Here is a 144,179-nt window from a genome sequence, read left to right on the forward strand (position 1 = left end):
TTTTACAGAGATGTTGCAGCCAAGAAGGGTAATACTATGAAGGAAATACAGACTGGGATTACTATGGATTAGGTGAAATTAATTGTGAAGGATTTGAGCAGCAATCGTTGCATTAGAAACATGTCATTTCACTTGCAGCCAAAATGAGGTCATGTACGTTTTAAATCATGGACAACAACTCACTTGCAACCTCTGCACTTGTTTTTATTCAAGCATCCTCTGCTACACTCAGCTGTAAATAATTAATGTGACATCAGAGCACTAATTGTTAATGGCATCAAGTCTCTCAATGGAAAAGACCAAGGAGGGGGAAAGATGTACTTTTTTTCTTCAATTTAAATTCAATTTTGCACACTTTCCTACTGCTCCCTGAGGGATCACATTTAACCCATTTATCAGTTAACTGTCACAATTATGCTGTGCATTCCCCACCCACATTTTTTACTGCCTGATATAGCACATTAAACCTCCGACCCTTTCATGTTTTGGGAATTTCAGCATAAAATTTTATTTTACAAATGAGACCGTGGAATTAAACCAAGATTTTGTTGGTCACGTGGAAACCTGGCAAGATTACCATGCTGGTCAAAGCCTGTTGGATTGACGTGCCTTCTTCTCAACAGCTATTTTGGCAAGTCAAATTATGTCATCCGGAATAGGATATGATGATATTCCTCACCACAATTAGTTTCTTAAAACACACTTCATTATCCGTGACTGGTGAATTTACACCTCCCATAGTACAACGCTGTATTAGACAAACAAGTAAAACCACATGTCTTAACTCACACACTGAGTGAAACTGTGAACACAAGGGAATTCATAGAAAAATTTTCCCTTAAATAGTTATATTCAATTAAGAAAATCTTTAAAGAGCTTTAAAGGCTTTATGGAAAAAAATAATTCAACTTGGACACAATTGTTTAATCCAGAAGAACTGACTGATTCTAACTGTGCAAATGTAGTTTGACGCTATTGTTTTCCGTGATATTATTAGTTCATTCATTTGAAGAGACCATAAATTACTTCACAATGACTGACTTCATCTTTCCCCCTTTAAACATAAATTGATCGCTTCATTTTTCATTCCAAATAATGTGCAGTTTTGCTACATGTTTTCAAATGTTGCAGTCCTTCATGAAGCACTTCGTAAATGAGCACCTCTGTCACAACCAAATGAATGCATGCTTAATAACGCATTTATGCTTACTAGCATAAGAGTCATAAATGAAATTTATCTGTTGTTTTTGTTCTTTTATTCACAATGTCCAGTGCCTTTCCAAGATGACATTTAAAGATGCTTACTAAAGAAACATTTCTAGTGCAGGACCCTTACTTACAACTTCTACCACATGAATTAAGAGTTATATATCTGCAGGACAGGTGGATCCAACAGGAGCCCAAATGAAATGCATTCAAAGCTTAAACCAACTTCAACGTTCAATGAACGATTCTGTTTTCTCCCTGTTGTATAATTCTCAGCGCTAGGCGGCGCTCTAGGTATACCGGCTCACCAACTCTGTTATGTGAACTCTGACCTCCGTGCCTGTTTCCCTGGTCGGATTTGATTCACCGAGGAAAGCGACGAAAGTAGTCCATTAGATCAATGGATTGTCATGGCATTTCCTATGACTTGATAGCTGATTCTCTCCTTCCTAAAGAATATTTGCTAGTGCCGTAGCTACTGCTTGATAACGTCGCCATTGGTTCAGTTGTTGCACTGCGTCGGGATGTTTTGCTCTATAGCTTGTTAGCTGGATAGTCAGTCTTCTCTGCCACCGCTAGCTTATATACTGCTGTCAAGTCAAAATAACATCCGACATTGCAACACAGCATGCGATAAATAATTAAATTGCAAAAACTACTTTCTTTGTACTCATGAACGTACCTTTAACGATGTATGGATGTTTCGTTTGTGCTAAAAGCGGAAGAAGTCACGCTAGTAAATGACAACTGTAGACTTGCTAGTCTTAGTTAGCCAAGTTACAGCTTCCCGAATCTCCTGTCATTGTGACCGCCATCTGCTACCCGTTGTATCAAGGAAAACGTGACCAAGTATTAACAGTTCAGGACGGATAACGTTTCCGAACATAATGGCTAACGTCACAGACCTGCAGACAAAATATAGCAAGTTGGCACAGGAGTACTCCAAGGTAAACAATCTGCTGTGATTGCAATTAAATGCTATTGAATTTAACTGTCTACAAGATGGCATTCGCCATCTTCCTATTTTCATTTCATGGACTGTTAATGTTAAGTTCTTAATAATCTAAACGATCAACGTCATTGTGTTCACAAATAAGAAGATTCCAAAGTAATTTTTATTTAAATATTTTCCAGTCTCACAATTTTTCATCAGCATCAAGTTTGTTCAATGAGATCACATCTGTATCGCCAGGTTAAACAAACTGTATCATTTACCCTCACTCATCCAATCTTTACCTTTTAAGAAAAACCGTCAAGTATCATTCCTGTCTATGTGCCTATGTGTTTCTAGTCTGATGCATGTTGAATTTTTTTGTTTTTAGTTGCCAAATATTGTAATCGAGTGTTGGTTATATATCTGTTAAAGCAAAATTAATTTGCTGCAGTGACGCCGTCTTGCCTGACTTTCTCTTTTAGGCTGTATGTACCCATTGTTACAGTCAGCTGACAACATGGTGACTGTGTACCATTTCCTGTTTATCTATGATTTCCCAGTTAGTGAAGCACCATATCCAACCGAGGAAGTGCTGACTTTGTAACTGTCAAACACACTGCCATAGTGGTTAGTGGAACTATGTGCTGAAACAGGACAGCTTCTTTCTCTTCATACTCTGGAGCCCTCTTTGAACATTCTGTTCAGATTTATACAGAACAGCAGCAACGTAAAACAAATCATATGATAGGTTCTTCTCTTTGGGTGTCATATAGTTATATACTACAATGTTGCACATGGATCCTTAAGTATGAAAATCTCCTCTTTATTTGAACTTGCTTACTAATGGCAGTGTTTGCAGTTTAAATCTGACACTTGATAATTCTGTATGGTTTAATTTTAATCATTTTTGTATGGTTTCACAGCTCCGTGCTCAGAATCAGGTGCTGAAGAAAGCAGTCGTGGATGAACAGGGGAACTCTATCTCCCTAAAAGTAAATAGATTTATGAAATATATATATTATGCATAGATCTCTGCTTTGTCCTACTTGATTGTGCCTGCTACTGAGATGATGCCTGACTTGTATTACCATTTTTTACCAGATATACAATGACATCAACCACATCAGTTATCATACCATGCAACTTTGCCTTCTGACTCACATAGATTAGAGACTTAAGGCAGTAATATTTGCCAGGGACTAGATTACCTCATGTCTTGTACACAACAACTTTGGTTATACTGTATGATATGGTACAACTTACAGTCCGTTATTTGCTTAATAGACAAAGACATGGCCAACTGTGTACATCTGTTGTTTATTTCACTTTTTTTTTCTCATCAGGAGCAGCTGAAGCAGAGGGACCAAAGCCTGAGGAAGCAGGAGCAGGAGATGGACAGCATCAGCTTCAGAAATCAACAGTTGGCAAAGAGGGTGGAGCTACTTCAAGAGGAGTTGGCTGCAAGTGAAGCAAAGGGCAAAAAGGGGAAGGTGATTGTGTGTGTGTTTGTGGGTTGCAAGAGGGTTTACGGTACTGCTTTGAGATCAAAATGGAAGATGAATTTTCTGTATTTAATGAGCAAAAATATTACGATTAAGATTATTTTTGCTGTTAATGGTCAAATGTAAGATGTTATTACAAGCCATACTCAAACTCTAAATATTTTATGATTACCACACCCCTTTTTGTCCTTCAGTCCAAAGGAGACTCTCCCTCTCAGCACTGCATACAGACCCAGAGTGTTTTTGATGAGGATTTACAGAAAAAGATAGAAGAAAATGAGAGACTTCATATCCAAGTAAGGAACATAATCTTATGAGTGTTTCTTATCTTGAAAAAACTCAGCATACTGAGAAGTACATGTGTGTTGACTATCCTCTTGGTGTATGGTTTAGTTTTATGAAGCAGATGAACAACACAAAAGACAGGAAGCTCAAATGAGGGCACGACTTGAGGAACTGGAGAGAGACTCCACGCAGCATCAGGCAGTTGTGGACAGACTCACTGCTAAGTACATGGAAACGATTGAAAGGTTGCAGAGTGACAAAGCACGCTTAGAGGTTTGGGAGAGCTGGGAAAAATGCATAGAAAAGAAAATGATGTACAGGATAGTAATCCACAGTTTTATTGATGTCAACTGTGGGTTGCATGCTTGTCTATGTCTTTGGCAGATAAAAGCACACACTCTGGAGAGGGAAGAGAAAGAGTGCAGACTGCGAACAGAAGAGTGGTACATTTGCTTTTTCATGTGGTTTAATGTCTTTATGGTTCAAACTTAAGTCCAAGTTGACAAATGTATCTTATGTTATTTTTCATTTTCTGTTTGCAGTGAGGAGCAATTGAAACGATGCCAATCTGAACTCAAAAGACAGGTGAAACAAAGCAGCAGTGTTATCTTGGAGAAAGTGCCCTTCAATGACACCAGTGAGTATTTGTCACTCATGTGAATAGATGATATTCATTTAGAGCTTTGCCACTGATTTTATAAACTACCTGGGAGTGAGTTATGGATCAAATGCAAGTAAATATTTAATCTGTTAGGAGCACTCTTGTCATTCATTTTTTTTCTCTCCTCTAGAAATAGGTGACTACAACAGCCTAAATGTGCCAACACACAATCGAAGGCATCAGGTATGTGAGAAAAAATGTATTGCTTTATTTCAAACCTATTCCGTTTTCAATTAGCTATTTTGTAGACAATTGTCAAAAGTATGTACAGAACTGTCACCAGATTATATATATGGACAAGAATGTGACTGTATGGCACTACTTTGAGAGGGGATGGGAACAGGTTGTGTGTTCCAAACTATTTGTTTTATTTCTTCAACCCAAGTATACTTTTGTATTTTGTAATTTGCACTATGAACTCTGAAAGCACTCTTTCACTCTACCAAGTGTAACAGACATTTGGTGAAACTGTAATAAATTGGATCTGTATTGATTTTCCTCTATGTTTTTCAAGTTAAAATACAAACCTAAAGTTTCACTCGTTTTGTCATTTTTAATTATTTTCATAATTTGATGTATGTTTAAAAAAAACAAATATATATGAAACACATTAAGAAAAAAAAATCAGCTTGGTGATACTGTATGTACTGTGTGTCTGTGGTTTGTCTGTTTGTTTTTCAAAATCAGTTAAAAGCTCGGGATGTGGCAGGGCAGGCATTGAACTTTATTCAGGACTTGGTGGCTGCCCTGCTTAACTTCCACTCGTACACAGAGCAGAGAGTACACATCTATCCTTTGGATTCCTCTATTGAGCCCATCTCTCCACTGAACCAGAGGGTTTGGAATCCTTCTGTTCTACATTATATATATCATAATGTGAACTCCTCAAAATTCTCTATGCATAAAATGGAACTTATGAAGCAAACTTTCTTTTGACCCAGTTTTCTCAGTATCTTCATGAGAATGCAGGCTACGTGCGCCCCCTGGAGGATAGCTTTTTGCAGTTACACCAAAGTATTACTGAAGACACTGTCACAGTGCTGGTAAGAGAATTTCATATAAAAGGGTTGTATAATCTCATTTACAATACTCTTGTTATAATCTGTCTTTTGTGTTTTTGTGTTTGACTTTTAGGAGACTGTGGTCAAGCTGAAGTGCTTCACAGATAGTTTCTCATCATATACCAATTTCCTTCAAAAGCTTCTTCCATACCAGTTAAAAAGGTCAGGTGTGTGTGTGTGTGTGTGTGTGTGTGTGTGTGTGTGTGTGTGTGTGTGTGTGTGTGTGTGTGTGTGTGTGTGTGTGTGTGTGTGTGTGTGTGTGTGTGTGTGTGTGTGTGTGTGTGTGCGAGAGAAAGAGAGAGAATACTAAAGAAGTAGAGTGGAGAAGGCTGTACTAATGGCTTTCTTTCCAATCCAGCCTAGAAGAAGAATGTGAGTCAACTCTTTGTACTGCAGCTCTCACTGTGAAAAACCATGAGCTTCAGAGTGACATGAAGAAAGTTACATCATTGTTTGACAAACTGCAGAGCTACCTTACCCTTTTGGCCTTGCCTAGTAGGTTGAAATCCTTTTGCCTGTTTTTTTGCTCCATTATCATTTTTGGTGGCATAAGCAAAATAACATTTGGAAATGGTTCATTGTTACAAAAACAAAGGTTTTGAGTCATGTGATATGCATAGTTTCCAATTTGGTCCATGTTGTGCAATTTGTAACAGGTATTAGGCAGGATGCTATGCCACAGAGCAGTACCTCCTCTGTCTTCACCCAGCTGGCTGCCTGCCTGCACAGTCTTCATGATGCTGTTAAAGGTGAGCTGCGCCGCGTGGTATTTTTGACACAAAGACATTCACCACAAGTGTGACACAGTATAACCATTAACTCCAGGAACTGCCAAACTAATGCCTCTATTCATAAAAGTAATAGTCATTTTCTATTTTCCGAACAATATCCAAAAGTCCATTTAGTCAATTTATGTAAATATTTAGAGGGTTCTTTGGGTAGTTCTTTTCACTGAGACTCCAAATGGAAGTGCTGTTGTGTATAGAGAGGAGTATTTATGCAGGTGGAACGGAATATTTTTAATGTCAAGTCTGCTGTTTTGTTGTTTGCCCGTGTTGCGTAATTAGAAGGTATATATACCACAATTTTCCACTGCAAACCAGGGTTGTATTGATCAAATACTGATACCCATCTGATAAATGTCTAATCAGTTTTTCTTTCTAATAATTGATTGAATGTTTATGGTTTGTTCTTGTTCCAATTTTTAATCAAATTTTATTTAAGAAGGAGTAATATATCACAAACTGCAGTTAAACGCATAGCTCACAAATTATACATTTCTTTAAAACATGTACCCTGCACAACTTGGCTGTGACAGACAGGGCTAAGAACTTTTATCTGTAAAAGTAATTCCTATAGCAGACCAGGAGTTGGGAGAAAAATAATTCCATTAAGGCAATGTGATGCCCTCATTAACGGATTCTATTTTGATCACAAAATATAAAAAAACATATCAATCAACCAATCAATCAATCAATCTAAAACCATAAAGCCATCTTTCCACTTGAAGGAGAGTAGAGCAGGATGTGGGCCTGTGCTTTCTTTCTGTCATCATAAAAGGATGAAAGACAGTGGCTGATTATTCATGCTTGTTGATCCAATGTAAACACAAAGTCCAGTGATTACCAGCATTTTAGAAGTAAATTGGTACTGGCTTTGTAGAGTACAAAATTAAGTTGATTGTTTTTTTTTTTAGCAGCCCCACGTTTTTCCAAAGCACATAACCTATATCACCCATGAGCAACCTTTTAGAATAGAGCCATAAAGTTGTATTAAATTCTTTATATTGATATTTCAATAATAGAAAACATTAATTGACTCATTAGTATACATTAGTATGTATGTGTGTGTGTGTGTGAGTGAATATAGTGTATTAGGAGTCAATTTTACGAACAGCACGGTACATGTTTTGGAGAGGTCAGAGATGGTTTGGTGAGATGGTTTGGTCATGTACAGAGGAGAGATGGTGAATATATTGGTAAACGGACGCTGGAATTGGAACTGCCAGGCAGGAGGTCTCGAGGAAGAAGAGAAAATTTATAGGTGTAGTGAGCGAGGATATGAGGGCAGAGAGGAGGATACAGAAGATAGGGTTTGATAGAGAAGGTTGATTCGCTGTGGCAACCCCTAAAGGGAAAAGCCGAAAGGAGAAGGAGTCATTTTTAATCACAAATATATCTGTTTTCGAAGTAACCACAGGAAATTAGAATTGTAACAGTGAACAAAAAGAAAAGGGAAAAAGAGTTTGTGGTCCACTGAGAAGACCAGACTTTGGTTTTTAGAGGTCTTCAGACTTCAGAAAAGTAGCACTATTTAAACATCTTTAATATAAAAAAAGCAAACAAAAAAAAAAATCTGTAACCCCAATCCACGTCTTTTGGTGTATGTTTAGCGATGTCAAAACACTACAACCAGAAGGCCGGCTTAGAGAAGGAGCTTCCCATCATCACCCAGAAACTCAGCACCACCACAGAGTGTTTGCTGGGATCCCTGGGCTCACTGACCAACAGCACTGGCAAGGTATGGCCAACAGGGGGCAAACAGAAACCAGATTGATTTTTGCTAATTCTCGCTGAAGCTGTGTAAGCTTCTTTTTGTCAGGTACCACATATGAGACCATAACTGCAGCAGTAAATTTTCACTGCAACTGTGGGTAAATTGCCGCTAATGTAGAAGCGCAGAGTGATAGGACTCAAGTGCAGAGCAATTACATGATCAAAAATACTGCTGAAATCATAGTTTGTACATCTGCTCCCTGTCCCAAAGAAGCAATAGATGATTTCTCTCTGTGATTGGGGTGAAGTGTTGTCTGAAATATGTCTTCTGACAGGGGCCACAGTACAGTGGGTTGCAGCATTAAATAACATACTTGTGCATGATGTATGGGGTGAGCGCATTATGAGAGTGATCTCTACAGGACAGAGTTTAGTCGTTCACACATCTGTCAAACTGGATATTCAGTAGTAGAATCACCTCTCTGTCAACACCCTGGTTAATGTGAGATTGAATTCTGAGCAACTGCACAGAAAGATACAGACATTCATTTATCAGTTTTGTTCAGCTTAAGGATTTGCTAAGATTTGTCAGTTATTTGTTGGGGGAAATGAGGTGTAAAATGCTCAGTTTTCTTGCAGATCGCCACTTTCTTTAGCAACAACTTGGACTTCTTCACATCATCAGACTACGGTCCAAGGGGGAACCCAGTAGCCCTTAACCCACTTCAAACAGAGACGATGCTCTCCAACAAAAAGAAAGCTGCTGCTTATATTAACACTGTCAGAAAGGTAAGTCTTTTAAGGTAACGCAAGCTGCATCTTGGGGGAAATACTCTCTATAAAGAAATCTTTATTGTTGTCGATATTGTATATTTTTCATCCAGTAATTTTTCTCCAGTTAATTTTTTTCTCAAGAATTGTGGTTTTGTGCATTGTGTCTTTTACACTTATTTCTCTTTTTGTAAAGTTAATATGACCAATATTTTTTCAATTTTTGTTTACAATACTTTTCTAACATTTGAACTTCACTTGCTGTTATTCAGCCCAGGCCACAGTCTATTCCTTATAGAGATGCCCTGTCGAACCATCGTATACTTACCAGCTCCACCGAGAGTAGAGAAGGGCTCATGCAGCAGGTATGACACTAATGACAAAATCCTATAGCCTCATTGAACTCAAGATTTAAAAATAGATTTATAATGTGAAGGGTTATGAGCTTCATGTGTAATTAGTCAAAATCATAAGGATGTCAGAAATGTATTCCCAGTGATGCAGTGAAAACTATTAGGATAGGGCTGAAATATTCCTTTGTTGGAATTTACTTGATTCCTTTGGAATATTTTATATATCATATTTAAATATAGTAGATCTGTTGCAACATGTAGCTTTATAATACAGTTAATGATTATTACAATTTTGGATTCTTGTTCCTTTGGTCACTTTTAAGATTAAAGAAGAGCCCATAATAGCAGAACAATACTATCACAAGCTATAGAGGAAAAGCTGTTTTTTATGGTAGGTTTCAAGTCAGGATATCTGACTTGATTCTCTGCTTGAGAATAATATTACTGTACTCAAGTCATTTCCTGTATAAGACCAAATTCTTAAGAGTTTCTCTTTAGGGACTGGGTGTTAGCTAGATTTTTTTTTTTCCAGTGATGCATGTACATTGGGTTCTCAGTAAGCAGAGCGCACCTGTAGAGTTAGAGAAGAATTATCCATTACATAATTTTGCTTATGTTTTAATTTCATATGACTTTTAGTATCTGATCCTCCATATTCTGCAAAGAACTAAGTAAAGAATTTATAATATGACGGTGCAATTCTTTTGTGTACATTTTGCTTTAATTAAATTCAATTTCTCCCAAAATTGTTGAGTCAGTTCACCCCCTTTTCTTTTCTCCATATTGATCTCCTACAGGTGCAGCAGAGCCAGGAGAAAATTACTCGTCTGGAGCAGGAGAAGGAGCACTGGCTGCTGGAAGCTCAGCTTGGGAAAGTTAGGCTGGAAAAAGAGAGTCAGCGTATTATGGACCTGGAAGCACAGCTCTCTGCTGCTCATGGGGGAAGTTCTGTCTTACAAACTGATGGAGGCAGCACAGTTGCAGAGAGCCAGGAGAAAGAAGAGGCAGCGCTGAAAACTGCAGAAAAAGAGACTATGCTGTGCACAAGCCTGGTAAGGTCACAAAAGTGGCTGCTGTATTCTACATTTTTTGCTTACAGAGGAGATTTTCTGCCTGTGGTAGGAGTGTCTGATTTGCTTCAACAAAGGGAATATTATTGTTCACTCTTGTAGCTCCCACGCTGTGCAAGTTTTTGCTTAATAAAACTCAGACTTCCAACGTGCTGATGTGGCAGAATAAAAGAATACTGTTGTTTATGTAAGTAAGAATAGAGTTCACGCGGTGCTAAAAATTCAGTGTTGCTGTCACACCAGTCACGCTGTATACAGCTTGTATTGTTATCTCTAGGACAACAAGCTTGCTTACACTTTTACAGGTCTGCTTCTGCTCAATTTGAGTTTTTTGTGCTCCTTGACTAAATCTAACATGTTTCTGTACCATCTTTTCACTAGGTTGGGATGTTGTGCACCATGCCAGCAGTTCATCATGTGCGTTTCAACACATAACATTGTCTTTTGACATTCAGGCTTAAAAGCCTTTTTCAGTTTACATTTTATCAGAACTTCCATGAAGGAAAACACTGTTCTAGTTTTAGCCAGATGTTGTCTGTATTTGCAGGTGGGAGACGAGGAGTCCAGGGAGCAGCTGATAAAGACTCACTACATGGCAAGAGTTGGGGAGCTTACCACCCAGCTCCAAATTTCAGACAGCAAAGCTGTTCACTTCTACTCTGAGGTAAAGCCTCTGATTGACAATTCATTTTAAATCCTGCACTTTTTTGTTTTCCAATAACTTCTTCATAGCACTTTATAAGTCATTTAAGAGAAACTAAATCATATGACCTGGATAACAATAAAAACAGCGACATTACAAATACATCACTTGCTTTCTTGTGTGCCTTCAGATGATAATATCACATTGTTGTCTACATCTTTTAATACTGTATGATGACTAGGAAATGATGAAACACTGTTTGTAGTTGTATTTTTATTTCTGGAGTGAAGCTGAAATATTGATAATGCTCCTTAAGAAATTTGAAGCATTTGTAAGAGAAGACAGATATATTAAAAAGTCTGCTGCAAATCTTCACTTTGAAAATCTACTTTTATTGCTATGTATATGAAAAGCTGAGAGATACTCTTGATTTAGGCTTGCAAAATATTGGAAACCAAAATATTTTTTATCCTCTTGCAGCAAATATTCTGAGACACATTAACTACTCCTTGGATTAAATGTAATATTTCTGCCCAAACTCAGCTTTTATTGTGCAGTGGAATCCCTCTGCACATTTTAACTTGAATTAAGATCCATAGCCTTTTTCACATAGGCAAATTGGACCTTTATTATGGGTGCATTCAGCTGCAGCAGGCTTCTGGTGTTGCTCATGCTTACAGGAATCATTAATGATATCGACATTGTTAATGACAGTGTTTAGACAATTGCTTTTGAAACATATCAGAATATCTGCTACTAGGGCGGCCTATTTGAGAGCACCTCGACAATGTCAGAGAGATGGTGGCATGTTTGCTAGAACAATCACTCATAGTTTTCTTTTTTGTTGGTTAATTGAAAGTCAAACTAACCAAGCAGCAAAATTTTATTGGTGTCATGCAGTCATCAACCCTGGCAAGAAATTTGTTGGTTGAACCTTTTGTAAATGACCTGGAGATTTTTTCTGAAATGGCAATTTATGAATTTCCAACTCCCTCCAATCTTGATATTCTGTGTTGTTTTGACCATCTTTGCTTTTCCTCTTTTGATCCCCAACTACATTGGCACCGTAGTTTCAAATGCACACTTAAGTATGGTATTTTGCTCAACCCATGATGACTCAACCCAAAATATAATTAATTAACTGCAGACTTACACAGAATTTGTTTGTCCAATGTGACATGTGGTCAACTATTTGAATCTGAGCACCCAGTTAATGGACAATTTGCTAGCAGGGCAACCATTAAAAATTGAATTTTTAATTATCACTGCGCTCTGTATGGTTTTACATTTAGACTGTCAAAATCAAATTGTCCTTCAACAGAGAGTTGCAGACTCAAAGATATTGGAAGAAACATTGATTGCGCTAATTTGTAATGTTACTCCAGGTTTTTCATAGACACAATATTTAAAGTTCATGATCTTTTCCTCATAAATTTTACAATCCTTTAAATGTTCGATACAAACACATTATTATAAAAGAGCTTCACTGCATAGGAAGAGAGATTTCATTCTGCTAATTATATATTTCAGGGATGACTTTGCACTTGAGACCTTTTTGAAAAAAAAAATCATCTTATTATACTGATTATGAAGTATTATTGCTATTATTATTGCTGGGTTATGAATGTAGGCATTAGTCTGAATTACATGCTGTTGAATTTTGACATACCAAAATCCTTTTTTTTTTTTCATCAGCCGTAGGACTCAAGTGATCTTGAGTGAATGCCAACAGACTTTAACCGTTAGTTGTTTAAACAACATCATGTAGTATTTGACAATCTTGAATTGTACCCATTTCCTCAAGAATAGGTCTGCAGTTTTTGAAAATGTTCTAAATGTCCTGCTTTCCTGACATTATCAGAGAACAAAAGGTTTAATGCTTCATCTGTCCCTGTTTAGTGTCGGGCATTGGCAAAAAGACTAGCCATTGCAGAGAAATCACGGGAGACTCTGAGTGAGGATGTCAAAAAGGCTAATCTCAACATCACACGCTTGCAGGTAAAGTGTATTCTCTCATCTAAAAAATAAAACAAACCCATCCTAATATCAACATTAGTTTCCAATAGCTGAGGACTCCCATTTCACTGAAACTGCCTTACAGGATGAGCTGACTACAACCAAGAGGAGCTATGAAGATCAGCTCAGCATGATGAGTGACCATCTGTGTAGTATGAATGAGACTCTGAGCAAACAGAGAGAGGAAATAGACACACTGAAGTTGGGCAGCAAGGTAAAAATTGTCCATTGTTAATCATTAATTCTCCATCATTAATTTTCTTGTATTTAATTCAAACTCAATTCTTACACCATTTGAACATGGTCTTTTCTGCTGTTTCAAGCACTAAAACTGAAAGACAAATGCACTCTAGAGAAGTGAAATAAGTCTAGAGTAAGAGGTTATTCTAGAGTTTTAACAGGAAATTGACATTAAGATTCTGTCAGCTACAAGGTGAACTGGAAGGTCATTGATTTGGTACAGCTGCTGCTGATATTCTTTTTTAAATCAGACCCAGCTAGAATCAGGTGAGAAAGACATTAAGCCAGTACAAATGTAGCCTGTGTAAAGAGTGCATGTTGTGGCATGTGTGCAAAATGAGTGCATGTTGCTAAATTGCAGGATGGAACATGTTTGTGATTTTAAGGTAGTGATTTTCTCTCAAATGTCAAAGACCAGTCTCATCATGTTTCTACATTTTGAAATTGGATGCATATGGAATGCAAGTTAGTATAGTTGAGTTTTATATTTTACCTACTCAGATATACATTAATGCTAACCATGTTTGTCTTTTCTTTAGGGAAATTCAAAGAAAAACAAAAATCGCTAGAGCTGTCCCAAAAACATTGATTCCATTTTGGTTCAAAAGAAGATATTTAGGGACATACTGGACTGTGGGATACCTCAGCAGCATCCTGGTACTGGTTCCACGAATTCACCAAAACAGCAGGGAAGCCCCTCGAACTTCGGTTTTAGCCACTATTGGAGTGAGACAATATAAACCATCGGGAGTTAAAACTTATCTTGTAGACAAAGCTTCCTTTTCCTTCTTTCACAAATCATAGCAACAGCTATAACCGTTCTGAATACTGCTGCCTGACCGTTTGTACAAGACAGGATGGAAGAGTAAACCGCATTCCATTTAAAGTAGACTGAGGATGTCAACACAGAAGTCATGACTTCAAGACCAAACTCTGTTGACGAGTCTGTTCTTTTCCTGCTTTGTGGGTGTAAGAGAACATGTAGCTACATATTTTTAACTGCTGATCTGTGAAAGGAGGCAAAGAGCAAATGTTCTGTGTGTTTGTGTCTTTAGCACCAGAATTCTCAACATGAGTATTGTTTTACACTTTTGGATAAAACACTTGGAATTATCAGGAGAAGTGGTAGGGTACAGTATATCTACTTACTGGAAATTAGACATCCTAACATGGATCTCTCAGAACTGTCTGCATAGGATGGCTTTAAAATTGTGACTTGTCATCTTGCAAAAACACCTGAATCAGTTCCTCATTCTGGAAAAATGTGCTGCTCCCTGAAGTTGAATGACAAACATGATGTTTACCCTCAAACAATTAAGTATGTTTTACATGGAAAAAAAAAGTTCAGTTAGACAAGTTGGAGTCTGTATTCTGTCTTTCTCTGTGAAGTTTGGAGCAATAGTCATTTTTATCACCAAAGTAGAGTGTGAGTATGCACTCAAAGGCCCAGTAGGCTTGAACTTCATCTGTACTCTCATGTACTCTATGGATTAAAGGGTTTACGTTAATACACACTCCTTTTGTATCCTTTTCTTGTGTAATTTCTAAAAAATATATATTATGTATACATAAAGATATTTATTCTTCCACAAAATGTTGAAAACTGATTCAACACCCAATTTTTCTTGGAAGTTGCAGACAAAAGTTAGATTATCAGAGGATTCGGCCAGTTCTTTATTAACTGCTGGTTGCTGATTCATGACTCATGCCAGAGTGCAGGTAAAATTGACAATGGACTGCAGTGTCTCTGGCCTGTTGCTGCGTGAGTTAAAAGTCCCCTCCACCCCCCTTGTTCTCCAGTCAACACCTGCTAGGAAACTTATTCACAAAAATTTGCTGCAAACTAATTGAAAATAATTGTATCATCACAGTGTAACCTTTTCAAAAGCACATCAAAACATGTAAAATAAAGAGCTTGCACCATAAACTTTGGTTTCATTCCTTCAAGAATCTAATCACCCTTAAGTTTGGCTGGGAAAACACATCCTGCTGCATAATAGATATTTGGAGTAGAAGAATTAAGAAAGTCAGTGACATACCCAAGGTACTGGGAAAGAAGACATTTAACTGGAACATTACTATTTGATGTCATTTTTATTTACAATGGACTGAGCTCATGTAGCGTTCATGTACTTTAAGTAAACTAATTCACAGATTTGAAGTACTGTCAAAATGTTTGCTTTTTGCTCTCAGGCACTTTTGCTTTGTGATGTCAACAAAACTGAACTTGTTATCCTTTGAGGTCAAAGCCGCTCAAATGCTGTATCCTAAAGGAAAGGGACTCTTGGGTACATTCTAGTACATAACTGGATACTTTAGCAATTTTTCTTATAGATCTGAAAAAACTGTCCTCCAAAATTAATGTTTAAGGGGATGACATTGAGCAGAAATCAAAGGGGGAAATCAGAGGGTTTTGTCAAATACAGCTGAAATTAACTGAAATATGACGATAACTTAAAAGGTCACTTTGTTTTTGGACAAGCAAATGGACATTATTTTCTAAGTTTACAAAATGGAAATTGACCCTTTAATATTTGTCCGAAATTTGTAATATTGGAAATTATCCTGGAAATTGTGAGATGTGACCCTCCCTGATTTGACTTATGTCCAAAATGTCACACAGAGACTACATTTCAATGAGATGTGGGCCAAGTCAACACCCTGAAATCATTGCTGTCTTCCTCAAAACCTGATCTAGTTCATCTCACCTGCCAAGACGCAGTAGCCAGCTAATTTTGGCCACAACGTTCAGACATGGAGGAAATCACTTGGACTGGAACAATGCTGTCTTACATGGTCTGTGTCAAAGTAACATCTACATGAGTGGCGGGATCAAAAGATTTTCAAGACAACTTTCAAATCCTCACTCTGGCTTGCCTTTTTCAGCAGTGTATCTTGCTGGCATATCTTTCCCTGCCAGACACATATGGCCTACCCTGTATGATGTTGAAGGAGGGTACTTTCCATAATTACTCAGTCGTCAGGTTCTGATGCTCATCTGCCCAGTGAAGGTAGGTGCTGGTAATCTATGGTATTCTGCCTGTAACTACACAGCGCCACACACAGCTATCTGATGCACTCTTCTCTTGCTTCTCCATCAGGACGAGTCTTAACTTTTTTCATTTTTTTTTTTCCAATTTGGCTACTATAGCTCTGCAGACCACCATGACAGGATTTGCCCCCCACATGCATAGTGTATGCTACCTGTTTTCCCAGAATCAGCAGTTTTCCTTTTTGGAGCACTTTTGGCGGGGAGTGACCACAGCAGACCAGGGACAGTCTTCTTTCTACCAGTTCATTTCTGCCATGCATCACACCAACTGACAGTTGGCAGTGTTCATAGCTATTTAAATTGCATGCTGGTGCTGGTAATGTCAGAACACATCACCATTGACATGCGGTGAGGTTCATGGCCGGTGAGGCACTGACGTTTACTGTGACATACTATTGCTAACTCTATTATTCTGTAGCCGAGTAGTAAGAAGGATCTCTGGGATCACCAGTACTCTCTACCATGAGGCACCGTTACTGCGTGCCTCACTTAATGTCTCTTTGCAGTTGTTTTACGATTACAAGAAACACGTTACAGTTGCTATCGAAAAACATTATACACATCAGCCAAACTATGGAAATTTAGTTCATATATTATTATTTTTTTTAATAGTGACATACACAGAGACAGCAATGCGGTCTCAATGCATGGCATGCCAGCACAGTTAGCATAATCATTGTGCAATCCATAGCGGACTCAGCTGGTTGCTGTGTCACTGCACGACTCTTCTTACTATTTGAACGATAAATGTGATTTTATTTTTCAGCGATTTTGTAAAAAAAAAAAAAAATTGTGCCGCTAAGTGGAAAATCACTTTGTAGTACAAATCACTGAATAAATATAGCAATTTAATTCATTTTTTCATTTTACATTTTTTGTCTTTCCATGATGACAGGTGAGGCCTGGACTCCCCTGCCTCTACTGACTGCACCGTCACCGCACATCACTGTCTATCAATTTGGTAGATCGATACAGTATATGCCTTTAGCAGAAATTAGGAATTCAGCTCAGCATACCATTTATATGTAGCGGGATTTGTCTTTCAAAACTCAAGTGGTAGGAACAGAATCAACTGGTAACACATTTGGGTTAAACGGGACGTTTGGGTGAAAAAAAATCCTACGGTTTTGAACGCAGCACCGCCCAGTTCATTCCTGCAGTGTCCCGTTGGGGGACAGCCGTGGGAAGCGCCGCTCTGCTGAACTCCCGGGATATATACTGCCATTTTGAGTGGAACCGGTCGACATCAGCCACCGTCAAGCCCAGGTCATGACCCGACGCAGTCAACACCACTGTTCACACGTGAGTATATTTAACAAGTCTTTTAATTGTGGTTCAGTGACTCGCGACAGTTAAAGAAACAGGCAAAAACAAAAAAAACTGTTTAGTATACTTTTCCTACATGTTGACTGACTTGTCAGTCGTGGCTCCGTCCCGAAGGAACGACGCGTTTCGTCCGACGTGTACATAGTGGAAAGCGTCAAACGCGGACTGGAAACTTTCCTCGGACTTTGCATCAAAACAACTTCGCAGCGGCGACCCCAGAAGTGGGCCTTGCGGTCCGGGACGGGAGCCCGACCGACTGTTGTCGATGACAGCATGCTGGCGCTGTGTGTCTCCTCCTCCATGAGTTGCTCGCAGCGGAAAAGAAGCCGATGTTGATCCTAGTAAGCGAACTGGTGTTTGTGTCTGCCGTTTACTATAGAGCCCAAACCGAGCACCGCCACTTTGCACCAAGAAACTACAGCTGAGCAGAGTTTTTTAGAAAACAAACATTAAATGAACGCCAAAAGTCTGCCTTCACGCCACAGTGATTATTCCGAATGGCTCCACAACCCGTGAAAACCTTTTTTTGTTTCCCAATAACCTAGGCTTCAGCACACAGTTGGGTTCAACTGAGTGCGGGAATGTCGTGGTAGTGTATTTTGATTACTTCGCATTCATTCACATGGTGCGTCCTTCTAGATGTTGGTTATTAGCAAGACTGTGGACGACCAGAGCAATATTCGTCCCTACTCAATACTTATGCTGAATTATGATATATTTGTTAATGCTGTTATTGTCGCCTCATTGTTGCAGATAATATACTTTTCTATTTTTTTTTCTAGTTTTCTCATCATTTATTTTTATTGTTTTGAGATTGTTGTCAATATTTTCCCCCTTTCCTAATTTTTAGGTCTTTTTTTTCCTGAGTGCAGGTTTTTGTGGTCATTTTGAGAATTAGAATAGTTCTAAATCTAACCTAATTTTAGTGCTCTTTCAGGTTATTCAAATCCTGTGTTGCCAGTCAAGCATATTGTACCCCTTTTAATCTCCTTAAATGGGATCACACTGAAAATCTTGTTAAGCCTGAAAGTATGATGTGTTGATAATATTTTTATTTTTAGAAAATAATACAGAATAGCACATTAATATACCTAATTCCATGTGCCAAGTCTTCTTCGTCTCAATTCGGCTTTTTCCTTTGGGGCCGCCACAGCGAATCAACCTTCTTTATCTAACCCATGTGTCAAGTCATGATTTCAAATGCACAGATAAATACATATGCACATGTTTCCTCAATTCATCCATCCATTATGTACTGCTTATCTTACGCTTATGGTCACGAGGGATGCTGGGGCTTAACCCATCTGTCATTGGGCAAGAGGCAGGGTGTACCCTGGATTGATCGCCAGTCAATTGCAGGCCCATGTTTAAAGACAAAAAAACATTCACTCTTTTATTAGGGGAATGAACCTTCCGCATGTTTTTGGACTATGGAAGGAAATTGGAGAACCTGGAGGAAAACTATTCAGACAACATGCAAACTCCACACAGAAAGGTCCCCTGTTAGAATCAAACCAGGGTCCCTCGTAGTGTAAGGCAGATGCGTTAACCACTGCCCCGCCAATATTTTCTCAATTCTCAAATGTGATTACTAAATATGAGATGCTTCTTTCTTCATCTTTAATTGTTGAAGCTTAAAGAAGTATCTTAAAAACTATTTGTGATGTCACAAATCGTGTATATCAGTATGTGCCTTCTAATCTGAATTCAAAGACAAGAGAGTGGTGCAGAATTGTGGTAACTATAGAGGAATCAAGTTCATGAGCCATACAATGAATGTATGGGATAGAGTAGTAGAATCCAGACCGAAGGCAGAGGTAAGCATTTGTGAGCAGTCGTATGATTTCTTGCCAAGACAGAGTACCACAGATGCAGTATTTGCTTTGAGAATGTTGATATAGAAATACAGAGAAGGTCAGACGGAGCTCCATTTTGGCTTTCTAGTTCTCGAAAAATGATATGACATGATACTGAAAGAGGAACTGAGGTACTGTAGGAAGTCTGGAATGGCAGAGAAGTGTGATAATGTTGCTGGACATGTATGAGAACTGTAAAACAGTGGTGAGCTGTACTGTAGGTATGACATAGGAGTTCAAGCTAGAGCTGGAGTGCATCATCTTTTGTTTTGCTATGGTGATTGATATGCAGTCTGATGAGGTTAGACAGGAATTACTATGGACTATGTTTGTTTGATGTTTGCAGGTTATGTGATATGATCTGTAATGAGAGCAAAGAGCAGGTGGAGTCAATTCTAGAGAGCTGGATGTATGCTCTGGGAAGGACAGGAATGTAGGTTAGTCCCAGCAAGACAGAATATACAAGAATGAATGAGAGGGACCCAAGTAAACTGTGAGGGTACAGGGAATGAGTCCATCAGACGATAGGACAGAACAGATTAGATCTTTTGGAAATAAAATGAGAGGCCAAACTAAGATGGCTCAACATGTACAGATGAGTAAAATATTGGAAGAAGAATGCTGAGTTTGGAACTGTCAGGCAGGAGTTCTAGAGGAAGACTAAAGAGGAGATTTCTGAGTGAGGTTAGTTTGGTGAGAGACAAGGAATTAGCTGAGAATTAGGGTTAAATGGAGGCAGTTGATTCATTGTGGCGACTCCTGGAAAACAGACAAAAGGAAAGTACAAATAAGTTAAAGATACTCTTCTTAGACATATGATTTTAGAGAGTAAATTTATCAGTACCATAACTGTTTTTAAAGAGAGGGCTGAGAGGACCTACCATACATTACATTTGTATATTTGGAACTTCAGTTATGTTATTTTTGTTTGAATAACACAAAGTACTAGCTTCAATATGACGATATTCCTCTCTTAGTCTGTGGTTACAGTTCCTCTTTTTGAATTGCAACATGTCAGTTGACAAGTTCTCATGATATTCTAGACTGTTCCACTTGACATGCAATAATTTTCCTGACCAGTAAAGAGATGATCTGGTTTCTTTGGTGTACTTTTACTATTTTGGTTAAAATGGCCTGGTCTCACTGAAGTCTTTGTTATAATTGAAAACAAACATGTGGCATAGATTATATCACCTTTGGTTTGCAACACCACACACGATATCCAGAATTTGCTGGACTTTGCCAGTAAGGCCAAGCAGATCAGGTTAGACCCAGATGAAACCATGTTGTCGTACATTGAAACTTCACTGTTCACATGTATCCCCACATCGGATGTGATCACAGCAGTGAGGGAGCGTCTTATTCAGGAAAACACCTTAATAAACACAACAAAACCCTCCATAGATCACATTTGCACCCTACTGGACTTGTGTCTGCAGACCACCTATTTTCAGTTCAACAGCGGTTTCTACTGGCAAAAACATGGATGCCCCATGGGCTTGCCTATATCCCCCATAGTGGCGAACCTATACATGGAGGAGGTTGAGAGCAAAGCCCTCGCTTTGTCCAGGGGAACGCAAAGCCCTCGCTTTGTCCAGGGGAACACCAACCCACTGCTTTCGGTATGTAGATGACACATGGTTCAAGGTCAAGAAGAATGGGGTAGGAGCGTTCACCACTCACCTCATATGATCGACAGCCACCTCAATTTCACAAGGGAAGGTGTCACTGCTGACCAAATCCCCTCCTTGGACTGTTGTGTTCACATCCAACAGGACAGAAGCCTGGACATTAAGATTTAGAGGAAACCAACACACACCGACCAGTATCTACTTTTCGACTCACACCACCCCCTTTAGCATAAACAGGGGGTAATCAGAACTGTACACCACTGGGCCAAGAACATCCTATCAACCGCTAAAGGAAGCAAGACAGAGATACAACATGTTAGGAAAGCCTTCAGATCCGGTGGCTACCCTAATTGGGCCTTCCCCAAGGCAGAAACCACCAGGCGCAGGAACGTAGAACAGGAAGAAGGCAACAACAAATGAAAGAACATCGTCATACCGTATGTTACTGGTGTTTTAGAGAAACTCTGAAGGGTTTTCAACAAACACCATATAATAATAGTTTATCCTTTATTAATCCCTCATGGGGAAATTCGTTCTCTACAGTTAACCCATCATGGAAGAACCATGAGGCTGCTGTCCACCAGCACCATGGGAGCAGTGTCTTGCTCAACAACACTTCAGCACACTAGAAGGAGCCGGGAATTAAACCAGTAATGTTCAGTTCCAAAGATAATTGCTCTACCTCCTGTGCCACGCTGTCCCATATTATACCAGTACATTTCTAACCCAAATGACACCCTGAAAACACCCAGGCACAAGGTACAGAATGTGGTGTATGCTGTAACTTGCACTGAGGATTTTGATGAGACCAAATAACCTCTGCACAAACGAATGGCCCAACACTGGAGAACCACCACTTCAGGACAGGACGTTGTTGTCCACCTACACCTGAAGGACAAGCGCCATTTGTTTGAATACAGCAATGTCTGTATTATGGCCAGAGAAGACAGATGGTTTGAGAACGGAGTCAAAGAAGCGGTCTTTGTCAAAACAGAAAAACCATCTTTGAACAGAAGAGGGGGCCTCAGACACAACCCTGTACAACGCCCTGTACAATGTACAACGGCGTTCTGAAATCAATACCGAGATGAATTTGCACACCCGGACCAGGCCATTTGCACCTTCCAAACAACTAGGAAAGACCCACCACCAGAACCAGCCCCCGGCATTGTCCACATGATTTTCAGTTCATGTGATCCAACAGGGTTCACTCCTTTGTTTAGCTTTACCTTTTTACATTCCAACCCAGGTAATCCCACTAAGTTGCTCTTTTTTTTCCCAATGAACGACAGACCATTAGAATAGCAACCCGCCCTTACACCTAGTTTCTGCAGATCAACTCTTCCACTTACATAACAAGCCTAAACCCACCCAAAAACTTGGCAGTTGTATTTGGAAACTCCCCATTGGTCATTGGAACTGAAGAAGCCTCTCGGATGACGGATGAAATGTTGTCAAGCGAAGAAATCACGCCCAGTTGCCAAGACAAGCAGATTTCGACAAGAATTCACCATGACCTGGATGAGTGAGAACCTCCACAGGCATAGTGTGGCATGGTTTAATCAACAGTGACTCTTTTAGTATGATCTCAATAGCTCATTAATAGCAGCCAGGTACAGTCGAACAGTTTCTGTAAGAAATCCGAGCTAGAATCTTTAATCTCATTGTTGCATCAAATTCAAGGTGTGTGCTTTTTTACCTCCAGTCTTGATGTTGCACATTTGTAAAATGACTTCTCCTGTTGTTTTGATTGTTCATGAGATAATCCCCATAAAGTGCCAATTAACAAAGATGATGAGATGATATGTACTGAGTCATGACCTGAAAAAGCCTTGTTGCATATTTTTGAGTTTGACATAATTACAATAAGATTATATTTATTGTAAATTCTCAAAATTAGAGCTTGGTGGCATTTCCTGTGTGCTTTGCTGCATTATCCCAGAGGAATGTCTGGAATGTATTCTTTTGTTCTGTCAGATTATAGTGTCATTTCTACTCTGCGTTCTAGAGTGTACATGGAGAGAAAGCAGCCTGGAAGTGAATGTGAGTTCTGTCAATACCCCCATGGAGAATTGTACTTTTCTGTTCATTTTTTTAAGGCAAAGAGAGATTCCATGAGGTGGAGATGAGCTGCTGAAAATGTATCTTTGCTTTTGTAAAGGTCTAATCATTCAAAGGTTTTTCTCATTTGCTTGACTGATGTCTTAACCATTGCTGGAATATGGAGCCCTTCTTTTTAGTTTATGCTATAATCTGATGGGCTCCCGACTGAATCTCCTCTTCATAATAGTCATGTCTGTGACCTTGAAGGAAGATATAAGGATTTCTTTGATATTAAGATAAACCTTCTCCTTTTGGCTTTTCCCGTCCGGGTTCGCCACAGTGAATCAACCTTTTCCATCTAACCTTATTCTCTGCATCCTCTTCTCTTACACCAACCAACTTCATATTCTCTCTCACTACGTCCATAAATCCTCTCTTTGGTCTTCCTCTAGGCCTCCTGCTTGACAGCTCCAATTCCAGCATCCGTCTATCACTATATTTTCTATCCCCTCTCTGTACATGACCGGACCATCTCAGTCTGGCTTCTCTGACCATCTATCCAAATCATCTAACATGTGCTGTTCCTCTGATTGACTCATTCCTGATCCTATCCATCCTGGTCACTCTCAAAGAGAACCTTAGCATTGTCATCTCTGCGACTTCCAGCTCTGCCTGCTGTCTTATCGTCATCGTCACTGTTTCTGGGCTTCACAGCATCGCTGGTCTCACCACTGTCTTCAACACCTTTCCTTTCATTCTGGCTCATAGTCTTCTTTCACATAGCATCCCCAACATTTTTCTCCACCCTTTCCAACCTGCTCGTACCCGTCTCGTCACCTATTTTCCACACCCTCCGTTGCTCTGGACTGTTGACCCCAAGTACCGGTACTTGAAATCCTTCAGCTTCTTGATCTCCACTTCTTTTAGCCTCACTGTTCCACCAGGGTTCCTCTCATTCACACACACACATATTCTTTCTTGCTGCGACGAACCTTCATTCCTCTCCTTTCCAGAGCATACCTCCACCTCTCAAGATTTTCTTCAACCTGTTCTCTGCTCTCACTGCAGATCACAATGTCATCTGCAAACATCATGGTCCATGGAGATTCCTGTCTAACCTCATCTGTTAGCCTGATGAAGTTCCACCTTGAACTTCTCTGTTACACATACAGCCCACTTCTTCACTGTCTCACAGCTAGCATACATGTCCTGTACCAGTCTAACATACTTTTCTGCCACTCCTGACTTCCTCATACAATACCAGAGCTCCTCTCTCGGCACCCAGTCATATGCTTTTTCTAGGTCTACAAAAGCGTAATGCAGCTCCCTCTGACCTTTGTACTTCTCTATTAGCATTCTCAAAGCAAATACTGCATCTGTGGTACTCTTTCTAGGCATGAAGCCATACTGCTACTCACAACTGTTGACTTTTGCTCTAAGTCTAGTTTCACCTACCTACTCTTCCCCATAATTTCTTTGGTTGGCTCATCAACTTTATCCGTCTACAGCTACCTCAATTCTGCACATTGCCCTTATTCTTAAAGATGGACATCATAAAACTTCTTCTCCATTCCTCTGGCATCTGCTCACGTCTAAGATCCTGTTGAAAAACCTAGCCAGAAAGTCTACTGCTGCCTCTCCTAGACACTGCTATACCTCCGCAGGTATATCATCAGGACCAAGTGCCTTTCCACTCTTCATCCTCTTCAATTCCTTCCTCACTTTCACTTTTACTAATCTGTGCAACTTTGTGGTCCACAATAGTCACCTCTTCTATCCTTGCCTCTCTTTCATTTTCCACATTCATCAGCTCTTTAAAGTACTCTTTCCATCCCCCCATCACTCTTCTAGATCTGACAATACGTTTCCCTCTATCCTTAATCAACCGGACCTATTGTACATCCTCTCCATCTTTATCTCTCAGTTACGCCTACCTGTATAGGTCATTCTCTCCCGCTATTGTACAAGTGTACAGTAGGGCTGCGATGAAATCTGCTGCTTTATGTCCAATTCAAATTGCACTTTGACCAAGAACAACATAATTCCATTTAATTTTATGACTTGAAGGTCCAAAAACGTTGATAAAACAGTGCTCTGATTAAGATGTAGCATTTTTAACAAACTGTTTTCACTGAAACCATTTTTTTTATCTTTCCTAAATACTTCTTTGCTCGATAAGAGTTTATTCTGGTTTCAAAGAAATGAAGAAATTACCGCGCTAATGCAAATATAACAGCATGGTCATATTGGTGTTGCTAGAGGTAACTAGTTTTACTGTTGATAACACTAATCCGTGCAAAGTGATGTGTTTGTCTAACCGATGGATATTGAGGTAAATCTGTTTTAAAGAATAATTCTTTGCCATGTCCAGAAAATAACAGTGAAAGATACAGTCAGTTTTCCAGGCTCCAAGATTTCATGCCTAAATGTTTTATTCTGTCATGCTTAACGGTCCATAATGTAACTCAAACATCCATACTACCGTCATAAAGGATGAAAGGCACTATTGAAATCTACATTTAAGAAGCTGTCATAGGAGACTTCTGTTAGTACAATAAAAGAATAAAACAAAAAAAAACAAGCAAGCAAATAAAACTTTTTTTCATGTTGTAGTTCTGGTCTTTTCAGTATCAATTCCATGTGATGCATTTTAATCAACATGAAACTAAGCAGTATCTGCTGTTTTTGGTGTCTGTCACAAAGACAAAATGTGCTTTTCTTTTGCAAACAAGTCCTCGACTCAAGTATCTGCAGAGACAAATTCTGATACACATTTTAAGAGTTCTACGTCATCCGGTTAAACAAAGTTTTCACTCAGACAAAACATCTTTGTTTTCAGAATTGTATTGAGTTGGGTTTACAGATGATTGTAAAAATTAGGTAAATCTATTGTTTAAAGTTGAACAAACTCTTGTTCTTTGCCTGACAGCTACTTATACAATACAATTCTTCCATCAGCCATTTACTTTGGCTGTTAATGTGTGAAATGTGTTCCAAGAAGTCAAGGTTGCCTTCCATGAAGCCTTGTTTTATTCATGACCATTCACTCTATAGTGGACTATTTTCACATCAGAACCAATCTGATCACTAACCCATTTTGTGGGGATTAAAACAAGATTATATATTAATTTGCTATTTTAGGAAATATTTAGTCAAGTCTTCGCTAATCTTTCCAATTTTTTATTTTCATTTTTTGCAGCATTAAAGGCCTCTGACGCAAGGAAATTCAACGGAACAAAGGAGGACCTATTATTTTGAATTGCTCCCAACAATGTGTTCTACCAATCATTCAAACTGGGTCACATTTGAGGATGACAACACCCCACTGTCATCCCCTCAGAAGCCTGTACAGTCACCAGGATTTATGAAAGCCTCAGTACCGCGTCCCAGTGGTCTGAAACTAGTTCTCCCTCCAATCAGAGACACTTCCTGGAGCTTCAACAGTTATCTGGAATGCCCTCAAAGTCACTCAAGTCTATCTCATGATAGCTCCTGTGTTCCATGCACCACACCCTTTTGCACTCCCGTCAGTGGCCTTCCCAGCAGTGCCTCCTCTTATCACTCAAACGATTTGGAAAGAAATGAGTTCTTTCAGCATCTCTCAAGCACATCTCCCACCTTTGCTGCATCTCCTGCACCGGAGACCTTAAATCAAACCTCAGATGGACCAAACCCCTTCATTTCTGTCCAGCGTAACTCAGGACACTATAACCCTTTCTGGGCTGTCTCCAAACAAAGTGGGGACGCAGAAAGCTCCTCTTCAGACTCAGAAACTGACAATAGTCTGCCCCGCTTCTTTATTCGGACCAAAGATGGCAGTGAGCCTCCACGTGACCACCTGCAGAGCACCTTCTCTTATGTTTGTAACAAACTGGAAGGGCTTCAAACAGAAACATGCAATCACAAGGATGCAAGAAATGTTGAGAGGGAACTAAGCTGCAAAAGCGAGGTATTTAGTGACGATTCAAATAATTTTGTCCCCCGGGGATTGTTTCGTAGCCAGAAAAGACACGGCTGGTCCGTTATGCTCAGGATTCCAGAAAAAAAGAACCGCATGTCCTCTCGACAATGGGGTCCCATCTACCTGCGCCTTCTGCCTGGAGGTGTGCTGCAGATGTACTATGAGAAAGGGTTGGAGAAGCCATTCAAAGAGTTCCAGCTTCTCCCTCAATGTAGGCTGTCAGACCTCAAGTTGGAGAGTTATGGTGAGCCTCGCAAGGTACTTACAGTAAAGGTTGAACAATTCTCATATATAGAAAAAAAACGTTATCACCCCAAGCTAGAGGTGAATCATGAGGCCGAGGTAGAGCAGCTGCTCAAGTTTGGTTCTACTGTGCATGATGATATGGAGGACCTGGTTGTTTCAATGGAAGAGGAAATTTTCAAATTGTGTTTGCCTCACCAACCACGGCGGCATTATGAGGAGCAGGAGCTTTCATTGCAAATTACCGATCACATATGGGTTCAGCTGGATAAATTTGGTGGAGTCATGGAACGGACAGCCTTCACTCAGATTCATTGTCTTGCCTTTCTTAATGGACTTGGGGATTGCTTTCTTGCCCTGAATGACCTTGAGCTGGTGCGTAACAATTCAAGCTATGGATCAGAAGGCGATGATGAACTCTGGATGGAGGTTGTAGACTGCCATTTCCATAAATGCGTGAATGAAATGGAGTTTCAAACGTCCCGACTGATAAAGTTCTCTCCTCCTGATGCATGTAGGGTAGAGCTGATGAGGTACAAGACAATGCTTTTGGGTTGCACTGAAATTCCCTTCTCTATTAAGGCTGTGGTAACAGTTCAAGGTGCCTATGTGGAGCTGCAGACCTTTCTTAACATGTCAGGAACCTTCCTCTCCTCGGTGGGTGTATGTGACTCATACCCACTGTGTGAGAATGTAGTCATTCGCGTGCCAGTACCGGGGGATTGGATCAAAGTTACACAAACTGTAGCTTTGCTACGACAGAGGTCTCTTAAGGCTCGGATGAACAGAAATGCCTGTCTGGGCTCTATCAGCACTTCAGATTCACAACCTGTAATGCAGGTGTCAGTTGGTACTGTCAAATATGAAAATGTATATTCAGCAGTCGTCTGGAGGATCGACAGACTACCTGCAAAGAATACAGGTAATGCATTAAATCTATTTTTGTACTCCAGTTGGGCAGTATGGGGGGGAAAAAGTTCTAGCATAGATTATTATAGATTATGCAGATTTTTTTCATCATGCATTGGAAAAATCATGTTAGATTCAACACGAAAAAAAATTGGCTCATCTTCATAATTAATTAATGACATATTTTGGCACAGATTCTCTTGATAATTTTTTTAGCTATAATTGCTAAAAGATTAAGTAATTTTGAAGTAACTCAACGTAAAAAGAAGTTACTTAAAATACTGACTATGTAAGCACTTGACTTTAGATACTTTGGATAATGTTTTCTTTCTCAAATTTTACTTTTTTCAATTGGGCTCCAATTTTTTTTCATGATGTTGAAATAAAAAAGATAAATTAATTTGCTGAAAAAATAATTAAACAGTAGTCTATTAAAACTAAACAATAGTTTTAATAGTTATGACAAAAGAATTTCCCATCACTAAAGCTTATCTTAATGTGTTCTTAATGTGCATGTGTTTGCCTCAGTGGTGTAATGCTGCTAGTGATGGTGACCTTTGTTTGTCTCTTTGCAGCCGTGGATCACCCACATTCTTTTTCCTGCAAGCTAGAGCTGGGATCCGATCAGGAAATCCCAAATGACTGGTACCCGTTTGTAACCATGGAATGTGAAATTATGGGTGCGGTTGTGTCACAGACCAGAGTAAAGTCACTGGGCACTGAAAATGACATCCAGCCTCAGAAACATGTGACCAGCTGGACACGGTACCATTGTCAAGTAAGATCTTTTTGTGGCAAACCCTGCATGAAATGGAGAAGAGCTAGTCCTCGCTTAATCATGAAACTAACCTTATTGTGTTTCTTTTTTTCCAGGTGGAAGTCGAGAAGAAATTGATTGAAACTGAATCACAGAGGCAATCTGGCTGTATGACACAATGATGATCAAAGGAAAATTAAGAAGAATGGGAATCTTTGGTTTAAGATATTTGCCAAATCTAGAAATGGTTTGAATGCCTAAAGAAGATGATGAGGGACTCTGCATGCATCTGCTGTCAAGTTCAACTAATTTAACATATACATACACTAGTACCTTTTAATGCAGGCTAAATGATTTTGGATCCTTTAACTAAATCCATTCATCTAGATTCAGTGAACAATATAACGTAACATAGTCCCTTTGCCTAGCACTTTACATTTAATAGTTTTATTGTAAAATTGATCACAATTTATAAATGTACTGTAAGTAAGCTTGCATTAGCATCATCTGCACTGCCCTCTACAATGATTTACACCTGTAATAAAAGCTTTTCAAACAGATTGTATGCAAATACTGAGAGGATTTAGGTTGGTTTTTGAACAGCTCCTTTAATAGTTAGCATTTAGAAATGTACTGCTCACTTCAGATACATATGGTTAATATCAATGATTAAATTTAATGCTGCATTTAAAGATTTCACTCAAGCTTCAGATGCTTCCACATTTGGAGCAAATAGGATTATAGTGACATTGTGATGATAGTGTTTTATTCTCAGTACACTAGTTTTTCAGTCCAAATAATTTGCTGCATTTCACAATAATTAAAACAAGTGAAACGACATGGTACATAACACCATCAGACAAATGACAAAATAATGTAAACACCTCATGGAAAAGTGATCTAATCACTGTAATACAAAACTATTGTTTTGTTTCGCATCATAATTACGTCAACAGACTCATGTTGAATTTCATTTGGCAGAATTTATCTGCACTGAAAGAGATTTGACAAACACATTCCTAATTTGTGTTGACGCGGTATGAGAGAGCCAACAGACCATTAAATAATTTTTACCCAAAGTGCATCCATGTGTAAAAGCTGCAATTTTATCACATAATGAAAGGGTAACTGTGTTGCTTTTGTCATTAACAAAGTATATTTACAAAAACACAGCTGATAGGGCTGTTAATTGGTTTGTACCCCGACATGACTCGGACTTTTTATAGTCATGCTGGGAAATGTCTATAAATGCTGCTGCTTCTGCAAAACAAATACATGGTCCTAGATAAATTGTATAACGTGTTACTTAATTCCATTTTTTGTTGGTGAAAGTTGTATTTTGAATGGAATTGCTTTCTCCGTGAAAAAAGAACTCTTGTATCTTACCAATGATCTCTTCTTGAGAACTGGTTTTATTTAAGCAAATGTGTCATACCCTTTTTACCCGTGTTTTATATAAATACTATAAGAGAAGAATTGCAATACATTATGACCAAACTAGGCCACGATTAAGATGTTTATGTGTGCAGTACCTGGCTTGAGCTGGACTTTATTTACATCATAAGTAAATGCTTGATTAAACTCAAGGTTGACATTACTTTTCCCTTCCTAAGTCACAAGTTTTTGTCTTAACATGCAATACACTTATGTGCGACTTTATTGCTGAATTCTCATCTCCCATCCAAGTGTTGGACCAGAAACAGAGATTCATCAGACCAAGAAATGGTTTCCCAATGCTCCATTGTCCATTTTTTGTGAGCCTAAACCAACTGTAGCTTCAGTATCAAGCTCTTTGCTGCCAGGCAACAATAGTTTTCTCTGTCCCATCTAGTTTATGCTCAGAAAAAATGGACCAATAGAAATAATGACTCGACTTACCACCCAATTTTTTGTGATTCCAAATATATTGCCATAAGCTATTCATAGTTTTTCCATCTTTTTTGTTGTTGTGGAACTCTGGCTTTGGTGAGCTCTAAAACGGATGTACACAATATTATCGCAATCTGATTGTTTTCCTCATCATACGCGTAAAATGGGCTGTATAGGGTTATAGTCTTGACATCTGCTTTGGGAGGCCTATATTTCATCACCAAAATATATTTTTTTAATGAAGCTACTGTTGGTGTCATCAGTTGTGGTGTGCAAAGGAATGTCTCATATCTTTCGTTGCTGTTTTTCAGCTTCATCACACAATAAAGTACTTGGGCAGCAATGTTGATAGGGAGCCAACATCACCAAACAAGGGTCACGGCTCCTGCTGCTTCTACAAATCGATTGAATGCTCACTTCAAAATATAGTGTTTGGTATAAGGTGAAGTCTTTTAAACTCCTTGTACTGTGTGCTCATGGGATAAGTAGCTGAGCCCCCAGTGAAGCCTATTCTGCTCAAAGAAAAAGCAGATCAAAGATTTCTCAAGTAGATTTTCTTTGAGGGAATTTTAGGGCTAAACAAAGAACAGAACCATGACCTATACTGGTGATGCAGTGATGTAAGAAAAAATACATATGTAATTATTGGACTGGCTTTTGGAGGCGCTATCACTGCTGTATCTGAGGATGTAGGTGTCAGCTCTAGCCACACCTGTCTGCGGCCTGATTACACTCACCTGTGTGCACATTTTCAGTTGGGGTTCCCCGGCAAAAATGACTTTGCAACCATTACGTGCCTATGGAAGTTTGCTATTTCTGTACTGAGTCATGCTGACCAACACAGGCCACGTGGTAAGACAAGTTCTTGTTGTTTGGCTCATTCCTGCAAGAAGGCCACATGAAAACACACATTGGAAAACAGTTTAAAATGAATTATTGGTTGGAAATGGTGCTGTCAGGCAGGATAGTATTTTGGCTATTTATGTGCCATAGTTTCATTCATCATGTTGGAGAGCAAAAGTATCAGTGAGTACCATAAATAGTATGTGGTTTAGTTATGTGATAGGAAAATGGAAACATATGTAGTTCAACTTCAAGTTGAAGTAAATGCTAACTATCACAAGGATTCAGTCAAATGTTTCATGCGCTGACATGAAAAACTAAATTTTAGGCCCAAGTACTGGTTTGATAAACAATCATACATATGACTCATGTGATGACTCACATGATACACAAGTTGTCATGCACATTTGGATATCTTATATTTTATCAATGATTGCAGGCCAAACTCTACTTGTCAATAATTGATGACGTGATTGAGAACATGAGGGAGCTCTTCCTGGATGAAGGACTGGAAGACCGCATTTTGGATGATTTAAAGCATGTGAGCTCTATTTCCCCTCATCCCTCTTCATAAACTGCAGTTTAATTCTAGCTCTCATTTAGAGCACTGTTAAATTACCCGGAGTGGAAATCATCGCCTCATGCTCACAGACTGGTGTTTCCTTCGCTGTACAGCTTTGGGAGTCAAAGATGATGCAGTCCAAAGCTCTGGAAGATCTCAGGAGGACCAACATTAACCCATCCAACTTTGTGCTGCAGCTCCAAGCAGACTACAACCGGAATGATCAAGATGTACAAGGTACCAGAATGTCCACAAAATAAACCGCTTCATTAGAAAGCCCAAGCATGCTTAAAGACAGTTTGTCAAAAATAATATTGACTTCCCTTTAAATTTCCTTTTCCAGTAAACTGAGAACTGGCGAAAGGTTAACAGTTTTTAAAACTCAGATTTTTTTTCTCTTTTTTTTCCTCTTTTCTGGTTATAGCTTCAGTTGTGATTCCTGGAAATCAGAACATCCAAAGTTTTCCAATCAAGGCAAGTGGTAACAAAATTTTACTTGATTCTTATTCACCATATTTGTATTCAAGTATATGAATGAAACCTTGTTTGATAAAACTGTTTTGGTACTTAAGTACATTTTCCACCGGTCTGCTGGTCACGTCTTTCCCTCGACTTGATTGGCTTGGAAGCACGATTAGTAAATCAGTACAAATGTCCTTTATTTGAGTGAGGATTTCAAAATGCCGTGATGTAAAGTTTTCTTATCTTAGAAAGACAATGCCATGAGTTGTTTTTAGCAGATACATTAACTAATGAAAAAGCTAAACATTAAAAAATACAAGTCTTGGAAATCTGATGCTGTTGTACATTTTGGTGTTGGTTTGTTTGCACAAAATGTTTGCAGAACACTTCTGAGACACTCGCGACTTTCTCTTTGCCCGCTGGGCTAACCTACCCTGTGCAAATACCAGCGGGAGTCACTCTACAAACAGCCTCTGGTATGCAAAGACTCCACCCACTAAACATACAATATAGACTTTAACCTCAACTTTTTTTGAGGAAATGTGTGGACACCCCATCTCTTTGGGTTCTGTCTCTCAAAGGTCATCTGTACAAGGTCAATGTACCTGTTGTGGTTGCTCAGGCCCCATCAGGTCAACTGCCATTATCCCAACGTCACAAAATCTCTGACTGGAGAGAAGCTCCTGCTCCTCTGTCAGCTGCCGTCCCGGCAAATAGCACTTGCCCTCTGGATGTGATGTCATTGCCTGTGCCAGCTGATCCTGTGACTCAGTCATCAGAGCAAAATTGTAGTTTACCTTCTACTCAGGAGATAATCCCCCCCTTGCATCCACCATTCCCTGCTGCTGAGACTTCACTGCTTCAATTGGCCCAATGTTCTCCGAAACCCGTGGCAATATTTGAAGAAAGTGAACCCAATCCACAATCTACGAACCTCTATAGCCAGTTTATGGACTTCCAGACTGGTAGCAGGGATGCTTTGGCACAGACAACCCAGTTAAAGACCAGGGACATTGACGACATCCTCAAAGAAGTGATTGCTGTGGAGAGAGAAAAAGCTGCACGGGTGAGATACTTTGGTTTAGCAAAAACAGCCTGAAGTTGTTTCAAAAATATGCTTTTACTCCTTATTTAATGATTTTTTTTTTCTCAAATCTATTTCAGAAGCCAAAGGCTTGGGGATGAGGTTTTTATAACAGCCTGCATTGCATAGGCAGTAGAATACATATCAATTTTTACACATATATCATTTTATGTATACATATCATTTTTATCAATATTGAATGTGGTATCATGTAAATATTGTCTGACATCAGACATTTACTGTTACCTCTGGGCTCTGGTATTGAACATTCTTGACCTCTTCACTGGATATAACGGCAGCCCTGCCAATCAATATTTCCTAATTAGTGTTGTGGTGGCCTGGATTTTTTCTGATATCTCACAGAGAAACCCTAAAATTAAAAACCCATTCACATCCAAACCGACCTGTTGTTTCACTGATTAAACTTTAATTTGTGAGGATACCTCTGTTTTCTGCTGGGATCAAATTGTTTACCTAACCCAAAATGTTGTTTGATATTTATGGCTAATCTAATAAAATTTTTTTGTTCCAGCTCAAATGCAATGCTGCTCTCTCAACATTTAAATACATTTTTTTGTAACCTGGAAATTTAAATTATGCTTTGAAGCTGGACCTGGACTACCACTACAGTGAACTTTCAGACATCGTTCAGCTGGATGGGGCTGCAGACAACTCTGACCTTGAGGATGACCTTGAGGGAGCTCCTCTGGAAGAGAACGACTTCCTAGGTATAATCAATGCTGAGGCCATAAAGGCTCTAGGGGAAGAAGGAGGAAGCAGCGACGGTAACAGTGTCTCCTCCAGCAGTGACAGTGAAGCAGTCGATGCACTTGAAAACATAGAGGAGGAGGTAGGAGAGTGAGGGGTGATAAATTTTCATGAGTCACAGTTCATTTTTGTCAAAAAGTCTCCTTAGAAAAACCTGTTGCGGAACTTTGATTTTCAACGAGATGTCAGTCACATTTTGCAAGAAGCATGTGTTTCATTTTCACAGTCAACATGTTAATAGCATCTGACTGATGCACACTTTTTTTTTGAACAGGATCCTCTGAATTCAGAAGATGATGTAATTGAGCAGGACATCCCGGATCTTTTTGACACAGAAAATGTAATTGTTTGCCAATATGACAAGGTAAGACAATTTAGTTGTCTGGTTTTTCTTGGCAATTACCTACTCTGAATGATGGTTAATGTTTCTTTTTCTTTGACCCACAGATTCATCGTAGTAAGAACCGCTGGAAGTTCCTTTTGAAGGATGGTGTAATGTGTTATGGAGGCAGGGACTACGTGTTCTCAAAAGCTGTTGGGGAAGCAGAGTGGTGATAATGGTTTGGTCCTCCTGAAGAGATATTTGTGTTGACAGGAAATGAAAACCATAAGTTAAAACAAAGAAACATACAATTGCAAATGCCATCTGACCAAAAGTACATAATTACCCTTGTTAATGAAATTAGATACTTTATCAGACCATGCTTAGAGTTAATAATTGTATAGGAACCATTTAGTGATTATCCAACTGATGGTTGCAGAGTGTAAATTTGAATTTGTGATAAGAATTGTGAACAGTTTTCTTTCTAAATAGAACAAACATGATTTGATCAGAAGTTTAATTTCTAAACATTGTAATATCTTTTCCCCTCAATCATGGATCAAATACAGTTGACTGTAACGTGCTGAATTCAGTGTTTTTTATTTTATTTTTTTTAGCCCCTAGTCTATCCTTAGACGTCAAACCCTTTGCAACAGAACAGATCATATACAAGAGGCCCTTTGAGTTTGTCTCAACAATGATTGAACTTAAGTTAATGCATATTCTACATTTATCAGTTGAAGAAATGTCAGTAACAAACCAATCCAAATGGCAACCACATTGACCCTTGGCCCTTTACTTTTTGCTTTAAAAATTATTATTATGGAGTTTTGCTCCAATTGCTTCTACTGAGTTGTTAATTTCTTAATGGACCGTTCCACCAGAGTAAGACTGAACTTTTGTTTCATACAGGTGTCTTATGAAAATCCCAAGTCGTCAGTATTTGACAGTATTTGATTTTTTTTTTTTTTCTTAAAACCGTAAGTGTCAAAAGTTCTTGCCACTGGGGTAAAAAAGTGGCTTATTTAGTGAGATGCTATTTTTAATCCAGAACATCCCCCCATGATTGCATTTGATCTAGACTAGAATATTCTTTTAATCTTCCCACAGTGGGTAAATTTCAACCAAACACACCAGAAGAGGACAGTGTAAGAAAAGTATATGCCATTAAATGCTTGAAATTTAGATAGTGCCTGTTCGAATATTGACACTCTCAAACTATATACCAAAACTTAAAGGTAAATAACTGCAACTCCTTGAATACACTTTGTAGTGGAACATGCAACACAATGTCAGAGATGTTCGGTCATGGGATTTCAGGTCTTCCACCAGACAGCCTTACCGGGGTGACCTAGACTTGTGTCCAGGTAGCGCACTACACCATGTGTCGCCCCCCCTCCTTAACCTTGTCCGCTGCCAAGAGCCATGCTGATCGCTGACAGCCCTTGCTATCCAGCGGTGTCCTTTAGGCTGCCAGTGAAGAGCTTGCCTAGGTTCTTCACTGGCTTTTCTGACACTAATTGAATTCTGGGCTTGAAGCTCATTCTTACCCACGCTATCAGCTGATCAAGGTCTTGCAAACGCATCCTGTATCTGCGCGCTGAGGTTGCAGTAAAAGTGAGATCGTCCATGAAAAATCTAATCGTATTTGTCTAGTGCTAGTTTTGGATGCTTAACCTCTGCACTCCTGCAGACTTTGCAAGTGCGAGTAGAGACACAGAGTGCAGCCACTAATAATGCCCTCCTCAGAGCGTTCACACTCTGATGTTGACAAAACCCTTAGACTAAAGGTGTCATCGTTGTCAAGGTTGAGATTTTTAATCTTCAGAGTGCTTGTCCTCAGAACTGTACATTCCTGGTTTCATTCCCAATCTTCTCCTAACCTGGCATAGTATTGTTGAGCAAGACATTGAGCCTCCAACTGCTCCCCTGACGTGCTATAATGAATGTGACAATAAAGGACTTTCTTTCTTTCTTAAAAAAACAGTCCTCTTGATTCCTTTGCCCTCTTTGATCAGCTGTGTCACCACCGCTGTGTGCTTGATGCACCCTGGACCCCACCCCTCTGCACCAAGGTGTCTACATTGGCGTTCTTTAGGAGAAATCCCATCAGGTGCTTGGAAGCAATCTTGAGGATTTTGCATTCAACACTAAGGAAGGAGATTGTCCTGAACTGCTGTATTACTCGTATTCTCCTCCTTGGGGACCCTGATGCATTCTGAATATCTCTACTGCTGAGGTACTCTTCCCCCTCCCTCAGATGGTTCTACGGACCTTCCAAAGACACCCCAGAAGCCTGGGCCAATGTTTGAAGGCCTTGTATGGAACACCACTTGGACCCAATGCTGATGATGATCTGGCAGATTTGATGACCTCTGACTTTCCTGCATGTGGACTCATCACTGTTGAAGAAGATGCTGGGTTCAGGTGGGCTGCACAGTGGTCAAGATCTTAGTCATTCCATCACTGTAGGTCTTTTGACACCATATCCTCTTATGAGCAATTGAAGACATTCTTTTTACATTTGAGATATATAGTGTTTGAAATGTATTAAAAAGGAGCGAATGTGTTGGATGTTTTGAGCAATTGTCCTTTTTTTTTCCCTCCAGACTCCATTGACTTGGACCAAATGGTTTCTCTATAGGTTTCTCTATAGGCCTGTAGTCATCATTGTTCACTAAAAACCAGGGAAAACCTTGAGAAACCGGACACAATCACAGATGAAAACACTTAAGACAGTAAAACTTTTCCATTGATCATATTTACTTGCTATACAAAAATTCAAGCACAAAATATTGACCTTTTTTTTTTTTTGGAAGGAACATTTTTTCTGAATGTCTCAGCATCCCACAAAAATTCTGCTGGAAATGAATTATGTCAATAAATTACAAGCAGTGATAGACTTGTTTTGCTGCGAAAACTTAAAATGTCTAATCTGCTAATCACCATTGTACATGATTTGTGCAATATTAACTTCTCCGCCAGCTGTCACTTGGTCCTGTTTAATTGTGACTTTGTAAACTACACCAGACAAGATCAGATCCCATGTATGCAATCTCTCCTGGCATAAATGTAGAAGAAATGCTGGATTTCTAGAAAGTCACTGAGGATTGCCTTCAAGTTGATGCTTATTTTCTCACTAATCATGTGGTTCCCTTGCTCAGAAAGCAGCCCCTCATTTTCATATGATACGCATAGACACTTAGTGGGTGTGCTTTTCTCTTGGTGGGCAATTTTTTGGTGCCAGTGATGTTGAAAGCCTGAGTCTGTGACCTGTACATGTTGGATTTTGCTTGACAGTAGCCACAGCGACTAATCAGAAGGCACAAATCTTTCCTGAAAGCCCGAGTGAAAATTGTGTACAGAAAAGGGTTGCAGAGCGAATTGATGGGATAAAATAGTATGAGCAAAATCTTTGAATGAGACACAGTTATGAGGGGCATTCGCAATGCTGCTGAGATAGCAAAGAAGGATATGGGTGCCATACAAATAAAGTCTGTGAAGATGAGTACAGCCATGCGTTTAGCAATCTTTGTATCTCCATGACGTGCAGAATGCTCTGGGTTGTGGACACTCAGGTAAATGCATATGTAGCAATAGCAAACCACAAGGAAAGCGACAACATTGAGTACAAGCACAGCTACCACATAAAACTGAGAGGCCGGTTTGTCGATGTCCATAGGCAGACAGATGCTCACTTTGCTATAGCTGCTCACGCCCACAAGGGGGAGCAGGGCCACAAGAATGGAGAAACTCCAGCCAACTGCCATCATTGCAGTCACATGAGACATTCGCAGCCTCTTGTTTACATACATGGCATTAGCGATGGTGTGCCGGCGCTCAATGCTGATCACAGTCAGTGTGTATACTGACAGCTCACTGGCAAACACTGTCAGGAACCCAGCTATGTTGCATCCAGGGCCTGTTTGCCATTCAGTAGCGTAGTTATAATACTGGTGACGTGAGAAGCGGTCCATGGAAGCAATAAGGATCAGATAGAGCCCCATACACAGTTCAGCAAAGGCCAGATTACATATCAAAAAACGTGAAATTGTTAGTTTGTGATTGCTTATGAGCAGTATGACTAACACAGCAACATTACCAGTTATAGCAAAAACTGCAATAATCCAAGTGAGACAGCGCAGTGTGGGAAATCCAAGGAGGTCCTCACAAGGGTTAAAGGCATCAGGCTTTGGTGTGCACTTGACTAAAGGGCTGCTGAGACAATCCAATTCCAGGTCTGGATACTGAAAGTTGATGTCATTATTACCACTCGCGCTGTCTGTGGTGGGCTCCCTAGAGGACACACATGGTCAACAATATGATCCCAGGAGAACAAATGCAGAAAATTATACATGTAAATAGATAAACAGTGCAATATATTGAACAATATTGTTTATGCATTAGTATAAAGTGTATAGTGTAGGTCAAAGAAGGAGAGGAGACAGGCGTGTTTGGAGGCAGAGAGAGAAGAGAGAGAAGAGGAAAGGCAAGCGTCTTGAGATTGAGACTAGGGGTTTTGAATATTGGCACTATGACAGGAAAAGGTAGAGAGTGAGTTGACATGGCGCAGAGAAGGAAAGTGGATATACTGTCCGGGAGTGTCCGGGAGACCAGGTTTAGGAGCAGGGTTTAAGTTGTACTGCCATGGTACTGACAAGAACAGAAATGGAGTAGGAGTTATCCTGAAGGAGGAGTTTGTTAGGAATGTTCTGGAGGTGAAAAGTATATCAGATAGACTTATGAGTCTGAAACTGGAAATTGAAGGTGTGATGCTCAATGTAATTAGTAGTTATGCCCAGCAGGTGGGATGTGAGTTTGAGGAGAAGTTCTGGAATGAGTGGGACAGATGGTGGTGGATTTTTCAAAAGGGATGGAAATGGCTGTAGTGAACACTTTTTTCCAGAAAAGACAGGAACATAGGGTACCTTATAAGAGCGGAGGTAGGAGCAAGCAGGTAGACTACATCTTGTATAGACCAGGTAACCTGAAAGAGATCACTGACTGCAAAGTAGTTGTAGGCGAGAGTGTAGCCAGACCGAATAAGATGGTGGTTTGTAGGATGACTCTGGTGACAAGGAAGATCAAGAGGACAAAGGTAGAGCAGAGGACAAAGTGGAGGAAGCTAAAAAGGGAGGAGTGTTGTATGGTTTTCAGGGAGGAGTTGAGAAAGGCTCTGGGTAGTCGGGGAGAGTATATACAGAGAAACCGGTTAGCAAAGAAGTGGAACACTGAGAGGACTGAAGAGAACTGAGTACAGGGAGATACAACGTAAGGTAAAAATAGTGGTAGCAAAGGCAAAACAAAGGGCATACGATGACCTGTATGTTTGGTTGGACAGAAAGGAGGGAGAGACTGATCTATACAGGTTGGCAAAACAGAGAGATAAATATGGAAAAGATGTACAATAGGTCTGGGTGATTAAGGATAGAGAGGTAAATGTATTGACAGATGCTAGAAGAGTAATAGCAAGAGTACTTTGAAGTGCTGATGAATGTGGAAAATGAAAGAAAGGCAGGGGTAGATGAGGTGACTATTGTAGACCACAAAGTAGCAGAGATTAGTAAAAGTGAAGTGAGGAAGGAATTGAAGAGGATGAAGAGTGGAAAGGCACTTGGTCCTGATGATATACCTGCGGAGGTATGGCAGTGTCTAGGAGAGGCAGCAGTAGACTTTCTGGCTAGGTTTTTCAACAGGATCTTAGACGTGAGCAGATGCCAGAGGAATGGACTCTATAATTCACCGGGATCTTAGAGAGTGAGAAGATGTCCGAAGAATGGAGAAGAAGTGTGATTGTGACTATTTTTAAGAATAAGGGGGATATGCAGATTTGCAGCAAGTATAGGGGGAAAAGTTGATGAGCCATACAATTAAGTTATAAGAAAGAGTAGTGGAAACTAGACTGAGAGCTGAAGTCAGCATTTGTGAACAGCAGTATGGCTTTATACCTAGAAAGAGTACTACAGATGCAGTATTTGCTTTGAGAATGCTAATAGAGAAGTACAGAGAAGGCCAGAGGGAGCTGCATTGTGTTTTTGTAGACCTAGAAAAAGCATATGACATGGTGCCAAGAGAGGAGCTCTGGTATTCTATGTGGAAATCTGGAGTGTCAGAGAACTACAGTATGTTAGACTGGTGCAGGACATGTATGCTAGCTGTGAGACAGTGGTGTGGTGTGCGGAAGGGGTAACAGAGAAGTTCAAGGTGGAGGTGGGACTCCATCAGGTCTCAGCTCTGAGCCCCTTGTTGTTTGCAGTGGTGATGGACAGGCTGACAGATGAGGTTAGACAGGAACCTCCTTAGACCATGATGTTTGCAGATGACATTGTGATCTGTAGTGAGAGCAGACAACAGGTTGAGGAAAATCTTGAGAGGTGGAGGTATGCGCTAGAAAGGAGAGGAATGATAGTAGTTAGTCACAGCAAGACAGAGAATATGTGTGTGAAAGAGAGGAACTCTGGTGGAACAGTGTGGCTCCAGAGAGTGGAGATCAGGAAGTTGGAGGATTTCTGGTACTTGGGGTCTACAGTCCAGAGTAACAGAGAGTGTGGAAAAGGGGTAAAGAGACGGGTTCAAGCAAGTTGGAATGGGTGGAGAAAAGTGTCAGGGGTACTATGTGATAGAAGACTATCGGCCAGAATGAAAGGAAAGGTGTACAAGACAGTGGTGAGACCAGCGATGATGTATGGACTAGAAACAGTTACAATGATGAAAAGACAGGTGGCAGAGCTGAAGGTTGCAGAGATAAAGATGCTAAAGTTCTCTTTGGGAGTAACCAGGATGGATAGGATTAGGAATGAGTCTATCAGAGGAACAGCACATGTTAGACGTTTTGGGGAGATGGTCAGAGAAGCCAGACTGAGATGGTTTGGTCATGTACAAAGGAGGGATAGAGAATATTTTGGTAGACGGATGCTGGAATTGGAGCTGCCAGGAAGGAGGGTTTCTGGAAGATTAAAGAGAAGATTTATGGACATAGTGAGAGACTATGAAGGTAGTTGGTGTGAGAGAGGAGGATATTAAGATTAGGATTAGATGGAGAAGGTTGATTCGCTATGGTGACCCCTGAAGGGAAAAGCCGAAAGGAAAAAAAGAAGAAGAGGAAGAAGAAGATGAAGATTGTTTATGCATTCATTTATTGGAGCACCCTTCTTTCCACTGATGCAACTGTAATCTTCAGAAAACATGCTGAGAGAAAATACAAGGGAAAATACAAGGGAAAAAAAAGAGTATGGGGGCTGCAGGTTACATTTGTTACGTTTGTTACGTTTAATCAGTTTGATTTTGTGCACATTTTCTCTGAGCAGGTTAATATTATTGCATTGCTAGTGAAATTAGGTTTGCTGCACTGTACTGTAGATGACACCAAAACAAATCTTAAATGACTCAGAGACAAGTTGTTATGATGCCAAAACTGCTATAGTTACCCCCAAATTCATATGTAAGGGGTGTGTTTTATGAAATTGATAGTAGATTAAAAGATGAAAAGCTCAGCAGTCAACTGTTTGGTGGAGGTGCATTAAACCAGCCAACCTGTGGCTCAAACAGCTGAAGTGTGCAGACTGATCCATTTGAAGCTACACCTTTAATTTTTGTCTTCCTTTATGGTCTGGAGCTCTGAACTTCAATAGCTGAATTGATGACATCAGTCACTTTTTGCCATTCTGTCTTTTCTGCTTGTGGCAAAATAGCTCATCTTTTTAAATTCTCTCAAAATTGTTTAACTCAACACTTGGTAACATTTTGTTCCTGCAGTGCTTTTTTGTCATATTGAAAGAAAAAGTATAAAGAGTTGTAACAATTCCTATGAAACTAGTACAGGTCTGGTTAGATATTTTTCAACCTCAATTTGAAGGTTGAAAAACCTGGGCATAAAACTTCAGCATTAGCAACAGGTAAACAATAACTTAAGTCTATGAGTCAGAACAACTCCTGAGCATGGTTTTATAAATCTGAAAACCGTGCCAAAGATCGCTGTTATCTTCCAGCCCTCTGAAAAGGGCTTAGGGAGGGGTACATTTTAGACAATACGGTCAGCTTTTTTCTAATTTCAAGGCCTTCGAAATATTATCTGTAAAAGTATGTATGCATGTCAATCTATGTCTGATGAAATTGACAAGGTTTCCACTAAGAATAAAGTAGTTTAACCATAATAAATGCCTCACAGACCCCAATGAACTTCCTTCCACCCCTGAAAAGACTCACATTTCTGTTTCTTTGAAATCGCAAAACATTGTAAAATTCTTCGAGGCACCTCCCCTGTAAACACACAAAAAGAGGGTAAATGTTAGAAGACACTACCGCACTAATCACCAAAGTGTGGATAATCTTGCTGCCTCATCGGATCATCAGCAGATGGAAATAGATGAACCACTTCTAGATGAGCATGTCGGTTACCTTTGTTCCCGATGCCATGTATGGAAAGCACAGCAGTGGCTCGGGTAGGTGAGTTCTGCCTCTAGCAGTTCAGCAAGGTTTTCCAGTGGAGGGAGACTCTTCAAAGCAAAAGTAGAGCTGGCTTTTAGAAATTTCACCTTCCAAAGTCCTTTACGGGGGAGGGAACTTAAAGCTGTGGAGGAAATATCCCTGCATGACACATGCAGAGAAGGTAGACATTTTAGATAGTGCTGTACAAAACCATAAGACTACTTCAAGCCACAACAACAGCAGTGACCCATCTGCCGTTTCATTTGGAATATTAAGTCTGTTGAAAGGTGACACGGCAATCTTTCCCACAACGGGGAATATGGACGGTTATTTAATTGACGATGGCAAGAGATGCAGTTTCAGGGCAGTTTCATTCGCAACAGGAATGTTTCATTGAAGAATACAGATTGTAATTATTGATGTCTATGAATCACTGAATTCATCAAACATTAAAAGATACAGTTTTAAGTCACAGACAAAGCTTGAATTGATGTTCAGGGGGCTCTGTAAAATCCATAGCGGGGATTGCCACAGTTATTTAAATGTCCCCTAAGAAGTGTCAACAACAATTGCTTGAAAAAATGCATGATTACCTAAAATATAGAAAAAACAAAAAAGCTGCTTAAAGTAGGCAAAGAAAAAAATAATAAAAATGTGCAAGGCATAATGTGACTATTGGCTTGTATGTCACTGTTAGATGAACATAGAAGAACACATTTTTTTCCAATTCAATATAAAAGGAAACTATTTAATCTGAATATATGCAGATATAGAGTATCTTGAGTATCATAATAGACATGAGCAAAATGATTCCTGGATGTCAGGAAACACAACTAATAATTCAAAAATAAGATAGGAAGAAGAGTTCTTATCTCTAATGTTGGTTGTTTACAATCCGAGACCTTGCAGACTAATATGCATTACGGCCTCTGCTATCTGTACCCTAATCTCTGCTCAGAAATCCTGACTGCCTTGTTGGTTGTTTACATAGACAGACTGTCAGTGTCCTATTGTTTACAATAAAAGATAAAACATGAATATATATGTCAATTCAGGGGTGCAGCCCAAATGCAGTCAAATGATGATTTAGAGAGAGAATAATTCACCTCCTCAGTAACTCATGAGGTGGAGTATTTTCCTTTTTCACTCACACATGACCATCATATATGTTAAAATGGGATACTACATTGCAGTAAATAAAACTGCCCAACCATATTTCAGTATGCGATTTCAAAAAAACAAACAAACAAAAAAAACCCAAATCATTACAAACCTTGAGGGACAAAGCTTGTACCCCCAGCTATTAAATACAATCTGCATAAGTTACAGTTTACCACTTTTCACGTTACTTTCTTTCAGATGTCTATTTAAAAATCTATTAGATTTACGTAATAAATGGATTGTTACTTCGGGCGCACAAATGTACAAATCAATCAGAAATCAATGATGGGTGCCCTACAGCACTACAGTAGTTGGTAGTTTTGCGTCACTGCAGTCTCTGAGGACAAATAACCAGATTACTTGGTAGACACTGGAGCTCCTAAGCCATGCCTCCCCTGATATGGAGTAACATTATATGTCAGTAACTTTTCAGTACAATCATTAAATGTATTTCTTCTTTGTTGTGGTCACAAATCTTATAACTCATCAGTTAGGAATCGAGTTCATACACTTTTGCTGGTTGAGGTTTAGGAACTGGTTCTAGAAATACAAATGAAGTTGTATTTGAGTAATGATGTCTACAATTGGACCAATTCACAAGCGATAATGAATGCAGATGAAAACATGCCGAGTTGTGATCAGATGGTGGTGAATGGCTTTGTCAGATTGATTTTCCATTAATACCTCCTTTCTCTGCTGATCCCAAGCAACAAAGGTTTGCTGAAACATTAACTCTAAGAAGAATCTTGCTCCAAAGCTTCTTAACGTCTTTGGTTAACAAAATGACTGTATCTTCGATTCATTCAGATTGTTTTGTAGATTCTCTTATAAATGAAGGATGAATGTCCAAAAAGATGTGCTGAAGCCTTTAACATGTGGCATCTTTCAGGACTTCATCAGAGCCACTTGAATACATCTGTGAATAAATCATGTGATCATAACACATTTACTTGAGCTGCTCGAGTGAGAGAAGACATGAATACTTCCATTTCCACGCTGACTGCCTGATATTGTCATAACACATTTTCAGCCTTCATTCGTTTTGGTAACTTGATTTCTTGGAACTTACAGAGAACTTGGACCTGAGGCTCCTTCAAAAGCATCTTCTTCAATGTTTCTAAGATATCTGTTGTCTCTTAAAATTCTACAAAAGCAATGACAAAGAATTACCAAACAAGTTACCTCCAATCCATACTCAGCTTTTAAAGTTGACACAGTATGAGAAAAAGACTCAGCTGAAACACTGAACAATGCCCAATAGTATTTCACTTCTGCTTTGTGTTTTCTCAACCTGACACAAAGGAGGATGAGCATTATTTTTAGATTAAAGGGTGTCTGCTCACATCTCGTCCCTGTCAACATTCAACAGTACGGGGCAGAGCGAGAAAACAACGGGCATCCAATCTTTGTTTAGTCTTATGTAACCTTTGTTTACTGGTACACTCAGTTTTATGATTAGAAAGAAAATAACTTTAAAGCTGATCAACTTACCCCAACACAGACACATTGCATTAAAGAGACAAAATGTAGATGGTAAAAATACTTACAGTGTGGTCAGCTTGGTTCCGTTGAATGCATGAGATTTTATTTCCTTGAAACCATTTCTCACCAGGTTCCTGTCAAGGGCATAATGTTGTTCATCTCATTTTGCAGTCAAACGAATCTATCACCAAGGTCAGAACATTCAGATTACATCAGGAGATTTATAAACATCAAAAACATCCTCAGCCAATTGTGACAAATTGTTGCTTCAAGTTCAATAAAAGTGCTAAGAAGACAAAGAATTTGGCACTTGCACTCACATGTCAATATATTCCATTGCCATTCCCTGGAAAGAATTAGCAGGAATGTTTTCGATTCTCATGTTGTCGGCCATTTCTCTGCGGAATGAGATAACATACATTCACGCTGGTTGGCGAAATTACCAGATGATGATTTCTGACCCAGCCAGAGGATTTGTGGTGGGGTCAGTGATACTGTGACATTGACAGTACATCTTAAAATAGAAGGAACGTAAACTGATGTGACATGCAGAAAAAAAAAAGCGATTATACAAATTGAAATGAGATTACATACAAGATAATATTTGGCGCCAAGGAGGAGATGGTTGTGAAGTCTGGGAAGTGTATCATCCCCGTGTTTGAAATGCTCCTGTTGAGATAATTGACCATGATATCACATCTCTACATAGATGTAGAAATGAATTATTTTCTAATTCAATATTCAAGCTAAAGGACATTTCAAAGATCCTGCAGTTTGCTGTGTATTTTAATCATTCAACTGATGATTCAGCAAAGGTTTTTCATGATGCCATGTAATCAGAACTCGAGGATGTTTGCCCTTTCAACTTGTCAATAAATGATCAATCAGTTTTTTAAGGTTAACAAGAAAGGGAATATGGCATTTTCACTTTGAACATTTTTTGGATATATTGTCCAGCTCTAAAGGAATGCACCATTTAACCTTGCCCATTATTCATGAACCATCTGGTATGATGAAAAGATAAATGGACCCTCTCTGTGCTGCAGCAGAGAGTAGGATCTTCATCCTAGATTTGCATTCCATAATGAATGGCAGCATATGAGACCGGCACCACACCTCCATCAAGTCATCATATACCCATATTGAAAACCCAAAACATGCATATTTTAAATGCAGTGCCTTCAAGCTATAGCTGGAAAAAATCTGCTAACAGACTGCTGAATGCAGGAATTTTAAACCATCACTTTCAGCCCTATATGTAATCACATTCAAATTGATAAAAAGGAAAGCAAATACATACTACCTACATCATGGCGATTCTTGTGTTATATCACTTCCTACTGCATCAAGACTTTACCATAGACAGACAGCAAACACTTATTAAAATCCTTTTTTTTCTCTAAATGAAGCCTTGGTATTTAGACACTCTGTTCAGCCTTTTAAGACTTGCTGAAAGGGAGTAACCAGGGATGGGCAATTGATGTATACAAGGGGCCATAAGAGAAATCTGAACAATGGTGGTGAGCCCAATCGATGATAACAAAAGCAACACACTTGTATAACATGAACAGAATAAATGTTTTTTCATTCATGCTCTGACTGAGCCACCTGCGGCTCCTGGGATGTAAATGCCAAGGTCTGCTTGAGCCAATTTCAAAGGGAGCGTGCATGTACAAAACCGACTATATAGGTTACCCACTTAGCATATTGCTCTATTCGATATATTAAAGATGAGAACTTGTTGGACATCGATGTTTGTATCGAAATGACGCAAAACAATGAATATCAACTTTCTATTTGAATAAAAGACATTTGTTGAGATATATAGATTTTCAGTAAATTTGAGGACAGGCAAACTTACAAATATTTCAGTTTGGGGAGGTCAGTGAAGGCACCTTTTTCAATAACCCTCAGACTCTTGATATTGTGCACAGAGCTATGGAAAAAAAAATAGCAATATATCAGTTGTTATGATGTTGTCAGTCGGAGTAAACAAAAAGATTCATTCATACATCTGCTGCTCTGAATGTAGAGTACTACTTTCTGAAACTCTAAAAAAGAGACTAATCATCTGAAAGTAAAATGACATGCAAAACACACAGCAGCACAGCAGCTACTCAAGTGAATAATTGCTTTCAATAAGCATTCCGGATGTGATGCCTTGTAGAAGGTGTCGCTTACATTTCTGTCAGGCTGTGGATGGAAAAGAACGCGTGTCTCTGAATCCCTGTGATGTAGTCACTCTGAGAAATCTCGCTGAGGAACAAAGAGAAATATCATGCCCACTCTGTAAAATGACTCAAACTATGTAGTCAAATAAGCCAGAATTTTAATGAGAAAGAATTTAAGATCGACACAACAGGTCTCCCTTTCTTATTTTTACATGCTCATCTTTGGAAAATGGGACAGAGGTGATTGATACTAGAGCACAAACCTTGGGGGAAATATTAAAATACCAGCACCAACACTTCATATTTCAAGGGTGCTTCATGTATACTCCTTTCACCTGGTGTTTGGAATCACACCCAACATACATCAAGCATTCATCTGGGCCAAGAAGACGAAGTGAAGATGCTTATAAAGGAGGACTAAACAAAGACTTTCAGAGACAAACAAAGTCAAATAGACTTCTCGATTTGTCCTTCAAATGCTTTGTTTTTTTTTTGATGGAGGCCTGGTCGCCTCTCCGCTGAGCTGTAATCCATCTTATTCTTCACCACTGTGTCCATTTACTTTCATGCCTTCCTGCTAAAGATTTGAGCCTTCCTCTTTCAACAAACAACACCAATTGAAATATCTGTGACATTGTTTTTATTTCAAACATGCTGAGTGATTAACGGCATTTTGCCAACAACTTTGTGGCTTTAAACTGTCATCTTTTAGAGAAAATCTCAGTCCAGCTCTTGTGTTAGAAAATGATGAACTTATCACATTGAAGCACCGTAAGTATCTGAGACTGATAAGCCTTGTCCCTGAGGGGGTCAGCAGAGCTGAGCGCTCAATGCCAATTCATTTTGAGAAGGATTTCACTGCAGGCAAACTAACGTTTAGTATCTGTTTATCTAAATGAAGAGATATGTTAATAATGAAACGCAGTCAATTCTTTAAAACAATTCAAGATGTAATTTGGCTTGCAGAATGGAATTTAGTAGCTGTAAACAGTGATAAAAGAGGGACCTAATCAGCAACTAATCATCAAGAAATGTACCCACTTCTAGAAAAACTGAAAAGAGATATTTTTTTATTAAGCAAGATATAAATAACAAATTCCATTACTTATAAGGCTTTTTGGCATCAAAGTATAAAAGCAATAATTTATGTTAATGAGTTACTTATGAGTAATGTACACCACATTTAATACATTGTCCATAAATTGTCTCTCTCTTTCATATATTATACTGTCACACTGTGATTTATTTTGTTCCATTTGTTCCCGACATCACACCCCCCACCATATATGCAAAGGATTTTTGGAGGCATTCATGTCTAATCCTCTGACAAAGTTGCTGCTTATGTTAACATAAAAACATGGGTGTTGTGACAGATAAAATATAAATATAAAATAAGACATCAAGACAAAGCAAACAGTAAAAACCATATAATTTTATCACGATCATGAACTTATTTTTAGCTCACTCCAGTATAGCAAAGAATTATGTTTTTTTCCAAGGTAAATTACTTACAAACCGAAAAAGATCATTCTTCCTTTCAAGTGTAGATTAAATGTCGAAGAATATTTTTCTTTGACATGGAAAGTGCAATATTAAATATTGCACAATATTTGCATCAGCATTTGTTATTCACGTCTCATTTGACACCAACTTGTTCTTCATCTCCACCCTGCTTTGTTCTGGGACCGTGTAGTCCCAACATCATATTAATTGGATCCTTTTTTTTTCTTTAACAGCACCAGAAAACATGAAAATAATAATAATAGGGGGGAAAAAAACTTACATTCTCGTTATGTTGATCAGCTCTTTGAAGGCATGACTGGGAACTTCTTTCAAGGGCAACTGTGTCAACCTGCTGTAAAATTTCAAGAGAAAACTCCACTGCGTTACTGCAATACTATGCGTTTCTTAAATCTTTACTCCAATGATGCCATTGAAATTTCACCGGGGGGAAAACGATTTGGGAGGGGAAAAATCTGTGCGGTAGACGATGAAGTTTAAAGTTACTCACAGTCGGGACACGGGTGCCGGTGGTGTCTTGGAGGCCAGCTGTGTGTCCTGGCTGCACTGGAGAGCGTCGGCGGCGCAGCGGCAGACGACGGGGCAGGTGAACGCGCGGCAGGAGCGCACACGGATCAGGAGCGGGAAGAGAAGCAGGAACCGGACCGCCCGGGGAGCCATGACTGACTCGGGGCCACCCACAGCGGAAGAAATGGCCAGTTGAAGATAAACTGTATGCAATTTTCAACCACAGAGACTGGTTTCCGTAACAACAAACGATAATGCTCACAATGCCTCACTCGGTTGTTGCGTGTTTTTTAACCTTCTTATTGATATAGTGCTGCATTCGAGGACCTTCGTAATTGCGACTTGGCTGCCCGCCTGGTAGAGCAGGTACAATGAATCACATAACGGACTTTTCTTTGACAGCTAAGGTGGAGATGTGACGTTTAGTGGGTGGAGATCACAACAGCTCCGGCAGATAGGGGCTCGCAATGGGATGTGGTGAGCTCACTGTCTTATTTCATCCTAACAGCAACAGATGAGTGCAGGGCAAAGGGTTATTATAGAAAAGTGAATCCCGTTTGGAAATGTACTCAAATGATCTACCAAAATGAGCTTTGATCATAGAATTGGTTTGACTTGTTGATTTCAAGTTATAGATTGCAGGTTACATTTTTTTGTTTACCTTTTATCCTTCTTATCATTTCCCTGTTATAGGCATTGTATGATTGTCATGGACTTTACTTCAAGGGTTGTCTTGAGGCAGTCCCAGTCTCACATACATTTTGCAGGAGCTCACAGTTCTATATAAGATACTACATTCTGAGAGAACACAAGTTCTGTGTGGTTCTTGATGCACACTATTGATTATTGAACAGACTGAACACAGTTAAAGATGACCATATAAGTTCCATTTGACCAGAGAAGTTCACCAGGAGCTCTGGTATTCTATGAGGAAGTCTGGAGTGGCCGAGAAGTATGTCAGACTGGTGCAGGACATGTATGCTAGCTGTGTGACAGTGGTGCGGTGTGCTGAAGGGATAACAGAAAAGTTCAAGTGGAGGTGGGACTCCATCAGGTCTCAGCCCTGAGCCCCTTCTTGTTTACAGTGGTGATGGACAGGCTGACAGATGAGGTTAGACAGGAATCTCCATGGACCGTGATGTTTGCAGATGACATGGTCATCTGTAGTGAGAGCAGAAAACAGACAGAGGAAAATCTAGAGCGGTGGAGGTATGCTCTGAAATGGAGAGGAATGAAGGTTAGTCGCAGCAAGACGGAATATGTGTGTATGAATTAGAGGAACCCGGATGCTACGGTGAGGCTACAGGGAGTGAAGATCAAGAAGTTGGAGGGTTTCAAGTACTTAGAGTCAACAGTCCAGAGCAATAGAGAGTGTGGAAAAGAGCGGACGAGATGGGTTCAAGGAGATTGGAATGGGTGGAGAAAATTACAAGGGGTACTGTGTGATAGAAGACTGTCGGCCAGAGATAAAAGGAATGGTGTACAAGACAGTGGTGAGACCAGTGATGTTGTATGATCTAGAAACGGTGACAATGATGAAAAGACAGGAGACAGAGCTGGAGGTTGTAGAGATGAATATGCTAAGGTTCTCTTTGGGAGTGACCAGGATGGATAGGATCAGGAATGAGTCTATCAGAGGTACAGCACTTGTTAGATGTTTTGGAGAGAGAGTCAGAGAAGCCAGACTGAGATGGTTTGGTCATGTACAAAGGAGGGGTAGTGAATATATTAGTAGATGGATGCTGGCATTGGAGCTGCCAGGCAGGAGGCCTCAAGGAAGACCAAAGAGAAGATTTATGGACGTTGTGAAAGACTATGAAGGTAGTTGGTGTGAGAGAGGAGGATACAGAGAATAGGGTTTGATGGAGAAGGTTGATTCGCTGTGACGACCTCTGAGGGGAAAAGCCGAAAGAAGAAGAAGATTATAGGATTTTTTATGCAAAAGTTTAGATCCTTATAAAGTTTATATTAAGAAAATCTACAGGGCTGGTTTTAATCACTAGAAATAATTAATGCAGGGTGGAGCTTTTCACATGGCCATGCTTCAGTCAAAATGAAACCAGTCATGTTGTCAAAATGTAAAAAGGTTTAAGACAGACAAAATACAAATTCCTCAAATTATATTTGCTGAAATGAGATGTATTTATTAAGCGTATGTCACATTTACAGCAGGTTGGCACAGAAGAAGAAAAAAGGTTTCTTTTTCCACCATTGTCACCTGAACCTTATTTGATAACGTTCATTAATTTTGTAAGTGTCATCCTGCTGCTCCAGCCTGCCAGTGTGACCCCATGTCAACAGATCAGCAATATTTTTTTTTTTCACAGACACATACACATGCTCAGTACCCTTGGGGTTACTACCCACCCTTGCTTACCGAGGCTCTCACATTCCCTGCCAACCTCTGAGCCAGCTCCACTTCCAGTATATTTAACCCTGTGAAAAAAAAAGACAAAAAGAAAAGTACTGACAGAGGGAGACGGTCCCAGAGGACTACTATGACTCAGCCCCCATCTTCATGTTAACCTCCATACTGTATATCACATCACACCTAGAAGGTCACACGCAGTGGGGAGTCATATAAAAAGATTAGCAAAGTTTTAAATTTAGAATTACATAATGCTACAATTTCACATAATTACATAATAAAATTGTAAAACAGGTTGATCTGATTATTCCGGCTAATCTTACTTTATTTTAGCGAGAGGAAGGTTAGTAAAGTGCTATTAGAGGTAGGATAAATTAACCAAAATCCCATTTACAGGTTCTACTATATCATGTCTCAGCACTTTTGAATGTGCTTGCTTTTGCAGCCGTTTCTGTCTTTTCTGCAGGGTTTTGTTGTTAGTTCGTCCACACTCTTCTCACAAAGGACAACTGAGGTCATGTCCACATAGAAGGATCAGGGAATTTCACATCCCCTTGTCTTCAGTAAACTATTTTTATTTGTACTGCGTACATTTAGAAAAATAAATTTGGATTTTCAGACTAGTGTAGTACCACTGTGCCATAAACAGCATCACATGTTAATCAGTTTATCGAGATAGTCAAGTTGGATGTTATTATATAAGTTGTTCATGTGAAAGTAGCATTCCAAACAGACAATCGCAGTTGATATTCACTATCGCAACCTGTTTTTTTTCCAGGATGTCAGAGGTTTTTATCTTGTTACGCTTTTTCCCCAACCTGTGTGGGAGGCTGGTGACCTGATAGTATCCTGCTGCTTGTCAGAGCCCACTAGGATAATCTGAACAACACAGCATTAGAGAAAGACAACCCAGCACAGCAACAGACAGTAACATACGAAAAAGCAAATACTTAAACTAAACAAAACCATAAAATGCAGTATAAGGAAACAAAAGCAAGATAGTCTTGTGATCGCATGGCAGAAAAATACATTAACGCAACAAAAATACAAGAAGTCCCTCACAAGTGTAATTGAAATTAAAATCAATGAGGGCTGCATTCAAAAGTCGGTGGTGTATGTAGAGTCAATGAAGTGATTTATCGTTATATTAATGTTTACACCTTTGCTTTTCGTACACTTGCACCTCAAAATACCTGCAGTGAAAAGGGCCAATTGGCATCTATTACAGCTTTTTTTCAATTTCCACTGACAGTGACATTTTCTGGGAGCCATTCAATACTGAACACACACCAGTGGCATTTGAGGTAACTGGCAATAGTGTTCAGCTTAGCTGCACAACAAGAGCCATCTCTCTATTTGCTCTTAAAGATTAAACCCAAGCTCTCCAAATCTCTCACTGACCATCCTTTGAAGTGGAGCAACATCACATCCAATATCAATCTCTAAAAAAAAATACTGAAAATTAGATCATGTTCGAGAGAAATATTTATTCAGTGGCACTAGAACTACAACAAGTCATTTGCTTTAGTCCTTTTGTTGAAATCTAGTGAAATGTACTTGCTGCAGATCCTTGTTTGGAAAAATGGGTCCTTTGTGATGTACGTGTTGAGTATTCTTTTATTTAAGAGGAATATCAAAGGAAATATTTTAATAGCTTGCATTTAAATCCCTCCATAAAAAAGTGAGCACTGTTGGGTGAAATACACTAAACAAAAATAGAACAAGTTATCATAAAATTGATTCCCTGGATTGTCATTGCTCTCCCATCTTTTCTCTGGTGTTGACCTTATGCAATTTGATAGTCTGGGCTCCTTTTTTGTGTATTTTGATGGTTTCTATTTTGCCAGTTCTATTTGGAGCATCACCTGTTGGATAACCAGAACTTGTATGACCCTGCCAGTAAACACTTTTGACCACAAACTGAACTGCATGTGTGTCCTCTTCACCACTGTGCCTCCTCAGATGCCCCTCGCGTCACACATGCTGTATTTTCAGTATGAAATCTGTAGACCTCTTCATATATTTATGAATATTTGTGCAGTTGTTTACCATAGCTGTTTGAATTTTGTTTGAAAAAAAAAAATCTAATATTTTCATAGTATACATCATTATGAATTGGTCTAATGCTGCTTTTTGTCTTGTCAATCTTTATAAAATTGGAGGTTAATCAATAAGATTAACTGTTTGAAGTATAGCTTTTATGCATTCCTCCTTCACCTGTGTGATGTTGGTCTTTTATGCCTATTCAAAAGAGTTCCTAAATTGCACATTAAAAAGCAATGCTTTGGAGATTTGTAGATCCTATTCTCTATAACTGGTGGGAGGTAGGAGGAGTGTCTTCTGAATTGTGTTTGGAGGATATAGAAAGGGGAAAACAAGCAAGGAACATGTACCTCAAAGGTGTACTTTGGATCATAAATTGAATCTGAATCCAAGAAATTGTCATGGAAAAGCTGGGAGTGTTTACTGCATGTTTTTTAATTGAATTTTACTGAACAGAATTACTTTCAGTATTTTCTGCCCCTCTAGGACTGCAAATTTCCCTAAATACCCTTAACTAGTTTTGTTTTATTTTTACTGCTTTTATATCATCACATTGATTCATCCCAGCCCTCTTGTTGCCAGCCTTGATTGATGAAGACACATACACTATATGGCCAAAAGTATTTGCTCACCATTGACGTGCAGTCAGTAGAGGCAGGATGAAAAGATCCTTTTTCTTTCCATCATGGAAAGGAAAAAATGCAAAATGAAAAAACAAATTATATTGTTAGATTTTTTCAGTGATTTGTACTATAAGGTTATTTCCCATTTACCTTCACCATTTTTAGTTATTATTCAAAATGGCTGAAAAAAAACCAGATTGAATATATGAACTAAATTTCCATAGTTTAGCTGATTTGTATAATTTTTTTCGTCAACAACTGTAGCGTGTTTCTCCTGCTGAGCAATCATAAAACGACTGCTAAGAGACACTAAGTGAGGCACGCAGTGTCGGTGCCTCATGGTAGGAGGCGCTGGTGATCCCAGGGATCCTTGGTACTACTCGGCTTCAGGATAATAGAATTAGCGATAGCAAGCTACAGTAAACAATTAGCATGTCAAGTGCAGCCACCCCGTTATTTTTTCGCGATCTCATCGGGCTGTATAGTTCACAAACGTTGAGGGATGAATGTGAATGTCCTGGGCAGCTTCTCAACTTTTTGGCCCAGAAGGATCTCATCCAAACTCCTCCTGAGGCGACAAAGTTGCTCCGGCCGGTGGTCACCGTTCCGGCTACGAGCGCATCGGCGGAGCGCTTATTCTCAGCACTGAAATACTCAAAGCATACAGTCGGAACAGGACCGATCAAGGACGACTGTCTTCCCTGGCAGTGATTTCTATTGAGAAAGAGAGACTTTTAAAACTGAAGAAAGATAAGACTTCTACAAGCAAGTTATCGATGCTTTTCTTCAGATGGAGCGGCGCATGGACTTGATTTATAAGTAAAGGTAAGAGATAATAACGTTTTTTTAATGCGCTTTTTTTCTATGCTACAGTTTGTATATTTAAAGAATGCTGATATGATATTTTAAAGAAAACACGGCAACTGCTGGCAATAAAATGGGGAATAAGCTACTCTGTAGGTTTCATATGTTTTTAAATGTGACTATGATGACGTCAGTGCCTCGGCAGCCATGAACCTCACCGCACGTCACTGTTGCTCACCTGCCTTGACTTGCATATGAATTTAAAGGACATCCCATTCCTATTTCATAGGGTTCAAAATGACATTTGTCCCCCCTTTGCAGCTGAAATAACTTCAACTCTTTTTGGAAGGCTGTTCACAAGATTCAGGAGTATGTTTATGGGAATTTTTGACCATTCTTCCAGATGTGTATTTGTGAGGTCACAAACTGATATTGGACAAGAAGGCCTGGCTCTCAGCTTCTGCTCTAATACATACCAAAGATTTTCAATTGGATTGAGGTCAGGACTTTGTGCAGGCTAAACAACCCCGAACTTGTCCATCAGATTGCCAAATAGAGAAGCATAAATTGTCACTCCAGAGAATGCATCTCCATTGCTCTAAATTACAGTGCCAGTATGCTTTACACCACATCAACAGACACTTTGCATTGCTCTTGGTGATATGTGACTTGGATGCAGCTTTTTGGCCATGGACACCATTTCTATGAAGCTCTCTGCACACTGTTCTTGAGTTAATCTGAAGGCCACATGAAATTTGTAGGTCTGTAGCCACTGATTTTTCAGAAAGTTGGTGACCTCTTCGCACTATGCGCCTCAGCATCCGCTGACGGCACTCTGTCAGTTTACATGGCCTACCACTTTGTGACTTTGCTGCTGTTGTTCACTTCCATGTTCTTATAATACAACTGACAGTTGACTGAGGAATATTTTGGTGCAAGAAAATTTCACAACTGGATTTGTTGCACCGGTGGCATCCTATCACAGTTCCAAGTTGGAATTCACTGAGCTCCTGAGAGCGACACCGTCTTTCATAAATGTTTGTAAAAACACTCCGAATGCGTAGGTGCTTGATTTTATACACCCATAGCCATGGAAGTGACTGGAACGACTGATTCCGATTATTTTGCTGGATGAGCGAATACTTTTGGCCATATACTATAGCTCTGCACATGAAACTTCACAGCTGGATTTCAGTGTCTTATCTAAGTGTGAATTTATCCCTTCATTAATGTTATAGTGTTGAGAAAAAAGATTATTTTGGAGTAAACGGGAAACACAATAGGACTACAGCTCAACACTCAAGGGCAACATTAGAATCTTTGACATGACTGAAAAGGAATGAAATAGATCAAATAGTTCATTGTGACAAAGCCAAGATAGTGACATGATTGTCCATACAGATCCATACATATCTATACTTGCCATACAGTGTTTTTATGCTCAATAATTAATCCTCAATATTCATAAGGGAATTGTGAGGGGATTGTGTGCCTAGTATACTTTCAACAGGTTATAGTCATTTCCATATGCTCTCTAATCACTTTTTCTCCCTCACACTCAAAAGACTTTGTGCAGTATGAGTACAATGAGGCTAGGATATTAATGAATGCAGAATAATTAAACAACCAACAAACAGGGGAGTCATTATTATGAATTATTAGGCAGAATCTATGCAGGCTTGTTTTCAATGGTACATAACTTTGAGGCTATTTGTTCCCTATAAATCCCTAATTATACATACAAACACATACATACACACTCAAATGCACAATTTGCAGACAGAGTAATGCTCCTGACTGCATATCAGATAAAGAATTCATGTGTCCTTGGACAGCCAAAGTCCATCGCAGACATATAACACTAAGAGAATTGAACCTTCAGAGAGACTAGATTTAGTAGACAGGATGTAAATTCTGTTCATTGCTAAACTGAAATTATTGAAGAAAATCCTGGTAAGAAATTTAGAACAAGAAGTTTTGGAATTACCTACCTTTTGCCCTTTTTAAGTGGGTTTCTGACCATACTTTCGTGTCTGTAGCCATCTGCTGTTTGAAGCACATACTGTATCACTGGCTGCTGTTTGAAGGCAGTTTAGTTCTTTAGATTGATCAATAGATGTTAGATACTGCTTTTGATTTACTGTTCATCAAGCGTAGGATTCCTACTGTGAAAAGCCAGCTGTTATTTGATCCCCGATTCCCTCTGATCCAGAGCTAAAGAATTATCAGTGTCCAGCAAATAGGACATGAGCCCAGTTACAGAAACAGCAAAGAACCCAGAGGGCTAAAGATTTTCTTTTCAAATCTAGTTTGATTCAGCGTGTGGGAATTTTGACTATGACTGTGGTAACTCAGAGGACTTGTATAGTAATCTGATTCTTCAAAAATACAATTTTATAAGATCAGATAGACAATTTCCTATATGACCAATATTGGCAGATGAAAGAAAATATGCATGATCAGGAATTAGTCCATCAGAGGCACAGCACATGCTAGATGTTTTGCGATTGAGATGGTTTGGAAATGTACAGAAGGGTGAGAGAGTATATATTGGTTGAAGGATGCTGAGGCTGGAAATGCTGGGGAGAAGGCCAAGAAGAGGACAGAGAGGGGATTTATGGATGGAGTGAAAGAGGCGAAAGTTAGTTGGTGGTGTGAGAGGATACAGAGAGTAGGGTAAGATGGAGGAAGTTGATTCGCTGTGGTGTCCCCTGAAGGGAGCAACTGAAAGATGATATACATAGTGAGAGGTCTTTTGTAACTACTATGAAAAATAAATATCACCACATATTCATTGATTAGCATACAATAGTTTTTAACTTTTGAATATTTGATCGATATAAAAAATGCACCGTTTTAGTTTTGCATTAAGATCTTTATTCAAGGCAAAATATTATGTTCAAAGGCCCAACAGAACCCAAAGTGCTCAGTTATGAGCGAATATGCAAGTGACCCATTGCAACAAAAAAAGGATTTTTGATGAGTTTGCAATCATTTCATCTTTTTGTTCGAAACCTTTCAACATGATCCTCAACAGTAGTTAAAATATGGTTACTACCCATTTGAAACTTCTACTTTCAAGTAATTCCAGGGATTTCTATTGTATCAACATCAAAGCATTGTTGCTTTCTGTACCAAATGGACTGCAACAGCAGGACAGGGAAAGGCTGGCTGTGTGTGTGAGTGTGTGTGTGTGTGTGTGTGTGTGTGTGTGTGTGTGTGTGTGTGTGTGTGGGTGTGTGTGTAATTATTCTTACATTGCAGGCTACTCCATTTTTAACGGTCAAAACAATTAGAATTCAATTGAATTCTGTATTCTATGGTAGCAGGCGGCTTTACATCATTGTTTTATTTCGAATTTCCTCCTCAAGACAGGGATCTACTCTAGCCCATGTTCTGACGCATAAGTGAGCAGTTATCAGAGAGCAGCTGGTCCAATCTATTAAGCTGCAGAGACAGCTATGACTCCTGGGATCAAGATATGCTAATTAATAATTTTACCATACAATTTTAATTAGATGGGTATACTATACATCTTTGGCTAATCCCAGCATTGGGCTAGAAAATTTTTCGAGTGATCTGTTGTTCTGGAATTTAATGTTTTGGGTTAAATCCCGTTTGAACACTTTTAATAATGATGTCTTTGTTAAGCTGACTTAAAGTCTTGTCTTTGTTTAGTATATCACATGTCCTCTTAAATGGAAAAACATGGTATATAAGATTGTTAAAATGACATTATCTGTAAAGTTGGTAATATTCTGCAGTCGTTTATAGGCACACACAAATACTTTACATAACTACATACATAAATATGCATGTATCAAATACACATAAACACTGTATTTGCCAATATAGTTTCCACTGGAGTGGTAGGTATCCAGCATTCTCCTAGAGTCTCTTTTCAGTCCGATGGATGAGTTTACAAGCAGTTATTTCTATTTGCAGGGCCTCCTCATATTGGAGCGTAGACCTATCCCCGGGTTACACTGTCTTCAACAAATACTACAGTGGATCTAGTCAAATTCTGAGGTTAGAGGTCTACATTTTCTGCTGTCTCTCTGGTCTTGGACAGATGCCTCTCTTGTATGATTGAAGGACTCAACGGTATGCCATGGCAATGCCATGGCCTCCACCTTTCTCTGTCAGCAGCTGTATCTTTCCACAACGTTATGCTCCTGAGACTGTCTTTCAGTTTATTTTTATAAACAAAGCAGGGGGCTTCCCAATGCACAATGTCCGTCCTTCATTTCCCAATAGAGGAGCATCTTTGGTATAAAGCTATCAGGTATCAGGACAGCATGCTTTACCCGGTGGAAATTAGCCTTGATGATCAGGCTTTTAATGCCTGGTATGCCACACCTCTGCAGGACCTCAAGGTCCGACATCTTCTTTATCATCTTTGCCAATTGATGTCGCATATTCACCTCTGTTGAAATTGCTCTAGCTGCTGGATGTGATAGTAGTAGTTTGTTCATGTTTCGCAACCGCAGAGTCAGGCATTCATAACGCAGTCTTTGTGTGCAGTTTTATACTATGATTTGCCACCGCCTCTTTTTCAGGCCTCCAAAGGATGAACTGGCCTTTGAGGTATGCAGTGAGATTTCCTTGTCAAGAGATCCATTGTTGGTGATGGTGATGCCTAGGTAGCAAAATAGCTCCACAGTTTTGATCACTGTATTATCTCCAGTCACTGATAGTAGGGGGGAGTGTGGCTGGGTTCTGAAGGGATGGAGGTGGTTGGAACATGGCCTCAGTCTCCCTCGGGTTATAGTGCATTTTTTCATTATCTACATGACGAACATTGAGCTTATGAATAGGCTTGTTTTGGGCTGTCTTTCTTTTCTGGGCAAGTCGGGTGGTTATCTTGCTCCCTAGTAGATGATGATCTGACTAGAGCATCAGCGCCTCTCATGCCACATGTAATATGCATGTCATCTCAGTCTCTGCTGGATTCTGAAATAATTTAGCATGTGTCACTGCTCAAGGAGGGATATGTCCAGGGGTTTTTAAAATTGTGGTCTTGCTGGAAAAGGGTGCTTGTGACAGTCAATTCACGATCGGCACATAGGGATCGAAGGTGTACGCCACTGGAGTTGCAACAGCCAGTGGCCAACAAGGATGTTAGGCCAGGAGACGTAATCTGATCCAACTTCGGCATTGAAGTCTTCATAGAAAGCTTTTTGGGCATTCTCAGGATTGATTATGGTGAGTGTAGGCACTAATGATGGTTGCAAATTGGTCTTTTCCTATCCTGATTTGCAATATCAAGTGGTTACTGATGCCTTGGGGCAGGCCCTCAAATTGTTTTGGGACGAAAAAGGGAAACTGGTTGCAGATTACACAGTTGTCTCTAAGAAATGTATCACTACTTCACAGTTGATTTATTACTTAATCAGTTTAAGTATTCTCAAATAGTTTATTTCAGTAAGACATTTTTAAGAAAGAATGGCACTCATGCTACAAAGCTTTCATCAGGTTACAAGGCTTACTGTGAAGGTAAATATCAGTTTGATGTTCTTCCAAATATAACTATAGCGAAACAAAAATAAAACCTCATGTTTGTAGAAATGACCACACTGCAAATACTACATATCTCTTTCTTGACATAACGGGTTTAGAGACCTAATCATTTAAATAATATATTTTTTGTTATGTTGGGTAACTTTTTCCTCTTTCCACTTCTGTAGTGCTTGTTAGCCCTTTAACATTTGATCTTTGGCGCTGAATATAAAACCATGGAGAATAGAACCAAATTAGTTGCATGATTTGCAGGAAGACCATGCTATTATCTGGCAACCATCCAGTGTTTCATGTGATCATTTCTTTCTTTGATGCAGAGTCAGAAGGTGACAGTTCAACATTATTTTACTAAGTTGTGCTTTAGTTGGTTGCTTTCAAGTTATCTTAACAAGCTTGGTATAACATTTTTTCTGCCTACAAATTCCAAGCAAAAATACTTTCTATGCAATTAGTCAATTCTGAATTATTATTCCCTGGTATAAAGGATTGGTTTTCTTCAGGAGACCCTACCAGTGGCTAACCCCTATAAAATGGAACCCTCCAGGATCTCATGGGTATGCAACTTTTCTTGGACATTATACTAGCGAGAGTTTTTTATAAGCTTAACATGGCAACAGTAGGCATTGTCCGCTAGTTAGCCAAAATATTAATGCGCTGTATCTTTGATGTAAGAAATGTTCACCAGAGAGGTAATTCACAAACCATAAAACTGTCCATCCATCCATCCATCCATCCTGGGTCCTCCCCATGGTCTCCTCCCAGATGGACATGGCCAGAATACCTCCCTCGGGAGGCGTCTGGGAGGCACCTTGAACAGATGCCCAGGTCACCTCATCTGACTCCTCTCTATGCGGAGGAGCAGCGGCTCGACTCCAAGCTCCTCCCCGATGACCAAACTTCTGACCGGATCACTAAGGGAGAGTCCAGCCACACTGCGGAGGAAAGTCATATCGGCCGCTTGTATCCGCTATCTCGTTCTTTCGGTCACTACCCACAGCTCGTGACCATAGGTGAGGGTGGGAAGGTAGATTGACCAGTGAATTGAGAGATTAGCCTTTTGGCTTAGCTCCCTCTTCACCACAACAGACCGGTTACAGAGTCTCGACAATGGAAGCACAGAACAAGGCCCATTTGGACTCAATGTCTCCTGCCTCCCTCGAGACGTGGTTGTAGTTCTGCCGGAGGTGAGAGTTGAAACTCCTTCTGACAGGATCTGACACGTTCTTACATTATGTTTGGGTCTGTCAGGTGTGAATGGCATCCTCCCCCACCATCGGAGACGGCTCACTACCAGGGGTGATCAGTTGACAACTCCGCCCCTCTCTTCACCTGAGTGTCCAGGACATGCGGCTGCAAGTCCGAAGACTGTGGCCTAAGGTGTGTTGGTGCCAAGTGCACATATGGACACCTGCATGCCTCACATGGTGTTCGTTATGGACAATCTGTGATAAGCACAGAAGTCCAATAACAAATCTCTGTTTGGGTTCAGATCAGGGGAGCCATTCCTCCCAATCATGCCCTTCCAAATCACACTGTCATTGCCCATGTGAGAGTTCAAGTCTCACAGCAAAATGAGGGAGTATGCGGCTACCACCTGGGTCACACTGCAACCGACCCCCTTGGCCCTTACTGTGGGTGGTGAGCCCAGAGGAAGAGGGACCCATGTCGTTCCTTTGGGCTTTGTCCCACCAGGCGCTCGCCGCCAAGCACCGTCCCCGGGCCTGGCTCTGGGGGTGGGGGGCGCATATGGGCAAGGGAAAACTGAGTCCAATGATTTTCTTCTTAATGGGGGTCTTCTGAGCCAAACTTTGTCTGGTCCCCTCACCAGGGACCTGTTTGCCTTGGCTGACCCCTCCAGGGGCATAAAGCCCCCGACAACATAACTCCCAGGATCACCGGGACAGGCAAACCTCTCCACCACAGTAAAGTTGCAGCTCATGGAGGGGACCATAAAACTAATATTAGATTAATATGTTCTCCATTGCCAAGTCAGTCGTTACACTGATATAAAGAATTGCTGCAAACAGGATCAAGTACTTGTTATTTAGATTACACATTGAGGGAGACAGTACACAGCACAGCAGTATGTGTACATTTGCTTGGTTTTGTTACTTCGCCATTACACCATTGATGCTAGAATTTAGCCGTGCAATTCTTCGCCACCTATTTTGCTGTTTTTCAATAATTTCAAATGAATTTATTTTTTTTTTGCAAAAGAGAGTACATTCACCTGTAATAGGAGTGAGATACAGTATTCTTACAAATGCATTTCCTTCTATTAGTGCTTCCACCCTCATTTTTTGTGAAAATATACAAAAACACTAGAGAAATGGGAACTCATCCAGTGTTAAAATAAACAGTTGCTTTAAAAAAATAGCATCGTAAAAGCATCTGCAGGCACTCAGCTGAGCCTCTGGTGGTCAGAGTTAAATAGCTTGAGCTTCAATGAAGCAACTGCAGAAAAAAATAATGTGCACAATGAATGAGGAGCTAGCTGTCCCCATTAGAGTCACAGTCTGCTGCTGTAGAATTATCCATCCGGGAAATCTGCGCCCCTCTAATTAAGTTGGACACGGGGGAGTGTGTGGGTCATTAAGTACTTATTATTTGGCAAACCACTGCTGTAGAACGGCAATGGTTTTCTTCTCACCAGGTCATATAATTGGTCTGTACAATGATACACCATGCAGAGTGATGGACAACGGCACTTGGGGTGCTCTAAATTGAGCAAGGACACAAACTTTGATCATTACATCCTCAGTGGGGAACAGCAGTGATGAATACATGCTCTGACCTCAAAAACAGCTGAACATGGTTTGGGAGCCATTGCTGAAGTCAGCTTTCCATAATGCTTTATTGCTGAAAATGATAAGAGGAAAGGTGCTCTGTGAGAGGTGGCAGTACCAAGTGTGATTACATCACAAACAAGAGAGAGGAAGAGAGAATTCAATTTGGGAGGAAGTGTATCACACTGGCAGAATGGCCCTTATGCTTGTCAGAGACAGGAAAAGGGAAGTGTTAATCATGACCACTGTCACCCACATCTCGATGGCTCTAGGTTAGGCAATTTTCAGCTTTCTGACAAACTGAAATAGAGTTAGTATCAGAGGAAAGGTCAACAGCATTTTTTGATGTTTTAGGACATCAAAGAGACTTCCCTTAATAAACTATGGAGCAGAATACTGTATATCTTGACTCTAGTGAGTCTTTCAAGTCAGAAGAGAGGACTGAACAAATCGTAAAGGCAGCAGTGTAAGAATGGTATCATTATTGGATTTACTCAAAAATGCGCAAAATGTACTTTAAAAAATATAACTTAAAAGATATAAATATAAACAAATTTGCTCCTGAAACACAATACATAAAAAATATGCTAAATAATAATGATCAATGCCTACATGTTTGCTTTGCTCATTTTTTTTTTCTATAATAATGGCCAACTGATAGACATCTGATTTAAATATTAATGGTAATTGGCTAGATGTGTGTATTTCCATACATAAAGTAAGACACACACACAGCGTCTTTCACACAAATGCTTTAAATCGAATCAAAAGATTACTACGAAGCATTTAGTTAATGTCTGGTTGGTATTCTGAAAATAACTAGTCTCACATAGTGTTGTGATTATGTGCTCTGATTCTCAATCAGACAAGACCAGGTCTTTGGTGTTTTAGCCCAGCAATCAAGACCAGCTTTTGGGGTCCATTTAACATTTGCAAAGAAACCCATCACAAAAACTCATGGTGACTTTGTCTGAAATTACCAACCGACATGAGATGATAAATAAGCTGACCAATTATGTCCCTTCACTAACCACCGTGGGAGACAAATATTTGGGCATCAGCAGTTGCACATTGACACTTTATTCAGATCTTGATTGTTTTTTTAGCCCTTCTCAGCCCTTTAGCTCCTCTGGCTGCCTACATTCACTTTGATAAACTGGAGTGGAGGGTTAAATTGATAAATTGCTGTGATTACTTTGTGCCAGATATTCACAACTTGTGATATAGTTAATAATTTCTAATTTATTTTTCAGAATATCAGCCCTTCATATCAGTATTTTGTAATTAAAGTTGCTCCTACAGGTAGTGAAAATGCATTTCATTTCAATAATGTTCAATATATTAACTTTCACAATCAAATCCGTGTTAGTCCTTGTAATAAGAGGAGCAGATGGCATCCCAACAGAGAAAGAATGAATACATTTGCTAACATGATTTTTAAATAGTCACCTTTTGAGACCTGAAACCCTACACTTTGCCACCATGCTGTCTGCACAGATTGCAATACTGTGAGTTGTCGTCAAGCAACAGCGGGTAATAATTAGACATCAGACCAATGTTATGTATTAAAACAGACTAGGCTGTAACCAAAATAGCAACTACAATTAAAAGTCTGCTGTTGTCACACACACACACACACACACACACACACACACACACACACACACACACACACACACACACACAAGCATGTTTGCATCCACAGCCTAAACGGGAAAATTGAAAATTGATTAATGCCATGTCTTATGGCTTAAGATTTGCATGTGTGCACTTGCATGTATGTGAATGGGGGCTGCTCATGTTTTAAAGGGGAATCCAAGAGCCAGACTTAGACAGTATCTGATGCACGCATGCACTCGTGCACACACACACACACACACAATTTAACCAATTCAGCAGTTATTATTCATAACCAGTTAAAAAAGACTTAAACAGCAGATAGCACTATACAGCAGACATGCGTAGGTATATAGCTATGCTGAAGAGTCATAAATTTGCACATTGTAATTTTCATGAAATTAACATGGAAACAAAAATTAAAATGTTGTAGCACAGGCCAGGTGGTAGATAGTTGAGGACTTTATCGTTGGCAGGGATTCACATTGCAATACCTGCAGTTGTTTCGACAGGAGACCCACTGCTTAACTGAAAATTGTCAACCTCCAATATTTTCTGGAATCTTAAAGAAAGGCCCATTCATTTACAAGGAGACAGTCATGTAATACTGCTTTATGGCAGCCAAATGCAACCGCTTCCCCTATTATCAACTGGAGCAGCACACATGTGGTTTGATATATGGTGGACAAACAAAGAGGTCTCTGAAGAACACAAACTGCCATTCAGACACAGCACACATAATAAGCTGTAGCACAGCAGTATGTATGGACTGTGGTTTCTCAGCATTGTGAAAAATGTGTGAAATGAGAAGACTGCCTTTCTGAGAAATAATGATTCAGTTAATTTACAGCTCTTTGACACAAATAATAGATCCACACGGTCAGCTCAGTTCAGATGTGTTGCTGATTATCCTGCTGTATTGTAATGGAACTGGCTGCTTACCATCTCTAAATTAAATATATAGGCATATAGCTGGTGTCTAAAGTTATGCTTAATATGATCATATCAATATCAGGATCAGAATCAGAATCAGAAATGCTTAATTAAATTGAGTATTATAGCTCTTTAATCTATTATTCAACTGGTTGAAAAGTGGTTCTTTTTACAACTTCTACTCAATTCAGAATTGCACCGGTCGTCAGTTGGCTCCTTGCATTTATCGATGTGCCGCATAGCCTTGTCCTCTTTTTCACTGCTGTGTTGAGATTTTTGCACTATTAAAGACTTTTGTGCCGACTACTGAGCCATAGGCCCCTTCAAACATATAGTGCTCTCATTCTCATGGACCCTCAGGGCCACCTGCCATAAATGCAGTTGTATTTGCCCACCATGAATCTACCAAACCATCTGGCCACTAAAGCAACTGGATTACTGTAAAGTGAAAAGCATACTATGTACAGTGTTTCCCTTTTGCATTATAGATATAATCATCATCTTCAAATCTGCTGGTCACTCTTCCAGATTAGTCACTCTTTTTTTTGACATTACCAGATCTTTCTAGTGTCAGAACACTCAAAATCAAAAATGGAAACAATTTCAGCTTGACAGTTTATACTTTCATTGGCTTGCATGATTTGTGTTGCTAGAAACATCTGTGTTCCCAAAACCATGGCTCGATAGTTGATAGTTGGTGATACTTTGATAACAAAACAACACACAGATTATCTGCAAATACTGAAGTTTCCTTGATGTATCCAATGTAGCATTATTAAAAAAAAAACAACTTTATTAATCCCTTGTCAGCCAATTCATTCTCTGCAATTAACCCATCATGGATGAACCATGAGCACTTGGCCGCCATCCATCAGCAGTTAGGGGTTCAGTGTCTTGCTCAACAACACCTCGACACACTAGGGCTCGATCTAGAAATGTTCGGTTCCGAAGACAATGGCTCTACCTCCTGTGCCGCGTTGCCCCTATGATTTCTGATTTGGTCCTAAATTAAAGTATAATGCAAAAAGGCTGTAAAATTGAAAACAACATACATGATTGCTCTCTTCTGCACATCACACAGCAGATCAATGTGTAGTATTTTTCATTAATTCTTAAGATGAGAAACTAACACCACTCACTTGTCTGGAGAAAGGTTGAAGTGCTGCAATCAATCCAGATTAGGTAAGAGGTTGAGATGAGAGTCTTGTCTGCACTCATGATATTTAAGGCAGGGGAAGTACAATCAATTACAGGCTTCTACCAAGTGACTGACCTGTCATTGAGAAGATGACTTAAGCTGTCAGGGTCAGCACATTTCTACTTCGCCCATCACACCCTCAAATCTAGTCAGCAGTGTCCAATCTGACTCCCTTTCAGAGGTTTCTTTGTAAATCCAATGCAGCCGTGGCATTCAACCAAAACATTAGCTACTGCGCTGGTTTAGTCTCACCTTTCTCCTCAACACTATTTACAGTGGTGATAGCAGCAGGCAGCTTATTTCAACAAAAGCTCCCTGCAACCTATGATCCACCACAAAATTATAACTGGTGGAGATAATGCAGCAGTTAAACAGCATCCCATTTTCTCAAGGAATGGATACTATTGCCCGATAAACCCAGCATTTTAAATTTCATTCTGCAGTGTCACTTTCAATGCACTTCAATCAAGTAGTTTGTTATTTCTATTTTTGTGCAAGTCTGTTGCCTGTTGTTTAGACCTGTTTGCTCATCTTTGAAGTAACATATTCACCGATTAAATTGACTTTTTCACCAGCGATGGCATCATGAATCACTGCTATTCTGAAATGCACCATGCTACAGAGAGGTGGGAATAGGTGCAGACAAAGCACACTGAGTTGAGCTGAGTTGGAAATGGATATGTGAATTCAGCGAACAGCCGCTCTCTTTTTCATGAAATTCTGACATATATGCAGTAGCCCAGTAAAACAATGGGCCCCAGGGCCATTTCAGAATCCTGTGTAGTCAAATCTTTGATCTAGTTCAAATAAATACAGCATATTGAAATATTCAAATCAGACATGCTTTACATCCCAATTTCTGAAAACACATTCGTCCTGAGAGAAATGTTTGCTCCAGGGGAAATTTCATGACAGATGCAACATTTAATGTGGCCAAAATAATTTCTTGAAATATAGGATGAACATTGTTGGTGGTGAAAGATAACTATAAAACCAACATGCAAAAAAATAAAAACAAGACAATAATTCCCTTAGCACAGTATGCAGCCCTCTTACATTACAAATGAATTCTGGAATTTCAATCAACTGTATTGTTTGGAACGACTACCTTTAATTAAATATTTGTAAAAGTTATGCAAAGAAAATGTGGATTTTAGTCCCACAGAGCCATAATTTGTCTTCATAATAATTAGTGAATTTGTTCCTCTTGGACTTTGCGGTGTTCTTATTGTGTCCAGTAGATGTCAGAAGTGTTCCTCTCAACCTGATTGTTCCTCAGAGCATATCACATTAGTATCACGAAGCCTATTTCCCCGGAAGATTTTACACATAATATAAATGTTCAGTCACACAATATAGCCATAGTTATTGGCCTCCAAGCAAATTTTGTTGGGTGTGTAAATAAGAACATTGTAACTACCTTAATGGCACGATTAAAGAACTTGTTCTACCCGACTGCCGTCAGACTCTTAAACAGTCGACCCTCATTCTTCTAGCACATGTAAAATCTACTGCCTGCCCACTTAAATTGCGGTCATCCTTGCACCTGCACTTTGTGAGTTGCACACCAAGCTGCATTCAAATGTTGTATTGCACTGCCACTGTTCAATTGCACTGCTCATATTCATATCTTTAATCATATTTATGATAATGTTTACACTCTTCCTATCAGCGGGCACTGTGGACAGCAAGGTAGAAATTTCACTGTACAGGGAAACACGTTTCTACAGTTGAACACTTTAAATCGTGAATCTTAGCTCTCTTTTCTTGTATGGTTGTGTGTAGGAAATATGTAACAATAAGTAAAGAATTAAGTACAGAACAAAGTAGGTGGATATATGTGCACTGCTCCAGCTGTGCATATGATAAAGAAGCAGATGAGGTTAGTGAATTTGGGATGGGAGATTGGTGCAAAGATGGTCTGGGCACAAAGAGCAGTGTTTGAGACATTGGGCTTGCTGAGACAGATTGATGTGCAGGTGGACAGACAAACAGACTGATGACAATAAGACGGGCGGAAGCATACAAATAAACATGAGGACCTGCACTGTATAGATAATGGTGTGGTTTTAGAGATGAGAGCACAAACAATACAAATAGCCCTTGCTCTTGTTACCATGACAACCAACCTCCGGAACTTGGAGGGAAGTCCCAGGAGAGGTTTGCAGGAGGGAGAAGCGGGACAAAGAGGTGAATGTCCTGGTTTGCTTGGTCCTCTATGTGTCTCACTGCATGGAAGTTAGTTCCTCCTGGAATATTAACTGAAGGATGATAAGGTTTATAAAACTGCAAGTAACTAAGAGAGAAACTACGTAAAAGAACATCCCAGTAAGCCAGTATTGATACACTGAGCTTAGTCATTCAGGCTGGTGGCTAATCAAACACAATTTTTGGTTTAATGATTGGTTTAATACTAATTCTTTTGAAAATGATAACAGCCCTTGCCACAAGAAGGTAAACAGCTGTAAATATATTTTCATATTATATTGTTTGCTGTTTGTGTTGATGGCCACAGTGGAAGCCAATTCTCAATGCTTTTGTTTTGGATGAGCACACAAAACAAACCTTATCATATTCTTGCACTGGCAAACAATGGATGCTGTTCTCTGTCATGTCTGATATTACATTGTCAGTATTTTCTAATGCTTTCTGAAAAAGAAAAAGAAAAAAATGATTAATGAAGACAGAATGCAAATACTTTATTAATGCGTTTCATTAGAGGCATTACTACATGAAGGGTAGTTCACATGGGCCAGATACATGGGGTGCTTTGAATGGGAGCATGAGATCCCCCACTAAGGTACAGCATATAAATGATGCTGTTTCACCAAGTGTGATATTATTCAAGGAAATTATATAAACTGAGAAAAAATATGACCAAGCCCATCTGTTGCATGGGTCATGAGTCTTTAGTTCCCCTGCATTAGTTTTTGCTTCAGTCCTTCTCTCATTCTTCTCCTCTTATCTTTCTAACTTGTGCCTAATCCTCACAATCAATTGTTCTCCACATAAATCTTGCCTCATGTCCCTTTCTGTGCTTCATCTGCATTTTTCTGTAAAATTATTGATCATTGTGTTTACGGTATATATGCAGTACAGCACTCATTATCTTCTTATTTCTTATTGTTTTCTAAACACTACAGTTTTTGAAAAAATGTTCCATGCATGTGCAGTTTATACATGCAATTATGGCAAATCTTCTGTCAGGCAGTGGATGCCATGAAAAATGAGCATTTGTTTTTGAAGCATTACAGTTAATTTCCAGGCTGCACCTATCATGCTGCAACAAAATTTCAATTACCTGTCTCAGAGCAGAGACTCTGTGTATTAAAAATAATTTGCCTTTTTGTTAATCTTGAAGGCGAGTAGCAATAAAGGCCAGTAGGGTGAATCTAACAATAATTCAAATAATTATGTTAGCGGATGTAGTCAAGCGCAACATGGCCCAATGTCATTAACTCTCAATCCACCTCAGGCTGTAAAGGACCATAGGGTTGATATTATTTTCTTTTATTCCAAGAGGAACACAAATCCGGAGGAACACAAATCCAAATGACCACAGATAAAAAACTTAACCAGGCTTGTGGCAATAGACTTTACCAGCTTTTTGACATTCAGTTGTTAAACCTTGCTGTAGTGAAAAGAGAAGGGTCACAACAGAGGGATAATATTGCTTGAAGAGCAACGTGAAATTTCATTAGGTCTGATAATGCCTCCTTGACATTAGTGATAAATCCTCAGCTGCTCCGCTAATGGATGCTAAGGATGTGGATGTCCAAGCCTTGTGGTAGCTGTACCGTGTCTGATAGAAGGTAAGCTACATTTGTGCCTTCAATTCAGAGCCTGCATTGCCTCACCAAGAAAAAAGATTCTGAGGCAATGAGACATTTCTCCCAGCTAGATACAATTGCCTTGCATCAAAATACAGGTCAGAAAAATGATTAGTATACTGTCTTTAGACTACACTATTGTGGCCAGTTTCCTGGCTGCTGTTACTGTGTTGCAAGATATGGGGGGCCGTGTTGTACAGTATTCATGCCAGATATTTTTGAATTCTGGATGAATATTTCATGGACTGATGGACTGGGATCTGGCCCGAGCAGATGATACCATTCATGCAATTACACTCACACCACTGCCTTGAAACGTCTCCTCTCCTTGAAATGTCAATGTGAAATGATCTAAGAATCCATTGAGAAATCGAAACATGGATAACGGCGTTATTGTCTTACCATTAAATGCTGATATATATCATCTAATACATGTTTGAGAAATGTATTCGATGTGCAGGGGGAGTTGTATTGTAGGGGGCAGTGGGGGGCTATCACCGCCTTCTGTGCTGGTCATCTGTGGATAAGAGGAAAAAATTAGCAGACAGGCAAGGTTCAACTCCTACAGCCCTTCTGCCAAGCTGCTGCTGGGGTCTGCAGGGGTGAGTCTGAGTATCCAACATGTATCATAAATAGGGGCTGGGACCATCTGTTAACAACCTTTGAGGTTATACTTCGCTTTGTGAATTCACACATGTGTTACCACTCCTTTGTTTCTCTGCACAAGGAGGAAAAGGTAGATACATGTCATAGAGACCACAGCTGAATGACAGAGGTTACACAAAATGCTACACGTAACCTGACCTCCAAATATTGCTATTGTGATATTTACTTAACCTTTGCCAAGACTTTGAGTTTACCCACTCACCCACTGCTGTCATTTAAATGTAGCAGCTTGGTTGAAAAGATGATTGATCAGTGAGTTGAGTTAGACGAGACTCAATGTTGGTGCCAACATTAATACCATGTTCAAGTTCATGAAAAAGAACTTGAATATGTTCAAGTTGAACATATTGGAGGCCAAATTGGATTAAAGATGGAATAATGGAATACTGGAAATACTGTGTAAATTCATCCATCCTGCCGTTTGTCTGCTCAGTGCACATCTGAATAATCGAGCGGATTGACAAATTATTTTTCTAGTTTGTTGACAAAGCAAGACAAGCAATATGATTCCTTTTGATAAAACTCTAGGAAGGAAAATTGTGACATCACCCATACTTTGATCGAAAGTAGAACATTTCACACCCTTCACAAAGATTTATCTAATCTGTGTTTGGCATTCACTTTAACAATCTCAGACTTAAGCTGACACCTCCTAGTTAATCATACCATGAATATATGGAACCTCTTTTTCTGGTTGATAACAAAACAGTTAAGCAACACTTCTTCTGTGATTCCCAAGTTGTTTAGAAAATGATGCAATATTTTCTAGTTTGAGTAACTGCTGATTAATGCCTGTCACGATAATTTCAAAAATAGGATCAGACCATTCATTTCCTGTGAGGTCAGTCATTGGCTGGTCAGTCAACTGTGTGTTTTGATTTGTTAAATTACATGAAAATACTTTGTGAGAGTTATTTCTTTGACATCTTTATTCATGTTTCAAATAGTATTTCAATAGGTTTGGAGGAGGGCCGTGATCTGTGCTTTATGAGAGCATTTTCATTACAAATAAGTCACTCTCACTTGAATTGTAATTAAAGTTAGATTTAAAGGATTTTAAAGGTTTGTTTTAATAAATTAGAGTACACTGTAAAATATGCAGCCTCACAGGGGAAGAAGCCAGTGTCTCTTAGCTGGTTCCAAGTCCGAAAAATGCAGAGGGGTACGTCAAGAAGGGCATCCACCGTAAAACATATGCCAAAACCAAATATGTGCATTGAACCTATGAATAAAAATGATGGAAATTGCTGTAGTGAATTTTTTTTTCCAGAAAAGGCAGGAATATAGTGTAACTTATAAGAAAGGAGGTAGGAGCATGCAGGTAGACTACATTTTGTATGGATGATGTCATCTGAAGGAGATCAGTGACTGCAAAGTGGTGGTGACTCAAGTAACTCAAGAAAATTTTGAAACAAACCAAGTAAGTTGATGAGACATTATTTCCAAATGGTGATCAATTGTGACTTGATAAACATGCTGAAAAAATACACCAAAATAGTACATATTGAGTTGTGATTATTTGTGCAATGACCTTGAAGACTGACCTTGTGAGCAAGGCAAATGAATAGTTTTTCCCCAGCTGTTACCTCCTTAGTATCACATTCATAATATGATGATCAAGAGTTTGCACTCCAGGTAATCAAAACTGTAGTGGGCAATTAAACTCTTTAGTAAATTAAGTTGGTGGGGTGAAGTGGGAAATGGGTGGAGATACAATAATTGAACATGCAAGGCTGTGTGCAGTTTGATGTAAAATGAAATGTTATAAGCTTTCAATTGTTTCAAGCTTTTACTGTCATCATATAACTTACTGATGATATGTGAATGTATTCTTGTCGGTATCTTCTTGTCTTGGCAGCATTTGAATTGCTTCACTTGAAGACGTTTCACCCCTCATCCAAGAGGCTTCTTCAATTCTAATGACCTATGGAGAGTTTCTGATTGTAACTGACAGATATTTGGACAGGTCTAGGAAACATAGGGGGATTACTTGGATTGGAATGTGATTAGGATAAACTAAACAGTTTAGCAAAACTGTTTAGAAACAGTTTCACTCCCAACAGTTCAGGAGAGAAACCTGTTGGATCGCATGAATTGAGGATCATGTGGATGTTACCGCAGGCTGGTTCTGGTGGTGGGTCCATGGACATATATGATTGTGCAATTTCAATATATTTTATCTGCAACTTAGATTAATTTGAATTGGTCATAAATGAGGAGGAAAAAAGTCCCAACAAAAAAGACCCAAACTATAGTGTTGATAATGTGGAAAAGTAATCAGCACCTTCCCCATCCTTTGAAAAATAACTGCTATAACTTACTATTATTTACTGTGTTTGACTCATTAATATATTAAATCATACATTTTGATGTGTAACTCCTTCGCTTGAGATTGTAGGTTGTATTAGAGGAGTAAAAACAAATAATCATTCTCTCTACTCCTACTACACACACTTTTTAGGCAGACACCTACTGAAAGAAGATCAGCGAAAGAGCAGTTTATTCATATGTTAATAAATGTGCTAATGTGTGTTAATGTAACTGTTTTAAGAGAAATTGGTTACTCTTAGTTCCAACGCTTGCAAAATACTCAAGTAGCAATATTTCTCTGCTTTCACTGTATTTTCTGCAGTACCTGTGTTCAGACAACAATAAAGTAGATTCTCTTAACGAGTAGATTCTCACAATTTCAGATTTGGGAATTTACATGTAAATGTCAGAGGTAAACAGTACAATGCGACCTCTATTTAAAATTGTTGGTAATTCACTGTGTTTGAACTTTGGTTAGACTTTGACCTAGTACAACCCCACACTTGCTTTCCCTTCAAGGGATGTTTTTTAAAAGACAGGAAATAATATTTGATATTTCTTCGTTGGGGATGGCAGATTTTAGTCAGTAATAAGGAGGTTAGTTTTGCTCGGACTGTAACACTGTCTTTGAATTGAAAAGGGACTTACTTTTCACCACAACACGAGGGAAGAAATGGACACCAACTGCTCTATTTGAATACATTTTTTTCATCTCATTAAATGTACAGATAAAAGTCAACAAATGGTAGATTTTGAAGAAGCACAGAACAAAAAACCCTGGATGTATTCATTAAAAGGTTTGTGGAATGGCTAATGCATGAAGGTAATCATTTGAATGCATTTATAAAAAAAGAGGGAAATGACAAGTAAAGTAAAATAAATTGATACATGGAAAATTAAATCAACTTTTATTAGATGGAAAATCATATCACACATAACAAAACTGCTGGGAAACCTTTATCATATGATCATACAAAGATTGTCCAATATTAATCCAAACTCTCAGTTAGACCCAACCCACACATTTTGTTGCTTAAGTGCTTGTAACCAGAATATAAATTAGACAGTTGAAGACTTTTGAACTGTTTTTATTTAGTGCTGATGAGCAGAAGCAACCTCTGCTTATAATTCACTACTGTAAAAGTTGAGGACTCTGGTCCATTTGAATGTTATATTTCAAAATACAACATTCAGAACAATGCAGAACTTGATTTACAAGGAAAAATATTTTCAATATAGATTATTTACAGTAGTGCTCTTGACGTTAAGATTGTCCTTGGACAGATTAATTCGTAAAATTTAGGTACAAGAAGCAATGGATTGTTTCTTTGTACCTTCATGCATATTGCATATGTAAAGACTCAATTAAATACACATCTTACTACCTTTTTATTCCAATACTTTTCAGAAAGAACATAAAACATACCTATGAGTTTGTTAGTCATTCTCACATTTTACTGCATGAGCGGATTTTTATTGTGGACATATTTTGCCCACCATATCTTCTTTGCCTTGTGATTCTAACTGGCCAGTTTTTCACTGGACGGCCTGCTTTATTGAGGGTATGTGGTGTGAAAAACACTGCCGTAATCCTTTATAAGCTTTGTTGAAAATTATAACATTATGCAAAAGCTCTGTTGAGGGAAACTGTGGTCCAGAGAGGGACCAAAAGGTAATTTCTGTTTTCATGTTTGTCTCCTGCAAAAGCAAGTACTTGCTGAAAAAGGGAAAGGAAGTAAGTTTTTCCATACACACCTGTTACACTATAACAGGTGGTAGGAGCTTCGGGATGGAATCTATGTGCCACCATCATAGTTATTCAAAAAATCAGCTGCCTTCAATCTGATGTTGAAACTAAGTAAAAGACAAGAATAATTTACAGAGTTGTCTATATGCAAATACAGAATAGACTTTATGAATCATATTGTGATGTCCCTGGCAGCCTCTGACATGCTGAGAAGTGAGATATGAATATAAGGGAAGGGACGTGGGAGTGTGGGATATAGTCCAAGAGATTGTTTTAAAGAGGGTTTTTTTTATGAGATAAGGGTTAAGTGTTGTCAAATGTTTAGTGTCAAAGTTGTGAGTGAATCAGACGGTCAGTTCAATGGGGTTCTGCCATTGTCCCGCGTGTTCAAAATAAAAGGCTGACAGAACAGTACGCCCTTCATTGTCATTACTGAGAGCCAAAAGCCATGGTTGTTATGATATGTGTCATCATAGAGTATTTGGTAACTCCTGTAGAGGTTGTCCCAGGGCACAAATCCTACCAACCGGAAATATGCTAATTGTTTGAGTACTTGTATCTGTGATTGTCTGCCATAATTGGAAGCCAGATATACAGAATGCAATTGTGCATCAAAAGCATGACTTTGAGAGATATTATTTTAAGTGATGTCTCTTTTTTCCACTTTGGCTTTTTGGACTTTTGATGCATCTGAGATCAAAAACTAATTCCCAAAAATCTGCTGATTATTTTTTGGATCAAGAGGTAAACAATATTGTACTATGTTTACTTCAAATTACATTTTTTTTTCTCCCTCTAGGTTGGGTTGGAACCTAGACCTTTATCAATAAATTTTGTCCCCCAGCCACTCAAGGAAGCAATGTCACAGAAAGATTGATTGTATCGCGTCAGTCCCAAAGTGTGTATGTGTAAGAACATACGGTGGTGTTGGGCCATCAGTCTCCAATGGGATTTGAAAAGGCTCCCACCATCTGCTCAAAACAGTCAATACATCCTGAAGCATCACAAAGGACAATCCTGTATTTTTCTTGGATTGACTTGAAAGGTCACAGATGGCATTAAGTATAAGCAGACAATCAACATACATGCCTTTAGAGAATACCATAAATTCTGGACCTTAACTCACTTACAGTAAGAGTTTCAGCAAATTAAGAGATCCTTCACAGAAAAGCTGATCTTTGAAACATTACAAATCACTTCAAAACATTTTTTCTCAAAGCCACTTCAGTCTGCTTCAGCAATATATACCGAAATGCAACCGACAACCAAATGATTGGACATTCATATCACTAACCAGTTACTATTTTGTCCCCAGGGGTCTGTAATGAAGTCAAAATACTCAAAAATAAAAATGTTCTTCCTGAAGCCACAAAAATGTTAACTTCATCAGAATGAGGTCACAATTTTCAGGGACTGTCCCTCTATCATTGAAAATTATATTTTGGAAATGTTTGTAAGCTTTTTATAGATTTCATACTTTTCTAATGCTGCTATAATATACTTTCTCCCACTGTGTATATAGTAGGTCTATCTAAATCTTTGCTTCGTCTTTCCGCGCGTGCCTATAGCTTTAAATCTCCATGAAAATATTGCTATGTTTACATAATGACAATAAAAAGGATTTTGAGTCCTGATGTTTGAACCAGATGAGAAATTCAACCCTGAGGTCTTCACTGCTACATCAATTGCAGACACTGATGTGATAGATTGATCATGTAATCATTCTGTGGTTTGATGACTTATTGAAAGCAAGCCGCATTCCTTCGTCATAATGTCACTCATTGCTGCGTACATACAGACTCAGTTTATTAAATCAAGTGAAATGCTGTCCTGTCTGTAACCTGTAATTCAAAAAGATGATATGAGTACTTTGTTTCAGTGTCAACTAACCAAAACCAATGACTCCATAAAACATGCAGTACTAACAAATAAACATAACTTATTTAGAATATTACTTTGACATTCCAAAAACAAAAGAAATAAACCTGCAACTTTTCAGTTTAATTTCTCAGGGTGCAAATTAATCTTGGTTCATTGAGATTTTAGAGAAATCCTGTCTAATATAAGCATATATAAAAATTACAAATAATGAGAAAAACAAATGCCATGATAAATAAAGTGTTGACAGAAACGTATTAATTTTCCAGCTCAGAACAGTGTGACACTTATAAAAAAAAAGGAACACTTGTAAGGAGTAATTATGATACAGTAATCTCATGATTTGTTTGAGGGATGACACAAAGCTTGTTGTCTGGTACACTTACCACAGATTTAACAGAGAAGGAATAAGGCTCTGTGTGTTTTCATTTGTTATATTGCATACATTGTATGCAGCAACAACTTTACTGTTTGTTAATCCTTGTTATGTAAAGTAAGTTCCCAAACCTCAAATAGAAATTATTATTTTTTTTCATGATTGATGTGGTCAGTAATTTTGAAGAACATTGATATCTTTTGATTACTTGTATAACTACACATGCATTGCTACATCTAAGTTCAATATTGAACAGGGTAACTGTCAGGTTTCGGGGAGGGATTGGACCCAGGTTGCTTGTGTACCAGGCAGTAGCTTTAGGCAGAGAGTAAGCAAAAATAAAATAAAATGCAAAAGGTCAAAGGCACAAGTGAAAACCAGGGGAACTAAACGTCATCTACTCTTTGACAAGATCTCTGACAATTCCAGACAATCCCAAGACTGAGCAAAGAACAAAATACTGAGGGACTGGTGACAACTGGGCACAGACAGGACACATGGAAGGTGGGGCTTAGCCACATGGCACAAGGGAGCTGCAGGCCATATGCCACGGGATTGACCCTCACTACCTTAAAAGGCCCCACAAATTGCTTGGCTAGCTTGCGGGACTCCACCTGCAGTGAAGGTTGTTGGCTGGGAGCTAGACCTGTTGCCCTGCACGTAGGGAAGGTTGGCCTGGAGGCAGTATTGGCACGCAGACCGGACCATTTGCCATACAAGTCTGCACCTTTGGATGTACCTCTGGCTCTGGAAGAATGGGGGTTAGAACCCAAACTGGTACTCAAATGGACTCAGACTCATAGATGAACAGCACAGACTGTTATGAGCGTACACTACCCAGATTATATACCTGCTCCAGGTGGAGGGTTTGCAGGAGACAAGGCAACGGAGGGTGGTCACGAGGTCCTGGTTGACCTTCTCTGTCTGACCGTTGGACTCTGGGTAGAAACCAGAGGAGAGGCTGACCTTGGCGCCAATTAACTTGCAGAAGGCCTTCCAGAACTGCATGGTGAATTGGGGCCCCATGATCAGAGATCACATCCAGGGGTAGGCCAAAGGTCCTTAACACATAATTGGCACACAGCCGCAGTCTCTGGAGTAGAGGGAAGCTTGGGCAGTGGAATGAAACAACAAACCTTGGAAAAACAATTACTAAAATGACAGTGTTCCCCTCAAATGGTAGAAGGCCTGATCTGAAATCCAAGGATATGTGTGACCAGGGTCCTCCAGGAACGCACAAGGGGTGGAGTCAGTGTGTAGGCTCTTATTCTGTGAACAGAGAGAGGCAAAATACCTTACATCTGCATTTGCCCCGTATGAATACAGATGTAAGGTATTTTGCCTCTGTCTGTCACCAAAACCGCTGGACAAGCATGAATGCCCTTCCTCCCCGTCAACCTGTTGGCAGCCAACTCCATGTGTGCGGGAGGAGCAAGCCAGTCACGCCCCCATTAGAGCTGACCTCTTGCAATTGTGCAATGCATGGGACTGACAGCTGTTGGCGGACCTGGATAAGAAACTCTGCTTCCCAGCTGAGATCACATCCACCAACCTGCGACCAGACCTCGTTCAATGGTCATCGTCACTCAGGCCCGTCTACATCATAGAGCTCGCGAAGCCCTGGGAGGGTACAGTGGAGGAGGCCTATGAGCGGAAGATATGGAAGTGGAAGTAGGCTGCAGAGGTTTCATTGCCACTTCAACATCTAGGCTACTCAGGGAGATGGGAGTATGAGGAAACGCCCACAGACAGGCAGTCTAAGACCTCTCCAGGGCTGCTGAGAAGGGGAGCCAGTGGCTGTGGATGAAGAGAAAGGATCCAACTTGGCCTTCAAGTGAGCTGATGGCATCTAGGGAGGGAACCTGGGAGACTGGAATTCACTGCTGAACCTTCTGGAGGTGTCATGGGCCAATCAACAAAATATCCATGAAGGACGGCGTCCACCTTACATCCCGAACGAAGCCATCACTTACTTGAACCCCACAGAGTCTCATTGGTGCCTTAAGTATGCTTTTATCGAGAGATATCAACACCTAGTCCTACACAACAGATCCGATCCCCCACTGCACTAGAGCCACAACCGTGGTCGGTGGAAGGACGGTCAGGGGGTAGAGCCCTCAGAAGACCTATGGTGAGGCCTTCATAGAGCATTTGGTTTTTAGAGCCTGGGTTGATAAGATAAAACAAAATCAAAGAGAAGCAAAGGGCCCACCTTGCCTGTCTGGGATTGAGATGTTTAGCGCCCTGTACATATGTAAGGTTCTTGTAGTCTGTCCATACCACAAACAGTTTCTGGATTTATTTCGTTCATGAATTGACTCAGTACCTCATTTGTCTTAATAAATATGCAAATTTGTGATAACAGATTACAAATTAAACTTGGGGGTCTGTTACATAAGCGACACACTGAACTGTAAACAAATGCAGGGAATCTGCCAACATTTTTGTATATCGTTTGACAGTAGATGCACGAAAGCAACAAAGCAAAATCAATTCCGCATGACAGGAAGGTGCATGGATGAAGCCAGAAGTCTGGCTGGGGCTCATCGAGTGCGGTCGAGCATGAAGAGAGCAAGTATTATAAAACCACCAGACTCACTATAGAAAAATGGCAGGGGGCTGCAGGAATGTGAGTAATGATTTGTTTGATGGAATGGCTGTTAATGGTTTGGGGGTAAACAATAGTGTCCCTCTGGTCTGGTCTGGTCTGCATTTCATGGTAGTCTGATGAACCCGTCATAATCATACACCAGTCCGGTAATATAAATCTCTGGAGGTCGCTTAGTTTTAAGAAGAAAATGTAATTCATTTAAGAAGAAAATTATTGACTTTTATTGTTTGTCTGTTTGTTTTTGAGTTTAGATGAATGGGCATCCATATCCCATTTGTATGTTTATACTCTGATTATTAAATTATGTTAGACATATCACATTTTTTTTGCGCAGTATATGACATATATGTGTGTGTGTCTCACACACACACACACACACACACACACACAAAGTATATTGTTTATATACAATGTGAAACAACAATTAGGCAGAAGAAATTGTTAAGAAAAAGGTATTTCCTCCCTTGTGACTTTAAATGAAAAATCATGAAAAAATGGGAAAGGTGAGTTAGACATTTATTCTCTGTTCATTTCCTCCAAAGAGCTGCTTCAACAACATACATCCACTCTCCACTCCTGCACTTTTCCTCGCAGAAGCAAGTGTGTTTGGCTTCTGTAATCATGGAGCCTAATAGCTTTCATCCTTAGAAAATACATGCAGACAGTTTTATGCACTAAATGGATTCGTTTTTTGTGAACCAAGGAAGTGTGGGAAAACACAAGTATGTATGAATGCACAGTGCGTATGGAGGAAATAATGTAGCCCACAGATGCAGAGCAGCTCAAAAGAGTCTGTGTGTAATAGACAAGCTTTGGCTCGAAAAATAGATGTAGGATGAAATGTATCATTATCAGAAGAGTTGAATTTCCTCATCAACAGCCACATTGTTGAATCAGAGCTTCATTGTAATTTTTAACTTTTCCAAATATGAAAAAATCCATGCTCTTGGATAAAGGTAAGTACAAGACACCACTAGGTTACACAGTTGGGGCTGAGTCATGGGGTGTAAGAAGGAATTTATTTGAAGAGGATTCGTGAAGTCATGGAAGATGAACAAAAAGAGGAGACAGGCTTATTCATAGAGCCTTTAATGTTGTTGTTAAAGCTTACATAGAAGGCACGAATGTTGACCTGAACGTGGACTCCTTCACAGATAAATGCACTTTGCTGTCCTGCCTCACTTCTGTCATCAAATCAATCAGCCTTTCTGATTTACTGCATCCAAATGAGGAGGCACCCTCCTGTGTGCAGCTCAAAAGACTTTTTTTTTTTTCCCACATCACCTTTTGCTCACACAAGATATACTACCTGTCTGGAGCTTCACAGCTATTTCTGCCGGCACTCTTCCTTGCAAGATGTCCTCACAAGATGATCGATCTCTCTCTATGACTATTTTTCAAAGGATACGAACATCACATTTTCCAGATTCCTCAGCTGATGTCTAATTCAACATTTTCTTGTTATCACTTCATTAATTTTCCCCCCAAATATATGCTGATTTATCATCAAGTGTGGTAGGTGTATGGCTTTATAACTGTTAAAGACTAAACATGGAATACAACTTCCATCCAGTCACAAACCCTCTTCTTAAATCTTATCCAAATGACTTCTTGTCTTTCTTTGCATCCATCAGAGCTAGAGAGTAGGATTTCTCTTAGTGTCACCTCCAGGGCACTGAGGGAGGGCTCCAGCTGTGCTCCCCCAGACTACTGGACTGCTCCATTGCTGATGTTTCATGACTCTGATTCCCTGAATTTACAATCAGGTGCCATTTCAAATTAAATCTGAAAATCAGCTTCTTGTCCATTTTCGCCTCTCTGGGTTAAGAAAATTAATTGAAAATGCAGTTTCAGATCAGCTGAATACAGATGTGTTGCTCAAGGATGGGAGCTATAAGAGCATATTTATTTTGCCCAGGATTTAAAATGAAGAGGCTGGTTGCAGTATAGAATATGAGTTTTTAGCAGCAATTGAGCTATAAATGTATGTTTTCACAGGGACTTTGGGTGGATCTCTCTGCCATTTTGTAATGGCTTTGGTTCTGTAAAAATAATTTTTGTTTTAACCATAATGATTATTTAAACTCTAAAACTTTTCAATCATCCAATCTGTGTAACAAATAAACAATAAAAAGTACTCACAACATTGCTTTTGCTTCCAAGCTACTCCCAAGTCTTTTCTTTATAAAATCAAAAACTTTAGAAATACGATAAGCTGGCAATGATGTAATTCATTAAAATCAGATAAATGTCACATATCAAATCAGCTTTGACATTGTATCTCATTACCACAATGTCTTTGCCAAGGCTAATCTCGATGGATATACAAATTCCCTTTTCCAAAAAAAAATGAAGCTGTTTGAAAACATGACTGTTTTTGTCTAGAAAATTGAAAGCGGCACAACAGATTGAGGTTAACTCTGTGGATTTAATGAAGTCAGATGTATGATTTGCTATTCAGGTTGTCCTGTAAGAACCCTTGCAATATATTTTGTGACAGCTTTTGTAAGAAGAACACTTTCTGTTGCAAAATTCTGACAGTGCTTGAAACTTTGAATCTCTTCTCATGATGCACGACTGGTATGATCTACATCTGCTAACATACCAAAAAACGCAGCATAAAATTACCCACAGATCATTATGGCAGTCTCTTTTAACCCAAACAGACAGTTAACATCTACATTTATTATTTGGGTGACTTAACTTTTCCTCCTGTTTTTCCCTCACATAAGACACATAAATACAAAACCCTGGAACCTTGCTCGGTAGAGTCATTGTGGCAGATTGATGTCACAGGCTGGTACTGTATAGATACATGAAAAAAAAAAAGGTAATTTTTTGTTAACATATATTCCAACTTGCTATTTGTTTGATGCAAACAGAAAGAGGCTTCCTCAGTGATGGCCAAAAGAACTGCGATCATTCCTTTAGCAAACTTTCCTTGTGAAACATTTAGTCTCCCCAAAATGAACACTTGCAACTGTAGGAACACATTACAGCATTGTAGTAACATTTAATTATCCATTTAGGTGTGCTGAGACTCTTATCTGATATGTTTATTGCCTTTGATGGAAGCAAATGGAGTGTATGCCACCTACTGTTATGATAAACCTGAATATCGCGTTGATAATTTCTTCTCCTGTGTCTTTCTTCTTGTTGCAATCCAGACTGTGACTTCACTAATTTATTCTTACCTGCTGTAATTTCAATGGGGATGAATGGAATAAGCATAGGAAGCTTCCTAAAATTTGAATAAATTCTCTGGGCTGATACCCAATATGTTTCTTAATCCATGAGAACATGATAAAGGAAAGAAATGGAATTTTAAAAAAAATAAACAAACAAACAAACAAACAAACAGCAGCAACTATTTTGAACCTGCACTCATTCACTGAGCTACGTGAAAATGGTGCACAAGGAAAAAGAAAGACAGTCATGCTTCGAGGAATTTTTAAGCCTCTTTAGAGCAGAAAACTACATGATCACCTGGGGTTTGAGTGCAAGGTATAATAATTGCCATGTTAATATTTTAATAGTTTTTTTCAACGAATGCCAGAGTTGGGGCAGATGTTGATGAATACAATTCCTTTGGGGAGGGCTTATGTTGCAAACACAATAGCTTGGAACAACAGATGCTTATTAAAGACTTAGGATCCTCCAGTCAGGAGAAAAAAAATATATCAGAGGGTACCCTTTGATATACATTTTAAATTGTGTTATCTATTTCTTATCCCACATTACCACTGGACCGATATTATGTGTGTTGATCTGTTATATAGTGCAAATCCAAACAGTTTATTGAAAAGATAACCCTTTTAAGATATAAATGATTAAATTAGTTCCATATGCCTCTGTTTATTCTTCAACCAATTAGTCTGGCAGATACAAATCTACTTTAGAGTGAGCATCTTAAAACAGCTTGCAGAATAACAGCGGGAAAGAATATCAATATACAGCAATATTTACAAATACATTTTATGGCCAGTGGACTTGGTAAATTTTCTAAATTTTAATTTGGTTCTCTTTTCATCAAAGGTTTAAATAACAGGGTTTAAGGACCTTTTTTTGGATGTAATGTCAAACATCCTCATAAATTTTGCAAGTCTAGTTGCCATAATATGATTTACCACTGAGCACCTTGGACTGAGATGACTGAGAATCTTCACAGGTACACTGTGTGTGAGTAGGTGTGTATGAGTGTGATGTTTGAGGTGGTGGTAACCCTCCTCAGTAATGTTTCAATTGTTGGGATTGGGACTGTATTGATAAGGAAGCGACATAGGATTCTGGGATAAATGCCAGACTGATAGAATTTTCCAAGTAGGCTGGCCCTACAACTCCACTGGTTGGATGTTTGGAAGCTGTTTACCTAGGCTCTCCTCTGTGATATTTGGGATAGCTGTCCCAATGATGATGAACCAAAACTCATCCTTCGCCTTCAATTAACTTGTGGCAGATACAGGCTCTATTCAAGGGCTTATCCAGACCCCTGAGGATCAATTGTTAGCTTGGGATGGTTTCCATGATGACTTAGAGGGGAGAAGTGAGTATTCTGGGTGGGCAGTTACAACTTACCTAATTGCCCTCTGGGTCCTATTTGGCGGCATTGTGCAAATTTTCACCATGGAGGGGGACAGAGCCATGTGGTTCAAACTGTGATGATGCTGATCTTCAGCTTCGTTAATTATGATTATTCCTGCTAAGGTTGCCATCATCGCTCATTGGCGAGGTCTCTAATCTGTAAGTAGTTTCTTAGCGTTGTTTTCCTTATATGGTCATAAGGTTTGCTTCAGATGTTGATCATTGTGATGAGATATGTCATTGTTTGTGGCTTCATATTAGCTCCTTAATTTCTTAATGCCTCCAGAATTTATTTGAGGTGTCAACCAAGCTACCTCCAAAGGAGAATTCATTCATTCAATCAGTAAACTGTAGCTTGTTGGGACTCCAAAAAAGACATAAAATAGGATCTGTCACACATAAAGTTGGGATGTATGCTAACATCTGATGTCATCCCTGGAAATATCTTCTTGGAATATCCAGTGATATTCCTGGAAGTGTTCCCTTTTCTTTCCCTCAATAGCAAGATAGTTTCCTTGCTGGTCTCAAAGTCAATCTTTGGTCAGTGTGGTGACTGGCAAATGGCTTGCAAATGGAAATTGAAAACTCACATTCAAGGTCTATCCACAGCTGTAAGGTGAGCAGGCCCAAAAATGTCCTCAGGCCTGTGGTGGTGATAGGTTTCTCCCTAGCCCTGATAGAGGTGAAGGCTGTTTGAAGCACTTTCACCAATTTTACTCATACAGTCCGACCTTTTGCAACAACTTTTAGGAGTGCCTTTAAGCAGCAGTATTCTTGTGTTCCTTAAACCATGTATGTTAAACAAAGTGAGAACGCTTTTCAATCTGCTTTACATATTGTAAAATGCCCAGAGGTGGAATGCAAATTGGTATGGATGGTCTTTTGAAAACTTACTGCAGTTCACTTTTTGTCTCAACGCCATCGTGCCATCTTGTCTAAACTCTCTGCTGCTTAACTGCAATGTCATCCAGATTCGTGTTTCTTCCACTGCTGCTCCAACTTCTTCTTGAACTGGATGTTGCCCAACCTTCCCACAAAATGCATTCTCACCCAGGTCGTCCTTGTATGACCACTTTCATAAGCGTTTTCTGATGCCACCTAGCCTCTGCTTCCTGAACAGTAGTTTTTCTAATTTCGATTTTACATTTTAAAATGTAAATGCATTAGTCAATTCTTTGATAGTTTTACACTGCTTGTATCAACAATGAGACAGATATCCACTCGACCCCCCTTTTTTATGCAAGCAAGATACAACTCAACAGTGAACATGTGCATTATTCATTTTTAAAGCCTCATTCTCTGGATCATTTGGCCTGTGATCATGCCTTGAGGGGAAAGACTGTTTATTTTTTATTGAAATAATCTCTCGGTAGCAGCAAAGTTGCCCGTGTGAGAGGAATAATAGAGAAAGAAACTGTGAACATGGTTTCTTTGTTACAGACTGCAAAACAAAACAAATAGGGTGTAATGGGACAACTGACAGCTAATTGCTACTTCCAGATCACTTTACAATCATTATCCTGGCTCCCTATTCTTTGCTGTTATGATAACGTGTCACCTGTATAATGAAGCCTTAGGGTGGCACGGCCAGTGTCTACCTGAACCAGCCTTGGGAGCGGGGGGCACACACCAGTGTCTCCCTGAGCCGGTCCCAAGCCCGGATAAATGCAAAGGGTTGCATCAGGAAGGGCATCCAGTGTAAAACTTTTGCCAAAGCAAAACATGGGAATCAAATGAAATAACTAGATCATACCGGATTGGTCGAGGCCCGGGTTAACAACGACCGCCATTGGTACTGATGGCCTACAGGGAACCAATGGAAAATTGGCTACTGTTGATCAGAAAAGGAGAGGAGGAACATGTGTTTGGAAGTAGAGAGAGAAGAGGAAAAGCAGGAGTCTGAGACTGAGAGTAGGGACTTTGAATATTGGGAATGTGACAGGAAGAGAGGTAGAGAGTTGGTCGACATGATACAGAGAAGGAAAGTGGATATACTGTGTTTCGAGGAGACCAGGTGGAAAGGAATTAAGGCTAGAAGCTTAGGAACAGGCTTCAAGTTGTACCATCACGGTACCTACAAGAAGAGAAATGGAGTAGGAATTATCTTGAAGGAGGAGTTTGTTAGGAATGTTCTGGGGATGAAAACAATGTCAGATAGACTTATGAATCTGAAACTGGAAATTGAAGGTGTGATGCTCAATGCTGTTAGTGGCTATGCCTTGCAGGTTGGATGGTTTGAGGAGAAGAAGTTCTTGAATGAGCTAGATGAAGTGATGCAGAATATCCCCGTAGATGAGAGAGTGGTAATTGGTGCAGACTTCAATGGGCTTGTTGGTGAAGGCAATAGAGAGGATGAAGAAGTGATGGGCAGATTTAGTAAACAGGATAGGAACGCAGAGGGACAGATGGTGGTAGACTTTGCAATAAGGATGGAAATGGCTGTAGTGAACACCATTTTCCAGAAAACACAGGAACATGGGGTAACTTATAAGGGTAGAGGTAGGAGCACGTAGACTACATCTTGTAAAGACGGGGTAACCCTGAAGAGATCAGTTACTGCAAAGTAGTTGCGGGTGAGAGCATAGCCAGATAGCATTGGATGGTGGTTTGTAGGATGACTCTGGTTCATCTATTAAACATAATGTTTTACTTATACTTTTAAATTTAGAATTCAAAATTTTCCTCTTCCTTTTACCTACAAATTTTAAATTCAAGTGTCTCGCTCTGTGTGTGTGTGTTTGGGGGTGGAGTGTATTCAATGTGCTCCACACATTCAAACACAGAATATATTTATTAGCTTTCTTGGACTCCCTTGAGGTGGGTGTCCACGTATTTATGTCGCAGTTTTAACAAGCACTGTTGGTGAGAGACTGTTGTGAGCTTGCATTATTTCAGTTGATGGCAATTTCAGGTGCAACACATTGGGCAAATGAGCGCTCCGAATTTTACTTGAGCTTCAAAATTCACTGCCAGCAGGGAAGGCTGAAATACAGTGACCAAGTGATGTAATGCGCACATTTTGCTTCACCAAAAAATTCCCGATTTAGCTATCACAAAAAAGTTAAAATGTTAATTTAGGAGCAATATAATTCTTATGAAATTGCATGGTTAATGTTATTGTTAATGTTTGAAGTCAGTGGATATGGAACTTATTAATGGCATTCATAAATGTATACAGCATATATTTTAATTGAGTAATCGTGCTGCAGAGGATTATTTTTTTATAACTAACATGTAAACGATTCATGTAAATGTGTGTACATGAATTGTTTACATGATGTTTAACAAAAGTTTTTTGAGTGTTGTATTTTTTACCAAGACTATCACGCAGGTTATAGAAACAGAAAACCGTTCAAGTGTTGGGGCATTGAAGTGTTAAAACAGTAAGAAAACAGGTAATATGAATTCTTAACTAACCAAAGGCTGACAGACATATTACAACAACCTACCTAGAGAGAAATTAATTCGTCGAGATGAATCCATGAATCGGCTCTAAATTGTTATGGGTTGTCCATAACCATTGTAAGTCCAGAAATAAGTCACCCATTATATCCTGCTAAATGAGGGAGTCAAACATAGGAGCATGGTCACACCAGGAGCATGGCAAGCCAGAATAATGCTCTTCTACTACAAATATGACAAATCATTTGACATGGTGAAGGTGCAAGAGTTCAAATTATAACATTTAGATTAAGTTAAAAGAACATGCCAAAGCAGAGACCTCTGAGAGGATGGGGTGACAGTGAATTCATGAATTAACAACCCCTTGGTAATGGAGTCTAAGGTCTCATGACTATTTGTGATGGAGGCAGCCATGCATTCATTCTCTATTTATTAGGAGGGAATGGAAAGACAATTCTTTTGATTAATACCCCTGCCTTTGTGAGGCTGATGGGGGAGTAGAGAGACGAGTGAGTAGACAGAAAATAGAGGAAGGCAGATAAGATTACTCTGAGAAGAACAATAACTATACCTGGTAACTGGGTGGATCACTGCAGCTCAGCAATTACACAAGTTTAGAAGTCGGTACGATTAGTAACACAACAGGAATTGCAGAGCAAAACAATGGCAATGACTCATACTTCTTGCTCACAAAATATCATTGTGACAAGAGGGGTATACTGTAATTTTGGTGCTGCATTGTGCCACATAATCTCCAATATATTTTTAACAGAAACATGATGCTGTCACTTGTACTGAGGATTGTGATGACGTCTGAATTAGAAAGACCAAACAACAGCGCTCGTCAGTTTTTATGTATACAGGTAATACTATTGAGGCAGAATGGTGGCACAGTGGTTAGTGTTTTCAGTTGACATCAAGAAGGTCCTTGAAACGGAGCAACATCAAGATTGCTTGGGTTGTGGAGCAACTGAACGCTAGCTCTGACGAAGAGCATCTCACTCTTGTATATCCTGTTGAATCATCTAACCAGCAACTCTAGTGCTGCTTCTCCTAGACACTTCCACACCTCCACAGGTGGTCATCAGGACCAACTGCTTTTCCACTCTTCATCCTCTTCAATGCCTTCCTCACTTCACTTTACTAATTTGTGCTACTTTGTGGTCTACAATAGTCCCCTCCTCTACCCTTGCCTCTCTTTCATTTTGCACATTCATCAGCTCTTCAAAGTACTCTTTCCATCTTCCCATCACTCTTCTAGCATCTGTCAATACATTTTCTTCTCTGTCCTTAATCACCCGGACCTGTTGTGCATCTTTTCCATCTTTATCTCTCCCCCCTTTTCAGCTGCCACCACTTTGTCCTCTGTTCTGCCTTTGTCCTCTTCATCTTCCTTGTTACCAGAGTCATCCTACAAACCACCATCCTATGCTGTCTGGCTACACTCTCACCCACAACTACTTTGCAGTCACTGATCTCTTTCAGGTTACCTCGTCTATACAAGATGTAGTCTACCTGTGTGCTCCTACCGCCGCTCTTTTAAGTTACCCTATGTTCCTGTTTTTTCTGGAAAAAGGTATTCACTACAGCCATTTCCATCCTTTTTGCAAAATCTACCACCATCTGTCCCTCTGCATTCCTATCCTGGATACCAAATCTGCCCATCACTTCTTCATCCCCTCTATTACCTTCACCAACATGTCCATTGAAGTCTGCACCAATGACCACTCTCTCATTTCTGGGAATATTCTGCAACACGTCATCTAACTCATTCCAGAACTTCTCCTTCTCTTCAGATTCACATCCCACCTGCGGGGCATAGCCACTAACGACATTGACAATCACACCTTCAATTTCCAATTTCAGACTCATAAGTCTATCTGACATTCTTTTCACCTCTCGGACGTTCCTAACAAACTCCTCCTTCAAGATAACTCCTACTCCATTTCTCTTCTTGTCAGTACCATAATAGTACAACTTAAAGCCTGCGCCTAAGCCTTACTACCTTTCCACCTTGTCTCCTGGACAAACAGTATATCCACCTTCCTTCTCTGGATCATGTCGACCAACTCTCTACCTTTTCCTGTCATAGTCTCGATATTCAAAGTCCCTACTCTCAGTCCCAGGTTCTTTCCTTTCCTCCTCTCTCTCTGCTTCCGCACACACACTCCTCCTCTTCTTCTTGTTCTTGTTGTTCGACCCACAGTAGCCCAATTTCCATTAGCACCCTGTAGGTCATCAGTACCAATGGCGGTCGTTGTTAACCGATCCGGTATGATATAGTTATGGTTGACTTGCATGTTTGGTTTTGGCAAAAGTTTTACGCCGGATGCCCTTCCTGACGCAACCCTCTGCATTTATCCGGGCTTGGGACCGGCACAGGGAGACACTGCTCCGTGCCCCCCCAAGGCAGGCTTTGAGAGACATGGACCAGTGCGGCCCTGAGGCTGCATTAAAATGGTCAGATATACATAATATAGTTTAATCTATTTGCATCAACTGATCAATCACAACAATCTTAAAACATTTGAAAGCTGAAAAGGGAATTTGATCTCCCGAGAACAGACTTTTTTAAATATCTACAGTTAAGATCTTTCCTGACAACACACAAGGAGTGGGAAAAACTTAGAAGACCCACTTCCATAGAAAGGAAATTAACATCAACATACCAATGGACATCTGGGAATATATGTATTGAAGTACACCGGACCACAAATTCAAACTCCTGAAGAGAATTCAAGTGGAAACTAATTATTATGTTTTTCAGAACGCCAGAAATAAAAGCTAAGATTGGGCAGAAACTTTGTAGTTCTTGCTGGAGGACTTGTGGTAAAGAGCTTGCCAACCATAATCATATATTTTGGCTTTGCCCCAAACTAAGTTTATTTTGGAAGGAGGTTTTTGACGCCCTCAAATTGGTCTTCAAAAGGGACATTCCACAAAGCCCTACAACTGCATTGTTGGGAGTCACCCTTATGGGTATAGACAGAAAAGATGCAAAATACCTCCTAGACATATTTGTTCACAGCAGCATTAAAAGTTATAACTATCAGGTGGTTAAAGCCGGATCCCCCAACCTATAATACATGGATCCTAAAAGTATGAGACATTTACCAGATGGAGAATATTACAGATTAATCAAGACTTCAGAAGCCTATCTTCACTAAATGATGGGCTCCTGCCATGTCTTTACTAATACAATAAGGCTAGACTCAAAGAGTTATGGACTGGCACCAGATGTAAGCATCATATCCTTTTAGATAACCAATGTAGAGTGGATGGGTTTTTTTTTTTTGCTCATGATATGTATCTGTCATTGATGTAGAGGAAAAACTAAAAATTGTTTAAAAAAGAAGATCCTTAGTTCAATTTCCATGGGGGGGCTTTGTGTGTAGTTTGCATGATCTTCCTGTGTCTGCATAGGATCCTTCCAATTCTCAGATTTGCAGAGGTTCAAGTGGAGAACCAAAATTAGCCAGATGTATGAATGAGTGTTAATGTTTGTTTGTCTCTTTATGTGGCCCTGTGATCAACTAGTGATGTGCCTCTCGCCCAATAACAGCTGTGATTGGCTCCTGAATCCTGGCGACTCGGAGTGCAGGATGAGTGATAAATAATGAATGAATGAGGATTTCTATTCATTCTCTCAAAGGTTCAATTTGTTTTTCAAATGAATTGTCAGAAACGCCAGATATCTCCAGAATAGCGGCACATACAATAAGTCTGCACCACTTCATAGAAGTGAACTTACACAATAAAAGAATTCCTGATGTCAATGCCAGACTCTCTTGATGTTGTTTCTATGTGAAAAAGCTATTTTGAGGTGGATGTGTTCATGCAGTAAGAAAATTATAAGCAATTTACTTTGAAACTGTCAACCTTGAACAGTGAAGCATAAGAACATTTAATTAAAAGCCAGTTTTGGCTGTGAAAGCTGTGTATCTAAAGACCTACAACCATTACAACTAATTGAGGCATTTATGTACGCCCCTTCAAAGAATAAAAACCAAACAAACAAAAAAAGTGGATGGCATGGTGGCGCATTGGATAGTGCTTTTGACTCAGCATGAAGGACCCTGTTCTTGCAGGTGGTCTTTCAGTGTGGAGTTTGCGTGGGTTTTCTCCGTTTTCCTTCCACAGTCCCAAAACATGCAGGTGGTTTATTGGGAAAATTGCCATATTGTGTGAATGAGAGGTTGAATATTTGTTTGTCTTTATATGTTGCACTATGGTCAACTGGCGACCAGTCCAGTGTGTACCCTGTCTCTCGCCCAATGACAGCTGGGATAGGCTCCAGCATCCCCCGTGACCCAGAGTGTAGGATAAGTGGTAGAAAATGAATTAAAGAATGAACAATCCAAAACTGTTGTGAGACTGTGTTTTTTTCAGCACTGAGGGACAGTAATTATAAAAATCAACAGTAATAACTTTATATATATTGTGACATGTTCTGGGAACTACATGCGGGAAAATCTTCCAAGCATTCTTAGCTTTGCCAGTCGGAACTTTGCTGACCTCCTGTGGTTTAACACTTGAAGAACCAAGTCTCTAATTAAGTGTCTCATAGAGGTACACTAGTGATAAATTAATCCATTGATAGCACTGTACTTTTGCATGACGGGAGGGCAGAATGTGAAGGGAACCATTCATGAGATTGTTTGTGTTGTTAATCACGACCCAAGGTTCCTTGGATGGAAATTAGCCTGTTCATACGTTCCACTTTTCCTCTAATTTGGTTGCTCCTCTCAAGGGTTGCCACAGTGAATAAACCTCTGCCTTGCAACTCTATTCTCTGCACCTTCTCCTCTCACACCAATTAACTTCATATTCTCTTTCTTGCCTGGACCCCAGCATCCACCCAATGTATTTACTGTCTCTCTTCTATATGTGACAGAATCATCTAAAGGTAAATGTTGCTTACCTAACGTCAACATCTCTGCTACCTCTAGCTCTGCTTCTTGTCTTTATTATCAATGCCCATGTCTCCAAACCATACAGTAATGCTGGTCTCACCACTGTCTTGTACACATTTCCACTCTTTCTGGCTGACACTCTTTTATAACACATTGCCCCTAACACTTTTCTCCAGCTGTTTCAAGCTGTGTGAACGTGTTTCTTCACCTCTTTTGCCCATCCTCCAGGTCCCTCTCACTCACACACTTGCAATCTGTATTGCTGTGGCTAACCTTCATTCCTTTCTTCTCAGGGTATACCTCCACCCCTAGATTTTCTTGCACCTGCTCCCTGCTCTCACAACAGATGTTGTGATTAACAATGTCATCTGCAAACATCATGGTCCATGGGAATTCCTGTATAATCTCATCTGTCAGCCTGTATAATACCACTGCAAACAAGATGGCTCAGAGCTGACCCTTGGTGTAGTTCTACCTCCACCTTAAACTTCTCTGTCACACCAAGCACAACTCTTCACTGTCCATTGTCTCACAGCTCACATATATATCTTGCACCAGTGTAAGACTATACCACTTTCTCATACAGTACCACAGTTCCTCTCTCAACACCCCGATGCAGCTTCCTCTGACCTCCTCTGTACCTTTTTACTTGCATTCTATTATGCTGGAGCTATAGTTCTCTTTCTAGGCATGAAACCATACTGCTGCTCACAAACGCTGACTTCTGCTTTCGGTCTAGTTTCCTCTCCCCTTTTCCATAACTTCATTCTATGGCTCATGAACTTTATCAAAACTCCAGACTCAACCCTTTTCATTGCCAGTAAGTTAACATAACAAAATGTTCATTGAAATTCACGGCTATAGGTATGCATGGAAAGAGGAAGCAAATATCTAAATACAAAGTATAGTATCTACACTGTGGGATAAAATTTACTATAGTGGCATAAAAAAAAGTATGTAGACATAATATATACACTGCATATACACTGTGGAATGAAACTAGACTAGCAGCATACAAATTAAGTGAAGAATATAGATAAAGTTAATCAGTGTGGACTTTCTAGCTTCAGGTCTCGGAGGTGAAGGTTGTCTTTAGGGGGTTGGAGGTCTGACTTGATGTTTACAGTTATCATAATACTGTATATCTTTCCTTATTCTTGAAAAGGGGAACCATCACAGTTCTCCATTCCTCAGGCATCTTCTCACTCTTGCATTCCTGTTGAATCATCTAACCAGCAACTCTAGTGCTGCCTCTGCTAGACATTTCCATACCTCCAAAGGTATTTCATCAGGAACCAACTGCCTTTCCACTCTTCATCCTCTTTAATGCCCTCCTCACTTCACCTTTACCAACCTCTGCTACTTTGTAGTCCACAATAGTCACCTCTTCTACCCTTTGCTCTCTTTCATATTCCTCATTCATCGGCTCATTAAAGTACTCTGTCCATCTTCCCATCACTCACTAGTCAGCACCTTTCTCAACTCCTCCCTGAAAGCTATGCAACGCTTCTGCCTTTTCAGCTTCCACCACTTTGTCCTATTCTCTGCCTCAGTCCTCTTCGTCTTCCCTGTCACCAGATTCATCTTGCAAACCACCATCCTATGCTGTCTGGCTACATTCTCACCTATCATTACTTTGCAGTCACTGATCTCCTTCAGATGTAGTGTGCTCGAGGCTCCTGCCTACGCTCTTATAAATTACCCTATGTTCTTGCCTCTTTCTACAAAGTCTACCACGATTTGTCCCTCCGTGCTCCTATCCTGGATACCAAACCTGGCCGTCACTTCTTCATCACCTCTACTACCTGCCCCAACTTGTCCATTGAAGTCAGCACTAATGACCTTTCTCCCACCTCTGGGAATATTCTGCATCACTTCATCCAACTCACTCCAGAATTCCTCCTTCTCCTCAAACTCACCACTCCCTTTTGGGGCATAGCCACAAACAACATTGAGCATCTTATATTCAATTTCCTTCTTCCACCTAAGCTTCTAGCCTTCCTACCTTTCCACCTGGCCTCCTGGACACACAGAATAACCACCTTCCTTCTCTAATTCATCTCAACATCTCTCTAGCATTTCCTGTCATTGTCTCAATATTCAAAGCCCATACTCTGTCTCTGACTCTTGCCTGTCCTCTTCTCTCTCTGCTTTTGAACACACCTTCCTCTTCTACTTCTACCAAGCAATGCACTCATTAAAGATCATAATCTTGGAAAAAAATATTCTTTACTCTCCTTGCCTACTGCAGCCCTGGCCCGCAACAATATTCCTTTTTTCATATATTATGCTTTACTTGTTAGAATTGAAATATGAATTCCGAGTTGTAATGTATAAAGTTGAGGATTGAATCAGAGTTCAGGTCATGTGCAGGAACAGGGCCTATTTCAACCAAGGCTGTACTGCAGTTAGATCTCACAATCTCTTTGGAACCCTCAAAAAACAGCACTCCGATTGAACACGACATTATTTGACTAAGAATCTCTTTCTCATCAATGTAGATCTATGCACTGCATTGGATAGTGACCAGCACTTATCCAGGATATTTTTCATCTTACCAATCATCCTGGATGATCATCCTGGATGATTGGTAAGCCTGTTGATGATTGGCAAGCCTGTTGAAAATTTGCAGGGGCTTCTATCTGGGTGTGACCAACCTTGTAATCATTTCTATTAATGACTTGATCAAAGCAATTATTTCTTCAAGGGGAACTTAAATGAACAGCATATTGGCAAAACAAGAAAACAGTTTTGGACTGTAAAATTTCCAATTTTCTCAGCGATCAGTAGTGAAAAAAAAACATCTGTTTCAATGTGAACCTCTTGATAATACTAGTCATTTTCTTTTCAGAACACCACTCGTCCCTCTTGTCTAGGTTTATCCAGGTTGCTTCAGGAAAAATTGCCTAGATGTATGAATATCTTCATCGGTATATGGCCCTTGCAATAAATATTAACTTATTGTAGGAGCTACTTTATCAAGCATGTCAGCAAAGTCACTGCTGCTGTTCTAAAAATAATTTTAGCCACATAAATTTATTGGATGTAAAAGTACATCTCAGTTCCACTGTCTTCTGACAACTGTATTTTAAAAAATCTGATTGTGTCACATTAAACATGAAATACACAATCAATTTTGTGACACGTTCATCTCAGGCACCATGAGATCTCTGTGGAAATAACTACATCAAGGGTATGACCATGGTTATAGGTTATAAGATGTTGAATTATAGTGTTAATGTGTACATATACCTCTGTCAGCTGCCACCTTACTGTGGTGAAGGGGTTTCCGTGTCCCAGTGACCCTGGGAGCTATGTTGTTGGGGGCTTTATGCCCCTGGAAGGGTCACCCAAGGCAAACAGGTCCTAGGTGTGGCTCAGAAGACCTCCCATTAAGAAGACAATCAATGGACTCAGTTTTCCCTTGCCCGGACTTGGGTCACTGGGGACCCCGGAGCCGGGCCTGGAGACAGGGCTTGGTGGCGAGTGCCTGGTGGTTTGGTCTTTTCTCATGGGGCTCGGCTGGGCATAGCCCGAAGGAACGACATCATTCCCTCTTCCCTTGGGCTTCCTACCACCCACAGGAAGGGCCAAGGAGGTTGGATGCAGTGGGGGCTGGGCAGTAGCCGGAGCGGCGGACCTTGGCGGCAGATGCCGGCTCTTTGATCATGGAATATCACCTCTCTGGGGGGGAAGGATCCTGAGCTGTTACGCGAGGCAGAGAGAATCTGACAAGATATAGTCGGACTCACCTCGACGCACAGCATGGTGTGTGGAACCAGGCCTCTCAAGAGGGGCTTGATACTTTTTACTCTGGAGTTGCCCCTGGTCAGAGGCACTGGGCAGGTGTGGGCATATTGATTGCCCCCTGTCTTGGCGCCTGCACGTGGGGTTATGGGTTCTGACTGTTGTTTGTGGCTATACACCCAACAACAGTTCAGTTTACCCACCCTTCTCGGGGTCGCTGGAGGGGCTGCTAGAAAGTGCTTCTACCTGGGACTCCCTCGTTATAGTGGGAGAATTCAACATGCGTGTGGGCAATGACAGTGCGACTTGGAAGGGCGTGATTGGGAGGAACGACCCCCCTGATCTGAATCCAAGCGGTGTTTTGTTATTGGACCTCTGTGCTCGTCACGGATGATCTAACACAAACATCATGTTCAGGCATAAAGGTGTCTATATGTGCACTTGGCACCAACACACCTTAGGCCACAGTTCTTTGATCAACCTTGTGGTCGTATCATAAGAATAAGAATAAGAACAACTTTATGTATACTGAAGGAAATTGTTGTCATCAGACTTGCGGCCCCATGTCCTGGACACTCAGCTGAAGAGAGGGGGGAGCTGTCAACTGATGACCACCTGTTGGTGAGCTGGCTCCGATATTGGGGGAGGATGCCGATTAGACCTGGCAGACCCAAACATAATGTGAGGGTCTGCTGGGAACATCTAGTAGAGTCCCCTGTCAGAAGGAGTTTCAATTCCCAACTCCGGCAGAACTGCAATCACGTCCTGAGGGAGGCGGGGGACATTGGGTCCGAATGGGCCATGTTCCGAGCTGTGGTTGTTGAGGCGACAGACCAGAGCTGTGGTTGGTGCCTGTAGGGATGGCAACCCTCAAATCCATTAGTGGACTCCAGATGTGAGGGATCCCTTCAAACTAAAGGAGTCCTATAAGGCTTTTCTGGCCTGTGGGATTCCAGAGGCAGCTGACAGGTACTGGCAGGCCAAGCGGCATGCGGCTTTGATGGTTGCTAAGGCAAAAACTCTGGCGTGGGAGGTGTTCAGGGAGACCATGGAAAAAGACCTCCAGTGGGCATATGCATGTGTTTTGCTCACACATAATTGTCTGATGCCTGATGAGATAATTCATAGAAAGCAAGTTGAGTGAAGTTGAATAGGCTCATTGCCAGAGCATATAGATTTTTTTCTTTCTGATTAATTCCCAAGATATTTTTGGGTTGATATCAAATTATAATATTGTAATATATAATATAATATTATATTTATTGTTATTGTTGTATCATAAATTATTGCCCAAGATCTGGCATCTAACATGAAGGTGACCTTGTCAAGTGCCTTTGGATTACTATAGTTGATGTCTGAGAATTATGAGCTATAAGGTAAGTGGAACGTCACTATTAATTTGTTTGAAATATACTGGTAAAGTTAAATTCTTCAGTCGGCAGTTCAGTCCTCCCATTTAAACTCATGCTTTTTGTGTATTGACCATTAGTTTTTTGTTTGTTAGTTTACTGTATACCTGTTACTGTTTGCGGACAGGCTTAAACATTCAGCATAAATAGCAGCCTTAAGCCTAGTACCTCTTAGAAGCTAGTTAGGTTTTCCTCCTTTTTGATTGTTTGGTGTAAGGTTCTTAATAAGCTGAAATCACTGAGTCATTCAGCAAACAAAGGTTGTCTACCTTGTTGGCCATATGCTAAAGTGTATGTTAACTGTATATTTCTGGTGCACATTTTTATATGCAGAAGGCATTCGCTTAATCTTTATACCAGTAATGTTTTTTCAATGTTACATTTATTGATTGTTCTGTGTGACCTTCTAGTTATCAGTCCTCTGTGCATCTCTTAAATTATTTTAAAAAGGTAGCTACTGTGTAAATGCATGAGATGCTAGTTGTGATCATTGTAGTGTGTCAGGATTTCCATTTCTAAGATTTGAAAAAAATATAGTCCTATGGGTACCAATCTGTGAGACCTTTCTTTTGCTTTGGAGACAAAAATCTATGCTGGATTACTTGTCTCTACTTTTAATTTGTTCCAACATTTACCTGTAATCCTTTTGTTTGTGGCTCTAGGGTTCTGTTTGTGAGTGTCACATGTTACTTCTGCGTTTATTGTAGAAACTTTAAATAATGGTCATTTGTAGAGGCACCCATGTGTGCCTTGGGCCACTCTGCTGTTTGGTTTTTGCCTTTTTTCGGACTCCTGGAGGAACCCTTTTTCAAAGAAAAGCTGTTTCTTCTTGCTGCATCCTGTCTGTCCTGGCAGTGCAAGTGTATTTGTGTTGCATGAGTTTAATTTGCTGGAGGTGTGTTTCACATTTGTAGTATATCTGCAATTTAATAAAAGGAAATTGCTTTTTTGATTAACAAATTCTCATCTATTTAGCCTGTATTGCATTTTTGCTTGTGGCCGCAAAATGATCATTACATTTTAATTTTTTGTTTGGGTCAAACACTGAGAGCATAACCTATTTCTTTTGTCCTGAATGATTTTTGGGGGAAAACAAAAAGGATTCTCACGTGTGTCATGCTCAAACATCTTGCTATACCCAGAAATAAGAGCATTTGCATTGTTTTTTTTTTTTTTACACATTTCGGCCCACAAGTAATGTTTTTCAAGTGAAAGATTTGCTTTAATGCAAAAACAAGGATCATTTGTCAAAATCTGACAAATACCACGTTTAACCGTAGTAGTGAGACTTACTTTTCAATCAAACAATGGCTGACAAATCTCTGCTTGCATCCATCATGCAACATTATGGTATGCTCACATCCTCTTACCACCTGCCCCACACAGATCAGCAGTTCAAACATTTCCAACAAGTAAACAGCCACAAAGAGATTGAATGTGAGGTTTGTTTTCCTTATTATTTCATTCAATTCCAACTCTGCGGCAAGACCTCAAAATCTGTTTCTACAAGCAAAAGCTGCGCCCTGGGTTGCCATGGAAACTCTTCACTTAAAATAGACCCAGAAGTATGAAAGCCATGAGTAGAATACGACCTCCTTCATGGGAATTAGAAAGATATGCTTCTAGGTGTATTTATAAAGGGTGCTAGCTGGCTTTGTAGGTAAACATTCATGAGATTCCTAAACTGTTTTAAAGGCTGAAATTTATTGCCAGCTATGCAGAAAACACTGAGGGTTAAATGATGATTAAGAATCTCAAAGTTGCCATACTTTGGCGTATTTACGCAACAAGTTGGTTTTCATTCGTGCACTGGAAGAAACCACAAGAGAATAGTGCTGACAGCTGTGACAGGTATTCCTTCAGTTATAGGATTTACATATGTTGTGGCTGTAGAAATGATCGACAAGGTAGGTGTCAGCGGAATGTGATTTTTATTAAGTACCACTATGGGGGGCATTTTAAAACTGATTTGTGCTGACCTGTCACATAACTTTCCACATCTCATTCAAATTTTAAGGAGGTACAGTGCATAGTGCAGCCATCTTTCCTTGCAGGTCTTAGGGAAACATATCTCGAAAACCTTATATATAGTTGTCCTATTATCAAGTGCTCAGTCTTTTAGTCATGGGGCGCTTTAGCAGCCATGCACATTCCTCTCTTCCCTTCACATGTCAAGGTTAAGCAAGAGCCTTTGTTCAGCATTTTGTTTAGATATTATGACTTACAAAATGGGTTTTTGAGATGCAAAATGTGTTGGTGCATTATCAGCGAATTGTGCTGACAGTATCTTTATACTAATGGAAAGGAGTTGGTATTTGTTTTACTAATTTACCTGCACACTATGAGTTAATGTGAAGCAATCTCTGAAATACTTAAAACAACATATGGTGCTGCCATGCTCTCAAACTATGCCATCAAAAAAAATTCAAGATTCAAGAGTTTTATTGTCAATACACAGAGTGCAATGAAATTTTAGAAAAATATAAGACACAAAAATATAAATAACATCTAGAAGAATAAATAAATAAATATGTAGAAAGAAAGAAGTAAAAGTAAAGGAATAAAAAAGTGGAAAGTGAAAAAAAAGGGTTTATTGCGCTATACTGAATGTAAGGTTCAAGTGTTCATGGTTGTGCCGAATTTAGTGCGATGATTGCTCTGGGGTAAAAACTGTTTTTCAATCTCTTAAATCTCCTAAACTTCCTCCTGATGACAACAGTTGGAGTAGGTGGTGGCCGGGTAGGATGGATGTGGATGCTGTGGGCTGTCCTGAGGCAGCTTGTGTTATAGTTTTACAGTGTACAGTTTTCCCACCTCATCTGTATAAGCTCTCTTATCTCCTCCTGAGATGAGCCCTGCTATGGTGGTATCATCTGCAAATTGGATGATTGTGCTGTTGGAGTGATGGGGCATCCAGTCATGGGTGTAGAGTGAGTAGTGGAGGGGGCTCAGCATGCAGCCCAGAGAGGATTTGGTGCTGATGCTGAGAGTAGAGGAGAGATGGGGTCCTACTCTCACTTTTTAAGTAGATCCTGGTGCAGATGGATCTTGAAAAATCCAGATCGAGCAGTATGGTGGTCAGTTTGGTTGGTATGAGGGTTATGAGAGGAACGGAAAATATAAGAAGAGGAGCCTGGCGTAGCTCCTGTGATGCTCCAGGTGGGTGAGTGCCGAATGAAGGGCTGAAGCAAGGGCGTCTTCATTGGACCTGTTTGCTCTGTACATGAACTGGTGAGGGTCAAATGTGGTTGGCAAGCTTGTTCAGATGTGACTCCTGATCAGTTTCTCAAAACACTTCATAATAATGGTTGCAAGAGCCACTGGTCTGCTGTTGCTTGGACTGCTGAAATTTGTCTTTTTTGGTAGGGAGATGGTGGTGGAGGACTTCAGGCAGCGTGGAACTGAGCACTGGGCTAGGGACTGGTTGAATATGCTAGCGAATATACAAGCCAGCTGGCCGTTGCGGTCTCTTGGAACCTTACCTCATACTCTGTACGGTCTGGCAGATTTGCAGGGCTTCACTGATCGCAGTGTATTTCTTACTTCATGTGCCTGCACTGTGAGGATTTGGCTGCCAGGGGTTGGCTTGTGACCTTTCTTCTGCTGGTGGCTCTGCCTCAAAGTGGGCAAAGAAGTGGTTTTTCGGCCAGTGTGGCATCACCATGAGCTACCATGCGGTTGTTGGACCTATAGTTGGTGATATTTTGGACTTCCTGCCACACCTCCTGTATGTCATTGCTACTGAACTGATCCTCGATTCTACTCTTATATGATATTTTGCCCTCTCTTTTCCTTCTCCTGAGATTAGCTCTCACAGCCCTGTTCTGAGCTTTATCCCCAGACCTGAAGGCACTGTTCCTTTTTATTAGGAGCATCTTGACCTTTTTGGTTGTCCAAGGCTTCTGGTTAGGGTGTACCTGAATTTGTCTGCCCACTGTGACAGTTAAGACACAAATTATGTAAAACAACACAGTTGAGGTGTACACTTCAAGAACCCGGTCTTGAAAATGTCCCAGTTGGTGTTTTTGAAACACTCCCGCAGTTGCTGACAGGCACCATCAGGACAAATTTTTCAGTTTTTGTTATGGGAGGGTCTTTTTTCTTTAGGGTGGTGTGTGTAGCAGGACAGGTAAGTGCTTAGGCTAAGGCCAAGATGGGGTAAATGGGGTAAAATGTGAATAATCATGGTAAAAGCCAATTTTTATCCTTTTAGTGGTAGGTGCACCAATTCTCTTTAAATTGCACATTATTGATAATTATTTACTCTTTATTTACTCTTCTTAAAGCAGTGGGTTATTTATTGTAAAAGGCAGGCTGGGATAACTTGCTAGAGTTTACAGCTTTGCTGTTGGAGAGAGGTTTCTAAATCCTGTTTAGCAATGCTAACAACATTAAACAAAGTCTTGAAATTTTCATAACTTTGTTCCTCGTGGCACTTTAAAGTACTTTTTTCAAAGGTCTGTTTAGAACAAGGCAGAGTCGTCAATATCAGCATTGTGGTAAACATTGGTATAGACATTATACACACGGTATACATGATGCTGACTAGCATTTATGAATTAACATTCTATTGGACTATTTACCCCCACACTATATACATATAATATAGATTACAAAAGCAACACATCTGTGAAATTAGATTTTCTGTATTTGGATAAACCCTTTAGCTTTTCACCATAGATAACATTTATTTATATTATTTATTAACTCCCCAAGCTCTATTGTCAATCCAATTATGTGATTGACACCATGACGTATACGCTGAAGTGTGTAGGGGCCTCGAGCCGTTTGCTGATCTACTCAAGTTCACTACTGCACATGACTCAAAGTGAAAGCATTGGCCCACAATGAGGGAAACACAGAGGCAGGTGCTTTAAGAGGGGTTGAGACAAATATAAGGATACAAGCATTTGTTTGGGGGGCCAGATTCTTACTCACAACAGTGGATAAGAGAGACTGCAGGTAAATGAATATCTTGGTGAAATTTGGCCATCAAACTTGTCACCAGTGTGTTTTTTTCTTCCTTTTTTTCTCAGTATGATTAGATGATACGATGACAAATACCTGGAAAAAATCTAATTGTGGGCATTTATGGAACTCCATGTTATGGGCTATATATGTCGCACTTTATTTCACATATCCTTTTTTTCTTTTTTTTTGTATACTTTACACTAATAAAAGCCATCCTTGGAAACTCTCTGAAGTATGGTCCTCTTATCAATTTGGGCTGATATTGGTATAAAGGCAGTTCAAACTGGGTAAATAAACGGAGTATCTGAAACCCCACTATCTATAATTGCACAATTAAATTTATCAGCACATGGCTTTACCTTCAACTTCTTGGTGGCCAGACATAAGGACTAAAGAGAGAATAGGATGAAGAACGATAATGGAGGTCAAGCCCTTGCAGTAAATTTGTTTTTACCGTGGACTTTTGCAGAATAATAGCTGTTAGGGTGCCTAAACATGAGCTGACTGTGTAACATTAGTGTAAGGTCGCGGTTTACCAGCTATTACATGGAAAAAGCAGCACAGACATAAGGTGGGGGTTGAGGGAGGACTAAAGATTCATATCCAATTGCTCCTCTTAGAAGTTTGGGATTTCAGATAACATCACATTTGGAGAAAATAGGAGAAGCTCAGCAGCATGTACTCAGCCTCACTGAAATAACCTTTTTGACAGCACTTTACATACTGGGGACACAATAGCTGTAATGCAGTACAAAAAAAATGTTAAGTCAAATCGGAATTTTTCATGCTGGACAAACAGGGGATTTCACTGTGGTGGACAGGATATCTGATTTTTTATTTTTTAAATGCCATCCATCCGTCCATTATCTACTGCCTTTTCCTGCACTTAGGGGTTGTGGGGATGCTGAAGCCTATTCCAGCTGTCATTGAGTGAGAGGCAAGGTACACCCTACACCAGTCGCCATTCGATCACAGGACCATAGATAGAGCCATTCACTCATTCACTTTCTCATTCACACGTCTGGGTAATTTTTCCATCCATCCATTGTCTATCGCTTCTCCTACTCAGGGTCGCTGGGGATACTGGAGCCTATCCCAGCTTCCATGGGGTGAGAGGCAGGGTTCACCCTGGACTGTCAGTCAATTGCAATGCCTCATATAAAGACATACAATCACTCTCTCTGTTGCACATCTGGGCCATTTTCCCAATTTTTCAAATTAACATTCTGCCTGTTTTTGGACCCTGGGAGGAAAGTGGAGAACCCGGAGAAAACCCACACAAACATGGGGATAACATACAAACCGTACTAGACTCAGCACTCGACACCACTACCTCTATGTTCTCCCATCTTTCCCGCCCAACCTCCGTCAACACCCCCCCCTCCCCCAGCTTTCTCCACCAATCACCGCACTGTAAACCTAGAAATCTACTTGACTGTCCTCAGTTTCACAGTATTGATGAGAGCAAACAGATGAATGAATGGGATGAGGTATTTACTGATCTTTGACCAACCACCGACCATTTGTAATTACTCCATTAATGCATGTGAAAAAGGCAGTTGTGTGAGACAAAATAGAAAGATGTCATATGACAGAAGGATATAAAACATCAGTTGGTGAAAATTTTTATGCGACTAGTTAAAATTTGAAAGCCTTTAATCAGGTTAGTTGCGTTTGGGTATTGTAGCAGTTGCTTTCTTGACCCTGCTAATGAAACCAAATTACAAGCAATTTGGAGCCATTGTTAATCCATAGAATTTGTTTGCACAATTAAATTTACGAAAAACAAAATAAAATAAAACAAAGCTAATTTGATACTTAAGATGATGTATACAGATATGTATGTCTTTTGAGAAACAAACTCTTAATTAGGTTGGGAAACACTTTAACTGTTAGTTCTTTAAATTCATTCATGGTAATTCAAAGTTTATCAGGTAATTCATGGCTCAAGTGTAAAACATGTGGAGCTGAATTTCTTCTGTCACTGCTTATGTTGTAGGTGACTCATGTTAAGAAGAGGCTGAGGTTATTTCATGTTTTAAAAAAAATCAAAGAAACCACCAATGAGGATGTAATTTCAATAATATGTATAAAGCTTGGCTGGATGCAGCAGGTATAGGTAAATTGACTGTAGTCACCCTCATGATTGTTTAAATAAAAGTTAGAAATGACAGTCTTTGTAGGAAATAGATAATATAGTGACTTGTCAGTGTTCCCATATATTCTACATCTGTTTTTTTAACTACATTTTTACAGTGTAGAATGATAACTGTTGCTTAATGTAGTTCAGTTAAATGGAATGTATGTAATGTTTATTGCCAGATGTCAGAACTTATAAAGAAAGCAAACTGGCAGGGAGGGGACTATAAAGAATGATAGTCATGCTAAAATGAGGAAACTGCTAGAGTTGATCAAATGAGTTAAATTTGGCTGTAAACATATTGGTTGGTTATGTATTGATTTTTGACAGTGAATTGTTTAAAAGCATATTTCACATTTAGTTTCTGTATAATTATGTAAACATTTTTTATGATATTTAGATATCTGTGTAGGCTGAGAAAAATCTAAAGAGCAAAAGGGGCATGCCTATATTCTCTGATAATAGCAAAGTGATTCAAGTCAAGTTTGCTGGTGTAGCACATGAATCACATTAAATGTCTCAGAGGGCCTTAATGGCCCTGAGCAACACTGGTCTCTCACCTTGCCTGAGAGGCCAATGGAAAAACTTTCGGAACAACTAAACTGTGGGCTGGAATGCATGATAAACATTGCATAAGCTGATGCAATATGAATAAAAGTCAAGTTCTTGTTTATCTTTTTGTTGTAGAAATGTTGCACTGCAGTTTTTTGTTGTACGGCTCCCTTACTAGTTCTAGCCAATGAAACCTTCACTCTAATTACTTGATGATCTTTATCTATATTAGAATGGCTGCAGTCATGTTAAAGAACCCTCCTCTGTAGTTATTGTTCTCTTTGTAAACCAGAATTTCAACTTTAAAAAGATGAGGAAAGCATGGCCTCTTCACAAACAGGGATAGCTGTAAGCATCCTAACCAGGCACCCAATCAAAGCCTATCCAAGGCTGCTTTGTGCTAATCTGAATTCATGACTCCTTTTGACATTTCAAATTTATACTTAATGTTTAAACAATAAAAAAAATGCTTGGTAGTGGCTGCTAGAGAGCCTTGTCAGCCCACACGTAATTTAAGACAGTTTTGTTCGATGACTGACGTATACCAGAATCTACTCCTAACATTTGATCATTCAGATTTTAGTACTGACATCTTCTTGAGTCTAGGAAATGTGCCACTTTTGCTGAACATGTATATCTCCCTGAATGCATGCTGCTACCAAACCTTTTTTTTACTACATTTAAAGCAGATGGATTGGTTGTGTGCCTTGCTTTTAGACCATCTTTCATCCAATTTAATAAAATGTATTCCAAAGGCTTCTAATCACCCTGGGTTGCACAAAGTTAACACACTGTTGTGGCCATTAAAACGTGGGTTTCAAGTCACTGATGCTGCTTGCTTTGTCAATGTATGCTGTAACAATGTTCATTGGACCAAACTGAAGGCCACACACGCATACAAAAATAGACACACACCAGCACCAACACCACCACCACCGCCACCGCCAACAACAACAACAACAACAACAGCAACAGCAACAACAACAACAACAACAACAACAGCAACAACAACAGCAACAACAACAACAACAACAACAACAAAACTATCTCACTGGGAGAGTGATACTACAGCACGAGGTTCTACTGGTATCCATATCTCCTATCCAGCTGCCTTCCTATCCTTTATTAGTCTGACAGCCTGGAGGTTGCAAGTCGTTTGTACACACTAGACACCTAAATAGAAGGCTACCTTTTTTGAGCAGCATTACTGGCTTTTCCAAACAACAAATGCCTCTGTAAACCTGATGTTAAGTTTAACCCACCTAAAGGCCACTAGGAGTATTACATGAGTTATGAATTAAGAAGGGAAGGAAGCTTATGTTTAAAAATAAGTCAGTTTTATTAAGTTATAATTCAGGTAAAACTGTAAGTTTTATTAGTGTAACCGGTCAGCTGTGGCTGCAACACCGCAGAGGAAATCCAAAGTATTACACAAACACCCCAACAATAAATAAACAACCTTTTTTGGAATTCACTCGACACGAAAAGTAGCCAGACAACAATGGCAAGTGTTATTCACTACACAGCAACAATAGCCAAATTGCAAGGTCTGTTTCACTACACAGCAACGTAGGGGCCAACGTAAGGGCTGTTCACTACACACCAAGAGGAGCCTAGTCACAAAGGCTATTCTCTACGCAGCAAGCAGGAGCCACACTCCTATACACCAAAGCACAAATTAGGGGTGCAAATACCCAGTCTACTTCCCTTATAAGTTCCCTGGCCACAGCATAAACACAATAATGAAGTGGACAGAATAGCAAGTGCCTGATGGCCTACAGATTAACACATACTAAACTCCCAAGGTTTGAGGTTTTTACGTGTTATAACCTCAAAATAATGGTGGGAAAAACAGTGGTTTCCCCTGCTGTCCTGTCCTTTATGATCCTACTTATATTCCATAAAGGTCTAATTCTGCCTAAAATGTTACAAAAAACTTCCTATGTTACTAAAACACAGTTTAAAGAATGGAAATTATACTTTGGCTGTAGTAGCTTTGGTGAATTTCATTTGAGTGTCTGGGAGCTGTATGTATTCAATGAAAACTGTGGTCTGTCTGGAATATCGGAGAATATAGCTTATCTGTCAGTGAATAATTTGTATTCCTGAAGCTCCGTGGTAATTATTTTGCTGCAAATGAGTCACTAATAAAAATGACAAGAGCAAAAATAATTCCAATGAAAACTTTGAGGTCTGTGTAATGTTTATTTATGCAGATGTGTATCATTTCATTGGACCAATAGTCTCACACTTTTGTATGACACATCTTTGAATTACTAACCTGCAATTCATAAAAAAAAAAAAAACAGTGGGAGGAGGAACACATTTTTCCAAAGATTAACCAAATGCATTACCGAATAACCAGTCAGGTTAATAGTGCACTTAAGCAATAAGCTGACATTGTAAACTGATTAAATACTGTGTACAAAATATATTTGTCATGATTTCTGGAGGTGATGCCTGACCCAAATGCAAAGACACTCAGGAGGTAAAGTGCTTTAAGGGGTTTTATTTTAAAAGGAGATCAATTGAGGGCTGTGCAGGGTCTGGGTGGTTTCTGGGGGCAAGGAAGAGGTGTCGCCACTCTGGAGCTGGGAATTGGCGTGGAAGAAGAATTGACCCTCCGGAGCTGGGAAGTGGTGCGGAAGAGGTGTCACTCTCTGGAGCTAGGAAGACTAGTCAAGGTCAGGCGATTTGGGAAAGGGTTGACTATGTGAGAGGGGGGTCTGTGTGATGGTACCCACTTAAGACAACCAACTGGCCCCAAAGGGCTGGCTGGCAGCAAGCTCCTCTTAAGCTCTCCCTGATGAGGCCTCATGATCCGCACCTGATACCCCAGCTGAAATCACTCTCTTGCTCAATCAGATTCACTGGTGAAGGACTAAGGTGAAAGGAGCTGCACACAATCAAATGACCCCGGATCCCAACATTTTTAGACTCAAATTTCCTCAAAGGTAAAGCTTTGAGTCAGTTTTATTTACTAGTTTTCAATAAACAAATTCAGGTAATTCAGTCCACTTCATCTGCAGCAGCCTTATCGTGTGTGGAACAATGCCACGTACCTTATCTTGTGGCCAGTCCTCCTAACAACATGGTTTCATTTGTAGCTGTTGAGTACTAAAGACAGGAGCAGCACACAAAAATGTATTCCTAAAAATGCAGGAGGATCTGCAGTGTTTCCAGGATTGAGAATATCAACAAGAACCCCAGGCCCACGAATGACAAACATTTTTATTCTAAACATCACTACTGACCAACAAATAAGGATTTGAAGCTTGACATTCATTTGAATGTAAAAGAAGACAGTGGCTGATTATGTAATTTACATTACTTTTACTCACAAAAGGTACTCATGGCTATTTTAACAATCTTGATAATTAAATTATGAATTATGAAATTATGAAAATGATCAACATGAAGATTCAACCCCCAGCTTTAGATCATGGGCCATCTTTTGCAAATTTGTTTCATGTATTTGATCTACACAGTCATATCCAAGAAATACCTCATGGATCCACTGGGACGCATCCTCAGTGATGTATTTTGGGGTCATTGGTTGTTTCGGGTCTTGCAACATCATACAGCCTCGCCCATGCGTCCCAGCCGGGGCTGATCAAGTTCCGACTTGGGTCCCAGTAGCAATCCACGGATCAGCCCTCTTCATCCACCGCCAGACTTGCAGATGTAATGGCCCTCTTTTTTGACGCTTCTACAATACCCAAGTGACTCAGGACTTTGCAAAAAGATTGTCCTGCAAACCCCCGGCAGCCGACTTCTGTGGGCTCATAGAAGGTTATCCAGCCTCTCCACCTGCACTCCTTCACCAGCTCCTGGTACTTGGCTTGTTTCCCTCTCATTGGCTTCCTCAATTCACTCTTTCCAGAGCCCCTTTAATTCCAGTATGATCTGATGTTTTGAAGCCTCAGAGGTAACGATCACATCTGGACGGAAACTTGTTGTTTTAATGTGTTGGGGGAACCTCAGCTGCTTTTCCAGGTCAACCTGCAGCTGCCAGTCAGATGCAAGGCCTGTTATATGTTGCTGGCTCGGGCTTTTTCTCCAGCTTTGATAGAAGGAGACTGCCTTCTTTGGAGCATGATGGTGCTTGCTGGAGCTGATGGCTGAGTGTAAAGTATACAAGAGTATAATGTAGCATTCAGTAGGGCACTGTAAATAGTTCTAGACCATTTTTGGCAGAGGATGTTCTAGAACGGGGTTACATCACTGTATTAAAGTAGGTTTAGGCACAAATGTGTCTTTGTCTTGCTAGCTGTCTTTCTGAAATAAAAGATCAGTGTCGGTATTCCCTATAGGTTTTGCTACAATATGTTGCTCTTAAGAAGGTAAAAGTTTTAAAAAATAACGTGCTTCATTCTTCAACAAAATACCTCACAGATTCAATTTCTTTAACACATCTCTGCATGGTTTTCATTTTAACTTCTCCTTTAAACTAACAAGCAGCTTGAGCAATATCCTTAGGCAACTCATAGAATACTCTTTCAGTCTTGTGCTAGTGGTGTATATGGGTGTTTTTTTTTTTTTGGTGAAGGATAAAGAAATGCCAATTTTCATCTGTCCAGTTCCCAGATAGGGTGACCTAAGATAACCCTTTGTCAGTCCCAAAGAAAATGGACAGCCAAAAGTTTTTGGTCTCCTGTTCCAGACAGCAAGAAACAGTTTTGTCTGTTCTTGTTTTGGAAGTGAATAAAACTTTCAACCTAAAATGGATATTGGACACAACAATGGCAAAAAGCACAGTCTCGCTGCACACTCTGTGCACAGGCGAAGGAGATCACTTAGGAGTACATGATATCGAGTGTTTTCTTTTCTTTCACCTTTTCTGAAGTAAATAACTGTCATTCAGGGCTTCCTTGGCCAGATGATAGATACTCACAACATGTGAAGGGGAAAAAATAAAGAAGAGCATAAAAAGCCATGTTCTTCCATCATAAAAAAGGGTGGGGGGGGTTGACTTGCGCTTGCGCTCAGTGCTGATAATCGAAATTTCCATTATACCACAAACATATTTCTGATATCACACAGTGCAGGGGCTTCAGTTTCCTAATGGACCGAGATAGTAAATCGTTTAATCAAAGTTACTGCTTCTACACTGAGAAGAGCAAGCAAGATGTGTAGTTCTCAAAGCAATAGATCTTTTGTTATAAAACTCCAATGCTTATCAAACATACAGTTTGTAAGCTTTTAAGTTGTTCTCGAACAACTCAATTTTCTCATTACCAGTGTGCTGTCAGGTCTAATGAGCTTCTTGGTGACCCTACCTGCCGGCAATCATCCACATTGATATCTTGATTCCACAGTATGCTATGTTAATGAATTCCTTTAGACAGTATATAATGGTGAAAAGTGGACATTAATGAATTCTTAAAAACAGCCAAAATGGGTGAATTCATGTTACAGAGATACTACTTTCTATTTTGATGCATAGTTATTATTTAACAGCCATAATAAATTAATAACTACGGAAACCCAAATTAAAGTCTGCAAGCTATAGATAACAACCGGATCCATTACACTTCCCTCACATGTGATTTTGAGAAATGTCCTGACATCCAAGCTCTTTGTCAAGGTTAAGAAGCTACTTCCAGTAAGCCCAAATATGAAAAAAGGATCGAATGGACAAAGGCGAGTTTACTGTGAAACCTATAAAAGTAGAAAGATCTTTTGCTTGTACTCATTCTACATAAAACACAATAATGTTGACGTGCAGCCCAAGGGGCTAACATTAGCATGTTATTGCTACCTAGCTGTAAAAGCTTTCTCTGCCACCTGACCAAGCTATGACCTGCATAAAATAACACATTTCACTTCTGCAAACACTGAACATTCATTTTCAAAGTTCAGGATGTCTCCAAAGTATAGCACAGAGCGAGGTATTGAGTGCTGGTGTTATTTTGAGTGCCGAGCCCATGTGATGAACTTCGAATGGATACGTCTACCACAGATTTGCTATTCTAACAGAGTGATAGCAGGGATTTCGTTTTAAAGTAATGTATTCATTTTCTCTCAGATCTCCTCAAAAAGAGGACAAGCTGTAATTTCTCTCTGACTATTTCAACACTGTTGTACTATTAATGACTGACAAGTTACATGGATGCACATGACTGATTAGATCCTCTAAGTTACATTTAGTTCTGTACTATCAGCTTCTCCATTATATATTATGCATATAGAGAGACTATGTAAGATGTTTGATTGAAATAATGCTTTCAAGAAATTGTCTCTGTATGCTTTATTCACAAATTTGGAACTTCTGATGATGTCAGAGAGACAATCATCTCCTTTGTGGTCAAGAAAAATATTTACACCTCTGCCACACAAATAAACTCGTATTTTTTTAATCTTTAAGAGGCTGAACTGAGTCATCACAGCGATGAAGTTCTTCCAAATCACAGTGCCCTATGAAGGCTTGTTTCTGCAAAGTGAGGAAACATTGTTGTGAAATTCACTGCCAAATAATAAGCTTTGGCTGCAATTAAAACCAATTTTACATTCCACCTTAGGCCCCAATGCAACAAATTCAGGGGTCTGACTTGCTGAGGAAGGTGCCCTCCCAACGAACAAACCCAAGCAAAACACCAAAGAGACAATCTTAAAGCTCTAATATCATCGTGATAAATGCATGTATTCATTTCCACATTATGGCATGTAGAATGGGCTCTTCTACATACCACAACTTGAGTTCTGTTTCTCTTAAATGCACATGTACATGTTAGAAAAAACAAACAAGAAACTCAAAAGACAGCCAAAAATGTATGACAAATGTATACAACACATTGTGCAGCTGGGTGTGTTATCTTTTTGGCAATTTAAATAAAGCTGCCCAGGAATACATTTTCATGCCAACAAACACAATACCTTGGTTCCATACAAAATAACTGAACAAAGCTTCACTGCAATAGACTGGAATGTAAAAGTCTCACCTCTCATGCATTAACTCATGGTCTAAAAGGGATTGATTCTCTTAACAATAGATCCCTAAGCCCAGCTTCTGGGGCTCTTCAGTCATAATTGCTTGTGGCAGAAAAAAATTGCTGCAGCAACAGCTTGCTATTGTGAAGAGGAGAATTAGAAAATTGTGAAATAATATATTTACTCTGCCTGCCAGTCGAAGATGTAAATAACACAAAGGCCAAGGCTCCATTTAGTACTCCCTTATTGCTGCGGAAAGTTTAAAGAGGCATAGTCCAAGAACGAAAGATGAGCCACCTTCAGTTGCTGAATTAGATGGTCAATGGATATCTGTCTGTCATTTCTGACTTCAGTTAAAATTTTCAATCTTAAACTTCAAATTAATAAGGTTGGAATTACTTCATCCAAAACAGAAATGTTTCAGTATTGGAGATCAGTACATGTTAACAAATTTAGAGGTTTTGTGATTATACATAAGCAGTAAAATATCTATGAAATGCAGGCTCTGTATATGCTCCGTTATATACAAAGTTTTTAATTCCTTGGAGATGGGCCTATAAATGGACCAAAAATTAAAGTGTAATGTTACCAACATTTTTGATAATTGGAAATTGCAACATTAGATGGTGACACATTGCACTTCAATTTCTCTGCCCAAACTCAAGTACGATATATCCAGTAAGGATGTATCACAAATACATTTATTGTAACAATACATCATATCACAAGCTAACTATTTATTTTGCATGCATCAGCTTACAGAAAACTTCAGTTGTATGCGGTCTTGAAACACAGTTATGCTGCAGTTGTGATGGGACTTGCATAACCTGTTTTCTATTAAAGGCCAGCTAATGTTCATAAGTCACTCAGGATTTCACATGATATCCACTGATTATTCAACAAATGTCTGCAGCTGAGACGTGATCGTATCTGATATTAAGCTGACTGAAATCCCATTGACGTAGCCTTTATTCATCCTTTTCCTTGTCTCACTTAAATACATTTCAGATCAGAGAAGCCCTCCACATCTACCCATGCCATAATGCATCAACCTTAATTTGACTTATGTTACCTGGAAACACTCATCGCTGGTTGTAGTGAGGGTACGGTATATTCTCAGGCACTATATATTTTCATGGATAGATTTTGACAGTCTTAATCGGTATGTAGATTTAAAGAAAAACAATTTTCAGCTAGAATTAATGAAGAACATAGAAAGTGAGTTTCACATTTAGACTCAAGACAGTTCTAACCAGAAACTGTCTTTTAGTACTCTCATTAGGAGATAGCTGAATAACAGCTGTCCAGAGAACGGGTAGTACCTCCGATCAATTAAGTGATGTTTGACTTGCAGTGGTCTGTACTTTGTAAAGTATAAAGCAATTCTTTTGCATATTACCTGCCATTGTTTTCAAACCAAGAGTTTGAAAACAATGAGTAAATATGTAAATATGTAATGCTTTTTTTGAAGAAGGGACAATACCGGTATTAAGCATAAGATTGTAGGTCCATCATTTGAACCAACCCAGACACTAGTTCTGCAGTATGAATAGGTCTGCTAAAAATGTGTGTAGCTTACCAAAATAAAGTTAATTGTTTCTGGTTTAAAATTTGTGTGCAAGACAGTTGTTTGGGCTAATTGCAAACAGATGTCATGGCATTGTGACAGATTTCTGCAGAGAATAAAAAACATTCCTCCACGATATGATGTCTGCTTCAGACAACTGTAGTTATTCGATCTAGACAAACTAGAACGGTTTCCTTCACAACTCGAGACAAATGCATTTGAATACGTAGAACCCACCCATCTCTCCATAAGATGAAAATCCGTCACTCTTTTGGTTATCTACTGCTTTTACAACTTAGGCTTAATGACCATGGCAATGATATTTAAGAGACTGCTAGAACTTTAAAAAGACCAATAATAAGGTCAAGTCTGTCATGCTATGAGCTGATCATTGTTGTACTTCAGGGACAGCAGCTGAGCTGTGTGGCTGCTGGTGAAATCAGTGGATTTAAAGACTTGCATGGCAAATAAATTGAGTAGAGTCATCGCCGCAACTGAAAAATGTAAAAACAGACATCTTGCAATTCAGCTTAAGAAGAGTTTGTTGATTTATGCATTAAGAACATGGAAATACACGTGAATGCTCAAACACAATCAAAGCACAATGCAGTCAATTCTCTCTGTCTCAAGGACAATTTAAACTTAAATCTACAAAGTATAAAATACATTAGGTCAAGGTCCATGCAACATTCATACATTAATGGCACACGATTATTCAGATGTGACTGTCATCACACCTGTCATTATTCTGCTGAGAGTACACCTCTACAGACCAACTGCTGCATGATGTATCACCTGTCGACTTAAAAATCACCACTTCTTCCATCACAGACTCTGTCACCTTGGAACAATGTATTGCAGTAATCTATAAGAACTCATGTCCCCCTCCCCTTCCCCTGTATGCTGGTGGAATGCTGTCATGGCACCTGCCATCTCCATTAAGGAAGTTGCTCGCTGGACTCTGCCCTGCCCACGCAGCAGGTGACTTGGGATGCTAACATCAACTTTCCTCTCACTTTGCCCCCATGGGCCAAATGAATGTTCTGAAATGCTTTCTTGGCCAATCTCACGTTGTTCTGACGTTGCTCTTCTGCATACTAACACCACAGCAACCCCGTTACAGGCTGCAGTCTTTTGTAATGCAAGGCATTGTAGGCTGTTAATGATAATGACAGTTGTCAGTTTTTCCAGTAGTCAGTTTTTTTCCTCATTTCTCAGGGCATATAAAATACTCAGTATCATGGCTTATACCCACAAAGCTTACGCGTACAAAGAAGCTCACGGGGTGAAGGAATTATATTAAAATCAGGTTATTTTCTCAGGGTTACATTTTGCAATTGGGGGGCACATATAGATATGTGTGTGTGTCTTTGTGTGTGTGTGTGTGTGTATAAATTACTTTACAAAAATAATGCAAATTGTCAGTACAAAATTTCTCTGCATAAATTACTTTACAAAAATAATGCAAATTGTCAGTACAAAATTTCTCTGCATTTATATTATAATTATAACATGAGCGGCATTAATTACACTCAGTTGGGGGAGGGGGTGAGGGGATGGGGATGGCATGACGATGAGAGATTTGCAGGGTTGCTGGGAATTGATGGGTTGGACAGTTTTGGGGATGAAGGTTGCCCTTTTCCTCTGGGTTTCGCAGGCAGGGCAGCGGTGTCTGCGACCAGAGAGGAGCCACTCGAAGGCTGGGTGTAAGATTTGGGACTGATCTGCAAGGATGTTTTGGGCTGTTTTTAATGCTTGACTGACATTGAAGTATGTGAGAGGTCTGAGGGGTTGGCCAATTATTTTGGAGCAGACCAAGGCGGTGCACTCTTGGAGCTCCCTGTTGGGTAATGGAGTGGAACCAGCAGGTAAAGGAGAAGGTCATTACATTCTCAATGAAGGCGTAATAGAACGTGATTAGGATTATGTTGCTAACCTCAAATGACCTCAGCATCCTAAGCAGGTACTGCTGGTGACATTTCCTGACGATCCTCAGTGTTAGAGCAGAACCTGAGGATGATGTCGAAGACAGTGCCCGGGTATCTGTGCTCCTTCAACGTTTCAGCTTGCTCCCCCTGTATGGTGGCTTTATGGTTGCCTACTGGAATGTGATTACTATGTCCTTAGTCTTGCACACATTCAGCTTCAGGCAGGAGAATTCGCACCAGAATGCATAGTCCTGGAGGGCTTAGCTGTGTGGAGTGCAAGCCCAGACAGTAAGGATAGGAGGACAGAGTCGTTGGCGTACTTCCCCAGGTGACAGTCCTGTTGGTTGGATCTGCAGTCGTCAGTGGACCCCTTCACCGTTGCTACTGACTCCCCTTGTTTGGTGGTGGTGATTTCCTCTGGCCTCACACCAGAGAGTGAAGGCCTTGAGGGCTGAACCATGGTGGAGTGAAGGACCAGACAGTAGAGATAGGAGGACAGTGTCCCAGGCAAACTTAACCAGATGGCAGTCCTGTTGGATGAACCTTCAATTGTCAGTGTAGAGGACGAAGAGCAGGAGAGACAGGATGCAGCCTTGCGGTAAGCTGGTTGAGGAGAGTGGCGAAGAGGACGTTGTTCGCCAGAACCCTCTGTGGTCTGTTGGTGAGAGAGCGGATGATACACTAGATGAGCCGGTGGTTGAGGAAGAAACGGGTCATCAGTTTCTTCATCAGTGTGTATAGTTGCAGGGTGTTAATGGCAGTGGGCAAAAAGGAGCCTGGCTGTGTTGTAGGGGGTTTCCTGGTGTCTGTGTATGGAATCAGTGAGGAAGATCTTGGCATCATCCAACCATTTTGACGTGCCAGAAGAAATGCAATTGTTCCCTGAATTATCGGACCCAGACCGGAAAGCTCTCATAATTACATGTGTATTCAGTGGCTTTTCTGCACACACTTGCTCAAGTATTGTTCAATCTGTTAAATTACTCTCTTAATTTTCTTTATGCACTTTCCCCCCAATTTCCTTAAATTACAGGCACTCCCGTTTTGAAAATGTTTGGCAAATCAAGGAGGAATTGAATATCAAAATGTTGAACATGAACATTTTACAAGACCAGATTTCCTTTTAAAGGTGTTGTGGAAATCTGTCTCGTCAATTAAGATGCTGAGAGACGATTGTCTTTTGGGTTTGTTTTAGGCTCTATGCATGGAGGGTTCATCAGTGCACAGAGTGAGCGCAGTTAGCAAAGGAATGAATGAAGTGAGGAGGAGGTGAAGTCAGGAGGACATTTGGGGATGTCGAATGACAAATCCTGAAAGACCATGACTACAGGAGACTGGTAAGAACAAAAGGAGACCAAGAAGGTGACAAGAAGTGTCAACAGGTGACAAAAGACCAGCTTTGGGAAACTATGATGAGGAGGTGTCAAGTGAATATGATCAGATCAGATCATGGGGATGAGCAGGGATTCAATCTCGGGATGAAGATAGGGCTCCCATTGTAAACTATGAAGATTGGTGGTGAGACTTTGCTGGTTGGAGCAGTGGGAGGAATCGACAACGATGAAAAGAAACTCCATCACAAGAAAGCCGCCATGAATCATCAAACAGAAGTACAGATAGCTGCTGATTAAGTTGGCACAATTGCATAGAGCCCTTGTAATATAGGATTTGATAAAAAATTGTGTAGCTCACTGTCAAATTTTCAAACCTTTGCTCATTGCACCCTGGAGAGGTGACCTGTCTATATTAACAACTGCCATATAAGAAAAAAAATGAGGAAATAAGTCTGTAAAGAGTAACTTATACAGCATGCTATGAAATATATAGTACGGTAGCAATGCACATTATTTTATCTTTTTTTAACGATGAAAAATTGTATGTACAATATGTATGTATGTAGAATACAGCAGCGCAGAACCAATATGAAATTTACCACGACATTAGAAAATTGATGGGGGGGCGTCTGTGAAAAGGATTGATTGTTTAAAAGGATTATTAAACATTGCAGAAGGAAGGGAGATAAACAAAGTTTTTCTATGGCAACTAAATAAAAGTGATAATTCATATTCACAAAAAAAAATCATTTAGGAACATTTGGTTAAAAGTCACTGGTCAAATCAGATATGTAGAGTGAGCATTGAACATTTAATTTTTTTTGTATGTACAGGTACAGGCATGTTAAGTAGTTCCTCCCTTGAAGGCTTTTTATTCTGTTTGTTTTCTAATCATTTGTACATTAAGTGAAAATTTCCTCTGTTATGCAAGCTCCTTAATGTAAGTTTGGAAAGTATTGAATATATCGTGAAGACCTTTCAAGAATTGTCCTTTGGTGAATAGTCTACAATATTTTGTTCGGCAATTTTATAGGGGACAAACACAAAAGGATACAGACACACATACATTTCCAGACAGTCTTAGTCAGTCTTTTCCTGACCCCGAGTGGGTGCCAAATGCTTTATGCAAAACTTTGCAGGAAACCACCAAGTTATTGAATTTTTTGTCCTTCACTGATTTCAGATTGAAATATAAATGCCCCAGTTTCTCTTTTACTCAAATTAAAGTCAGCATCCATCCGATAAAATATTGATGACAGGTATGTTTTTTAATTAATTAAAAAAGGCTCATCGAACAAATATCTTATACATTTTTTTCCAGATGAATCAAAATCTGATGGAGGTTTTCATTTCTTGCTTTTTTTTACAGTGCTGACCACCTGGCCACACTTTTCAGCCCAGGAGTACCTTTGGGTGTAAGAGCCAAAAGTGATTTGGAAAAGCAGTTGCGGATTATGGTTTAATTTAAATACAGGGGAGGGGACATTCAAAAGTTCAGGGGCCTCCCTTATTATATCTTATTATACCTTATTATACCTTATTATACCTTATTATACCTTATTATACCTTATTATACCACCTCACTTTATTTGTCAGAGCTGGAGAGCTGTAACTGCCACCAGCAAGTGCTTCCCAGCACGGTACAACATAGACTTTGACTTAGGCCTAGCCTGAATATCTTCTATCACAGATACTAGCATAAAATAAAAGAAAATGGAACGGATACTAATAGTTGATAAGGTGAGCTTGAAATATTTGCAATTCAGAAAATATTCATCAAAGGGGGTGGTCAACCGACAATGGGGTAATTGAAAGACCTCAATTAAAATCCTAAGAAGAAAAACGACAACTTCTCCTCAGTGGACCATTGCTGTTCCTTGTCCTTCAGAGATTGACCTTGGTGTTTACTGTTTGAGGGTGGCTCCAGCTGCTCCTGCAGAGTTTATCTCAGGCCATACTTATCAGACACAGTGTCTCAGGGAGGAATATGTCTCCTTAACAGATAGAAGGAAAACAGGTTGGATTTTACAGAATTTTACAGAAAAGTGAAATTGTAGACGAAGACACAAACCGTTGACTGCAATGAGTCAGTAGAGCAAGCTTTGGGGTTGTAAAACTTTTGCGTGTTTTGGAAAAAAAATCTGTTTCAGAGTAAAACACAAAAAAGATGTACTGGATCTTGGCTATGCAGGATAAAATACAGTATATTCTTTATAAGTTGGTATTTTTGTAATCCACATTGATATACTAAACTAACATGACCAAACATCCATTTATTACAAATATAAGTATAATATATAATAAATAATATAAGTATATATGTATTTAAGTATACTACAAATAGTGAAGCCAACTTAGCATCAGATTTGTTGTAATTTAAATAATAAATACCCACTTAAAAAACTGTTTCCTGTTATATACAGATTTTATTCTGGAATATATAGTTCACCAATATAATTGTTGCCAATTATTACTAATCATCGTCTTCGTTTTTGATAGTTCTGTAGAAATAGAGGTCTCTTAATTCTAGAAATATCTGATACATACTCTTCGAGAAATATAATTTTGATGAAGGTTTTGGTAAGAGTTTCACTGACTTCCATATCCATTGGCTCATCCACGACTGACAGCTTCAGCTTTCATCAAACCAAAGCTCTTCTTTTGATCTCTTGATATTTTCCACATGGTTTTAGTCATTTAATCATTTATTACTGTGAAATGCCTCTTAATCTTGTTTCAGCTTGAAGTTGGGGTAATTTGCAAGACATTATTTTATGCGTGAGGAAAAGTTTTAGGGAAGCGAACAGCTTCCCCAAGGGTGCACTTGGGAAAACGATCTACTTGGTATTAATGAACTGTAACACTAGTATCCTCACATTTTCAGTGTTAAAAAAAACCTTTCTTTTTTTTAGATTATTTCTTTTAACAGTTTCATACTATAGAGCAATTGTCTGTTAAAGTGATTTATGAAACATCTGTTTTTTCCTCTTGAATAAAATTGTCAGCTGAGAACCTTGTAAAACAGTTGAGGTGAGATTCGGTGAGAGAGGATAAGGTAGAGCCATACATTTGACTGCTGTCAAACAGTAATAACACTGTTACTGTGTTTCTCTTGTACAAGCTTGCAGTACAGATACAAATTCTATTTGTGACTATGTGTATTCAAAAACAACATGGCACAGGTGTTTCATATGGCAGAAACTTCCACTATTAATGCATTTTCACTTCATACCATAAGCACAATCCAGTCATACAGATATGTTTTAGATATTTCTCCACCAAGCTATAATTCACTTACATTCACATGGAGATTGAGATGCAAATACTACTTATTACGTTTTTGGGAAATCACATGCTGGAAATATGCCGCACAATTTTGGTTGAAAACCTGTCATTATTACTATTTAATCTAAGCATTGAGATTCAAGATTCAAGAGTCAAAGGGTTTATTGTCACATGTACAATGTGGAAATGAGTATCCCTGTACAGTGAAATTGCTACTTTTCTTTGCTGGCAGAAGAATGTACACATTGTTATAAATATTGTTATAGATATGAATGTGAACATTGCAATAGAACAAGGAGTAGATTACAGTGCAATAAGACGGTCGAGAGCAGCTTGGTGTGCAACTCACAAAGTGCAGGTGCAAAGATGAGTACAATTTAAGTGCAAATTATGTGGCAGTAGACTTTACATGTGCTTGGAGAGGAACGAGTGTCAGCTGTTTAAGTGTCTGATGGCAGTCGGGTAGAACTTATTCTTTCATTCTGTCGTTCTATATTACACACTCCTGTACCTCCAGTTGGAGGGTAGGAGAATGAACAGTTGATGTTGGGGTTGGGCGTGGTCCTTGGAGATGGAGGTAGCTCTCCTGTGGATTCTGCGGTGGTAAATGCTCTACAGAGAAGGCAGAGGGGTACTGGTGATCTTCTTTGCAGTCTTCACCACTCACTGCAGGCGTCTGCAGTCCATAGCAGTGGTGCTGCTGTATCACACAGTAATGCAGCGGGTCAGGATGCTCTCAACATTACAGCTGTAGAAGTTGCTGTGGATCTTAGGCGACATGCCATACCTCCTCAGCCTCGTCCAGAAGTACAGCCACTGTTGAGCCCTCCTGACCGTCTGCGTAGTGTTGAGGGACCAGGTGAGGTCCTCACTTATGTGGACACCCAGGCATTTAAAGCTGCTCAGCCTCTCAACCTCAAGACCTTGGAGGAGCAGTGGCTGATAAGGTCTCCTTTCCGTCCGCATGTTCACTATCATCTCCTTGGTCTTCTCTGTGTTGAGGGTGAGGTTGTTGTCCTCATACGACTTCACCAGACTGGCCACCTCCATCCTGTAGGCTGTTTCTTCTCTACCCGGGGATGCGTCCTATCACTGTGGTGTCATCTGCAATTTCAGGATGATGTTGTCCTCATGGGAGGCGACACAGTTGTGGGTGAACAGTGCATAGAAGATGGGACTGAGGACACATCCCTGAGGGGTGCCCATGTTCATGATGATGCAGGCTGAGGTCCTGTTACCTTTCCTGACAGACTTGGGTCTGCCAGTCAGGAAGTCCAGCAGCCAGTCACAGAGGGTGGGGCCAAGGGTGGATATTTTGTGTGTGAGTTTGTAGTGTATGACCGTGTAGAATGTGGAGCAGTAGTCCACAAAGTGCTCTGGCAGAGGGAGAGGTCAAAGAGGTGGTGAAAACATCGATTATTGATTATTGGGATGATGACGGGAAAAGGTAGAGAGTTGGTTGACATGATGCAGAAAAGGATGGTGGATATACTTTTTGTTCAGGAGACCAGGTGGAAAGGTAGTAAGGCCAGAAGCATAGGATCAGGCTTTAAGTTGTACTATCATGGTAGTGACAGGAAGAGAAATGGAGGGGTAGTTATTTTGAAGGAGGCGTTTGTGAGGAATGTTCTTGAGGTTAATAGAATGTCAGATAGACTTATGAGTCTGAAACTTGAAGGTGTGATGCTCAATATTGGTGGCTATGCCCCACAGGTAGGATGAGAGTAAGGGGAGAGGGAGAAGTTCTGGAATGAGGCAGATTAAGTGATGCAGAATATCCCCAGAGATGAGAGAGTGGTAATGAGTGCAGACTTCAGTGGACATGTCGGTGCTGGCAATAGAGGTGATGAAGAAGTGATGGGCAGATCTTGTATACAGGATAGAAACGCAGAGGGACAGATGGTGATAGACTTTGCAAAAAGGATGGAAATGGCTATAGTGAACCCTTTTTTTTCCAGAAAAGACAGGAACATAGGGTAACTTGTTAGAGTGGCGGTAGGAGCGCACGGGTAGACTTCATCTTGTATAGACAAGGTAACCAGAAAGAGATCAGTGACTGCAAAGTAGTGGTAAGTGAGAGTGTAGCCAGACACCATAGGATGGTGCTTTGTAGGATGACTGGTATCGAGGAAGATCGAGAGGACAAAGGCAGAGCAAAGGACAAAGTGGTGGACGCAGAAAAGGGAGGAGTGTGGTATGGTTGTCAGGACTGAGTCAAGAAAGGCTATAGGTGGTCAGGGAAAGCTCCCAGATGACTGTACAACTACAGCTAATGTGATAGGGAGACAGGTAGGAGAGTACTTGGTGTATCGTCTGGAAGGAAAGTGGATAAGGATACTTTAGGACATGCAGGATAATATACAGAGAAAGCAGTTAGCAAAGAAGTGGGAAAGGCAGTTGGTCCTGATGATATACCTGTGTAGGTGTGGAAGTGTCTAGGAGAGGCAGCGGTAGAGTTTCTGACTAGATTATTCAACAGGATCTTAGAGAGTGAGACAATGCCTGAAGAATGGAGATGTAGTGTGGTGGTACCCATTTTGAAGAATAAGGGAGATATGCAGAAATCAGGTAACTATAGAGGGATAAAGTTAATGAGCCATACAATGCAGTTATGGGAAAGAGTAGTGGAAACTAGACTGAGAACAGAAGTCAGCATTTGTGGACAGCACTATGGCTACAAGTCTGGAAAGAGTACTACAGATGCAGTATTTGCCTTGAGAATGCAAATAGAGAAGTACAGTGAAGGCCAGAAGGAGCTGCATTGTGTTTTTGTAGACCAAGAAAAGCATATGACAGGGTGTTGAGAGAGGAACTCTGGTATTGTATGAGGCAGTCTGGAGTGGGCGAGAAGTATGTTAGACTGGTTCAGGACATGTATGCTGTGAGACAGTGGTGTTGTGTTCTGTGGGGGTAACAGAAAAGTTCAAGGTGGAGGTGAGACTCCATCAGGGATCAGCTCTGAGCCCCTTCCTTTTTTGCAGTGGTGATGGACAGGCTGACAGATGAGGTTAGACAGGAATCTCCATGGACCATGATGTTTGCAGATGACAGATTGTGATCTGTTGTTTTAGCTGGGAGCAGGTGGAAGAAAATCTTGGGAGGTGGAGATATGCTCCGAAAAGGAGAGGAATGAAAGTTAGTTGCAGCATAATATATGCGTAAATGAGAGGAACACACGTGGAACATTGATGCTTCTGGGAGTGGAGATGAAGAAGGTGGAAGATCTTAAGTACTAACAGTCCTGAGCAATGGAGAGTGTGAAAAATAGGTGAAAATGTGTGTTTAAGCAGGAACTGTTAGAGGAAAGCATCAGGATAATGTGTGATAAAAGTTTATCAGCAAAGATGAAAGGAACGGTACAAGCCAGGGGAGAGACCAGTGATGCTGTATCGTTTAGAGGCTGTGGCATTGAGGAAAATACAAGAAGCAGAGCTGGAGTTAACAGAGGTGATTAAGATGTTGAGGTTTTGGGATTTGACGAGGATGGATAGAATGAGGAATCAGGATTCCATCAGAGAACAGCTCATGTTAGATGTTTCAGAAAGAAATTCACTAAAGCCAGACTGAGATGGTTTAGAAATGTAGAAAGGAGTGATAGTGAATATATTGGCAGACGGATTATAAGGTTGGAACTGCCAGGCAGGAGTCTTAGAGAAAGGCCAGAGAGAGGCTCAATGGATGTAGTAAAGGAGGACTTGAAGTTAGTTGTTGTGAGAGAAGAGGATACAGAAAATAGGGATAGTTAGAGGAGGCAGATTTGCTCTGGCAGTCTCTGAAAGGTGCAGCCTAAATGAGAAGAAAAAGATTTATTAGTGGATGTTATTTGGGGGTGGAGGTGGATGCTGTGGTTCAGAGAACAGCAGCTTTGCTTACAGAGGGAGGGGTGTAGCCTGGGGCTTTGTCTGGAAGCGCGGATCACATTGCACTTTTGCTTTGAGCTTGTAATCCACTTCACCTTATCAAAACAAATACTCCATGAAGCTGCAAACGACATGCCATACAGAAACACTCGATGTTTGGAAGCCTCCCTAAATAATGTATATAACTGTATAATATCTCAAGTTGTAGGAAGTGAAGGAATTATATATTTATATAAATTTCTGTATAGTTACCATAACTGGACAAATTCAGTTACTTTCTATGTTGAGCTTCTTTTGATATCACCATCAATCGGTCAATGTATGAGAGGTGCTTTTCTTTTAGCTTCATAGTTTTTAAATCACTACTTTAATTACATTCTATCAATGCTCAAAGTTTATTCTTTATGATTACCTTTTGCTGTATTAAAACATACAAAAAGAGAAACAACATTGCAAGGCCATTTTTCTGAAGATAGAAACACATTTTTAGCCACTCCTTCTGGAAGTAACTCTCTTTAAACAGACGTTCTTTTTAGAATGAGACTACATCTTTAAAATACCTCAATTCCAAGGTTGAGCTGACTGGCATATGTTAATGAATCAATAATGCATTCTGTAATTGCGCTCTCATTTGACTACCAAGTATCTTCGAAAAGATGTAATGCCTTTTTACAGAGGTTATACTGCAATATTCGATCAAGGACGATGTGTCTTCTATGGAACATTCAATGAAGGTTGTTATCAACACAGTGGGACTGGCCTTGGGCTGTTTAGGAACTTGATCTAGTTAGAGTGAGCAAGACAAAGATGAACAGGGATGGAAATGGCGAGACAAAAATAATCAAATCTACTGATGGCTCCTGTGAGATATTTTTATAATTCCAGTGTCAGTTTTATAGTTTCACGACAGAGACATTTACACCCCCAATGTGTTCTATATACAATGTCTATCATGAGTATTCACCCCCTTGGATGTTTTACCCTTTTAGTGCTTTCATAAATCAATCATGGTCAATTAAATTTGGCTTTTTTAACACAGAAATTTATTGGAAAAAACTCTTTAATATCAAAGTCAGAACAGATTTCTACAAGGTAATGTCAATGAAATAAAATATGAATATAAATAAATAAATAGATAAATAAATAAATTTATAAATAATAAATAAATAAATTTATAAATAAATAAATATAAAGGAATATAATTGTTTGCATGATTAATCACCCCCTTTTTAAGTTAATACATCAAGACAGAAGAACACTCCAAGCAACTCAGGGAAAGGATGATTGAGATGCATAATTCAGGGGGTGGATCCAAAAAAAATTTCCGAGGCATTGAACATCCCCCGGAGTTCAGTGAAATCCATTATCAAGAAATGGAAGGAATATGGCACTTGTGTGAATCTGCTTTGATCAGGCCGCCCTCGTGACCATGCCAGTAGGAGACTAGCGAGAGGAGCAGCCAAGACCCTTACAACTACACCGAAGGAGTTACAAGCTTCAGCTGCTGAGATGGAGAGACTGTGCATATAGCAACTGCTGCCTGCGCTCTTCACTGGTCAAAGCTTTATGGGAGAGTGGCAATGAGAAAGCCACTGTTGAAGAAAAGTCATTTAGATCTCGACTAGAGTTTGCCAAAAAGCACGTGGAAGACTCCATGGTCAAGTGGAAGAAGATTCTTTGGTCTGATGAGACCAAAATTTAGCTTTTTGGCCATCAGACAAGACGTCATGTTTGGCGGAAACCAAACACTGCGCATCACCAAAAACACACCATCCCCACTATTAAGCATGGTGGTGGTAGCATCATGCTGTGGGGATGTTTCTCAGGGGCCGGACCTAGAAGCCTTGTAAAGGTAGAGGGCAGAATGAATAATCAAAAATACATTGAAATCCTGGGGGACAATCCTATTCAGTCTGCAAGAGAGCTACGGCTAGGGAGATTATTTATTTTCCAACAAGACAATGATCCGAAGCATACTGCAAAAGCTTTGCAGGAATGGATAAAAAAGAACCAGGTAAATGTTCTGGAATGGCCAAGTCAAAGCCCAGACCTCAATCCTATAGAGAATTTGTGGCTGGACGTGAAAAGGGCTGTTCATGCCCGATACCCACGCAACTTGACAGTGCTTGAGCAGTTTTGCAAGGAAGAATGGAGCAAAATTGCTGTAGGCAGATGTACAAGACTTATCAAGACTTATCCACACCTTTGCATTCAAAGGTGCATCTACAAAATACCGACTGGAAGGGGGTGATTAATTATGCAAACAATTATCTTTCTTTATATATTTTTATTTAATTGACATTACCTTGTAGAAATCTGTTTTCACTTTGACATTAAAGAGTTTTTTTCCAATAAATGTTTTTTGTGTTAAAAAAGCCAAATTTTATTGACCATGATTGATTTATGAAAGCACTAAAAGGGTGAAACATCCAAGGGGGTGAATACGTAAGATAGACACTGTATTTGTGGTGGGCCTCATGGTATACAGTTTTCTATGAATAGCCTCTTAAAATTCAAATATTGTTGTACAAGTCCAGTTAAAATGTTAAGCAGCACTGGTTTTCTAACTGAAAACTCCTTGTATTACCTCTTGAGCTATAAATAATACAAAGACTTGGTCAGGAATCTTCAAATCCTATTCATACTGTTTAGAATGATACTGTTTAGAGGTTTAAACATAGCAACTTCTCAAACACTTATCCCCCAATTGTGTTCATAAAGAAGATAAACTGGAATAGATAAGTGAAGGGAACACAGGTGGTCCTCACTGCACGATGTACTTGGTTAATGATGGCCCGGAGTTACGACGGGCTTTGCGATAATATTAAAAGACGCACGGAATGTACTGGCAGTGGACTTGTGAGTGAGTATGTATTGTACACACTTACCCACGCTCATAATTGGCCTATATTCATGCAAATATAAGCATTGAAGGAATAAAAAGGTAAAATAGCATGGTACAAGTGCCCGATACGTATGCAAATACTGTACGGTAGTACGGTGGAAACAGTGTCTCGCTTAATGTCGAACTTGCTTAACGACAGGAACGTCGTTGGGACGTAACCCCGTTAAGTGAGAACCACCTGTACATTTGAATAGTCAATGCTGCAGTGTGTTTGCTGTACAGCTAATTGGTGTTTATACACATATCTTGTCTTTTTGAATGCAAGACAAATATCTCTACTGAGTATTTGCATTTCAGGCATTTTTCCCCAAACGGTTTAAATGACATTTGCATAATATCGCTAACAAAATTATATAATTATTTAGCGTGGGCAATAAGTCTTTCAGCTGAGAAAAAAGGTAAGACAAGTGGGGATCAATGGAATGTGGTGTTCAGTGGCCACTCGTTTGAAGCAGAAACAAAGATATTACTCGCCGAACACTGCTTCCTTCTGTTGCTCACCCATTTGAATCCCAGGGAATAACCCAACATCACTTTCCAACAACCTCAACTCCTTCACCCACTTTTAGAGGGATAACAGATCCCAAATAGACACCTTAGTCCTCACTCTCAAACCAGATTGCCCCGGAGTGAATACATTGTGATCTGTAGCGAGAGCAGAAAACAGGTAGAGGAAAAACTAGAGAGGGGGAGGTATGCTCTGGAAAGGAGAGGAATGAAAGTTAGTCGCAGCAAGACAGAGTATATGTCTGTGAATAAGAGGAACCAAGGTTAAATGGTGAGGCTAAAGGGAGTTGAGATCAAGAAGCTGGAGGATTTCAGGTACTTGGGGTCAACAGTCCTGAGCAACGGAGGGTGTGGAAAATAGATGACGAGACGGGTTCAAGCAGGTTGGAATGGGTGGAGAAAAATGTCAGGGGTACTATGTGATAGAAGACTATCAGGCAGAATGAAAGGAAAGGTGTACAAGACAGTGGTGAGACCAGCGATGATGTATGGACTAGAAACTGTTCCATCGACCAAAAGACAGCAGACAGAACTAGAGGTTGCAGAGATGAAGATGTTGAGGTTCTCTGTGGGAGTGACCAGGATGGATAGGATCAGGAATGAGTCTATCAGAGGGACGGCACATGTTCGATGTTTTGGAGAGAAGGTCAGAGAAGCCAGACTGAGATGGTTCGGTCATGTACAGAGAAGAGATAGTGAATATATTGGTAGACGGATGCTGGAAATGGAGCTGCCAGGCAATAGGTCTCGAGGAAGACCAAAGAGAAGATTTATGGACGTAGTGAGAGAGGATATGAAGGTAGCTGGTGTGAGAGAGGAAGATACAGAGAATAGGGTTAGATGGAGAAGGTTGACTCGCTGTGGCGACCCCTGACGGGAAAAGCCGAAAGAAGAAGAAGAAGAAGAAGCTTAGCTAAAGTCAGTGCTGAAGCTTGCTGAGTACATGCATCTTTGAGTCTTTTGTTTTTCTTCTTCAAGGATATACACATTTAGATAATTTGTTTCAATGCATTTTTAAAAGATGACCAATTGTGGGACTATGATTATTGATTGGCCGCTCCCTTTTCCTTGGGGCTTTACGTTCTCTTTCAATCATATTTCCAGAGCCCTGCTCAACTTAGAATTCACAGTTGAATAAGGCTTGGTCTATCTAATTAAAGATTTAATTGCTGGTCTATTGAGAAGTTAATATCTAATATCCAAAGCATAAACATCAGAACAACGCTCCACTTGCTGTACATTCAATGCTGCACTCTGTCGTACTTTGTTGAAGCAGCCATTTCGCTAGAAACGGAAAAAAGGACGATTTATTGATTAATTGATCACTTATCTAGGAGTTATTGCTCTTGAGAGGCTTGCCTCACATCCTAATTTACTGCTTTTGTATAACATACTTGAACAGAGTGGAGATGAAGCAAGTCCTCTTAATTATATTATTTTCCAGTGAGATGAAGTACAGTTTAATAAGGAGGGTGCTTGCATTTTTTTCGATTGCCAGAAAAGGCCTTCATGGTTAAGTTCTGGGGTTCTTCTGAAGTTATCTACTTTTAAGTTGTTGTTCGAACATATTTGACCAATTTCAACTGATGACACTCAGTCCATTACACTGGAGTTTCATAGCGATCCCTATTGGGGAGGTTCTATTTAGTCTATGCCCCCTATCTCCTGCCCATATAGCCTGGTATAGAACATCAAATGTATGGAATTTCTATAGCATTTATATCACCCCCATTCCAATTTGTCCCATTCCTTCAGGCCTGGCTTGTCTCATGTAGCTCACCATCATCACTAAATTCTGTCCTTCCTGTCTAGAGCCAGTTTCATTACTTGCTACCCAACTATTTTAGCATTTAGCTGTGATTTAATCCACTCATTTTTGTTCCCATGGTCTTTTTTCACTCAAATCATTTTCTTGGCCAACAACCCACTCCCTTCATGCAACTGGTACCTGAGAGTAAAAGCCAATTAACATGAAAAGTGTTCCAAACTATTACGAACTCACCGACATGACCAGCTATTCTCTTCTTTCTCTTCACTCCCCCATGATTCTGCAGATAAATTTGGTGTTAATTTAGCAACCTTTGTCGATAGACTGAGGTAGCCTTTGCAAATTCACACTGCAACTGAATTCCATTGAGCTGAGAACATTTTCTTGTCAATGGGAGATTTTTTTTTTGTTGACAACACTGGACAGACATTTCATTGCTTATTTTTTATCTTATCACGAACTATTGATTTATTATTTTTAGCTGCCTAGTCAAAATCATTTGCCTTCATTTGCCATTTCTCTTGTTGCTACTGTCCTGGTGCATTGTGACTCTCATTATGACATTTGTTTTCTTCAACAATTAAGTTATTTTGCTTTTCGAGCTTTCTCTACACTAACTTTCCATAAAATTTATCATAAAAGGGGAATTCTATGCTAGGTCTTACTTATCTAATGATTACTTTTCAAATGTGTAATTGATTTACAACTTATTATTCTCTGCTTTGTGCTTTTTCCCATATATCGTGCAGATTAACAACAGTGTCCCGCAAACATGTTTTGATATATTTTCACATGCATTTCAAAAAAATAACCTTTATACAGCACACCTGCTGTGGAACAGCTCCATGCACCAAACTGAGGTATGAATAACTAAAAAGGAATAGCATAAATGATAGTGAACATTAATATTTCCACCTAATCTGACTTTCCACTGCTATGGTTTTCTATCACCAAGGCCTGACGTAGGGATTAAATAGGGTCAGGTTGTTTTCTTTTATGCAGTATGGGATTATATAATGATAGTTATATCAAAATTAAGCGCGATGCTTGGCACCTCACTGACAATTATTTTAAAGCCCATATCCAGAAAATATGTTAATTAGCAGTTTGTTACCCTAAATAAGGAGGATGATGACTTTTCATTGCTATAATCACATGTTATGAATAACATGTGCTCACAGATTTGTTCCCTTTCAGACAAACAGTTTGTATAATATTTATAGCCATTCATCTATGACAGCAGCTTTCCCAGGTAATACTTTTACAAAATGCAAATACTTTTTGGGTCTTGTGAAAAAAATGATTTCAGTAACAGAATTTCAAATCACTGCACAAGTTGATGGTCTTGAGGGAAACCTATATATTGATATACTGAACACAACTAAAATAAATGACCTTTACAGTTGCTTTAGACATATATTGCATTCTTCTATGAAACTGTCTACAATGTTGTTGGGGAAACTCTCACACAAATGTAATTGTTTTGGTTTTCCCTGTTAACCTTTCACCTTAGAACAAACTAGAACAAGCCATCCTCATTTAAACACAAGGTAAATCATCCAAGCAAGGTCAGTCTTCTATTTTTTGAATGCGAAGTTTAATTTAATGTCAACTGCTAGCATATAAAGTCCATCCCACAAAGCCAGAGGGACTATGTCATTCCTTGTGTCAAGGAAGTTTATGAATTGGTAAAAATTGATTTGGTTGTGATGTTGTAAAACCAAATAAAAAAATCCAGGATTGATGTATAAAAGTAGATTTAAGGCAAGCCAGCCTTATAGCAGCAATGAGTGAGAGGATAACCTTGCAGTACTGGTCATCCTCCAATGCCGAGAGGCAATATCACCTGAAGCTACCCCTCCATTTCAATTATGTCAGGAAGCATGTCTGGAATTTCCAAATTTCCCTTTCTCATTATCCAGCTTACTTTCATCTATATTACCAATAATTACAAGAATTTCACTCATCTTCTCTATTTAACCCTATTCTTCATCCACTTTTCTCACACCATCTAACTTCATGTTCTCTTTCATTATATGCACGAATCCCTCTTAGGCCACACAGCACGGCTGTCTCATCACCATCTTGTTTACGTTTATTATTATTGTACAGCCATGAATAAATATTTTATCAAGTTATTATTATAAAAAAATGGTCTTCTATGTCTGAAAAGTTATTTATATAGTGTAGAGACTGTACTTTCTTCAAAATACAAGTCTGACAACAATATTTCAAAATTGATATATTAAACTAATGTACTGCTACAAAAAACTATTATCCCACAATCTGTCTTCACATTTTTATAATTTTTCAAACAAAGAATCAGACTCTAGGTTTATCTATGATACTGATTATCAATCATGAAACAATAACTTTCAATTCCTTCTGATATATATCCTGTGATTGGAGTAAATACACAGATTTACATAACTTCTGTAGACCTATTTTGTTCTTTGTCTGATATAAGTGAAGTCAGGGTTGCAATTTTTGCTTTTTTTAAGTTACTTACAATTGAATTAACTGATATTGTGGCTTAGCAAAGCAACAATCAGAGTCAAGGATAAATTGTTCCTTAGTCGATGGCTTTAATTCAACAGACAACAAACAGTGGAAACCCAGGGTGTGTACAATCATTCAACCTTGGACTTCTTTAACACAGAACCAAGAGAAGCTCCTAACAGTTATCATCATCATCATTCCCAAAGGATTCTGGGGTTCTGCTGGCCAGTACCTGCCCCACACTACAATATATTGAAGTTCACTTTAAATTTTTAACAAACAATACATCATTATTATAAGTGATAAGCTTGTACATAATAAGCCTAATTGATAGCCCAACTATTTCCTGCACAGTTATTTGCTGCAGAAAACAAGATTGTTAGTAAAGTTTCATCCCTATTCCACCAAATCCAGTAATGAAAACTCGCCAAAACAGACTCTCAAGTCATCTGTGTTGATGCTGACTTTGCTGGCAACATTTACTCAACCAAATGTCTACCCAACATACAACAATGTGGTTTGCATCTCTAACAATCAGAACTCTAACCTTTTAAGTATTGAAACCATTGCAAGATGACACAAATACAACTTTGTTGGTGAAAAAAAAGGTGTGTAAGTAAGCTATGCATTCATATTGTGAACCTATTATACCTTGCACCTCAAGAACTCCAAATAACATGTTTCAGGAAAAATGTGAATGGGTGAGGTAGTGAAAGGAATGAGGTAGTGAGATTATGGAAGCAGCACAGATGAACCTCAGGCCGGTCAGAGGTTTGTGCCATCCAGACTGCTGTTGTACAGTCTGATGGCCATGGGCACAAAGAAGCATCTGAAGCATATTGTCTATAATGCAGCCTCAGGGCAGCACAAACCAGTGTTTCCATGAGCTGGTCCGAAGCCCGAATAAATGCAGAGGGTTGTATCAGGAAGGGCATTCGGCGCAAAAAACTTGTGCCAAACCCTAATATTCGAATTGAACCTACTAATCTCATAAAAGATCGGTCGAGACCTGAGTTAACAACAGCCACCATTGGTGCAGAAAACCTAGAGGGTACAAATTGAAATCGAGCTACTTTAAGTCACAGAGAGAAGGAAGGTCTGTTCACCTTTCCTTTTATTCTGGCCGATAGTCTTCTATCACATAGTACCCCTGACACTTTTCTCCACCCATTCCAACCTGCTTGGACCCGTCTCTTCACCTCTTTTCCGCACTCTCCATTGCTCTGGACTGTTGACCCTAAGTACCTGAAATCCTCCAGCTTCTTGATCTCGACTCCCTGTAGCCTCACCGCTCCACCCGAGTTCCTCTCGTTCACACACATATATTCTGTCTTGCTGCGACTAACTTTCATTCCTCTCCTTTCCAGAGCATACCTCCACCTCTCTAGATTTTCCTCTACCTGTTGTCTGCTCTCACTACAGATCACATTGTCATCTGCAAACATCATGGTCCATGGGGATTCCTGTCCAACCTCATCTGTCAGTCTATCCATCTGACTTTAGCTAAGCTAAAATATGTTATCTGAGGAGAAAGTAAATTTACAATTATTGTGTGATTTTATTTATTTTCATTTAGTGATGCAGAGAAAAGAATTCAGCATTTCATTAGCCAGGTTTCGAAAAATTTCTCAGGAACCTTTAAAGTGCATTTCTTTCTTGAGGCTAATTTGACAAGTGGAAAAAAAGTCAAAAAGTAAGAAGAAGTAAAACTCGCAACACGATTATTGGAGTAATTTCAGCAAAGATCTGGTGATTAAGATCTGGTGCCTGCATCTCCATGTCAATAAGTTTTTGGATGAATTATCAGTTTCTAATTGAAATTTAAAAAAAAAAGCAGCGAAAGCTGGTAAGGTCTATTCAGCGGTGCTGGATTCTGAATTCTGTTCATAACTTTTATGGACAGAATTTCTCGCCGTAGCCAAGGCCTCGAGGGGACCTGGTTTGGTGGCCGCAGGTCGAGCTCCGGAGCCGCATGCGGCTCTCTGATCTTTACACTGCGTCTCCGAGTGGCTTGGTAAAATAAATATGATAAATAATAAATATAATATAAATATTTAATTGAAGTGTATTTCATTTGTGTTAATTTTTTTTTTTTTTTTACTTTTAGTTCTAAGTTGGAAGATTATTGTGTGTTTCCTTTCCTCCTCACTCTCTGCTTCCGAACATGCACTCCTCCTCTTCTTATTCCTGTTCTTCGACCCACAGTAGCCCAATTTCCATTAGTACCCTGTAGGTCATCAGTACCAATGGCGGTCGTTGTTAACCTGGTCCGCGACCGATCCGGTATGGTATAGTTATGGTTGACTGGCATGTTTGGTTTTGGCAAAAGTTTTATGCCGGATGCCCTTCCTGACGCAACCCTCTGCATTTATCCGGGCTTAGGACCGGCATAGGGAGACACTGCTCCGTGCCCCCCCAAGGCAGGCTTGGAGAGACACGGGCCAGTGCCGTCCTGAGACTGCATTTAACCAGAAATACATAAAACCCATTAAAAAAAGATGGAATAAAAAAATCAAGAAAAATAAATGAATAAAAATTTTATTGCCTGACACCTCTCTGGTGTCCAACTGGGAGGAGGCCCTTTGGAAGACCCAGGACATGTTGGAGGGACTATGTCCATAGGCTGGCCTGGGAACAGCTCGGGATCCCCCCGGAAGAGCTGGACCAAGTAGCCTAAATAGAGGAGAGTCTGAGCCTCGCTGCTTCAGCTGGTGCCCCCTGTGACCCAATCCTGGATAAACAGTGCCAGGTGGATAGATGGATGGAACTCTAATCAGTCATAAAACATCTGATTTTTGCAATGTTTTGCAACTGCAGAAAAGTAAAGGGGAAAATTCAATAACTTGATTAAGTGGAATGTCTGCTTTGACTTAAATTGAAGACAAATGACAGGGCATCCAACCTTTGTTGAGGGCTACAAATTTATGTAGAGAGGCGTGATAGTTGATTCAGGCCATTAGATTTCCACAAAGAAATAGATCTTTTTACGTTCTGCTTAACAATGGTACAATATATATGGAAAGTGGGGGGCTTGTATAATGAAAATTACATCGACCTGTAGATGGAACCCACTAAGACTCCAAACAGGACAGGGACTGAGGAAGATATGCAATTGTTGATGCCTACATAATTGCTTGAAAGAAATAAATCAAATTTGTTCAAAGCTGTACAAGACATTCAAAAAAAGTTATGCAATCTCAGATACTGGTGCAAGTGATAGTATCAAAGATTCTACTTAAATCCAGTCTACGAATTGCCCAATGGAGATACAAGAGTCCATTAGATAGTTTGGGGAAAGAGCTGGAAATTGAAATGATATGAGTGAAGCAATACCAATATGATAACGCTTTGTATATGGAGGGCACATGGAGGTTCTCAGTCATCCAAGTCATGGCTACTTCTTTTTCGTCTCTTGGATTGGAGTATCAAGCCACCATATTACAGACATGTTTAGAGGTTTCACGAGTGTTGCTGTTGATGACATTTAGAAAAGAGAACCAGGTGCTAAGGTTGGGCAATCTCCTGAAATTACTCCCATTAATGCCAAAAGTAAGGGTCATTGATCCTAACAAAATAAGGGATCAATCAATTGTTTGGTTCAAAACTGAACTGTTTAAACCGACATTGACAAGCCTGTCAAATGGAAGAACGATTTTAATGTCCACAAATTTATTACTTATGTCCAGTGTTAAGTGCTGATGCAAAGGCATTATTATATCCCATGATCAATTCACTGATAGTCAAGATTGATGTATGGTAAAATGGCACAGGCTGCTGCGCAGTGGGAGTAGCCAGGACCCCAGTGGGCTCAGTTGTTAGATGGTCAATCAAATGATTTTCAATGTGTAAACAAATTGCTATTTTGAGTGTAGTATTAGATATAGAAAGTTCAGTATTAAATATAAATAAATCTGTGGATATGTATACACATACCCCACATGTTTCTCATTGTTTTTGATTTTTTTTGTTAAATTTGCTGAGGTAAAGTAAAGCTGTTCTAGAATATTCACATTGACTGCTGTCACACACACACACACACACACATAGTTTTATTTACGCGACACATCTTTAATACCCATATCAGTTTACATTAAACACTTTAACCTACGGTCATCTACGGTCAATATATGTATTGACAAATGACGAGTCAAACGTATTTAGTCTGAAGAAAATTGGGGAGTTATAAATTATAATTATAATTATATAGTTATATAGTCATATTTATAGAGCCACTCTTCATAACCTGCGAGGCTAGAAGATCAATTTTTCCTCCCTCACAAACTATTGAGCAGAAAAAATGTATGACAATGACTCTGTTGCCTCTCACAGCAGAGGACATTAGCATTTTTATCAATTTGGCTATTGAATTAATAGGGGGAGATAATATGTGATAAGGGTAAAGCCAAAATAGCAGATATGGATGAAATGAGACACCTTTTATCACCTTGATTGAAAGTATGTCTATTATAAGTCGGAATTGTGAGTGAATGGATATAATGATGAGGGAATTTAATAAATGCAGTTAATATGTAATGGTCAGACGATGTAAAATTGAGTATAACTATCATATAGATCGTATCGAAACATAATAAGCAGTATACAATATGATAGAAAAGCAGGGTGAACAGCAGAAATGTATCTGCTGCAAGATGAATAAACATAATACATTTTTACTCGTACTTTGTGTTCAAGCTACATTCTGTTTAGTTCCTTGGAAAAATGGGTCATTGTCTTGATCACAAACGCTTGTACGCGTGGTAATAGGGGCCATGATAAATTAAACTAACTTTAACAGCTTTCCAGTCACGATCTGCATTTTGGTGATGTCCTCTCAAAGCATCTTCTATCTTCTTTTTCATTACAGTAATCTAGATTCCAGTCTTCTGGACCAGGCACACAAAATGTTCATTAAATCATATTTTCAGATATTGGATCACATTTCTTTTGAAACTGTTGGTGCAGGGTAAAGGAGAAACGTGCCTCAACTTCCAAGTGTGATAATTCACAAAACATGTATAGAAAAAGAGATAAATCCGAAGATGTAATTTGAACGCTTTCCTGGAAGATTATCAAACCTGAATAACTGATATCCTCTCTTTATTTCATTTGAAGGATCCATTTATTTCAACAGACCTTGATAAGAATAGATTCAGCTCACTAGTTAAAACTTATGTGTGGGTCTTAAACTGTTGCCTGCTTACTAATGAATCATGCTACTTTAAAAAAAACACACAGCCTATTTGTATGGTGGTTGCATACTTAAAAAAGATCAAAAATATGCACTGTAAAAGAAAGATTAAATAGGTGAAATTTTACAGCTTGAGTTGGCTCGATTAATTTTAAAAGGATAATAAAATGGGTGCATCTTGTTTTTGAGAAGTTCACAAGAAAGCATGATCAAAAGGTCATTGCTTCGATCCAATTTTCAAAGTGATTTAATTGGAGACCTAAACTTTTCAAAGAAATTGAGATAAGATTGGACAACAATTATTGATGACCATGCAATATGAGGGGCTAAAAGAAATGAAATATCGTACCAGATTAACTATACATTCTTTGTGATGGTGGCTGCTTATAAAAAAATTAAAAGTAACTAAATTGCATTTGGATTTACAACACCTTTTTCAATAACTTGGTTCATATTTCATGTGGATCAGAATAGATAGACCCCCTATTGTTTCTAGAAATCTTTTTTTCTTTTCTGTGTGAGAATAATTTTGTGTTAGTCCAACCAGGGTCCTGTAAAATCCAGCCTGTCACAGACACCATTGTCCTCAGGCAGGGATGGGCAAACTACGGCCTGCAGGCCACATCCTGCCTGCCAAAGATCGGTACAAAATTCATACTTGATGTGAATGATTGAATGACTGGATCAATGAATGTGGGAGCTCAAACAAGAGATTATTTCATTTTTGGAGCTACTTGAGACTTTTCCTGAGCTGAACGACACAGTTTGGCTCTGTGATTTAGCCTTTACTGTGGACATACTTACAAACATGAATGAGCTGGACGTTAAACCACAGGGGAAAAAACGGTTTGTGCATGAAATGCAAGCAAAAGTCAAAGCCTGCTAAAACAAGCTGGTTTTGTTTACAAAGCAAATGCCAGACAATGTTCAGACAAATGTCAGACTGTTAACAAATGTTTTTTTTTTTTTATATGTATCGTATCTTGTGCTGACCTGGCCCGTCTGTCAAATTTTAAAAGCCAATGCGGCCCTTGAGACAAAAAGTTTGCCCACCCCTGTCCTCAGGTGTCACTGGAGGCTGTTGGGTCAGTAAGTCAAATGGGATTTTGAGTTGTCACAGCAATTAGTTTCTTTGGATCCATTAAATCACTTAAAACACATGTAACAAGCAAGTTGTGTGTAGTAATATTGTCCAAATCATTAGACTCCTGAATCAGCCACCAACTGATGATAACTTTCTTACAAACCAAAAACAACCTTTTCAAAGACGGGGTGGGGTGCCTGGAAATCAAGCAGAAATGCAATTGCCGGATTGAGGAGTGTAAAAATGTTTTTGCTGACTCAATAAGTGCAGAGTTTTAAACCTGTCAATCCAACAACTATGCATCTAGCTTCAATGAGTGGCTTTCCCAAGCAGCTACAATACATGGAAGCCTTGCAACGGTGAGCATGCCACACTTTGAATGGAGCAAAGCAGACATGTGTCTAATGTCATTTTCTGTCTCTCTCATTGCTTTTTCCTTGGCTGTGCTGCTTGCAGACATGTAGTGTCATATTAAAACATCTAACCAATCACATTCCGTGCTCTCACACCATTTAAGTGGTGTGAGAGCAAACCTTATCATTTGTACCTCAGCATTTTGCCCCAAACCAACGATAGAATTACTTTAGATTACCAGTGTCTGGCTGGACAATCATTTCTTATGTACTCACAATAACTTTGTAATTTGCCTAAGAACCTTATGAAATCATTAGTGGTCCAGACAATAGTGAGAGTTGGTTTGAAATGTGACACATTTGCTAGCTAAAAATAATCTGTTCATCTGTCCATGTTTTTTTTTAATCAAGACAGTATTTACTATGCACAGTAGGTGTAGTGCATGAAATACAGTCCTTATATCTTTTATTTTGAATGCTTATTTTGTTTTCTCGAAAGTAAATTATATATGCTCTGTCCTTGTTAACATACAGTATGTCATTGTGGTGGGTAGCAACCTGCTCTGTGTTCTCTAACTCAGTGGCCCCCAACCCCCGGGCCGCAAAGTACAAGTACATTGCGTACAAGTAATGTACAAGTACATTACACTCTACTCCTAAGAGGCTGGTTAAGTGCCAGCTACAACTGCTGTAGGTAAGTAGATGGATCCTCTTAGATCCTGGAGAGTATTCATGAATCAAGCAAACAGGTGTTCTCCATTCTGAACTTTACCAGAGGCCAAATCTAGTAGTTGCAGGTAGGCAGATGGTACTAAGTTGGAGCTTGACTACATCTGCTGCAGGTGAAAGAAAGCTCTCCAGGATACTTTCAGACTCTTGAAGAGGGCACATGCTGGGGTTATTCAAGAGGAGTTCAATATGCGAGCGCCAAGTGTTGAATTCTACCTCATAATCAGGCCTTGGGTTTTTCCCGGTGAAGGAGCAAAGTTGGAAAGGAGACTACATAAAGGAAGTTGGGGTCCAAGGGGGTCTAGGGGTCTAACTCATCTGCAGGTTGCACAAATTCAAGATCCCTATGTATCAAAATTTCTCTTTGTGACTTAGAATTGCTTGCACTGTTAGGATTTAGTAATACTGCTACCTAACTTGGATGTGTAAAGACTAATTCAATTCTCAACACGATACACAACATTGGGATTATCTTTAAGTGTGTGTCTGTATAGTAATAGTGACTTCAAATCTTCTACAGCTTAGCCACTGGAGTACACAATGATCAGGTCTTTGTGAAAGTCAGAACACTCATCATCAACCAAAACAGTGTGCTGAATGCCACTTTATCGAACAAGGAAGTCAATCACCTCTTTGTGGTGTACTGACCCAGATATTCCATCAATAATGGCTGAGTTAGGTATTTTTTTACCGGACCTCTGGATAAAATCCATGTCACAAGAATATTGATATTCAAACTACACCAGGCTCCTGGCTGGGTTGCTAATCATAACCCTTCTCTCATCAAATGGGTACCTTAGGGGACAATTACTAGACAATTAGCTCACAATCAGAACCAGTTACCAAGATTTTAGGGAATTGCTCATGGAGCCCAAGATGGAATAACAGTATTGACGACACAATACAAAATTCAGTTTGCAACAGTCATATATTAATTACAAATGAAACAACATATCACAAAGTTTGCATGAAACAATAAAAAATAACAAAATATGTCCTCATAAATCTCCTCATGTTCAGTCTGCTATTGCTTTCCCTTTGTTCCAAGCTCAGGCTTTACCTCGTTGGGGCCCCTTGATTTGTGTGCATTGCAATATTCTATCACCCCGAAGGTAGGGAAGGTAGGTTGTTCTTGGCTTGCCACACAATTCATTGGATCCTCCAGCAGATGCTCAGGAACCCGCCTTGTGGTTGTCTGCTGCTGGTCTCCTCTCCTCCATGGTGTCAACTACCAGTGTTGAAGGTCTCTCCCAACATCAAATCCCCACCGAATCATTTCCAACAAAACTGACTGTATTGAAATTAAGTTTCTCCTGAGCGGCTAATACAAATGATTATATTACATGATATTACACAATATTAACTAGCAGCTAACATTTACCTCTTGACTGACAGCACTTTTATATAATGTGTTTCCTCTCAAAATACACTATTTATTCAGTGCCGTGCAGAGAATGGTCACTAATGCTCTGCGCGTTCAGCCTACTGTAACTAACCATCCTAGAGCCCTTGTTTTTCTTAAAAACCACATTCTGAACAATTTTTGGCAAGGCAATCCCTCTATGCACACAGTCATAGTCAATCAATAGTCAATCTGTTTGGCCTCTCTCTTCTTTTCTTGAACTCTCTCTAACTCATCCACCTGAATTGGCGTCGGAAGCCAATGCCATTGTCTCATGTCCCGCCTGCGAGATGCAATACACATGGTGTATTGGTGAAAGGTGAAAGGTGAAAGGTAAGGGTGAAAGTACTCGGGGAGTCGCTGTGTTACATGGGGAAGAGGAGGACGAGCGCTGAGGTGGGCAGGAATGGAGAGCCTGTGGTGGGGGATGGGAAATTCTTGGGAGGTGGTCGCGAGTGTCAAAGGGTATGGTAGCAGAGTGGTACTAATATCTTTCAAATTGACAGAAGAACAAAGTCGGATTGATGAATTGAAGGTCAATCATGGAGTGAGGGTCTTGACTGTTGTAGTTTATATGTCACGAGTCATTTGTGTTTGTTATTTCTTCATAAATGGTGTGTATACGAGGGATTTTTAAGATTTCCACTATTTCCAGGCAAGTGTATCTTTTTTCAAAGATAAGGTTTTTTTCTTCCAATAATGCTGTCTCTTTTAGACAGTCTTCATCAAAGCATGAAGGATATGGAATTTTTTCTATTAGCCATCCTATCCTTGTCCATTTAAACCATCAGTATTATGATATGATACTGGCAAGGCTGCTGTTGATTGAATCATTTGTAAACATCCATCCATCTTCTTCCGCTCATCCTGCACTCAGGGTCGAGGGAGATGCGTGAGCGAGAGGCGGTCAATCGCCGGGCCACATATATAGACAACCATTCACTCACTTGGGCAATTTTCCCAATTTTTGGACTGCGGGAGGAAACCGGAGAACTTGGAGGAAGCCCATGCAGACACGGGGAGAACACACACCCTGCCGGAATCGAACCAGGGTCCTTCGTGGTGTGAGGCCAAAGTACTCACCACTATGCCGTCCCATTTATAAAAAAATTCAGTTAATCAAGTTATAGGCAATTAACCAAGCCAAGAAAAGGTTCAGAGTTGGTAATTTTGCATCTGAGAAGACACAGGTGTGTTATTTTCCCTTTCAGTCAGTACAATAACATTTTCCAGTTACACAGAATAACTGCAGTGACTTGCACTTTTTAAGCATGCTTTGCTCTATGTAGGGCATCTGCTTTCTGCTTGTTTAGCCACGCTATTTAGCAATTTTATTGCTGCCACTTTTGTGTTTTTTTTATTTTGCATTTGGCCATTTTTCCTGGCTTCATCTTTTTTCTTCTGCTCCTCAGCACAGGCAGTGCAAGTGTTCTGATGAGCCCGCGTGTTCTAATGAACATCATGTCAAGCTGCTCCCGTCTGTGCTTGTAAGAGCAGTTGCTGTGTTGTGCATTCTGCAGCCCGACACACATGAATGACTTCTCCCTGCTTTATAGCTTGTCAATGCTCTATAGTGAATATACTGTTTGAGTGCCCTGAACAGTGCATTTTTACTTTTGCC

At 39.7% G+C, this 144,179-nt stretch overlaps 4 protein-coding genes across 6 annotated transcripts; 3 read left to right on the forward strand and 1 right to left on the reverse strand.

Moving 5' to 3' along the window:
* The first annotated feature begins 1,554 nt into the window (after positions 1-1,554).
* On the forward strand, positions 1,555-15,158 carry ppp1r21 (protein phosphatase 1, regulatory subunit 21). 2 transcript variants are annotated; one of them, XM_086167734.1, is made up of 22 exons: positions 1,555-2,153; positions 3,064-3,132; positions 3,484-3,630; positions 3,837-3,938; positions 4,036-4,200; positions 4,312-4,370; positions 4,470-4,564; positions 4,719-4,771; positions 5,276-5,425; positions 5,530-5,631; positions 5,723-5,811; positions 6,008-6,144; positions 6,306-6,398; positions 8,042-8,169; positions 8,784-8,933; positions 9,188-9,280; positions 10,066-10,320; positions 10,720-10,755; positions 10,886-11,002; positions 12,881-12,979; positions 13,083-13,211; positions 13,777-15,158. In XM_086167734.1, the coding sequence occupies exons 1-22, from the start codon at positions 2,094-2,096 to the stop codon at positions 13,804-13,806; spliced, it is 2,358 nt and encodes a 785-aa protein (XP_086023860.1). In that variant the 5' UTR covers positions 1,555-2,093; the 3' UTR covers positions 13,807-15,158. The 2 variants fall into 2 exon arrangements, with proteins under 2 accessions (XP_086023860.1, XP_086023869.1); XM_086167743.1 differs by lacking the exon at positions 5,276-5,425.
* Positions 15,159-17,455: 2,297 nt separating this feature from the next.
* ston1 (stonin 1) lies at positions 17,456-30,608 on the forward strand. Of its 2 annotated transcripts, none has more exons than XM_086167753.1 (4): positions 17,456-17,591; positions 26,345-28,271; positions 28,834-29,036; positions 29,132-30,608. In XM_086167753.1, exons 2-4 carry the CDS (start codon positions 26,417-26,419, stop codon positions 29,195-29,197), a joined length of 2,124 nt encoding a protein of 707 aa, XP_086023879.1. In that variant the 5' UTR covers positions 17,456-17,591; positions 26,345-26,416; the 3' UTR covers positions 29,198-30,608. The 2 variants fall into 2 exon arrangements, with proteins under 2 accessions (XP_086023879.1, XP_086023887.1); XM_086167761.1 differs by lacking the exon at positions 17,456-17,591 and adding an exon at positions 23,036-23,145.
* Positions 30,609-31,692: 1,084 nt separating this feature from the next.
* Positions 31,693-37,692, forward strand: gtf2a1l (general transcription factor IIA, 1-like). Its single transcript, XM_086161584.1, has 10 exons — positions 31,693-31,736; positions 32,167-32,268; positions 32,403-32,526; positions 32,714-32,763; positions 33,134-33,227; positions 33,333-33,817; positions 34,443-34,685; positions 34,878-34,967; positions 35,051-37,352; positions 37,535-37,692. Exons 1-9 carry the CDS (start codon positions 31,713-31,715, stop codon positions 35,156-35,158), a joined length of 1,320 nt encoding a protein of 439 aa, XP_086017710.1. The 5' UTR covers positions 31,693-31,712; the 3' UTR covers positions 35,159-37,352; positions 37,535-37,692.
* Positions 37,693-38,068: 376 nt separating this feature from the next.
* LOC147236386 (lutropin-choriogonadotropic hormone receptor-like) lies at positions 38,069-50,347 on the reverse strand. The gene is made up of 11 exons (XM_086167773.1): positions 50,178-50,347; positions 49,950-50,021; positions 48,177-48,251; positions 47,857-47,931; positions 46,590-46,664; positions 46,316-46,393; positions 46,061-46,129; positions 45,583-45,657; positions 43,323-43,511; positions 43,131-43,184; positions 38,069-39,221 (listed from the first exon to the last, which is right to left on the reverse strand). Exons 1-11 carry the CDS (start codon positions 50,345-50,347, stop codon positions 38,069-38,071), a joined length of 2,085 nt encoding a protein of 694 aa, XP_086023899.1.
* Positions 50,348-144,179: the final 93,832 nt, after the last annotated feature.

This window comes from Fistularia commersonii, chromosome 2 (genome assembly GCF_037954325.1).
Source record: "Fistularia commersonii isolate RoL2024-O1a breed Wild chromosome 2, RoL_Fcom_v1.0, whole genome shotgun sequence".
NCBI lineage: Eukaryota > Metazoa > Chordata > Actinopteri > Syngnathiformes > Fistulariidae > Fistularia > Fistularia commersonii.

Coding starts and splice junctions, on each gene's coding strand:
- ston1 (XM_086167753.1), top strand. CDS start 26,417: ATGTGTTCTACCAATCATTCAAACTGGGTCACATTTGAGGATGACAAC. Junction 28,272..28,833: donor ACTACCTGCAAAGAATACAG/GTAATGCATTAA, acceptor GTCTCTTTGCAG/CCGTGGATCACCCACATTCT. Junction 29,037..29,131: donor GGACACGGTACCATTGTCAA/GTAAGATCTTTT, acceptor CTTTTTTTCCAG/GTGGAAGTCGAGAAGAAATT.
- ppp1r21 (XM_086167734.1), top strand. CDS start 2,094: ATGGCTAACGTCACAGACCTGCAGACAAAATATAGCAAGTTGGCACAG. Junction 6,145..6,305: donor TACCCTTTTGGCCTTGCCTA/GTAGGTTGAAAT, acceptor AATTTGTAACAG/GTATTAGGCAGGATGCTATG. Junction 8,934..9,187: donor ATATTAACACTGTCAGAAAG/GTAAGTCTTTTA, acceptor GCTGTTATTCAG/CCCAGGCCACAGTCTATTCC.
- LOC147236386 (XM_086167773.1), bottom strand. CDS start 50,347: ATGGCTCCCCGGGCGGTCCGGTTCCTGCTTCTCTTCCCGCTCCTGATC. Junction 47,932..48,176: donor ATCCACAGCCTGACAGAAAT/GTAAGCGACACC, acceptor TTTTTTCCATAG/CTCTGTGCACAATATCAAGA. Junction 45,658..46,060: donor GGAACCAAGCTGACCACACT/GTAAGTATTTTT, acceptor TTGCTTTTGTAG/AATTTTAAGAGACAACAGAT.
- gtf2a1l (XM_086161584.1), top strand. CDS start 31,713: ATGCTGACCAACACAGGCCACGTG. Junction 32,764..33,133: donor TCCAAAGTTTTCCAATCAAG/GCAAGTGGTAAC, acceptor AAATGTTTGCAG/AACACTTCTGAGACACTCGC. Junction 34,686..34,877: donor TTGAAAACATAGAGGAGGAG/GTAGGAGAGTGA, acceptor TTTTTTGAACAG/GATCCTCTGAATTCAGAAGA.